Source organism: Perca flavescens, chromosome 4, assembly GCF_004354835.1.
Source record: "Perca flavescens isolate YP-PL-M2 chromosome 4, PFLA_1.0, whole genome shotgun sequence".
NCBI lineage: Eukaryota > Metazoa > Chordata > Actinopteri > Perciformes > Percidae > Perca > Perca flavescens.
In genome coordinates this window covers 8,665,613-8,788,760 of record NC_041334.1, presented here as the reverse complement: position 1 = coordinate 8,788,760, position 123,148 = coordinate 8,665,613, and the positions used below count along the sequence as shown (strand labels likewise).

The 123,148-nt window shown below is 41.5% G+C and overlaps 4 protein-coding genes across 10 annotated transcripts; 1 reads left to right on the top strand and 3 right to left on the bottom strand.

Annotated features, from left to right (window-relative positions):
- Positions 1-2,274: 2,274 nt before the first annotated feature.
- On the bottom strand, positions 2,275-37,663 carry LOC114554228 (constitutive coactivator of PPAR-gamma-like protein 1 homolog). Its single transcript, XM_028575925.1, has 17 exons — positions 36,778-37,663; positions 34,659-34,905; positions 34,479-34,561; positions 32,571-32,699; positions 32,098-32,188; positions 25,849-25,934; positions 25,608-25,774; positions 23,311-23,407; positions 23,063-23,230; positions 22,683-22,854; positions 17,326-17,575; positions 17,087-17,201; positions 15,116-15,325; positions 10,775-10,967; positions 7,548-7,686; positions 7,361-7,457; positions 2,275-3,705 (listed from the first exon to the last, which is right to left on the bottom strand). Exons 1-17 carry the CDS (start codon positions 37,249-37,251, stop codon positions 3,400-3,402), a joined length of 3,024 nt encoding a protein of 1,007 aa, XP_028431726.1. The 5' UTR covers positions 37,252-37,663; the 3' UTR covers positions 2,275-3,399.
- A 9,371-nt stretch (positions 37,664-47,034) lies between these two features.
- On the bottom strand, positions 47,035-64,031 carry cass4 (Cas scaffold protein family member 4). Its single transcript, XM_028576305.1, has 7 exons — positions 63,898-64,031; positions 50,720-51,136; positions 50,007-50,090; positions 49,792-49,908; positions 48,402-49,706; positions 48,114-48,197; positions 47,035-47,896 (listed from the first exon to the last, which is right to left on the bottom strand). Exons 1-7 carry the CDS (start codon positions 63,898-63,900, stop codon positions 47,486-47,488), a joined length of 2,421 nt encoding a protein of 806 aa, XP_028432106.1. The 5' UTR covers positions 63,901-64,031; the 3' UTR covers positions 47,035-47,485.
- A 734-nt stretch (positions 64,032-64,765) lies between these two features.
- Positions 64,766-88,412, bottom strand: cstf1 (cleavage stimulation factor, 3' pre-RNA, subunit 1). Of its 3 annotated transcripts, none has more exons than XM_028576922.1 (6): positions 88,321-88,412; positions 82,305-82,494; positions 81,937-82,214; positions 81,659-81,856; positions 81,054-81,444; positions 64,766-65,481 (listed from the first exon to the last, which is right to left on the bottom strand). In XM_028576922.1, the coding sequence occupies exons 2-6, from the start codon at positions 82,480-82,482 to the stop codon at positions 65,222-65,224; spliced, it is 1,305 nt and encodes a 434-aa protein (XP_028432723.1). In that variant the 5' UTR covers positions 82,483-82,494; positions 88,321-88,412; the 3' UTR covers positions 64,766-65,221. The 3 variants fall into 3 exon arrangements, with proteins under 3 accessions (XP_028432723.1, XP_028432721.1, XP_028432722.1); XM_028576920.1 differs by lacking the exon at positions 88,321-88,412 and adding an exon at positions 82,807-83,018; XM_028576921.1 differs by lacking the exon at positions 88,321-88,412 and adding an exon at positions 82,691-82,792.
- A 4,438-nt stretch (positions 88,413-92,850) lies between these two features.
- On the top strand, positions 92,851-105,857 carry znf831 (zinc finger protein 831). Of its 5 annotated transcripts, none has more exons than XM_028576712.1 (5): positions 92,851-93,174; positions 93,467-93,627; positions 94,319-99,118; positions 101,720-101,961; positions 103,564-105,857. In XM_028576712.1, the coding sequence occupies exons 3-5, from the start codon at positions 94,903-94,905 to the stop codon at positions 104,356-104,358; spliced, it is 5,253 nt and encodes a 1,750-aa protein (XP_028432513.1). In that variant the 5' UTR covers positions 92,851-93,174; positions 93,467-93,627; positions 94,319-94,902; the 3' UTR covers positions 104,359-105,857. The 5 variants fall into 5 exon arrangements, with proteins under 5 accessions (XP_028432513.1, XP_028432515.1, XP_028432517.1 ...); XM_028576714.1 differs by having other exon boundaries at positions 92,851-93,627; positions 94,319-94,518; positions 94,927-99,118; XM_028576716.1 differs by having other exon boundaries at positions 92,851-93,627; positions 94,319-97,804; positions 98,015-99,118.
- The last annotated feature ends 17,291 nt before the right edge of the window (positions 105,858-123,148 follow it).

Sequence of the window (123,148 nt, the reverse complement as noted above, 5' to 3'; positions counted from 1 at the left end):
GACACAAATAAGTACATTAGTCATTTTTGTCAAATGACAGTAAAATATAAGTTGTATGGCTTGTTATAGGAGCAGGGTGTGAGGTCATGGATCATATTGAAGGTGCAGTAGGTAAGACTTATGAAACTAACTTTCTGTCATATTTGCTGAAACTGACCCTATGTTCGAGTGGAACTACATGAAGCAGGTAATTAAAAAAAATCCGGCTCCTCTGGCACCACCTACAGCCTGTAGTGTGATTTGCAAAAATCCACAGCTCGCTGTTCAGATGCACCAATCAGGGCCGGGGGGGGTGTAACTGCGTGTCAATCACTGCTCCTGCACACTCATTCATTCTCCCTTGTGGGGGGAGGGGCTTAGAAGACCGTTTTGGGCTTTAGCGGAAAGGGGGGAGGGAACGAGAAGTTGTTTATGTTAAAATTTTTGGCTAAGTCCTGGATCTTTGCAATCCTACCTACAGCACTTTAACATTACACACATGTTGAGGCTGGTTTTATACTGTATAGTTAAATAACAGATACAAGTTATAATGTAGTTGTCTTAAGTTGACCACAGTTGGTGGCTTTAGATAAACGATCGTGGTCTTAGGCCCTGAATACTGACAGGAAAATGACCGTCACATCTCATATTCATGCATGATTGCATTCATTCACATGCAGAGGCATTAATACTGAAGAGACAATTTGACAGATTTTTTCAATTAACTTACTGATTAGTAAAAACAAATCCTCCATGACCCCACAAAAACTGCAACAGAAACTTTATCAACTTATCTGGTCTCATAAAAGTCTCTATAACATAAAAAGTCCTAAGAAATCCAATTGGTGGAAAGTATTGGAAAACACTGGAATCGGTGGTGCCAGTTTCCGCATTACAGCCCATGTTAAGGGGAGACGCTGCAGGTGAATGGGGAAAATATTTTAACTAACAGACATCTCCATGAAACTTCCCCAGTTGATTACGTACATTAAGACAATACTATTTTGTATTACAAGTTTTCTGAACTTTTATGTTTAATCATGCAAATGAGGCATTGTCTAATAAATGTGTGCTAATTTATATAAATAATGGTGTTCCAGTATTTTTCAACTTGGACCCTATTTTCCCCTGCATTGAGTTCTAAGTGACTAATGTGAACCAAAATCTTTACCATCTTTTGAAACCTATAGTCTAGTATTGAGCGAGAACGCCGTTACCAGCATCCATGTTAAATGCACAGAGTCAGCGTCCACTAAAAGCGCCATTTTTGCCACTGACAGGCTCAGATTATTATTCTTAGTATCTTCAGCCACTTGGATTTCTTAAACCCCTGACACACCAACCCGTCCGTCGGCAGAAAAGGCAGTCGGACTGATCAGTCGGCTCCCCGAGGTCCAAAAAGTGCCTCGGAACACACCAAAGCGACGCCGACGTAATACGTCTCCAGAACAGCAAGGCAGTGCTAATCTATATTGTCGCCCAAAAAATAAAAACCGACAGCTGATTGGATGAACGTGGGTCTGGCTGCTCCAGGATTTTACAACGGGGCATAATGGCAGCTTCGTTCGGAATAAGTTCTCATGTTTTACGAAGACAGTTCACCGAAACGTGTTTCTGAAAACATTTTAAGCAAGAAATAGGCCACGCGGTTGCTGAATCTGTCTTCATTTCAGATCGACAAAGGTCAGTTTAAAAGATTTTCGTCAGATTTTGAGAGGAGTTAGTCAGGCTCATCCCACTCGTCATTTCCAGGTTTGCGCTCCACCAATCAGATTGGCCATTGAGTCCGACTGCCTGCCTTCCGATTCAACGTGTCAAATCAGCCCAAATGAACGTTGATGGCCCCTCCAACAGACGACCGCACGGAACACATCGAACAGACTCGAGTCACTGACCTCGCCAGACTGTCCGACGGCCGATTACCGGGTTGGTGTGTCAGGGCCTTTAGGACTTTGTATTAGAGGAGATATTTATGAGTGATTAGCATGTCAGATTTTCTGTTGTAATTTGTGGGAGATTCACCAGTTTTTTTTTTCCTCACAAAATGCTTGTACTACTTCTGTCTTACTTGGTCTATTTCCAAAAAGCAAAAACCTCATGTATGTGGCCTTTTGGCATTTGCTCACTCAACTGCTTTTAAAAATAAATGCATGGATTTGAATTATGCAGAAAGTCAGTGAGCAGGGACGAGGTAAAACGTGAATTCCTACATGCTGTTACAGTATGACGAGGGATAAATAAACGACCAACAACTTGTACTAAAAGAATATAGTTTTTATTAAGCATTGTAGCCAAGTAGCCTTCAAATACACCATGCCACAAGCCATCAATATTCAATCAAAGCCAACGGCAGTTCATTCTTTTACGATCCACGAGTTAGGAAGAAACTGATCAACTCACATAAAAAGGTAAGCTATATGTAGCTCTGGCGGGGACTCTGATCATTAGTGAAAGATGAAAAGCTGAAAAGGAGAACGAAGTCAAATATTAATAGAGGATTGTGGTGTGGTAGTAGGAGTGTGAAAACAATCTTCAAATTCATGGCTGGCTGACAGCTAAAGGAAGGAATGAATGGAAAGTGGAGCACGTGTTGCTTTCGGCTACAGAGGGGATTTTCATCCAAGCTTTTAATGTGATTTCTTTCAGATATTTGACTAACGAAGAAAACAGCAACAGAGAACAAGATTGTGTGAATATACTATTTCAAAGTGGGGAGATACATTTTAATTAAATGTAACAACAGGGGGTCACCAAAGAAACAGTTAAACCCCTTTTTGGGGGCCATCGCTGATATCAGCAGTTTGTTATTAATGGGCACAGGACGTGTAAAATATGGAAGAAAAGGACAACATGCATAATAACTACACACCTCTGAATCTGTGAACCATGCAGAAGGTTTTTTTGTTTAAACGGTTTAATACTATTAATACTCCAGCTCCTCACCTGACTCCAGAAACCAAGGCGAGTATCAGCCGGATCTTTAGAGCCTTCTTCTTAAAATGTCCCTTACAGCTAAATGACTGAAATGACACAGGAGCTCTTCTAAACTGACGGACAGAGTTGCTTCAATACAATTTTTTTTCATTTAGCAGTTAACGGACAACACAAAGTTCATAACAGTCCCTATTGGTGACGTATCAACCTATAAGAACTCAAATATTTCCAAATGAAAGCTTCTTGGAGCTTTAATATTCTAATGAAGGAAAAGTGCCATGCTCATAAACATGTAGAAATCGTGGCGATGGAGTGAACAACTCCTTAAACTAACATGTGTCTTACATCTGGTGTTTACTGAGAGGGATTCACACATTTCATCTCTTTGTCTATCTCAAAAGGAAAAAGGGTACATTGAAACTCAAGTTTCCAGATATCTTAACCCTGTTCCATCTTTCATCCTTGGCCCTCTCTAGAAAAATAAGCTTACTCTTCTTTGTTTAAGACAGCGGCCTCCAGACCTTCATCTCTATGGCAGCCGCTGTCTGCGTGTAGTGCATTTAAGTGAGAATTAGAACGGCACGTCTTGGAGTCACCGCTAAAGGCACTTTCAGGTTGGATGAGAGCCCCGCGTTCCTCCTCGTCTCCATTCGGCCGCTCAGGCTCCCCGTCCTCCACGCCGTTCTCCGTGGTCGAGCCGTCGCGCGGTGCACTGGAGGATTTCCTCTCCTTTGCGTTGGGCTGCTTTCTCTCCTTCACCGCATCATGTCCAGACTTATGAGCAGGTTTACTCTGGTACAAACGAAAGAGAAGACATATTTTCAACTGATGCCAAACAGAGAGTAAATCACGCGCAACACCACAGCGACCATCGAAGACTCGGGAGTAGGGCTGCACCATATGAAGGAAATGTCTGATTGGGATTATTTTTAACTGATACTGCGATTGAGAGGATTCATGATAGGGAATGATCATTTTAATTTTTTATTTTAAAGATTATTTTTTGGGGCATTTTAAGCCGCGGTTTCCAGCAGTTTCCAGCAGCCTTCAGGCTGAACAGGAAGTCACAGAAAGAATCACATCCTGTTTGGTTCAATTCCGATTTAATAAAATGTTATCAGACCCCAATATCAGCTTGTACACAGTCTCCAGACTGTAGATGATCTATAATCTGAACAGATTCTGACTTCTAAACGTCCCTATCAGCCACGCAACATGTGTTCTGTACAGAATAGGCCTTTACATCAGACAAATAGCAGTTAAACTCCTTCCGATTCAAAAAACGATAAAACGTTTAGATAAAACGTCATCAGGTTGAGTCGATTCTGAGCCAGGGGTTACCCAGCATGCCCAGGGTCTTGTGGTCGGCAGAAAGCAACCGCGCTGCCTGTGTCTCAAACCTGCGGCCGCCTCGATCTCGTGAGGTTATCGTTGCCCACGTGTGCGTGACAGAGCAAGTCGGGATCAAGTCGGACACAAATCTACCCAGCGTGCATTGGGTGGCGATCGCCGGTGAACGATTCTGCACAGGCCTGGCTCATCTCGAACGAGCCTAATTATAGTACGATTTCTGCGAGGATCTATACCAAACAAAGATTTGTTTTCTATAGTCTGTAGGATACGATTTCTAAGCTGTGACGCCTCATGAGCCCACTGTGCACCCCCCCCCCAGGGCCAGCAGGGCCACATGTCTGCCAGAGACTGCTGTGAATGCAACTCCCTGACATCTCCTCTCCAAACCCAATACCCAGGACCCCCATGAGCTTTGCTGCGGATATTACTAATGGGCGAGATGGCGAATTAAGAACTTCACACAACGTCTTTTCGTTCCATAATATTCCCACAGGTGGTTGTACCTCCATGTGTGTTGTGGCTTTGTTCAGACGGGACCGGATTCAATGCTGGAGTGATATTTGGCACCAGGTGCACAAGAGGGAGCCGCACTACAACTCAACAGCACCAAGTAGTGATATCAAGGGGAAAGACGTGTTCTATGGTCACCAACAGGTGCCAAGGGCCCTCCCAACGCTGGACCAGTACTCCTGCCTGCTGTATAATGCCCAACAGTGCACGAGCACAGAATGACTACATGTTACATGCTGTTGACACGAATAGAAATGTATCAGGAGGTAGTGCTGGGCTGACGTGGTGTGATCGGACATGAGAAGAATCAGCCCATTCACTGGATTTCCTGCTTTATTAAATACATGTCATTGTGTATTGTGTAAAACATAATAATGGAGCTATACTAGGGGTGGGACGAGACTTTAACATTATTTTAGAGAAAAACTTCAGTGAAGAAATAAGACTGGAAAAATAGTCCTTTATTCAATCAAAAATCACAAAATGAAAAACAAGCACTGTAAGGTTTTGCCACAAACTCAAATGGCTTCTCTCCTGTTTAACGAACAGTTACACGGTTACTTATTCCATATGTATGGTGGAGAGAACCAAGGTTACAGCATTACCAAGTGCTTTCTGGCAGTAGTTGAGACCAAATGGTTTGTATTTGAATTTGTCATTGGTACAATCTCGTCACGTTTAATATCGCGCAAACTCGTGGGGACGAGATCTCGCCACACCTCTTAGGGCCGGGACAAATCAGGCCAATTATGGTCAGTGACTCAAATCTGTTCGGTGTGTGTCCCGTGCCGTCGTCCGTCTGGGGGGCTGTCTGCGTTCATTTTGGCCGACCTGACATGTTCGGTCGGCGGCAGGGCCGTCGGGACTCACCCGGAAATGACGAGCGGAATGAGGGGACTACAGTCTCTCAAAATCTGATGAAAATCTTTTAAACTGACCTTTGTTGAGCTGAAATGAAGACAGATTCAGCAACTGCATGGCCTATTTCTCGCTTAAAATGTTTTCAGAAACACATTTCAGTAAACTATTTTAGTACAATATGGGATCGTATTCTGAACGGCCGCCATGACAGTCCAGGTCTGAATTTCCGGAGAAAACAAACCCATGTGACGCGTTCGTCCAATCAGCTGCCGGTTTTCATTTCTTGGGCGACATTACAGATTAGCGCCGCCTGCTGTTATAGAGATGTATTACGTCTCGTCTCCTCTCGTCTGTTTGGTCTGTTCTGTGGCAGTTTTTTGGACTGATCATATCGACGGGGTTTTCTGTCAACGGTCGGCCGTCGGCTACATGTGTCTACACCTTAAGCGATACCTTTCCAGAGCTGTGAAGAGGGTGAAACAAAACTAGCTTTCCACTGATGTGGCAACTCTGAATTTAAACGTTGAAAGCATTATGGTGTTACTTTTGTGTAAAATGGACTAGGGCTGGGCAATATATCCATATTATATCGACAAAGATATATGAGGCTAGATATCGTCTTACATTTTGGATATCGTTATATCGTGATATGACACGTGTTGTCTTTTCCTGGTTTTAAAGGTTGCATTACAGTGAAGTGATTTAATTTAATTATTTATGTACTTACGGTTTTATAATTTGCCATGGTATCCACATTATTGTAGCCTAGAAATCTAGACACACCCTAGTGGCAGCAAATGTAATTTGCAGCCAGGGTCAGTCTAGCAACTCTCCATTGGCTTGCGAGCTGGAAAAACCAAATTCTGGTCAGGCCAATCACATTGTGTATAGAGTCGGTGGGCGGGAATTTGAAAGACAACTGTTTATCCAGCCCATCGGAATGAGCGCTGCTAATGGCGAGTTCCCAAAACTGACATCTTGATTTGGGTCTGGCTTGTCAGACTAACATTATTGGTGATTATTTATCAAAACTCTCATTGTGTAAATATTTGTGAAAGCACCAATAGTCAACCCTTCAATATCGCCACAATATCGACACCAATGTATTTGGTCAAAAATATTGTGATATTTGATTTTCTCCATATCGCCCAGCTCTAGATGAGACGTACAGGAAATGGAAATTGAGGACTCAGTCATTGTCAAGGAAATGTCGCTCATTCATTGTCAAATCACACATTATATACAGTAAGTGCACAAACTACAATATCAATATCAAGCAACTTCATTACAATTCAGCTGTCACTTTTAAGTGACGAATTCAAGTTGAACCCATGCCAAATAAACAACTTGACCATTGTCTTTCAAGTCAGTAACAGACCGTGTAAATATTTGTGATAGTGAACCCTTCAATATCGACACAATATCGACATCAATGTATTTGGTCAAAAATATCGTGATATATGATTTTCTCCATATCGCCCAGCTCTAAAATGGACTTATTCAGACATGGTAATGTTAATTTTGGGGTCTCTGAGAAAACCTGCTAAACATTCTGCTGGTATAACATGCAACAAGACAACATCTTAACCATGGAGCCATCTCTACGCTTAGTGAAGAAACAAAGGGAAGTCTGTAATGAGCTGTACCTGTCTGGATAGATCATTAGAATTGCATTGTGAAGGCCCAGGTCTTCCATGTGAAGAGTGCTTCATCACTCACTTACCAGGTACGCTACCTGACTCTTGAAGGCTCGAGCGTGGTACCTGCCCCCCCGACCAAACGTCCTAATGACGGGCGTGGAAATCACACCTCTGGGACGACTGCAAAAGAACAAACCCAAGTCCACTTGGTTTACAAAGAAATAATAGGACAGATCGATAAAGTGTACCTCATCTTCTTTCTGTACGTACCCTCTATTGGGTCCACCAACAGACACCACCTGAACAGGGAAGCCTCCTCTCCCTCGGCTGCGTCGAGTTCCCGCCCACTGACCCACCACGGTGCCAGCTATTTCCAGCTTCCCACCCTGGGACGACATCCGTTGCAGTCCTTGTAGGAGGAGAAAAAACAATGGTGTTATTCTGTGCAAGTGTTTCCCCCATGATACTGATGGCGTTTTTCCAGGACATGGTACCTGCTCGACTCAACCTTTTTTGTTTATCTATTATGAAAAAAAGTACCTGGTAGTAGCTAACAGGTACTTTTTTTAGTATCACCTCCGTCGAGGTTCCAAGCGAGCGGAGGCGATACCAAAAGGTGACGTGAAAACCTGCAGACTACTGATTTTTCGGAGAGAATCGTCACTAATCACTGCGTCATCATTGCTAGCGACAGACGGGGGTGTTCTGAACAAACCCGGCATTTTTAAATAGTTTAGCCAGCTGTGGGTTTTTTTTTACTGCCTCCAGCTTCTTTAGAAACTAATGCCTGTTTTACAGTAACCGCAGCCGAGCTGGCGCGTGCATATGTGACGTCATGAAATCGCCGTGACTATTTATACCTGCGCTGGTGGTCGCGACACTAGTTGCAGTCTTCTCCTGAACACCGGTGGCGCTAATGAGCAAAGGCTACTGACGTTGCTCTTTCTACTGGCTAGAAGAAGAAGAAAAAGGTAAACAACGGCAGAACTGGCAGCAATATTGCCGTCAATGCTTCGATTTGATTCAATGACCTACTTCATCGGATCAAGCCTTTCATTCACCATAAAAGAGCTCATCTTAACCCAGTAAGTTTACCAGACAGACCTGCAGTCACTCTGAGAGTCCTGACATCCGGTTGTCGGCGAACTCATTCAGGCCTCCTGTTTCCGCTTTGTTGCGCGCCGCTGAAAAAAAAAAAGCTGTGCGCGACTTTGGCTCGCGCGCCATAAATCGGACGCGCCGGCCAGATATTACATAATTTTGACATTGCGCGTCACCTTGGATGCGTCTAGTATATAACGGCTTTAAGGGGCCCTATCTTGCACCCGGCGCAGCACAGCGCAAAGCCCGACGCAAGTGTCTTTGCTAGTTTAAGACCGACGCAGCTCCCACGTCGTTTAAATAGCAAATGCACCTGCGCCCATCTTTGAGTCTTACAGGGAGATGTGTTCAGGGGAATTTCATTGTTAGTTTAACAGTGAATTAGTCAAATGTGCCTAGGCTTGTGCACAGCGCGCGCACACTAGGCCTGTCACACACACACACACACACACACACACACACACACACACACACACACACACACACACACACACACACACACACACACACACACACACACACACACACACAGGGAAGCGCACCAGCACACAAAAATGCAAAAGATTACAAATAAAAATATTACGGTGCAAATTCTCCATCATAATAGCAATGCGCCAAGGTACAACCGCGCCTGGCTTTTAAAGAGAATGGGAATGACACTCTGATTGGTTTAATGTTTAAATTAATTATGGATTAATGAAGACACTAAGTTCAACCCTTCAGCGCACAGACCCTTTTTTCCGCTGTCAAACTAGCAAAAGTGGATTTGGACACGCCCTAAATGCAGCTGCGCCAAGCGCATTACGCTCTGGCAAACAGCCACATGCCGAGAATCAGAAAAAAAACACACCTTCCACGTTCTATGTGAGTGTGTTGGGTTAATCCGTAATGGAAAATGGAGGACGGGGGCATCGAGCCGAGTCGAGCCGAGCTCGAGCTGGTACTAGCAGTGGGTAAGTGCCGTAACATTCTCTTGTGAGTGTTGAACTGATATAGTTCACATCTTGGTACCTGGTAGGGCTGGGGGGGGAAAAATTGATACAGCATAGTATTGCGATATTTTCCGTGGCAACACTGTATCGATACACAGATGCCAAATATGGATCTATTATTATATATGTGATGTCAGTTTGTCTGCTTGACAATCCCATTTTGCAGCAAAACAATTTAAGTGAAATACAGAAACAGAGAAATGTATCTTTTTAGATAAAACAAGATGTTGACAAAGTTTCCTTTTGGGGACATAATTTGAAATTGGGAAAAATCTGAAGTAGGAAAAAAGGTAATAAATTGCAATATATCGCAGAATATTGCAATATGTTTAAAATCGTAATAATATCCTATCGTGACATACAGTACCGCGATGATATCAAATCGTCAGGCCTCTGGTAGTCTATATCCACGACCTTCCACCGGGATTGCCCCATTTCTGACGGAAATTCCGCCGTATGTCCTTAATTTCTACCTTTTTTTTCAACCTGGACCCTATGTTCCTATGTTTTTGTGTCTAAGTGACTGATGGGAACAACAATCTTTGACATTGGTCCAGTATTAAAAGAGATCACTGCAGTCGGCAGCGGAGAAACAAGCTACAATGAACCCCAGTTCTGAAGTCTTTGCACTGGCTTCCTGTCCCTCAAAAAAATTATTTCAAAATAAGCAAAAGCTGGTTTATTAATAACTAAACGGTTTAGGGCCAAAATACATTTCTGATCTGTTGCTACACTATGAACCACCCAGACCTCTCAGGTCCTGTCCTGTCCCCAGAGTCAGAACTAAACAGGGTGAAGCAGCATTCAGTTTTTATGCTCCATATATCTGGAACAAACTCCCAGAAAACTGCAGGTCCGCTGCAACTCTCAGTTCTTTTAAATCAAGGCTGAAAACATTTTTTTTTATGCTGCCTTTCTTTAAATAATTGTTAATTTCTTAAACTGCACTCAAGGTCTCAAAGAGGTTTTAAAGGTCTATCTCTGAAGGGATCCTTTCCATAATGTTGTCAGACACTTAGAATATTAATCTGAGTCTTTCAGTGCCAAAACAAGCACTTTTGTGAAGCTAAACACAAACTGGACAATTGCCCTGTTAACTTACATTGTAGCTTGTTTCTCCGCTGCTGACTGCAGCGATCTCGCTTAATACTGGACCAATGTCAGAGATTGTTGTTTCCATCAGTCACTTAGACACAAAAACATAGGAAAGCACTGTGGAGGAAGGTCTGTCAAAAGCGAGACTAGGCCTCTGGTGATGCCCACCCCTAGTACCTGGTCTAAGACACAGCACAAGGAACACAAATATGCAATCTTTCACAATGGTTTAGGGAGGGAACTAGAAAGTTAGAAACTAGCCAAATGGAAAATGTATGAAGTGTTGTAGCCGTTGGTGGCTGTACTCACCAGGCATCCCTCTGCCTCGCCCCGGAGGAGGCATCATAGGGGGTGGGGGGTAGTAGGAGCCAGTCAGGGGGTAGAAAGGCATCCCGTGAGGAGGTGGAGGGTGGGGAAACGGAGGAGGATGGGGTGGCCGAGTGAAGTTGAGACCTTCCAGGATGCTCCGACGCATCATCTCCACCTTGGCCACCACCTCAGGCTGAACAGAGAGAGACCAGTGTAAACACACACATCAATACGCGCACCATTTCTACTTTCAATGTTTGTGGTACGATTGATACTGTAGTACGACTGATACTGTAGTACGATTGTCGAGATAATAATTTAACAAAACATAAGAGAGAAGCAGCACATCTTCATATTTCAGAAGCTTTACCTTTACAATGTTGTTACACATGAATAATAGATTAACCAAATATACTGTAAACCGTTGACACTTTTATTTAGGAAGGACTTCCTGAATTAAGTAAAGGATATGTCCTCTTCATATCGCAGTGTTAATTATTCCTGTGTAAACTAAAACTTAATATTGACCTTATGGTTTGTCTGAACTAGGGCACTTCTGTCATTCATTAATCTTACTTCTGTTTTAGAGCGGAATTAAGATTACTTCGCTTAGCATCGCCAGCCTTAACATCCTTAACTTAAAACAGCTGTTTATATGTTTTAACATTTTTCTTGGCGACAAAGTAACCGTTTAGATTCCCAATATGTGATTAGGCCTATTTGGAAATAAGTGCTGACGTTTTCAGAGCCCCGCCGATTGGCATTAAAGAAAGCACACATCAACAGAATCTTTGTAATACTACTACTACGAACAATAATAATAATCATAATAATAATGGGAGGACAGAAGTGATAGTTAAATAAAATTTCTGAATCATATAAAAGCTCATGTGGATTCTGTGTTGTTTCTCCTGATGAATACAAAATATATAAATATAAAAATAATATTTAATAGGGCTGTCAAACGATTACATTTTTTGAATCGCAATTAATCGCTGAATTTCTATAGTTAATCGCGATTAATCGCGTGTTTTATCACATGATTAAAATTCTCTTATTTTGCATTTCAGAACTGTTTTTAAGTACATATTAACAATGGAAAGCAATTCTTACCAATGTATATTTATTGGGAATCAAATGAATGTAAAGAAAGTGACTTTATGAACTTGACTTTAAGATTTGTATTTGTTTATTATTTATTTATTTAATTTAAACAAAAAATGTGTGAATCTAGTCACACATTTGAATCTAGAGTCTATATCAGGGTTGGGTATTTGGTTTGGATACCGGTGCTAAAGCGGTGCCTGAACCGATACTTTTTAAGAAACAAAAAAAAAAGAAGGGTACTAAACAACAGTTGGCGACATTAAAGAATGACTTGTTTATTACTAAGGTCATATGGTCAAAATTAAATGATTTAATAATAATGTAATAACTATAACAATAACTTATTTCACTAGTAAAAAGCTGTTGAACAACAAAAACAACCACCAGATTGGAAAAGGGCATTTAACAATAACTTTGAATGCACCACGAGGTTGTAGGTTTTTCCGACAACGGCAGCTGCAGATTGTTACATCCCGGTGTCAGAATCCTCTACAGTGAAATACAGACAAACTTTACACCGTTTAGCTTTAGCTGTCAGCATTGCAACCGTGTTTAATCGGGCTACTAGCTAGCAGTAGGCTAACATTAGCTGCTGTCGAGTGTAGTGTTAACTAGCGTCACGTGCAGCGATGTTTCGGTTGCCTGTAACTGTTTGAGAGCATCAGAGAGAAGCACAGGCATATCAGTGGCACCGGAATGAGGAACCAAATCCACGTTGCTATTCCTGCAGCAGCAGGATGTGTTACGAGGAAGTATGGCAAATTGCGGCAAAAGGTCAAAATAGTAGCCTGTTAGGCACGACGCAAAGCCGAGTGAAGTGAAAATAAATTAATAAATGGCGGCATACGATTAATGCAATTAAAAAAAATTAACACGTTATGCTCGGTCCTTAATCGCATCGCTGACAGCCCTAATATTTATTGACACCAACAAACGGTGTAGAGAGAGACAGTACAAAGTCATTTCGGGCTAGAATTGTATTTTGTCCTCCTAGTCACTGATGGAGTGTTTCCCATACAGTATAGTATTCCACTTCCAGGTCAGCTACAACTAAAAAATCTGATCCATGTCTGAGGGAGACACTGTGTACTGTAAAACCATCCGCTCACCCACAGTGTATGCTAAATGTTCCCAAATTACAGATATTGTTTAAAACACCAACTAGCGATAGCATAATTCTAACCGGGAGAACAAATACAATTGCACTTGAGTTTGGGCAGCATAAGGTGACTATGATCAGTGTGTATTCACTTTCTTGTGAGTGCTTGTAAAGGAGGCAGGGAGAGGGGGGTTTATGGTAACACATTTCAAATTAGATATAAGTCAAGTTATTGGTTGCATTTGCAAGTTTTAACACATAGGCATAAATCAGATAATGCACAGGCAATTTAGCAAAACCCGACTGTCACTTACTACTGTAACATCTACTTCTGTCACGTTTCATGTGAACAACTGAGTGTGACACCATGAAAGCCTGAAAGTGTGCACCCCATCCCGATTTGTACGACTCATTACTTTGAGACTATTTGACTATAAGACTCCGAGTCATCTGACTTCCTGTCTATACCCTCAGTGGAAATTAGGGGTGGTACGGTTCACAAAACCCACGGTTCGGTTCATATCACGGTTTTAGGGGTCACGGTTTTCGGTTCTAGTTATTTTTTCTTTTAATCTTTAACACTCCAGAATATACTTCAGCATATGATATATAGCTAAAATTAGCATATTGAATGCATGTTGCACAATACATGCACACAGTGGCAGTTCTATATATTGTTTAATTTCATCATAGGTAACGTGAAATCCAAAATGTTCCGACACACAGCCTCTCTCCCACTTGACATTTCTGCATGTGACGTGACCTGCAGCAGCAGCAGCACCCCACTCCACTTGAGGAGCGCTCGGCTCGGTGTCTTTCAAAATCTGACAAAAATCTTTTAAACTGACCTTTGTCGAACTGAAATGAAGACAGATTCAGCAACTGCACGGCCTATTTCTCGCTTAAAATGTTTTCAGAAACTTTTTTTGTTTTCGTAAAATACGAGATCGTATTCTGAACGAGCCGCCATTAAAATCGGTTTTGAAATTTCGGAGCAGCAAGACCCATGTGACGCGATCGTCCAATCAGCTGCCATGGGTTGCGTTCGTCAAACTCATCCTGCTCGTTATTTCCAGTTAAGTGTTTTAACATAGGTGTCGAAAGTGGCCACTACGGCAGTAAGAGGTTAGTGCACATTAACAGTGTACTGACGAACCGTGCAGCACACACACGCTCCGAACCGAGACTAGCGAACCGAGCGGGTCGGGTGTTTTTTCATGAACCGTACCACCCCTAGTGGAAATGTGTCGCCTTGTGTAGGTGGACCAGGTTTTCTTTTTTATATTTATATAGTATATATATTGTGATTGTCTATTAAGAATGTAAATAATGTTAATAACTTCAAAATGTTGTCGTTAACACAGTGGTGATGTCAGGTTATATGAACTCCCAGCTCTGAGAAATGTATAGCAGGCTTGTGATCCGGTGTTTGGTGTTTTAAGCCCCCAACGTCTTCCAGGCAGTGCTGCATGGAAGGCACTAAGGGGTTAGGCAAGGGTTAGGGTTAAGGTTAGGTGCCTTAAAGCCGACGGTCGCAGTGCTGCCTTGAAGTCGACGGTGGGGGCTTAAAACACAATTGAGCCCGTGAACCCAACAGGGAGCTAGAAGATAAAAAACAGACAAAACCAAAAAAATGTAAGGGAACAAAGGAAAAAGGGCACAGAATTGATGGAGAGAGAGAGTGGGGAGGCAGTGGGTCTGACCGCCGTCTCTGCGCCACCTTAGAGCTAAAAAAAAAACATTTGCCTGTAGACATGAGCGTAACACATTGTTAAAGCTATAGTGCGTAGTTTCTGTCCCCCCCCCCATGAGGAATTCTAAGTAATGGCAACAAAACTGTCGGTGCGTCCACATGACACAAGCCTTTCGGGATCACGTACCAACCCCACCCCCCCCGTACAGAGGATTAAAAAACACATGATGGACTCTTCAGAAGAGGTAACCATCTTCACTCGAGTGGAAGATACTAAGAAATCCAGAGAGAGTTGCGTGGAGCCGATAGTCTTCATTAGCTTTGTAGCAACTCATTTGGCAACGGCTTGAATGTAACGGACGTTCATTGATATCAAAAAGCGACGCACTAAAGCTTTAAGATCACACTAAGGTCTTCAGTAGCAATGTGTTTTTGACGCTACCTGACCATCACAGAGGTCAATGAGCTGGGCCTTCTCCCTGTTGGCCCGGATGAGTTTACTCTGAAGCAGCTTTCCGTCAAAGTACATCCAGGGACAGCAGTGCTCCCAGGGGATCGGTTGCCCACACGCGTCGTTGGCAAACAGAGCCATGTCCACGCCGCTCATGAACAGAGCAGCCAGCTGGACTCCGCGAGGGTCCAGGTTGTCCATCTGTGGAAGAGAAACATCCAAACTTAGAAAATGTCCAGATAAGAAAAGAAAAAAAAAAAAAAAAGGACAGTATGTTCTAGGGCTGCACAATATAGGAGTTACATTTTAAAGTGCAGTTTTCCGCGGATATTTTCTCTGAGTCTCTTTCCCGATGTGTTCATCGCGCCAGTTGATATCGCCACGACGCTAAAAAAAAATAAATATATATATATATATATATATATATATATATATATATATATCGTCGTGGCGATATCAACTGGCGCGATGAACACATCGGGAAAGAGACTTAGAGAAAATATCTGCAGAAAACTGCACTTTAAAATGCAACTCATTCTTTTTTAGTGGTGCCTTTTATATTCAATTCAATGTTCAATTTGTTCAATAAAACAATGTTGGAAATGATTTCCTTTCCTTTGATTTAAATTCAACAAGCAGTTTGTTGTATTTTAGCAGAATGCTGAATATTGTTCGTTTATCACAGATGTTATCGTGATATTCAACAACGTCATTGCATATCTTCCTCATATCGTGCAGCCCAAGTATGTTCCTCCACAGCCCCACTGAGCATTCAGATTAAGGAAGGGCAAAGCTAAGCACAGAGCAAGCAAAAGCAGCCCATTCACTCCCAGCTGCCAAAACACAGCAGTACACGACGTAATCCAGCCGAAACAAAGAGCCAGCAGACGCAACCTGGATGTTGTGGCACAGCGAAGAGCAGACAGAGATACACACAGACAGACCACAGGGACCCAAGAGTACAGCTCGTGTGGATGGTTTACATTAACAAGGGCCAAATGAGAAGAGAGCTCGGTCTGACATGGGGTTGATAAAAACCATCCACACGTGGCAGAAGAACCCCTCAAGCTTGACAAAAAAAAATAAAAAAAAAATACATCTTTTAGTGCAAAGCTACGGCTTTAGAAACAACACGCTCTTTGTACGAGCATGTTGTTGAGTCTGCAGAATGTGAGGAGTGTCTACAGAACAACAAACTCTGACCGGAGCCAATCAAAGTGACACTTAGGGCCCTATCTTGCACCCGGCGCAGCGCAAAGCCCGACGCAAGTGTCTCCAGCGCCCACATCGTTTAAATAGCAAATGCACTTGCGCCCATCTGTACGCCCATGGGCGTGCTGGTCTTACAGGGAGGTGTGTTCAGGTGAATTCTGGGCGTATTGCTATCTTGAGGCAGTGGGAGGTGATCGCGCCATTGACCAACAAAAACCAGGTCTGAAGTTAATATCTCAGCATTTCATTGTTATTTTAACTAGGCTCGTGCATAGCGCGCGCACACTATGCTTGTCACACACACACACAAGATTACAAATAAAAATATTATGGTGCAAATCTGCCATCATAATAGCAATACGCCTTGGTACAAACACGCCTGGCTTTTAAAAGGGAATGGGAGATGACACTGATTGGTTTATTGCGTGTTACGCCCAAAACACACCTATGAATTAATGAAGACAACCCTTTTAGTCCTGAATTAATGAGTACAGCCCTTTTGAACCATGCACCCGGACCTTTTTTTCCGCCGTCAAACTAGCAGAAGTGGATTTGGACACGCCCTAAACGCAGCTGCGCCAGGCGCTTCACGGCGTGCACTTGGATCATTAAAATAAGGGCCCTCAGAGCCGTTAAATACATACAGACCAAGGGGGGCGACTGACAGGATGGCAGATTGTGGCCTGGACGTGGATGACCTGTGTGTGGTTCTCAGACACTCCTCGTACAACAAACACTATACACAATCACCTTCAGTTCCTGCAGCTGGTCAGGCTCATAAAGTTTAGGAGAAAGCGCTTGGGCTAGGAAAGCGTCAAGTTCATTACGACGCAAAATTCTTACGCCTGGCCAATGTAACATAAACCTGAAGCAAAACACAGAAGGTCAAAAGTGTTACACATACCAAAACGGTCTTCGGAAAACATCCTCAACTCCCTTTCAATTGACTTCCCAGTGGACTTGTGGTCCAAACAGGGCGCAGCACTCACCGCAGCACACAGCAGAGCACCAGGAGGGGCGTGGGGACGCAGCCAGGGTTCAGCATGGCCGGAGTGTCCGAGCGCATGCAGGCCAGGAAGGCTCTCATCCTGCGGTTCTTGTCCTCCACGGCCTTCCCCAGCCACAGCTTCTTCAGGTTCGGACAGGTCCACTCCCTGAAGGGCAAAGCCTCCACCAGCTCTGGAGTGTGGGGAGTCTTGCCTTTGTAGGCGGCCCACTCTTTGACCATGACATGTGTATCTGGGGGACAACATTTGAAAGAGATCAGGGCTTGGGTCACGCATCCCGGGATCTAGAGCCAGACTGATATATCGGCGGGCCGATATTAGGCAATATTTAAAAAAATAAAATAAAAACGGACGAAACACCCTTCAACCGTGTTGTGAGTGTTGGCGTTGCATTGTTTGTCCACCAGAGGCCACTCTACACTGATTTCTTTTGTTGTTAGTGTTTTTGTTCAAAGGACTTTAAAGTTTCATATCTTAAGTTTGTATTTTTATACATTTTATTTATCAGAACTTTAATATATTTTGATGTTCCTCTGTTCTGCATTGTCATATTATTTTAGTGAGGACTCATAAATAACTACAAATAACTAATGTTAGGGAAATCTGTTCATGTTTTGTTAAGCGTTTCTGGATTTTTTTTTTTTTTTTACACATCGGCCGATATATCGGAATATCGGATTTTTAAATCACCAAATATTTGTATCGATATCGGCCTTAAAAATCCTTCATCGGTCGGGCTCTACCGGGATCTGTTAACCTCGGACTAAAAGCACTTTGACCTCCGAGTAGTGAGAGTTGTTTACGAAACCTCCTCCACTTAACATTTAGAAAGAAGGATTACTTTCTGCCATTCTGCGACACTCAGCTGTAAAGTGTTTGGAGAATTAAACCGGGGTAACATTTGAAATGCAGAACATGAGAGCGGCAACAATGTCAGTTAGTTGAACAGAAAAATGAATTGGAAACTAATTTGACAAGGAATTAATGACGACTGAGAACTTTCTCTGGCTCCAGCTCCAGCTGATTTGCAGAATGGAAACAACACCGATTCACAAAGTCCCGGTTCGTTTAAATTTCGATTAGAGATATTTCAGTTTCAATGCCAACTTTGCTTGAATATGAAAGAGAGCCACAGAGAACTAATGCTGCAAATTGTACAGGGAACCCTCTGACCTGGTGCAATGGGTGTTTCTCAATCTCAAGAATGCAAAGAACGGACTTGTGTTCTTGAGGAGAACGTTCTTGCTGGTTGTTCTTGGAAGAATGAACTCGCAAGTTCACAAGCACAGAAAAAACTGTTAACAGTTTGAGACGATGCGTTCTTCCTGTTATTGCTCAACACCCCCAGCACAGAGGCTACCTGCAGGGCTCCAAAACACCAGCTAGAAATAAAAACCACAATATAACCACTTTGTATTAAAACCTCATAATGCTACAACTATTGCAATAATATTGAAAAATAAAACTAAATATTGAGCTTTAATTTTATTGTTTATGGTTTAGCTCATACACCCCTTACTTATTCAAAAGAGTGGAACGCGATCCCTACTATTATTAGTGTATAAGTTTAAGTCAGTTTAAATAAAAAAATAAATATGTACTGGTGTGTCCTATGTGTTCCTATTTGCGTTATGTGGAATTATCATTTCTATATTATTGTAGTGCACTGTATATGCCCAGGTAGATGGAAATTAGCAATTCAAATTAGAAAGGTTGGTGTCTCCCCTTTAGTCTACAAAACATGTCACAGCATGTGTTACCACTTTATGTACAACTGTTAATTTATCATACAGACAAACTCAACTTCTAATAAATCCGAAAACAAATACACCAAAAATATGAACTAAATACTAAATCCAATGTAGGCTATAGCCTATGGAAGGGGTCGGCAACATTAGGCACGCGTGCCACCATGGGCACGCGGGACCTTAACCAATGGCACGCTGGCAATATGTGTGCAAGAGAGTTATTGATGTGTTGAAATCATGGTTGAAATGCTGAAGCACTCTCTCATCCGCATGCCAAATTACAACGTTCACAGTTGCGCGACCTGTTATTTACGGTAGTTTGATTGACTCATATCTCTGACTGGGAACAATACAAAGAGGATTACCAACGGCCGCTGGGGCAGATGAACTAACGCTAGTCTTGTTACTGTAAGGAGGCTACATTAAAACCTTCGTGAGGTAAAAGCCAATACTTATCAATGCACTCACCTGTGTAGACCGGCATAAACATGTAGAAAGCGATATTTAAATCTGCTCTGTCTGCTCAGTTCACTCTTGTCCTCCTCTTGTCGAAATCGTTATGTTCGTGTTCTTCATTCTTGATAATGATGCTGGTTGTGTTATTATTATTATTTTGCCACAGCATCGTTTCATTGAAAATGAGGCATACAGGACCTGCTTATCAGTCCATTCATCATTAAAGCTGGGCTTTTCCACAACTTTTCGCTTCAGGCTCTTTGACAGTGAGCCCATTTTCCACCAATCATACTAAAACCATGTTTCCATAATCACAATAATAATAATATACAATAATAATTACAAGGTCCTGACTATGAGAAATAAATGTTATCAAATGTTGCTATGGAATAAAATTACAGATTCCTTGGATATTACATTTTGATGTGATGTCATAATTAAACTTAATGTTGACATGACAAATTAATAAACAAGAAATTTTATTTCAAGAAATTATAGCATAATTTAAACAAGTCTCCCGAAAAGAAACGGGTACATCTCTCTCCCCCGCCTCTGTCTGTCTGTCTGTCTGTCTGTCTGTCTGTCTGTCTGTCTGTCTGTCTGTCTGTCTGTCTGTCTGTCTGTCTGTCTGTCTGTGCTTGTGGAGTTTAACTCCAAAAAGACAGGTTCCCATTAATCTTACGATGGACATATGTTGTGATATTTAAACAAACGATCCGTCAACGGCGAAATAAAAGCCTCTTATTTACAGGACGGGTCTAAAAGACCTCCAGCTTACAGCGGGGTCTCCGAGCGCGACTGTCCGAGCGATGACCTAGCGGCCTCGGCAGGTGCACTTTATGGAGTTCCGAAAAGACTGCCTATATTAGAAATCTAAACCGTTCATTTCTCGCCTAAAATGTTCTCAGAAGTTAATTTTAGTGATGAATAAGATAGCAAAAATTTTTTAAATTGTCCCGTTTTTCTGCTGTCTATGTACCGGAAACTAGGGCTGGGCGATATATCGATATAAAAAATATATCGATATATTTTTAAATGAGATATGGAATTAGACCATATCGCATATATCGATATAGTTCAAATGTGATCCTTGCTCCCATAGATATATACACAGATGTCGCCTTGAGGTTCTAAACATACGTCAAAACCGCCGCCATCTTGGAACAGGGGTCCGAAGCATTCAGATCAACGCTAAAGATGCCGGACTTTTGTACTGCTTAATTATGTTCGATAGAGGAAATGAAAAGAACAAACCGCAATGAATAACATTTAACAGGTGACAATGTGTTTTATGATTATGTATGCCGCCTTCGACCAGCAATCTGAGCTCCGGCGGCAGCGGGAGGCGGAGAGTCTCCGTGGCCAGCCGCAGCGTCTCTTCCCCGGGAAAAACACAGCTTTGCCTCGCTGCTGCGCGGTCCCCGCTGATCCAGATCGGACCAGCCAAAGACAGAGTGGTGATCGGTAGGATCTTACACGTAGTCCAGGACGACCTGTATGTCGATATCGGCGGAAAGTTCCACTAAGTTTGCCGGCGGCAGGCGGACGGAGAGAAGCTACAGCGGGGCAGCAGAGACCGTCTGCGGCTGCAGGATCTGGAGCTCAGTGCCCGTTAAAATTACATGTAACGCATAAATACATACAGAAATAAATAGTGGAGGAATTAGCCTGGACATTTCAGTCTGTTTTAAACTTCACCTTGAAGCCGTTTGGACTCAGATTTGTGAACCGATCATAATAAATATTCTTTGTATTAACACATTAATTAGTTTCTTTGTTTTGTAGTCGATAGTTCATCTTTTAGTTTACTTAAGTGGAAGCAGTATCAAGTGGAAGAATGGGACTATAAACCTAGGCTTACAGGCATGAGGCATTACATTTTGAACAAAGTAGATTATATTAATATCAAAAGCTTAATTGACCTTTGGAACGAATCACAAATATGGAGCTTTGATTTCAAAAAAGGTACTCCTGTTATACAGTATTTAGGTTTACATTTTATTGTTATTTGAACAGCTGAGCATTTAATCATGAACCAGGTGAAGAAACCGGTTTATTATTTATTTGATTTTGCAACTGTTTCTATGAAACTACATGTGACATGTCATATTTGATTTTGGCTTTGACTGAACATTTGCTCTCACTTTGCGGAAAAAATATCGGGATATATATCGTATATCGATATTCAGCCAAAATATATCGGGATATGACTTTTGGTCCATATCGCCCAGCCCTACCGGAAACCCGACTATCATTGAATGCCGAAATGAATGTTGGGATACGGGTGGTGCGAAGTTCATTCAAGTTACCAACCAATTCATCCTCGGTAAAATGGGCGCGTCAAGAACATTTCCGGGAATCTTAAATGTTCTTGGTGAAATGCGAACTTATGTATTGGGACATTACTTTGGCAACACGAGATGACGTTTCACAGGGACACAAGAACACAAGTCAATAGAAGAACACAGATTGAGAAACGCCCATTAATAAAAATATAATGTTTACATTAAGAATGGATCCCAAAACGGTTACATTAATGTGCTTTTTGGTTCACATGAACACACTACAGCAGTCAACACAATAAAGTGCAACTCTACACACTCTATAGTCAGTGAGTATTAAGTAGCCAGTCTTTAGCGTTTTCCTTACAGTGTTTCCTTTAGGATTTTTCTTTTAGCACTGGGGGGGCAGGTCTGTCCAAACAACAAACCGCCATTTCCAAATCCACATAGAGGAAATACTGGTATATACCTAAAGCCATTCATCCTGAAAATGCCCATGATAGGTTTTTCCTCGCTAAAACTTAGCGTAACTTTGGAGCCCATCTAGTTTCATATAATATTAATAATAATTATAATAATAACTTTTATTTATATAGCGCCTTTCATGAAACCCAAGGACACTTTACAGAATTACAATGGTTAAGCTAAGGGAGGTTGTAGGCTGTGGTCTTTTTTTTGTAGGTGGACTTTTTAAGGCCCAGCGGAACCCTGTTATTTTGAATTATCTGATTTCCTAAGTTAAGAAAAGTTGATAGAACTAAAGCAGGACCAACAATGAATCAGTCGGGCACAGTGACCTCGGTACAGGATGCGATACAGCATTACAAAAGCGCTATCCAACCACAGGACTCACGTTCAGGGAGGCAGTTCTTCCTCATGGCGAGTCTCTCAGCCTTCTTCCTGGCCTCCGACAGGCTGAAGAGCACGCCGTAAACGTACTGACGGATTGGCCGAAACAGCTGCACTGCTGCAGGCAGCTCTTTGTTAGCCTCATCTTCAATGGTGACAGACAGCTTTATCTCGCCCTGCAAAAAGACACACCGTTCCCTAAATGCTGCACGGTGCCACAACTCCACTCACAAATAAGGTGTCTGTGAATGCCGAGCATCACAATGACTGGACACGAACACAGATTTAAAAAAAAAAAAAAAAAAAAAAAAAAAAAAAAAGGCCATGGCCCGTGACTGTCAAACATGATCAGAATGTGGAGATGAGCGCAGCACCCCCCCATACCTTGGTGAGAGCATGGTAGATGTACGGGTACATTAGGCCCTTCTTGTGTCTGTGCTCGGCCACCCGCAGGACCTCGGGGGCCACGGCCGGCAGCGGTGGGATGGTGATGTCCATGTGGTTCCTGGTGGGCATGGAGAGCAGGCAGGGGATGCTCGCACACAGCTCAGCCTGAGGACAGACGGGACACAGAGCCCAAACTTTACCCACCTGCTGACATCTCGGACCAGTGTTCCTGATGTTTGACTCACTTTTGTTTGGTCCCCTAGGTCTTCCTCTGGTGCGTTCTCAGAATGTGGAGTATGTCCGTTTTTCTCCCATGATCCTCCCTGATGGTCACTAACATGACTACACAAACAGAAATGCACACAGGTGAAACCAGTGATCACCTCTGGCTGGCAGCGTGCCATAAATACAACACAACGTGATGTGTTCATACAGGAAAATCAACAGTACAATCTAAAAAGACAAAGATGGACAGCGTCACAAAACACATCCAATTATTATTGTGACATTAAAGCTACATTGTGTAAGAATCGTCTCCCATCTAGCGGTGAAATTGTATATGACAACCGACTGAATATTACTTTCTAGCCCCTCCCATTCCGAGCGCGTTTTAACTTCTACGGTGGCCGTATGCCAAGATTAACATGGCTTCCAGTACGACTTTGTCCGTTCTGTATATTGTATGAGATTAATAGCGTAAGGCAATGTTTACAGCGTAGGCTAAATATGTTCCTCCATGAGCAGGGTCAGAGATCAGTTGATGCGACGGAGGTGCGAGGGAAAGCTAAAGGAAGAGGGAAATAAGGTAATTCAATTACGCCATTCAAGCAACTCGCTTGTATGTATTCTGAATGATTCTGAATGGCAGATTCTACGCTAACAAGAATACTTTGATTAGTTGGAAGAAGTAACTACACATGAATGAGCACATATTTGTGAAAGAACAAAAGGGTTTTTTGCTAAGAATCAACTCAAAAGATTACACAATGGAGCTTTAAAGTAACTATATGTAGCTTATAAATGTTTCTGAAACGTTGTAATTTTTCATCATAAATGACCTGTAACAGCAAATGAGACTAAAGAACGCTATTTTTATATTGTTTTTATTAATGCCTTTTGCATGGGTCCAATTTTTCCCACGCAGTCACAGAATGATTTGCGGCCGATAGACGGCGCTACAGTAACACATTCTGACGGGTCACAGATTTCTTTGTAACACCGGAAAAGCCCGTGTTATTGTATTCAGCCAGGTAAAAGGAAGCAGGAGATTTCTTTATATAGGCCTAATTGTATGTATTTAAATTTATTTTAGAAGTTATCTGTTGTAGTTATGGCTGATACTGGGGCAGGGCCATCACAGGAAAAGGGAAATGAAACGAAGGACAACTAAAAGCTAAAAGGGAAAGTAACAGACAACAGGGGATATACGAGTCGACAGATGGAGACAATTACGGGATTGTAAATTATTAAAAAACGACCCCGAATTGGCCTTCAGATATGTAATTTCATTCAAAAAATAACTTGAGATTGCGCGATGTGGTTGTACATCAGTGGCCCACATTAAGTTACGTCCCCCTTCCATTTAGTTTTTTCTTCTCTCTTTTCAGTCCACATTGGCATACTGTTTTCTTTTGGTCTCCTGTACTTGTGTAAAGCGTCCGTGGGTTTCAGGAAATGCGCTATAATAATCTAAGTTATTATGGCGTTGGTTGCTACAACAATGTCTTAATGCTTTGGCTCGTGACACAGTGACACCTGGTTTAGCTCACGAGACATCCAAAGCAGGCTAAGTTACCGTATGCAACACTTGAAATGCAACGATGCATCTGTAACTTATTCTCTTACTGTAAATAAATGATTTTCTGTCCAAGCAAAACATTCATCGCAACTACATGACCTTCCCGTAATGCTAACTCAGTAATACAGCAGCCTAAAGAAAAGAACTTTAACAGCAGGTGTGGTAAAAACACTACCGCTTTAATCCAAAGCGGACGCTAAAATCAACACAAACTGAAAGCTACATATAGACACTTTAAAGGTGCCGTAGGTACGATTGCGAAGATCCAGGACTTAGCCCAAAAAACATTACATCGTCAACTTCTCAGTCCCTCCCCCCTTTCTGCTAAAGCCCAAAACTGTCTCCTAAGCCCCTCCCCCCACAAGGGAGAATGAATGCGTGTGCATCAGCAGGGATTGACACTCTGTTAGACCCTGATTGGAGCATCTGAACAGCGAGCTGTGGATTTTTGCAAATCAAACTACAGGCTGTAGGTGGTGCCAGAGGAGCCGGATTTTTTTTTTTTTATTATTATTACCTGCTTCATGTAGTTCTACTGGAACATAGGGTCAGTTTCAGCAAATATGACAGAAAGTTAGTTTTATAAGTCTTACCTACTGCACATTTAAAGAGACATTTTGCCCCAAATGAAATGATAGTGGTCCGACTACCAGTAGGAGGATGAACGTGACAGACTGATGATCTCTAACAGCTTCACCATGAATGGAAACCGTAACAGAGAGTTTAGTGTTGTGTTGAACTCACTTGGCAGTCGTGCCAGAGCTCTCTTCATCGTCCAAGGAGGAGGCGTTGCAGAGAGCAGCCTGTGTGTGCTCGGGGTTGATGGAAGAGGACCTCTCGTACAGCGGCGTGTGCTTTGCTTCATGAGGAATGCTGCTGAAGCTGTTCTTCTCCGGGTACGAGAGCTGGACCTGAACACAGTCACGAGTCATTCTCATGAAGCTCAAGCACCTGCACGATTTCACTGGAAGCTTTCCGGTCTTACCTCCTGTTTTACAGGCAGCACCTGTGGAATGGTGAGAGTTTTTGGAAACGGCACCGCGGCAGACACTCCCATTGGTTTTGGTCTGACTGTAAAACAAACGCACAAATATTTCAGCATAGAGACTGGACCTGCTGTACAGAGCTGTAGTTATCAAACAGGACCAGAAGGCTTACACACTGTAAAGGGGATTGTAGCTGAGGTTCAGCTTTCCTACTTTCCTACTTTTTGCTCAGTGTTTTCTTATCATGGTGAGTTGATTTTCCGTCTTCTCATTAGTGTCATACACTCTTGAACAAAATCTTAAGACCTGGGGAAACATTGCAAGTTTTTTCGCATTTCGCACTAGTGGATCATAACCGGGTTGTAAGTACTGCTTCAAAATGCCAAAAGAAGAAACAGGAGCAAGAAACAAAAAATAGAGAGTAGGCAATTTATTGAAAACTGCATTTAAACTTAAACAGGCTGATCAAACTCTTGCCGAAACCAGTCGGGAGAAGAGCATCTTTTTTTTCCCCTCAGAGAAAAGCCTCCAGTGCCGTTTTTTGCTCTTTTTTCAATGAAGGAATACTTTCTAAATTTGGATAAAACTTGCGCGATAGCTACGCTCATCTCATCCGTGGAAGCTGCCATGTTGTTTAGACTGAACAGTCGCTTCTCGTTGCGTCCCACCTAAACCCGCCTCAAAACCAACGCTGATTGGTCGGTCGTTTGGCGACGTCTTTGTCACTGTTCTTTTGTGCATGCAGGTCAGTTCAGGACTGTGACCAGTTCACACTGGAATATCATTTTCACATTTTAAAAATAATGTTCACAGCAAGTTGTGAGCAATAAATCTGAATTGAGCACTAAAGCTTGCAGTGTGAACGTAGAGAGTGTTGGACAGCCTACTGTACAGAACAGTCATCCATTAAGATTGAAATTGAATTAATACATAGTGTATTAATAATAAGTTAAAGTCCAATAAGTACTTTATCAAACCGTGTGTGTGTGTGTGTTTGTGTTTGTGGCCAGGATAGGACATTAACTAACAATGTGATCAACAAGCCACTGACAGTGACAGATATGTTCATATTTGATTCATCCAATAAATTATTATTTTTTGTCATAAATCCACCAGCCATTTTCCTATTATACAAACATTTGCAGCATCCCGAGCCTTTTAAGGTTCCCTAAGAAATCTCAGCACAGAGTAATTAATTAATAGTACTAATTATTATTCTCCCCAAAACAAGTTTCCTTTATATTTTTAAAGAACTATAAAAAAGAAAAATTGCAACTTTTTTTGCACCTTTCACTGTCTTCTGCAACTTCATTGCAACACACATACAAAAGACACCACAACTTTTATCGCAATTTTTAACAAAAGCTCCCGTGAAATCAGGCATTTTGGGCCGCAACAATCTCAAAAAAAGGCCGTGAAATCGTGGAGGGACTGCCCTTGTGTGTTTTTTCATGTGTTATGGTCAACATTCACCAGTGTTTTTGTTGTTGTTGTGGTGCGTGTAGGCTACTCCTGATTTTGTCAGTCATCTCATCTCTTATATGCTGTGTCTCTATGATCCTATCCTGTCCTATTCATGGTAGCCTACTCGTAGACATTGCGCCGTCATCATAGGGCTGGGCGATATATCGATATAAAAAATATATCGATATATTTTTAAATGAGATATGGAATTAGACCATATCGCATATATCGATATAGTTCAAATGTGATCCTTGCTCCCATAGATATATACACAGATGTCGCCTTGAGGTTCTAAACATACGTCAAAACCGCCGCCATCTTGGAACAGGGGTCCGAAGCATTCAGATCAACGCTAAAGATGCCGGACTTTTGTACTGCTTAATTATGTTCGATAGAGGAAATGAAAAGAACAAACCGCAATGAATAACATTTAACAGGTGACAATGTGTTTTATGATTATGTATGCCGCCTTGACCAGCAATCTGAGCTCCGGCAGCGGGGAGGCGGAGAGCTCCGTGGCCGGCCGCAGCGTCTCTTCCCCGGGAAAAACACAGCTTTGCCTCGCTGCTGCGCCGGTCCCCGCTGATCCAAATCGGACCAGCCAAAGACAGAGTGGTGATCGGTAGGATCTTACACGTAGTCCAGGACGACCTGTATGTCGATATCGGCGGAAAGTTCCAATAAGTTTGCCGGCAGCAGGCGGACGGAGAGAAGCTACAGGGGGGCAGCAGAGACCGCCTGCGGCTGCAGGATCTGGAGCTCAGTGCCCGTTAAAATTACATGTAACGCATAAATACATACAGAAATAAATAGTGGAGGAAAGAGCCTGGACATTTCAGTCTGTTTTAAACTTCACCTTGAAGCAGAAACTCTTAGTTCAGAAGGGTGAAGTTTCCGTTTGAACTCAGATCTGTGAACCGATCATAATAAATATTCTTTGTATTAACACATTAATTAGTTTCTTTGTTTTGTAGTCGATAGTTCATCTTTTAGTTTACTTAAGTGGAAGCAGTATCAAGTGGAAGAATGGGACTATAAACCTAGGCTTACAGGCATGAGGCATTACATTTTGAACAAAGTAGATTATATTAATATCAAAAGCTTAATTGACCTTTGGAACGAATCACAAATATGGAGCTTTGATTTCAAAAAAGGTACTCCTGTTATACAGTATTTAGGTTTACATTTTATTATTTGAACAGCTGAGCATTTAATCATGAACCAGGTGAAGAAACCGGTTTATTATTTATTTGATTTTGCAACTGTTTCTATGAAACTACTTGTGACATGTCATATTTGATTTTGGCTTTGACTGAACATTTGCTCTCACTTTGCAGAAAACAATATCGGGATATATATCGTATATCGATATTCAGCCAAAATATATCGGGATATGACTTTTGGTCCATATCGCCCAGCCCTACGTCATCACGTGCTGTAGTAGGGGGGGGGGCCCGCCTTGATAATCCTGCATAGGGGCCCGGTGTTGGCTAGTTATGCCACTGACCTCCTGCCCTCTTTCGTCATTCTGGGCAGCATTGATGCAGGAATACTCTCAACTCTGTGATGTCACCTTGAAGATTCTCCTCCCTTTCGCGTCGGCATATTTGTGTGAGGCAGGATTCTCCGAAATGACTGCACTCAAAACGAAATACCGCAATCGTGCACAAATCGAGGATGATTTGAGGCTACGTTTATCAGACATTTCGCCAAGAAATTGGAGGGGGGGCCCAAGTGCAATGGACCAGCTTTGGGGGGGGCCCAGCTTGCAAAAGGTTGAGAACCCCTGATTTAGCTCATTACGTTTTGCAAGTAAACTCTTATTTTATCTCGTGTTCTGAATGAAAAAATAAAGTTTAAATAGAAAAAGTATTAAGGCAAATTTCACAGATGTATGTTTTTTTTACTGTTGATTTATTTAACTTTTTCCACTGTTTTTTAAGTTCAATAATTGCAACATCTTTCCAGAAGTTAATGAGTAATCGTGTCAAATTATCGTGATTTCAATATTGACCGGAATAATCGCGATTAGTTTTTTTTTCCATAATCGAGCAGCCCTACACTCAAGCTTTTAAAGCACTTCAACAGAACCTTCTGATCATCATCATCAGTCTGCGTATATACATCTGTGGTTCTGAATCTCCCATTTGACTAAAATCATGATATGTAGGGGAGTACACACATTTCTGTCCCATCACCCATTTCCACAGCTGTTGCTTAGAAGGTTAACAAGGCCACAATTAAATGAATTAACATCGGCGTTTTACGTGTAAAGCCCTATGGACCTTTTTCACAGCAGACATTTTGACTTCTCATAGTAGGAAAAGCACAGCTGAAACTGATAACCTTAACGATGGCTCAACTCCATCAAGTGTCCCAGTAAGCTATTTCAGTGAGTCAGCATGCACAATACCAGGGCCTCTCCTAATTGGAATGCAGCCATCATTAATGGTTTTGAATACACCTGTGCTTTTCCTACTATGACATGTCAAATGTCTGCCGTGAAAAAGGTCTATTCGCACGGGACTATTACCAGGGGACGTGATTTGGAAATTCTCTCCCCCCGCTGGGCGCCTGGGTAGCTCACCTGGTAGAGCAGGCGCCCATATATAGAGGTTTACTCCTCAACGCAGCGGCCGTGGGTTTGACTCCGCCCTGCGGCCCTTTGTTCCGTGACAGGATAAGCAAAGTCTCTGGGCCCTATCTTGCACCCGGAGCAGCACAGCGCAAAGCCCGACGCAAGTGTCTTTGCTAGTTTAAGACCGTGTTGAATTTCCCGTCCAGCGCCCACATCGTTTAAATAGAAAATGCACCTGCGCCCATGGGCGTGCTGGTCTTATAGGGAGGTGTGTTCAGGTGCATTCTGGGCGTATTTCTATCTTGAGGCAGCAAAACCTGGTCTAAAGTCAACGCAGCATTTCATAGTTATTTTAACAGCAAATTAGTAAAATGCTCCTAGGCTTATGTTACACACACAAGGACGCGCTGCAGCACACAATCATGCAGGAGAGTTAAAAAACATATATATATATTACGCTGCAAATCTGCGATCATAATGGCAATGCACAAACGCGATCTGGCGTTTAAAGGGAATGGGAGATGACTCTGATTGGTTTATTGCATGATACACCAAAAACACACCTATGATTAATTAAGACACTTTTTGAACAAACAACAACCCTTTTGAACCATGCGCCCGGCACACAGACCCTTTCTTCCGCCGCAAAAGTGGATTCGTACACGGCCTAAATGCAGCTGCGCCAGGCGCTTCCCGCCGAGCGCTTAGATCGTTAAAATAGGGCCCTGTATGTTACTCAAATTTAGAGGGACAGAAAAAGTCTCAACAGACTGGTGAAGAGGGCTAGCTCTGTTCTCGTCTGCCCTCTATTATTACTATTACTTCTATTTCTTATAATACTTTTTGTATATTTTTCCTATGTCTATTTAATGTGTATTTGTGTTATTTTGACATATGTGAATTTTTCTTTTGAGCTGCTGTAAAAGGAATTTGCCCTGTGTGGGATTAATTAAGCAATATCACACAAGAGGGTTTGATTTAACGTCATTGTTGGCACGACAGTGATGCGGCTAGGACCGAGGTTCGTAAGCATCACTAAACCCTTGAGTGTAATATTGCAATTATACAACAACGGTTACCAACAAAATAAAAGTTATAATAAAACTGTATTCATATTGTGGGGCATTTCGCTCTCAAAATGAATAAAAAGCAACAGAGCCAATTTCTAGTCCCTCCCTGTTTAATCAGCCAGTCAACTTAAGCTAATGTTAGCTTTGTTGAGATCGTGGAATTTCCCAAACTGAATAATTAGCGCAAATACAAACCCCAAACTGCTTTGCTAGCTCTATCCTGTTAAAACTTAGAAAAATATTTTTTCAATGGATAGATTTAGATACTAAACGTCCACGAACTTCAAACACCAGAGATAATTTCCTGTGCCTGTAAAACGTTAGTCAGCAGCTAACTTAAGCTAACGTTAGCTTTGTAGAGATCGTGGGACTTCCCAAACTGAATAATTACCGCACATATGAACACAAAACTAGCTCAATCTTGTTGTGACTAAGATATCTTCTGAAATTTTACTTTTACTAATTTTACTTTATATACTGGTTGGGGAGCTTTTGTATGTTCCACTGTGGTTCCTGCATTACTAACATAAATACAAATGTGTTTAAGCAGTTTTTTAATGCAACTCCATAATGTTGACAGAGAAATGGCGGAGTGATATTTTAAGTGATGCGCCAGGTGTGCTCAAATGGCTCTGGGTGTGCTGTCATGCTGATATGAGCGCGTTCTAAATGCCTAGTTGACCAATCAGATTGTGTGGTCGGATCTATTTATTGTATAATAAAGTATCTTGTCTTACTGACATTATCCCCCACATATAACGTCAAGGCTCTGTCAAAACTTTCATTTATGATCGCCAACGCAGCCAATACGACCCTGAATCAAAGAGATGCCGATTCACACACGATTAATATTATCACACATCTGTGTTTGGCAAAATATGGTGGTGGAATTCTTCCCTGACAAATTACAGACATGGCAGATCCACACAGGATTAAGATCACAGACGCTCTCGCAATTTTATACAAATTACTACAGGTTAGTTTGCTGAAGGTAATACTAGTCCTGTGTGAATAGGGCTTAAAAAAGCCTTTTTGTATGGACATGACCAGCAGTCTAAAGGCACACTTTCTAAAGAAAAGAAACTAGCCAGGTCAATGAAGACCAAATGTGTCTATAAACAAAGCAACAGACCCACCTGACTGCGGAGGGAAGTGATAGGGCTGGCTGGCCACTGAGTAGTACTCCACTGCCTTCTTGAAGCGGATGACTTTGTCATCAGTGCACGTCTAAAAGAAAAACATGAAATAGGATGAATACACACGGAGCGGTCAGAACATACCACAAAAGAAGAAAACATCTCAGTCTTTGTCAATTAAAAAGGTGGACTCTGTGATTCTGGAGAAAGGTGTTGAGTTCATATTTGAACTCAACACCAGAATTATCGAACTGTGTGTGTGTGTGTGTGTGTGTGTGTGTGTGTGTGTGTGTGTGTGTGTGTGTGTTCAGCTGCGACCCAGAGCAGGACAGAGGCTGCAGCATGGATTAATACTACAGTTTCTACCCGGGTTACAACAGGTTTTTCCATGCATTTATTGCGCATGTCCACATCGCTGTGACGATGGAAATATGATTTATGGGTCAGCACTAGCACAGCTCGAGTTTACATACCTGCGAGTGCTTGAAGATGTCCTTAGCAACAGCCTCCAGGTCGGTGATGTCTGGGATGTTGCACACGTAGTCGGCCACAGCCTGGATTACAACGTCACAGGGTGGGAGCACAAGCTGGTGGGCACGCACCTGACAACACACAACCACTCAGGTTTACAATACAACTCCCCATGGCAGTGTGTCCAGCAACATCCTTTTCAAAATGCTGCAATTCGCTTGGAGTTTGGCACATGATAACAATAATAACTTATATTGATAGAGCACTTTTCAAGGTACTCAGACACTTTACATAAGTTAAATCAAAGAAAACTAAAAATATATATCACACTTTAAATGCATCTCACACACACACCCACACCGCAAACTATTTTGTTCATAAGTAAGTATAGGTATTTATGATGAGACTTTGATACCGTGGCTCCACTGCCTGATTGCGCAGACTTTGGCTCCAAAATTACAAGATGGCAGTGCCCGTATCAGGGAGATTTTGGCTTCATGAAGGCGAGGCTCCACTAGCAAGTGAACTCAGTTTTCTCAGTCAATACAGCACGCACTGAGGAAGTAATTGCTTCAAACGACTACATTTATCATCAACAGTGACCGGACCTCTGCATAGAAGGTGGCACATTTGGACTTGTTGTCGATAATTTTGTCAGAGAATTCTCAGCCAGCAATTATCTAGTATAATCTAGTAATAAAAAAGCAGTTGATGCTGCTTTAAACCGCACTAGTACAGTGCCCATTGGAAATGGGTCTGTCTGAAACGTGACAATTGATTGGCCTTCCGCTGTTGCTCCTGTTGCTTCCGCTAACCCAGACAACTTGACACTGCACTTCCTTGGGTCCTGAACACAGGGGGGTAGCACAACATTCTGGGCCCTGTAGAAAGGTATTTTCTACACAGCTATTCATTCCAGCATATTTTTGGGCCCTCGGTACTCAGTCCCCTTTCCCCCCCCCCCAGTCCGACACCCCTGCCTGAGCAATACAACTGACATAGTTGCTTGTCGCAATGTTTCAGCGTGCTACAATGTAAAAATCACTGTCCTCACTGTCTTCATCTCTTCTTGGATGTACTGTAGCGAGCAACAGAGAGAGCTGTACCCAGCATGCTGTTCTGCGGTGTAACAGTTAGTAGGGGTCTCCTCTCAATTCACCACACAGTGTGTACATAACACACTACTTATACACTTGTCCCGTAGATCACAGATTTTCAACGTTTTTTAAACCAAGGACCCCTTAATTGAAAGAGAGACTGTGCAGGGACACTCTACTACATATATTGTATAAAATTAAGATGCATATTAAACTGGGCCTACAATAACATGTAGGTAGGCCTAAAGCCTATACACACCTTTTTAATACATTAGAATACTTAGCTATTAAAATAATTGTTGCCATGATTTTATAAATCAGGTTTCAATGTTAAACATGTGGCGCAGTAAATCTTTAGGATGAACTGGATCTGTGGATGGCTACCTTACCTATAGGCCAGTAAGCCTGTCATTCACAAATGTATGTGTGCTAATAATATGTCACACAAGACATTTCAGTTTTGCTTTTTTTAAAACTTTCAAAAAAACTAACAATTTGGTGGTACCCTGCAGTATCTCTGAGGACCCCTTAGGGGTCCCTGAACCCCTGTTAAAGATCTCTGCCATCTGCCGTCTGTACATCTCAAGAGCTCACACTCGATACTGCACTTCCTTGGGTTAGTGATTGGTTAAAGGGTTAAATTAAACTCTTCTCGTTTGACAAAGTGAATGACAATTGTGGTTTTCGGAGAAATAGTAGCACTATGTGCGGAACCATTGTTCCACTGCGACTGTCATTCACACACACACAAAACTCACAGCCCACTTCAATTAGACTGGATTACAAAGACATAAACATCATTTAAATATTTACCTTTAAAGATGCTAATGGATGCTCTGGACCAAGTAAGCTCCAGTGAAAGGCAGCCAAGTCTTCATCAGGCAATATGTGATTTCCTATAAAAATAAAATTAAAAAGAATACACACAACTGCACATCAGCCTCATTTAAACTATCCCCTCCCTTTAGATTCTTCCCAGAGTGTCACACTTACCTAAAAGTGACGCAAAAATGACAAAACGATTTGGGTTGAGATGGAGCTGCCGAGCCACTTCGTGCATCAGGTACTGGCTGGTGGTGAGGCTTTTGCCGTTGCGGCTCAGTTTGAGGGCGTGGGCGCTGAAGTAGTATGGGATGTTGCACAGAGCGTAGTCAGAGTCATAGGCCACCAGGCCGTGGAAGCCGTTCTCCCTGCATAAGGCTATCACTTCCAGGTGGTGGTCCTCGATGCTCTGGACAACCTTAGGAGGAGCCAGCACAATTAGGCTTTAAATGGTTAAGGCTCAAAATAAACCTCTACATAGATGTAGTGTTTAGGACAGAAACAGGGCGACAAACCAGGTGCAGCTTTGTTTTAGCTGCTCTTAGAGAATAAGCCCGACACAGCTGATACTCCAGAGTCCAGACAAATAACAGGCTTTAATGATAGTCTATACATGTAAACTTTTATCCAGAGTATGTGACCAAAGAACCTGAAAACAGCATTATATGAATACTAACACCATATACAGGATTTACCACATACAGTGGTGCTCATAACTTTATGAACCCAAATGGATCTTAATGTCTTAATTAAAAAAATTAGAACCTTTAAGGACACCAATTTTCTTTGTGAATGAATAATTTATCGTAAATAAATAAATGTTCTTCCTTAAAATACAGGGGGCATAAGTATACACATCCCTATGTTAAATTCCTATAGAGGAAGGCAGACTTTTATTTTTAAAAGGCCAGTTATTTCATGTAGCCAGGATACTATGCATCCTGATAAAGTTCCCTTGGACTTTGGAATTAAAATAGCCCCACATCATGACATACCCTTCACCATACCTAGGGCATGGTTTTATGTCAGTTAGCCTAATAGCTGGTTTGATTTGCATTGAGAGATGATTTTATGGAAAGTACCCCATGCCAATCTCTAGGTGTGGTGAAGGGTATGTGATGATGTGGGGCTATTTTAATTCCAAAGGCTAAGGGAACTTTGAAAAAATTAAACCCAACTCACAATATTCTTCAACAAAACACATGAATGCATGAAGTAATAAAGTAAAATATAATGTATAGCACACTGCATGGAACTCATTGGGATCATCTTTATGTTATGCCCTGACACAATGAATGTTACGGACTGAAAGAAACACAACATTTAGGTGGTATTGATAAAATACATCTGTAGTATTTACTGAGGATGGACACCTGTTTGTGGATTAGGCATCTGACCATTATCCAGTCTACTTAATAAGGGCAGTATCTGTGCCGTACGGTGGATCGGAGCGTCCCTGAATTTTCCATGAAACTTGTGCAAAGATGTGAACAAATCATGCTGCGTGCAGAATATGAAGCACGCTTTTTTTTTTTAACTGAAGGTAACTATATGAATATCTCTACTTTGTAGTGTTCCTGCATAGGTAACATTTAGGGACTGTAACTAATTATTTGCAATACCAATAATCTGCCGGTTGTATTCTGCAAAAATCATTAAGGTCTGTAAAAGGTCAGTCAATAGTGAAGGTTGGCAATCACAATTTATTGGCAATCACAATTTATCAGAGCTAAAGGGGGTGTTTTCAAATGAATCATTATGTCTAACCAGCCCAAAGATAGTCCATTTACTATCTTAGAAAACCAGCATATTATATTTTTGTATTTGACAGACTATGATAAGTGAATTTGGGGCTTTTATTTGTTTAAAAAGAAAAGTACTAACATGATAAATAATAATAACAATATGCTGTTAAATTGGGTTCTCGTTTCAGCATTAGTAATATTGTTTGTATGTTCCAGCAGGACTTCCCCTTCAGAATCTCTGTACTGGTAAGTTCAGGGAGTCAGTTTGATTATTGATCAAAGAATCACAGAGTAGTCTGAGGTAATGTCACAGAATCAGAACGAGTTAGGTACTAAAAAGCAGGCCACTGACTCCACCGCTCACACTCCTACAGGCACAGTGATTCACTTGGCCGAGGGTGGAAGCAGCTTTTATCATGGGTGAAGTTGGCAGTGATGACATGGTGGGCAGCTAGCAGGCTAACCAGAGAGCCTGCTAACTTATGCCGGCGGTGGTCCAGAGTGGCTCAGCTCAACAGGCACTGCCAGGCCGAGTTTTCACTCACCCCGACGCGGAACCTGAGGAGCGCCAGTCGGATGCAGTGGGCCATGCACACGGGAGGAAGGAACCAGACTTTGGGCGGTGGAGTGCCCTTGTTCTGGACGTGGCTGATGATCTGCTGGGAGGTCTGCCTCTCGTTCACCTGCCGCTTGACCCACTCGTGAAGACGGCCTTTCTCCAGGGCGCCATTGAAGCACACCGTGAGCTTTATGTTGCCGTTGAAGCAGGCCTTGGAGAGGGCGGCCAGGTAGCCCAGCATGTGGTTCCACTGGCCCCCGCTGACCCAGTCGGTGTAGAAGCCTCCGTAGAGCCGGTGGAGGCAGTTCTCGGCGTCCACCAGCAGCCTTAGTGGACTCTGAGGTGATCTCTGCCGGCCACCTCCAACCATACTTCCCCGGGCAAGCTTCTGGAGCTCCACCGGCACCACAGCGCTGGGGCAATGCTTTTCAATGTATTCTTGGAAACCCAGGACACCCATGTTGAGGAAGACGGACACTTGACAGCGAAATTAAACCGAAGTGGGTTGCGGTGCACCTCTCCCCCCCACCCCCTGACAGGGATCGACAGCAGGCTGGGGAGCTCTGAATATGGCACGAGGTGGAATATTAATTTCGAAAGAAACGAAGCAAGGCTGCTATTTTAAAGCATCGTCAGTTTTTGGTGGTGGTCGCTTTTTTGTTCATGGCTGCTGCTAGCCGCCATGTGTTGATTCACGGGGCCATGTCGGAGGTCTGTCCGGAGTCCGGAGAGAGAGGGGGTGGGGAGAGGGGGGGGATACATGACGACATGACGCACGTACAGAGGCACGCCACAACAAAGGAACACGAGCAAGACAGTTCACTGCTGCTTACTTCCGCAGATACTTTCACGCAGCTAAAGAGGCGAAAGCCTTCGCTCCAGCGGTGCGGACACACCCAACTAATGTTAGTGGCGAGTCTGGCGACAAAGCCTCACGTCTCCTGTTTCTTGGCCAAAAAGTTGCACATAAACCACTAAACCAATGTACACAGCTCAAAGACTACAACCGGCGGCCAACTAGTACACGCACGTTCCTGTTTCCGGCAGTCACTGGAGTTTACGGCACATTGCTGCCTCCCATAGGGAAAAAAATGTATCATCCTATTTCCATAGGAACAATGCGTTTGCATTGATTCAATTCAATTTCAATTCAGTTGTATTTAAATATTGTCAAATAGAAACAGGCGTTATCTCAGGACCCTTAACAGATAGAGTAGGTCTAGACCACATTATAATTTCCAACAATTCCCCCTAAGAGCAATCATTTGGTGAGGCAGTGGTGAAGAAAAACTTCCTTTGAACAGACAGAAACCACAGACAGACCCAGACTCTTGGTGGGCGGCCATCTGTCGCTGCCAATACACATCAGCAATTGTAGAACCAGATGCAGATTTTTTTTAAGATTTGTTTATTTTTTTTATTTTAGGCCTTTATTTGTGACAGGACAGCTTAGGGGAGATAGAGGGGGAACGACATGCAGCAAAGGGCCGCAGGTCGTAACTTAACCGGCGGCCGCTGAGCCTCTGTATATGGGAGCGTGCTCTACAAGGTGAGCTACCCAGGCGCCCATACCTGATGTATTCTAGGACAACTTTTATAATCCCAGGGTGGTTCTCCGTAGGATTTAACAGGCTTTTCATTGCCTCATAGGCTACAGTCTTTCTCTTTCTTCTGTGAAGCCAGTGCATTCCATCAGTAGATGTTTCACTGTCCGTTGTTGTTTACATATTCCACAGAGCCCATCTTCATGCTTTCCTATTTTGGCCAAGTCCCATTGTCAGTCCACGATGCCCCAGCTTCAGACTAGTCATCATGACTGTATGTCTTCTTTCCGCAAAAACCCCTGGCTCTTTATCACACTTCTCTGAATGCTGTAATAATGCCGCCCCATGTTCATATGTTCATGTCATATGTTCATGTTACTTGAAATATTTTAGAGAAATCCTGAATTTGTGTTTCAATGGTTACGTATATATAATAATTTGTCATATAATGACCTAAATCAAATGTCAAAACAGCGGATATTTTATATGCTCAGTGGACAACAAACTAATTGTGCTCTCAGTATAAAATGTGATTATTTGGAAATTTTTTAGCTAAACTCACTCAATGTTTCAGGGTTGACTGCCTACTGACTTAGAGGTGGGAATAAACACTAAACTTATGTTAACGGTGCAATATGTAATACTGACAGCTAGTGTTTAAAATAGTAACTGCAGTACAAATTCAAAATACTGGAGAGAGTCGTCTCCCCCGCGCCCTCCTCCCCAGACTCAAAGTTCACGTTGGTTGCCAGGCTGAGACCGCAGCATCCAGGTTGCTAGACGCTTGTCTCACATAGCCAGACATTACTTATGTTGAGTTAAATAAAGTTGTAACAATGTTGATTTTAATAACTATGTATGTTTTAAGTAATAAATTGTATGCTGTAACCGGGTTATGAAAATAGGAATGAATGTAGGCTATATGAATGTAAAGAATAGGTCCAGACTGATCTGGTTATCACAATCACCACCTTTTGTCTCTGTAAACAATAGGTAAAGACAGACCCTTTCTCTCCCCCTCTCTTCCTGTCTTTGGTTAAATTGATTAGGTTAAAACCAACTATTAACATATGAAGAGAAACGTCTCTTTGAGTCTCCAACCTCCTGGTGCCAAGTCTGGGTTAGAACAAAGGAAATGCAAACTCTGTAAACTTGAATATAATCAGCAATAAATGATAATCAACCTTAGTCTGTGACCTGGAGTAGACCTGAAATTCAGAGGTGTGTCCTTATCCTGAGAGACAGGAATAAATGTGGGAGCAGGAGAAAGATTCAGGACTTCAATCTGTGACCCCGCAAGGGAAGCAGTTGGAGTCCGCTGTTTACAGCGTATTGTTTTGTCATGTCGCATGGCTGCAAGCTGTGACCCGACAGGGGAAGCATGTTTTGCAGTCTGCTGCTGGCAGTGTTTTATGTTTGATTGTGTTTTGACTGTCGTTTTCATGTAGTTTCATTAAACCTTTTGCTTAACTTTCAATTCGACCCCAGCCTCTCCTCCTTCCTCCAGAAATCAGAACGACCACGTCATTTAGACATTTCTTAACACTTAACAGCACAGCAGAGTAGCTAACGTTAGATGCTGGCTATATTAACCATAGACAGGATATAATGGACTAGCAGACCCCATTGCTCTGGACGGAGACCAGTGAAGGCTATTAGAAGCACTTTTCCGGTGATGGCCAGCTTTACTGCGCAGCCTCCGACTGAGAGAGACAACGTAAATGTGACGTGAGCAACATGTCTGAAAGTTGTAAGTCTTCTGGTAGCTGTGCCAAGAGAAATCTCAATCATTCCCAATCTTACAGAGAAGGAGAGTGTAGGTATATGTAAGGAGATAACATGGGCACAGGTTAATTATTGCTAACTAAAATGCTAGTTAACATTAGTAATTAATCCTAAACCTGTCCAGGAGGAAATTAGCCAACTCGTGTCCTTTTGGGCTGTAAGCTATCTCCGTCTTTCAAATACATCTCCAATATTTACCCAGGGTTTGTTACGTCTCTGGTAATGCAACTGTTGGAAACTTGCCGTTTTTTTTTTAGGTTGGGTAGAATCTATACTGACGTTACAGCTGTAGCGCACTGGCTTTACGTTTTTACAGGTATATCTGGCAACCCGGCCTGGCTGTCAAACTGGGTAATTGATAACAACACACAGGCCAAAACACAAACAGAAAATCCGTCAGGGAACGGAAATTTCTAAAGGAGAAAATACTGGCATTAGCATGATTGTCAGAAAAGATAGTATTTCAACTTAGCATGTTTCCTTAATATCTGATGACTCATTGGGGTCATTTGGGGATTTATTACAGTAAATATATTACATATTGGACCTTTAAGCATTAAGTATCTAGTATCAGTATGAAAGGAACAACTTTTTGGTACACAACTTGAGCAAAGATTAGCTACATTTAAAGGGGTGATAGAATGCAAAACCGATTTTACCTTGTCATAGTTGAATAATGAGTTTAGTGGGTAACTAGGACATACATAAAACCTCTAAATCCCATTGACACCTCTTTTCTCTGCAAATCTCACAATTTGAAACTGCCTCTGAAAACGGAAAATCTCAACAAGCCAAACTGTAAATATACTTGAATTACGCCAAAAAATGAAGCTAACTATCAGTGATTTGTAGCTACACGTAGCTAGAAATGAAGGGACATTCACAGCTAACGAAACCCCTAATCTTCACAAATATTAATTAACTTGAAATCGGATATTGTTGTTAGCTTTATAAGACATTTAGTTAGATGTTGTATAAGTGGCGTGACAAAATTCAAACTGTAAATATCCTTGAATTACGCAGAAAATGAAGGTAACTATCCGTGATTTGTAGCTACACATAGCTAGGATTGAAGGGACAGTCGCAGCTAACGAAACACCTAGCTAGTCTTCACAAATATTCATTAACATTAACTTGTTGTTAGCTTTATAAGACTGTTGAGGGTAGATGCGGTGAGTAGTCGTGAGCAGATATTAACACTCAGGATGCGACCAAGATGATGCGAAAACCGATGGGCTTTTATTGTGAATGACCAAATTAAGGCCCACAGGCAAAAATAATAGAAAAAATTAACAAAATTAAGGAAAGTAACTAAAAAGCACTTTCAAGAAAATAAATTAAAATTGACTTACGAGTCATAACTAGCAAACAATCAGATAAACAATTGTATAAAAATGGACCTTAATTCAAGTCTCAGCACTGAGGATGTACCACAGACTTATGTCTTACTTCCTCAGTGCGCACTTCAGCTCTCCCCCCAGCAAATGCTACTGTGGCCCTATATAGCCTGATGACAGCCCCTCAAATTGGAACATACCAACATACCAAATACAGGGGTGGCGCAGGTGTGTAGATAAAGCCACACCTGCGCATATACCTATAGCTATAAAGCTAAACTAATACAGTACAATACATACAATGTATGCAATGGTCACAACAGTTAACCACAGCCACAAGACATCTTGTTAGCTGTAAAATATAATACATAAGATACAGGACAACTTCCTGTTACCCCGGAAGTCACAGATAATTCAAACAAAAGGACAGCAGTAAACCATCCCCCACAACAAAGAGCACATGCTGGTAAGCCCACAACATTTGACCCTCTTTATACTTTTACACGCAATAAACGAACATTAATTACCAAAGACTTAAGTGCTGCATGGTTATTCTACCAGGTGATGTCTGTGACAATCTGAATGATTTTACTCAGTGATGTATAGATAAATATAACTAGGCCTATAGCAAATCACCGCAGTATTAGATGTTAAAAAACCGTGCACAAAACTACGGGATTAATATGGGAAATTTGATAAATGATATAAAACCAATATACTCTCACTCTCACAAAACGGGCCATTTAGCTAGCAGGAAGAGGGGAGCTCTGTCAGGGCAGCGGCGTTTGGTAGTCCATGCTGTGGGCTGCCAGCCGTGACGGAGCTCCAAGTACCTCAGAGCAGGCCGGGGTCTGTAAAGGAAGGCAGGCCGGGCAGCGAAATAGCGAAATAGCCCGACAAACAATGTATAACTTTGCAGTGTCTGAAATATGAGACCTGCTGTCGAGTCTCCCATGTGTTTCTATGTAGTTTGCTCAAACCAATCAGCGTGTAGCTCATTCTGAATATTCATGAGCATACCATATTTGGAAGAAAAGCTCTTGTTCCAAATAGAGCCATATTCACAGGGTAGTTAAGGCCCTAATAAAATACCATTCGGGCAATTTTCAGCCCAACCAATGTTACATACCCCATTAGGAGACCTTAAGGAACAGTGTAAAATACCCTATATAATCATTCTATCACCCCTTTAATGGTCAGCATTTGTCACTTCAAATTGATAAAAATAGAGTTTTTGATAAAAAAACGTATGTTACTAATTCAAAGTTTGTAGAGCACAAAGGCACTCTAAAACCTGCCCTGACAACTGCCGTTTTAGCTCAGTGGAAGCTCGTAGAGGTAGCTGCAGCAACTCCAGTTTGCTAGGACCGATTCAGGTTGGATTTTTTTCAAACGAAAGTACTGGCATATTTATAGCAATCAAGATTAATGTAAAAAATTGGCCGGAATTCTCCTTTAACTGGCATGTTTGGCCCCTTACTAACTTAATGTCCCACGTCCTGGTTGTTTCTATTAGGACACTGAGTCACACACTCCCAAAGTGTTGTGATCATCTACAATATATGGTTGCGATCACAGGGTTCAAGTCCACATGTGGACCAAAAGTACAGAGTGTGAACTGGTAGCTGGACAGGGGCATCCAAATAACACATTGTGTCGACAAGGACACATTGCAGATTCATCTCCAACAGACCATTTGTCGTTCATGATTTAAAGCAAGCTGATATAGGCAGTGTTGTAATGTAACAAAGTACAAATACTTCACTACTGTACTTAAGTAGAATTTTCACGTATCTGTACTTCGTTATTTATATTTCCGGAAACTTTTACTTTTACTCCACTACATTTCCTAAATAAAATGTATACTTTTACTCCACTACATTTCCCCTAAGCATCTTAGTCACTCGTTAGTACAAAATAAAATCTGAAGAAATTTCTTACACTGGAAAAAAGCAGGTTTGGCAAATCATTGCTCCTAAATTGCCAAGATACTGCACACTCTATTCCAGTTGGTGACCTAATGCCTGTTTGTTGTGTAGCGGCAAAAAAACCCAACCATAGGCCAAAACTAAAGAAGAAGAGGAGGAAGCATAATGACTGATAGTGTCATGGAAGCACCTGGTGCAGGCTCTGCTGCCATGGTAACAGACGATGACCACTCCGATGACGTGGGGATGAAGATAACGTTACACACCTTTGGCCATAAAGTTCATAATCAAAGTTTGTTTTAACTTTTACATCTAATACTTAAGTACATTTAATATCAGAAAATTACTTTTGCTACTACAGTAAATATCAGATACTTTAAGACTTTTACTCAAGTAATATTCAAAAAGGAGACTTTAACTTCTACCAAAGTCATTTTCTGGTAAGATACTTTTACTCAAATATTGCTTTCAAGTACTTTATACAAGACTGGATATAGGCTACCTAAAAATACATAAGTGTCATTTGTAAGATAATCACAAAATGAGTCAAGCTAATTCAAGTTAAGTCAAATTTATTTATATAGCTCAATATCACAAATGTACATCAATGAGCTACAGTCTGTACAGTCTGTACAGATTCAGAATACATCGGTGAGGGAAATACCTACACAGACAACCATCACCAAGAGACACCGCAGCTCTTTGCTTCCTGCTGCTGTCTGTCTCCATTTATGCCGCAAGCAAGAGAATGTGTCAAACCACAACACCACATCACTTTCTTAAGCCAAGTGGTGTGTTACCTGTACGCATTTTGAGCGCCGTATACAGCGGACGGGTTGGGTTTAGGAAAAAAAGAAAGCTACAGTTGGGTTTAGGAAAAGAAGAACCGGGTTGGGTTTAGGAAAAGAAGAACGGGTTAGAGTTAGGGTTCGGGGAGGGGGGGTTAGGCTCGCTATTCGTGGATTTCTTGTCTGCTTCTAATACAATCCAACCCCACAATTTAATCGATAAACTCATTAAAAACTTTGGTTTAGATTTTAAAATGCTGAATCCTTGATTTTTTAACTACCATAACTCCTGCATTTCAGGAGAATTAAGCTCATCTTCAGGGTCCCCTCAGGGCTGCATCCTTTCTCTACTACTCTGTATTCTCTATACTAATAACTGTCGCAGCTGTTGCGACAGCGGATTCATTTTAAAGTTTGCAGATGACTGTCATAGTCAAAACAGATACAACTGTTTACTGTTTATTGATTGTTTATCTTTAGAGTGTATTTTTTGTACTTTTTGCACTATCCCTTGCTGCTGTGACATTGGGAATGTCCCCGTTGTGGGATTAATAAAGGATTTTCTTTGAATTGTTGTACAACATATATGAAAAATGCAGAAGGATGTCAATGTCGGCTAGTCAACACTGGTGTCTTTGAGCAAGACACTGAATCCAGAGTTACTCCCCGGATGCTGTATGTAGCTGTCTACTGCTCCTAATGCTTAGGGTGGGTTAAAATGCAGTAATATAACTTAGGGCCTACTATTAAAAAAATGTATAGGTTATTATAAGGATACTGATATTATCTCCTGAAAGGTTACATTAAACATTCCACACATAGACACACCTGCCATGCAGATAACAAAAGTACCAATAAAATATAAGTAATAAAAAAGAGTGGCCTATCAGATACATTGTGCCAAATACTATTTACAGCTTATAAATATATTATTGCATGTTATAATGTAATGTATGTGTAATATAGCTTTTAAAATGTGACTCTGATGTAAAAACATGTACAAATATATTGCATTTAATGATCCATCATGGGGTGCTATGTAGATCATCAGAATTTCCTACAGCCTGAAAAAGCAGCAAATAAAATCCCCTCCACAGAGTACTGCCAGAGGGCAGCATACCACTAGGAACGGCTTGTGTGTGTAGCAGTCATTCAGTGGATGACTTCTCCTTTATTTTTGGCAAACTTAGTTTTTTCAACATCTCAGCCAGTGAAATGATCTCATAGTGACACAGAGAAACCGGAAGCAGACAGCAGACTCATCCCCTGCTGAAGTGTGTATACTGCATACCATGTGTTCCATAACATATCATAACTCCCACCAACATACTTATGTGTATCACTGTATTATGATTGTATGCATTGTTTTTAATTCTACATTAGTGTACTGTAAGCTTAAAAGGCATTTCAAACCAGGGTACCCAGATAGCTCAGTTGGTAGAGCGGGCGCCCATGCGTAGAGGGTTTACTCCTCGACGCAGCGGGCCCGGGTTCGACTCTGACCTACGGCCCTTTGCTGCATGTCATTCCCCCTCTCTCTCTCTCTCTCCTTCTATTTCTTCAGCTGTCTTGTCAATAAAGGCCTAATATGCCCAAAAAATAAATGGCACAAACGGTAATGCCACCGCTGCACTCTGAAACCCTTTCTTTTCAGTGGCTTGCACCACTCCACAGCGCGACCGCTGCCGGTTAAACTTTGGCCGCAACATGCTTTACATGTCGCTGAACCCAGCGGCAAGCGCAGCGCAAACTGAATTTGGTCTAAAAGGCCCTTGTCTGTATCCTTGACGTTCCACTTCCTGGATTGCTCCGGTGCTGCCGGAAATTCCGCCGGATGCATTATGTTTGCCGATGTCCGTCTTCTTCCGCTTTCTTTGTGTTGGAATTTTAAACTCCGGTGGATTTATGAGAACTATGATCAGTTCAATACAGTGGTATGACAGTTCATTCCTTCAACGGAATGTAATGAAAACTAAGGACATGAGTATTGATTTTAGGAACAAGCTATCAACCCCTGAGAGTAGTCTCATCGAAGGTAGACGTTGTAGATAACTACCTGGGGATTTTTATTGATGACAAGCTGAATTTGAGTTATAACACTGAGATGCTATGTATAAATGGCCAGCAACGTTTGTTATCTCAATTTCATGTTGACAAGAACCTCATGATCCTATTTTAAAGATGTTTTATCGAGTCCGTTTGAACCTTTTCTTTAATCTGTTGGTACGGCAACCTCGGCATCAAGGCCTAAAACGCAATATCCAGGATAGGGAGCAAGATCTTGGGGATACAGCAGAGTATGCTAACTGATTGATTTGTTCAACAGACAAGTAGGGAGGAAGGCTGAAGCCAATCTGTCCGGCAGAAATTCCCCTTTACTTGGAATTTCAGATTTGGCCTTCTGGCTCTAGGTTCAGATTCGCTGTGATTAAGAGTAACAGGTACAAGTCCTCCTTCATCCCCAGAGCCATTTCACTTGTAAACTCAAAATGACAAAATTACATTCTATAAAATTCTACAACTTCTATAATGCAATCCACGTATTTCCAATTCCACAGCCCCAGTTAGTAATGTATATATATTTGTAAACTCCAAACTCATAATCAGATGAACTGAGTAGTAAACTGACCTCTCTGTAAAATAAATTTCTACACAGATCACTACTGGTTTATTTGTACATGTGCTGTAACATGTTTGTTTATGTATAGATAGATCAGATAGACATTATCAAAATAGCACAACCATCTTTCAGTTTTTAATTTTAATATCAATGTTTGGGAATGCATAACACATTTTTTTTTAAAAGAATATTTACATAGATATTCATAAAAAGTAGACTGTATCAAACTACTACCCTGGAGAGTATACATCTTACACAATAAAGTAATACAATACATAAAACATCCACATAAACAATATTCTGAGAGTAAAAAATGGTTGTAAATTATATAAAAAAATATGTTTCACTTTATATTTTAATTGCATTTTAAAATTGGACTGAGGACAGTATCATAAATGTGCAATTTATTTTGGAACTTCACAGTGGTGAAGTCTTTTATTCTAGTACAAATACAACTCCTTATTTCAATTGTTCTGCTCTTCCCAGCAACTTTTTCTAACATTATTAACATTCTCAGCAATAATAACCAGCATTCCTCATGATAACAACATTCAGCAGAAAGCAATGATCTTTTGGCTAGTGAAGCTTAAACGCAGTTGAATATGACATGAATGAAGAAGTAAACTGATGATGAATAAACCAATGTCTTTTGCTGTACAAACAAATCAGCATGCTTAAAATGTGTGCGAGTGTCAGAGATCAAGCGATATCCGAAAGTGCTGTGCTCTTTGGGCCAGTTCCTTTGCAAACTCTTGAGCCTCGTGCAGAGCTTGCTTATCTGGGAAGTGCAGCGCCGCCTTTTTGGTTGCCACAGCAAGCTGCTTTAGGAGAGCACACAGGTGGTTGCTCTTATACAGGAGGCTCTGGGTGGAATCTCCACTTTGGGCCTCCCTGTACAGGGTGTTCACCAGTCTCTGGCCTACCATGATCACCAGCTTACTTTGCGAAATGAAGTTCTCTGGTGGCTGGCCATCCCGAAGGCTGCCCACAAATCCCCCGATGGCTTTCTGGAGAGCGCCAAAGTAAAGCCGGCAGTGCTCTGACATGGAGGGTGGTTGAGTTTTTTTTGTGCCACTGCCAGACTCAGAGGAGTTGTTATCAGCCTAAGCAGTGTAGGAATAGAACAAAGCAGATGAAGATGGCCACACGTTATGTCTTCCAGGTTACAGTGTTTCTTGTCTCTTTCTGACTACGAGGAAAGTCATAAATCATTGTAGATGGATATATAAAAGTCTAATTTTCTAATAGGCAAAGATGTTTTTTGTTTTCCTCATGCTCATAAGTAGTAACAAATCTCTTGTGTTAATAGGAGATACTCACTTGTGCCGTGCTAGAGACTGATGTGGCATTTGCCTTTGGTTCCTTCTGCACTTCCTTCTGCTGCTTTTCAAAATCATTCTTAGTCTGAGGAAGAAAGTCAAAAGCAAATGATATAGTACAAAAGTTACATTATTAAATATGCTTTGGGTTGCTTTGGTCAAAGGCTCACCATTCAGTTACCATAGTTACATTATTTATGATGACTGAGGGTTGCTTTGGTCAAAAGCTCACCATTCAGTTACCATAGTTACATTATTTATGATGACTGAGAAGATTAGGAGCTTTTACCTGGAGCTCTACATAGTCGTTGTCATCCTCCGCTATGTCCCCTCCCTGTGCGCTTCCATCAGGACTTTTCTTTGTCTCTGGGTGACCTGTGGTGTTGAGAGGCTCTGCAGCTTTCTGAGGGACTTTGAACAGAAGCTTGCCATTGGCATTGATGATGGACACCAGGCGCTTGACGTCCTCTGGAACAGTGCGCGCCACCATAACGAAGCGCTCCAGTTGATCAGGTGTCTGGACCTGCCCAGGGTCCTGACAGAGTGTATTAAGGGGCCAGCCAGCTATGTTTAGAGCACTTACTGTTTGTTGTAGAATCACACCTGAGTCTTCTACGATGGACAGCTGTTTATAGAGCCTCGTCTGAAGGTTGGCATCGGTTAAACGACGGGCATTGCCTTTAATGTCCAGGGCGAAGTATAGGAAACAAGTCAAAGAGCATGCAATCACCTCTGCTGCTTCTTTGATCTCCTTCAGGTGTTTCTCCAGATGTTCTTTGCTCCTCCAGTGACTGCTGACAAACTCCATGAGACGGGGGACGGCCTTGCAAACGGACTCCTGCAGGTCCAGAAGTCTGCGACAGGCCTCGTCCTGACAGACCGTCACTTCTCGCAGAGGCTCAGGTGAGGACGAGCTCAGAGCCAGAGAGTCACAGGAGCTGGTGGAGGAGCTGGAGGCCGTGCTGATTCTTTGACTGTCTGCTGCAGAGAGACGTGGGGTACTACCTCGTTTGTCGTCCTCCTGCACCAGTGACTCCCCACTTCCAGGAAGGTCACAGAAAGACGTACGTGCCAGGATGTTTCTCATTCGCTGCAGATGCACCCTGGTAAGTTCATGAGCATTGCTTGAATCGCCCCTGTACTCTAGGGGTATATGATCACTGGAAGGATCACTGAGAACTCGTGTGAGAGGTTCCTCCTGTGGGGGAACCGCATATACTAACTCCTCTGTAAGCCTCTGAGTTGGGGGCTTGTCATAAATCGGGACCCTTGGCAGCACTTTGGGTGGACTCGGGATGTCAATCGAACTGGATTTCGGTATATCATAAAGCGAAAGAGTTGGACTGCCTCTTTGAATGGGCCAAGCACGTGCTGGAAGAGTGTCATAGAGTTGCCTGCAAATGGTATCATGGTAGGAGCCTTGGGGTGGACTTTGTTTCTCAGGACCCACTGGCACATCATAAATTCCCTTAGGCTTGTGGGGGCCTGGAAGGGTACTGTATCCACCCAACATCTTCTGTTGAGCTTCTGTGGCCGAGGGAACAGGGATGTCATAGGTTGGGTCTTGATGCAAAGGTGGTGGAACTGCATACACCTGTGCACAAAAACAATGTTGTCAATATCCCAGTTGTGCAGACTATAAAGGCCTTCGTTAATCCCTCTAAATGTCTGAAACTTACATAAGAGTCTTCTGTATTGCTACACTTTAAACTCTCCAGGGAGTCTAATCTTTTCTCCAGCCCTGAAATTGGAATCAGTGAGTGTTTTCGTGGCAAATGTCTTGGAGCTGTTGATGCCTGCAAAAAGAACATAACAATAACAGTGAAGCAGCAGAATATCTACGAATAGTCACTGTGTTTGCTATATTTTGTTGTGTACATTTCCAGGAGCTTACAGTGGAAAGAGAAACTCGTCTTGTTTGGGTTGGAACATCGTAAACCCCCCCTGTTGGACTGGACGCCATGCTGAAGAATGAAGCCTGCAGACAAGACAGTCAGGCAGTAATATTAGGGTTGACTGGTAACACTTGCATTGCTTTGATCATAGCTGCATCGACCCCATTGACCTCTGCATTAACACATTTATGGGGACAGTGTTTGCTCTGAAGCCTGTTGAGAGTGCCGGAGAACCCCATTATGCATGCACTTTGCCAATTAACGCAGCTCTATAATAGAAACCATGCTGCTCATTGAATATTAGGTAGCTACTGCAGAAGGGAACAGGACTCCCCTGGAGCAGGAGAGGAAATGGTGAACATGTGGGTTCATTTCTCCCCACCTTCTGCCGCACAGGCACCCGTACAGACACTTCTGTCTTTCTAGGGTCCCTGGCAGCATGAGCTGCTGTTTGCAGTTAAAAGTGTCTGAAGTCTGTGTCTGTTGGTCTTTTAAAGGCCAATAAAGACCCCGGTGCTGCATGCCTGTCCCATGGAGAGGCCCCTGGTCCCCATCTGTAAGCTCTTTTGCCAGCAGGGGTTTCACAGCATTAAATCTCTGCACCAGTCTACTTAAACTTTAACCCCTAAGAAATAGACAGACTAACATCTACAATTATTATTATTTTTTTGCTCTTTTCTACATACATTCAATACTTCAAAACAATGTGTACCTTTTTTCCCTCAGGTCCTTCTGTGCTGTGACTAAGTGCTGGCTGGACTGGACTTTTTGAAGCCGATAAAGGTGTTGATGGGACCTTGTAGATCTTGTCCATGCATTCATAAGCTGGGCTGCTAGAGAGTCGGGGTACACTCGGGATCTGGTAGATATTTTGCGCGCTGTCATCAGCATCAGTTAATTTGGGTTTTTCTGTATCGTGGCTTAATGAGCGTGCAGTGGTTCCAGTTTGTGGTAAAAGCTGCAGTCTATTTGCAGGGGCCAGACCATGCCGTCCATAAAGAGAACACATCCACCATCCGCTGGTGCCAGCCACGTTTTGATCTATCACCATGATGATGTCCCCTTTTCTGAAAGCCAGCTCATCTGCGCACTCTGCAGTGTTGTCATACAGAGCCTTCGCAAGTTTGCTCTAAAAAAACAAACAGAGAAAATGCAAATGTAGATTAGGTAAAACATAGCTGTAAGTGGATAGTGTGTGGCACATTTTCCACATGCAGCATGGTCAGTTCCTATATCATTATTAGCACATGACAGATTCACATTTAGATGGAAGTTATTTAAAACTGAATATTTTGCTGCTGTAGGCCTTTGACATTTCCTGCACATCGTCGCCATCATATTCACAAGGAAACATTACACATTAACACAAACAGTGGTCATAGAGTCACTCTTTCCCTTATTGTTAAAGTGACTGTAAAACTACGAAGAACTAGGTTAGAGCTCTTTTTGTTCTTGCTTTCCTCTGTATTTTCACTTCCTAATTTTTGTTCTGCATTGAAGTAAATGGAAAACAAGTCTAGCAGGCTTGTGAGCACCTTCATCACTCCAAAAATGCATCGATATGCAAATGAAACCTCATTCACACTACATATTTTGAATCTAATTTGCACTCTGAAAACCAAAGAATTATCACTGATTAATATGCATGTTTCCCCTGTGAAATCACTGCCACGTGTTGAGCCATTTTAATTGTGCGGCCCATAAACTTCCCTGCTCTTTTCTATATGTGAGAAACCTCAATCAGTTTGCGCTGCATTCACTGACCATAAACACTGACAGCTTCTTTTGTTTCTGGGTCCACATCTTTGCTGTGATGGCTCCTCAGAAGAAACAAGCTGTTAATGGTTCAAGCCTCTAAACCAAAACCGTAAGACAAAGCTTGGTTAGCTTGTGGTTTGACTAACTATAGCCACACAGGGACAAACATTAATGTGCACACTTATCTCATTTCAATGAGCAAATCTATGTTTAGATGCAATGGGAACCGACTGTGTAGTTTGGGTGTCATGATGTTGCTTATGCTGACTACTTCATGTTTGGCAAAATCGGCTGTCTTCTGTCTGACTACAACATTGTTTAATGTGATGCACAACACAGGTTTCAACCTGCAATAAAACTGGAATGCAGACAAACTGTGACTGCAGTGCATTCTTTATTCATTCACTCTAATAATAAATGTACAAAAATGTGTAGGAATTTCTCCCATCTCGCGTTAAGATCATATATCGCAATCAACTCTCTCACACCATGCAGTTCAAAGTAGGTATTACAGCTACGGTAGCCTTCACGCTTCAAAAAGCCGGTCTCTTGCTCTTTTCAATATCCTTTTTATTTTTCTGGGCGAAGAAGAAGAAGATTCCTGTTCCTGAAATTTGGATTTTGAATACATGTGGTCCTCCATTTTTCCTTCTTCAAACTTGCCAGGGGCCCCCATTAGCAGCATTAACAGCATTAGCAGCACCTGTTAGTTTATCATGTGACAGTGAAAACGCAAAAGGCGGAGCTGGGTGTCCCTTACGGGCTAACGTATTTCAAGATGGCGCATGAATATGGAGCGTTTACCCCAGTTCATGTGAATGCAAATGTAAAATTTCCTTGATTGAACCAACTCAAATCAGCTGTTCTGGAACCGAAAACTCAGTTTCCCATCTCAGGGTAAATCAACTATAGTTATGTGAGTTACATGTGAGTTACATGTTCGCTACGTCACAAGTTATTCAGCAAAGTGGTTTCCATCTCCCATTTTGCGCATTAAGTCTTTATCAAAAAAAAAAGCAAGAAAAAACACCAAGTGAGAGTAAAAACTTTCGTTTTTTTCTAATTTTGCCGTTTCCATCAACATTTTCTAATGCAATACTTCAAAATGTGCATAAAAATATGTTGACGAAAACCCCACTACTGACACACGACAGCTCAAGAAATAGAAAGATGCTTCTCCACGCTTCATGTCACAATATATCCTAAAATATGATGCCCCAGTGCCTACAACAGACATGTCTGATGTGCGTAGAGGTGTGTGTGGTTATTCTGTATCAGCCTGCTGTCATTTGCATGTAATTAAATGAAGCTAAACTTCGTAAACTCAGAGGCTGCAGATGGGTCAACCTTCAAATGGCTGAAGGAGCAGCTTTACAGTATACAGTGCTGTGGACAACAGATACTGTGAGATTTACTCATATTCATTCATAGATCAATGCAGACTGAGTTAAATAATAGCACATTTATTTTGTAAAGCACCTTAAAAGGTAGGGTACTCAACGACACCAAGTGGTAAATTACCACCGTTCCTGCCTTAGCCACGTTCTACTTGATTTCTGACGCTGTTTTAAAAGCATCTGGAGAGTGTTTGATACTAGTAGTGGTATTGCATTAGTATTTGGTTTTCTCAGGCTGATAAAATCTTCAGCTGCACCAGTAAAAGGCGTGTTACTCAGACAGTCTTTAGGCTGCATATTTAAATCTATTTAAAACATCTGACCTGTTTGCAGCTCTCCTCATCTGAGCAGCGTGGGCCCTGAGCTGAGCACTAAAACATCGTGCAGGCAAAGTCTTTTTGCAAGTCCCAAGTCAAGTCTAAAGTCTCTTATGGTTGTAATGGGCGTTCTACCATCCGGTCAGCTTAGAACACTGCAAAGCTTTATTTATCTAAGGAATTCAAAGCATGTACTGTATCATCACTCCTTTATCTATTATAGCACATACTGTCAGTTGCTGAGTATATGACCTAGTACTGTAAAGTGTCCTGGGATAACAGTGTCTGTTAGGATTTAACTCTGAAACTAAATTTGAATTGAATTTTAAACTGGCTATTGCGATGCCATATGAAAAGCACACACAATGTCGCAGCGCTGCCTTGAAGTCGATGTTAGGGGCTTAAAACACCATTGAGCACAACCATCACACAAAATCAGTTAGAAGTTAGCGGTGGTGACGTAGTCATACAACCGTAAATACAAAATTAAATAAAGACTGTTCCCAAGTCCTAAATCTCAGAGTCAAGTCTCCAGTTAAGTCCAAGTCGCAAACTCAAATCCCCATCTCTAGGGGCAAGAAAATACCAAGAGTGCTGCTTGTGCTGGTCCCCGAGTCTGGGGTTTGAATATATTATACATACCTTCATGCAAACACTGTGGGAAACACTGTCACAAGAACTTAAAGCTACTTCAGGGGTTAGAAAGGAAACAGGATGTCAGTGGTTAACCATTTCAAGAGGTTCCTCTTTGTGATTTATAGAAAAAACTCAAACACAGACAGTGATAGTTATGTATCTTTGTATCTTTGCAATTTAAATTATGTCCTCTGGAATTTAATGTATGCAAATTAAAACTGCTCGATTCATCAGTCATGTCATTATGTTTTAGCTCCATCTTGTCATGCATCCGCAACACAGCTCTGTCTGGTTGTGGTAAACGTTTTGGCCGATGGCCTCTGGTTAGACATCGTTTTATTGGATTATTACTGATGCATTAACATATAACACAATTTTTAATGCTGTAGGCATAGTAGAGCTAATTTATACTTCTTTATATGCAGTTTGTTTAATAAGTAACAACATGGTTGTCGCGTAACAACTATAATTTTCCTCTTAAACATAGCAATGTATAGTACAAGCAGATAGATAGATAGATAGATAGATAGATAGATCACACACATACAGAAAATAAAATAAATGTACTAGAAATAATAAATAGTATATTTATTGTATTTTCTGTATGTAGTACGTCAACATTGGGAAGGTATTTGGTTACATTCCACCACTGACATATAAAGAGAGATCCAAGGCACTATAGGAATAACGGTAAGGACAGACCCTTGACAAAACAAACACGCCACCCTCAGCTGATGTGTGTGTGTGTGTGTGTGTGTGTGTGTGTGTGTGTGTGTGTGTGTGTGTGTGTGTGTGTGTGTGTGTGTGTGTGTGTGTGTGTGTGTGTGTGTGTGTGTGTGTGTGCGTGTGTGTGTGTGTGTTGGCTGAATCCTCCGCAACAAAGAGCCCATTCACCATCAGAGCCCAACACGCTCAGCACCTGTTGGGATGCAGCCCCCCACCCACACACACACACACACACACACACACACCAAGCCTCAGCAAACTCCCTGCCTAATCCTCTGGGTCATGCAACAGACATGCAAGTGAAATGGGGTCAAATGACAGTCAGTGAGCGTACAAACAAAGATTTATTTTGTACTTTCTCCTTGGAACCATCAGTATACACTATCCTAAGATGACATCAGCAACTGATTGGGTTCACGATCATCACTACAAACTCTTCCTGTGTTACACGTATCCATCCAGTCATCCATGAGGATGTGTGTGTAAAAAGCTTCAAAACTGTCAGTGCCTGTGGGCCACACATTAAACCACAGCTTACCATTTGAGCTGATTATTGGTAACACTTTGGTTACACTGCATCCAGATCTAATATATACTTATTGAATTCAGGTCATGTGTCCTGCGCCTCGTGCCTGCATGTTGATCATCGAGTACAGTAACAAAGTCAGATTCAGCTGTGACTCTTTTGGATTCCTGCACACGCCTGCCTGTGCAGATCAGCCTTCTGACAGCTGGCCTTCAGCACTTTAACTGCACAGCTGTTTTTTGCCTCTCCCGTCTCTCCATCCTGTTCACAAATTAACATTGGCCCGTCGGACGCAACGCAAGAAATTATGATAATAAGTATAACGCCGGATTATTGTTTTCATGACAATTTTTTAACTTGCGGTTATATGATGTCAAACTGTTACACCAAACACTCAAGTAGGGCTAGATTACTGTTTTAACTACAGTGAGTCATTGTTTACTAAAAGAAAACTGTGAAAAATGCCCAACTTTCCAGACCCTCAAGGTGACATCTACAAATTACTCTTGTGTCCAACCAACAATTCCAAAACCAATTTACAATATATGATTTATGATGATATATGAGGAGAGAAAGTGCACATTTGAGAAGCTTGAGGAGTGAATTGAAGCAGGACAACATAACTCCACTGTGGAAATGATAGGATGCTAAATGCTAATTGGTACGGTAACAGTAGCACAAGTGGATACGAAGCCAGAGAACTGACTCAGTGATGAACAAAAGACCAGAGACTGATTAAGGGTTGTAAATGGACAGCTATTATAACGACTACTCAAGGTGCTTTTACACAGTACAGACATCATACAAGTTGCTACCTGCTCATCAGATAAACATTCACACACCGATGACGCAGCATCAGGAGCAATCCTGGCTTCATTGTCAGGACACTTCGACACAGGACTGCAGGGCAAGGGATCGACCCACCGACCTTTCGATTGGTAGACGGCCGCTCTAACACCTGAGCCACAGTTGTTTTTTTTGGCTTAAAGTGGTTCATCAATTATCAAAATAGTTCTTAACCCTCCTGTTGTCTTTGGGTCAAAATTGACCCATTTTCAAAAAGTTTCTACATCACAAATTTGGGTTTCTTTCAACCAAATTGTCAAAGAAAATAACTCTTCATTGAATTTGAGTGTTTTATTCTATTTTATAGCATTAGAAGAAAAGAAAAAAAACACAAAAGAATGTTGAAAAAAGCTTCAAAAATGTCAGAAAAAGCTTCAAAAATTGGATCAAAAAATGGACAAAAACATTAAAAAAGTGACAAAAAAATGGACACAACATCAGGAAAGACAAAAACGTCGGAAACGAAAAAAGAAACGTTGACATTTTTAAAAATAATTTTAAACGATGGGAAGACAACACAAGGGTTAAGTGACTCACTGAAAGGTTATTGTCCTCAGTGCATGGGTAAATATTCTGCAACCTTTGATGTGCATTAATCATGAATTTTGTAACTGACCTACAGAATGCAAGTCCCCCCCCTTTTTTTTTAAAAGAGTGATGCTGTTTGGTAACTGCAAACTTTCCCCCAAACAATCAGAGAGCACCTGTAGAGACACTATTGAGTCGACAAAGTCAGAGCACCCAGTCCCAGAGAGCCACTGGAACAGGAACTAGTCCAGGAAGTGGTTCCTGGTGTGGGAACGACACCCTCTGACCTTTGTCCTCCCGCCCCCCCCCGATAGCCTGGGCACGACCCCCGGGGTCAGGTCAGCACCTCATCCATTATACATCCAGACACAGAACAACACCCAGAGTGCTGCTTGAACAGATCTGTCACACACGACTAAAAGTTCAATCACATTTAGAAAAATGTTAATTTTCCCAGACAGAGCGGCAGTGATCACAATGAGGCAGAGCACATAGTTGAGATAATCCCTTTTTCTTGAATTTGGACAGGAAGTCAGCCTGTAAATATGACATATTAGACTTTCCCACAGTATCTTAGATAGAGAGACGGGGGCAGGGGAGAGACGAGAAGGAGCCACTGGGACAGACAGACAAACACCGGGAGAGAGAGAGAGAGAGAGAGAGAGAGAGAGAGAGAGTTTGGTTTCCCTGTAAATTATTTTCTGACATGTTGGGAATTCGTTCCTGGTCAATCAATTTTATTATCTTGAATGATCCTCAGATGTGCTCCATGGAAAATCACCTCTTTCATCCCAAAGAACTCCAAGAGGAGGCTGCGTGGCAGTGACACTGACTACAGCTGCCCTGGTATTTCCTGTATGGGAACTGATGAGAACTATGTCACAATCTCATAAACAAACGCACACAAGTGATGGAAATGTCCTCAGACATTCCTCGCACACAGCTAATCTTCTTATTACAATATATGACTAACACAACAGTCACTCGACTTAATATCTTTCAAAACTAAACAAAAATGACTATTGAAGATAGATGAACCGATGGAATCTCCAATAGATTATTTTGTTCTTTTCTGGATGCAGATCTCAAGAATGTGCTTTACTTTCATCAGTCTTTGGACTGTTAATATTAAAATAAATGGGTCCTTTTGGCTTATAGCAACTAAAGCTGCAAAACGCACCATGATCAATCCCCTCAGTGGTGGGGGCGCCTGGTTAGCTCACCTGGTTGATGTACAGAGGCCCTTGAAACAACGGCCGCGGATCGGTTCCCACCTGCGGCCCTTTGCTGCATTTCATCCCCCTCTCTCTCCCACTTTCCTGACTTAATCTGTCCTATCAATACAGACAATAAAAGCCAAAAACATCATCTTAAAAAAAACTATATATATATATATATATATATATATATATATATATATAAAATATATCAAATAAAATGCCAGTGGCTAACTTTGAAAAACTACTAGCCACAGTGGCTGTTGAGCAAAAAGTTCATGTCAAGCCCTAAATGTGTGTAGCCTAGTGAAGTGCATACAAAAGTCCATTTGAAGCAATATATTACCAAGACATGCGTATAAATATAAATATATCCAAGACACATTCGATGATTGTGTCACGCAACTGCTGAATCAGAGTACTGGCACCTTTTTTGGCTCAATTTAGCCACTGAAGCTTATAGTGGCTAATGTTGGCAAACGTTAAACAAACTTCAGTTAAATCAATTCTTGGCTCTTTGTTACTAATGCTATTGTTATACTATATCTCACATTTCAGTGGTTTCATGACAGAAGTAAAACGAAAATGTAATCATTTAAAGGGGTCGTAGAATGCAAAACCGATTTTACCTTGTCATAGTTGAATAACGACAGTTTGGAGGGTAAATAGGACATACATAGAACCTCCAAATCCCACTGACACCTCTTTCCTCAGCAAATCTCACAATTTGAAAACGGGGGAATCTCAACAAAGCTAAAAGTTGACGTCAACTCCCCAACTCCTACCTTTGTCATGCCCCAAAATTTACACCAGTGACCTGAGATCAGGTAATGTTCTGAATATAGGTCGCGCAGATCTCAGAAATGTTATACTTTGTTTGTCTGCTTTCCATCACTAAATAACTAATATGAGACCTGCTGTATCGTCTCCAATGAATGTGTATGTGGTTCCTCAACCAATCAGCGCGCAGCTCATCTAAATATTCATGAGCATACCATGTTTGGAAGATTAGCTGTCGTTCCAAATAGAGCCATTCCACAGGGATGCATAAGGGCCAAAAAGAAATAGCACCTGGGACATTTTCAGCCCAACCAATGTTACATAACCTATTAGGAGACCTTAAGGAACAGTGTGAAAGACCCTATATAATCATTCTATCACCCCTTTAACCTATGAACAAATGAAGACTGCGATATGGATCTTTGATCTTAGATGATTTATGAGCAAATTGTAGATGTAAAATCAGTCATCTATTGAATCACATTTTGTATACAAAAAGTTGGCGTCGCCCCGACGCAAAGTTAAAATTCTTTGGAGGTGCGCTTCAAGCTACGGCGGAGGTTTCGGAGGGGGGTTTGTGGCAACGCAGAGGGGTCTGCGGGGGTACGCTGTCGATTCGACGCACAAGCATAAAACAGCCTTAAGATGCAGTGTAGTGTCTTATCACTTAATAAGATCCAAGCAGACTGGGTTGAAGAGCTTGGAATAGTTATATCTGATGAAATATGGAATAATGTCTTGGGTAGGGTAAATGGGTCAACATCATGTGCTCGCCTTGGTTTAATTCAATTTAAGGTTCTTCATCTACCCTAACATAAACGACTTATGTGATCGTTGTCACACAGACGAGGCAGACCTGTCCCACATGTATTGGTCCTGTAACAAGCTGAACACTTTTTGGACTACGGTATTCCAGAACTTGTCTGAGGCATCTGACAATGATAACTGGCCTAGTGCTGAAATGGTTATTTTTTGGTGTTCCGGGGGAAGGTATACAAAATGACAAGTAGACTAAAAGATGTGTTTGCCTTTGCAACTCTTCTTGCACGGAGAAGGATTTTGTTAGAGCGGAAATCGGAACATCCACCCAAAGCCTTGGCTTGAATGAACGACCTGATGCTATTTCTAAAGTTAGAAAAGATTAAAAATTCCATTAGAGGGTCGATCCACAAATTCCATAAGAGATGGGGTGCTATGGTGTTTTATTTTGAAAGGCTCTTCCCAAAAATTAAGTAGGAATTGCATCCTCCATAACTAACCCTGCTCCACTGTTTGAGCTCGCAGCACACTGGAGTATAATGATAAGAACTAATGGGAAATTAGCCTATATACATGTCTTGTATATCAAGAGACTTCCTTTATTCGTACCTCTAAATATGTATTTATATTTTTTTATTGTTACTTCATTCTAATATATATTTTCATTTGATGGGTATTTATTTACTTTATTGCCTACTTGTTACAATACCCTGTACATATGTTGGAAATAGATACTTCTTTTTTTTTTCTTCCTGTCTAACTATTATTTGCATAGACAGTATGTTGGGGGTGGGGGGAGCAAAAAACAAAATGTTTGTTCCCAAATGTCTGTAGGCAATTGCAGTTCTTTTTTGCAAATAAAAAGAAGTATAAAAACTGAACTGTAATTACCTACATTTTCATTAAATAAAAGATTAATGTTGCTAATAAGTGACCTTGTGACACAGCCACATCTCACAAAGATGTTGCAGTGTAGTGGGCAGATGTTTTGAGGGGCAGATAAGGTATCTCACTGCTCACACGCTGCTTTTATTGAAACCCACACTTCCTCAGGCTCATCTCCTGCCTTGTGTCACACTCGACATATACACCATGTGCTCTCTGTTACTTTACAGTGACAGTGTTGGCTGAATAACCACTGGTTTGTCCAATTTCTCCCTGCACAGACCCTAACTTCCCCTTTACCTGTGAATGGTGAATTGAACTGTTCTACATTAAACCTTTGAAGAGGACTACTTTATTTTTGAGACAATACTATAATAACATAATAAAGATAGGGGAGGTTTGGCATTTCCTATCAGCCTATACTCCGCTTTTGACTCAAACGTGGTCGGATTTGCAGGAAATCTGATAGATCTCTTAAAGGTACATCCCTGCAAATTAACAAGTGATGACACACAATTAGCCAACTCCATTCGCTGTGTGCACTTCCAGTGGGCGGAGCTGTGTTGATAGACCTCGGCGGTGTTGTCTCGCGCTCAGACAAAAAGTGGGCGAGTTTATTTCAACATCACAACTGCAGGATATCACTTAATTGTCTGTGCAGTCACTGATTTATTTGCATTTTTACATTTGCTACACGCTGCGTACCGCTTCCTCACTTGGGCGAGAGAGGTAGAGTGACAGCAGAGAGAGCAAAGAGGGCTTTATGGGAAATAAATACATATAGGCTGCTAAATATGTAACTATTTACCTTGTAAAAAACAAATAGTGCTTGTGTGAGTGTGGTGAGCTCATCTGTCTCTGGCTCCTTCATCACTCAATATGTCCCACAAGTTTTTTAGTTAGGGGCTACAGTGCTCCTAGTGAACAAGGTTATTCTGGAGCCCTGCAGTCGTAATACAATTAACTCTAATACAACTCTCTTTGGGTTTGTAACTACGAGCGACACCCTTTACAATACAAAGTAATTTTATCATTTGTCAATGTAAAAATATTAATTTCAGCAGCTTTAAAAAGCAGACTTTAGGGTCTAAAACCCTTTCAACCCTTCAGTGGTTGTGGAATGCCCCGGTTACTGTGTAATATGTATGCATCCATGTATTATTATTACCTTACAAAATGCCTGGTCCAAGTCTCTATTCATAGGGACAGTGCTTTGTCACCGCCATTTTTGTGTCCTGTCACAGCAACCCATAGGACTGATACGAGATACACACGAGAAGATTTGCGAAACACACTAGTACAATTTGCCTGACATAACGTTATGCTGCGCATTTGGCTGTAGTATCAGTCCTCTAAGAAACCCTGGACTACAATTTTATTCCGTCCCAAAGGAGAAAGTTCGTCCGACAAATGACCATTTTTGGTCCTTGTTTAGTCAGCAAGCCAACTCAAGCTAATGTTAGCTTTGTAGAGAGATGAGCTGTTTTTTTTATTTTTTTAATGAATAGCTTTAGCTATTATATGTCCCCGAACTTCAAGCAACAGAGACGATTTCCTGTCCGTGTTTAACATTAGTCAGCCAGTCAATTGAGCTAACGTTAGCTCTGTAGAGATCGTGGGATTTTACAAACTCAATAAATCCCGCCCATATAAACACCAAACTAATTAGCTAGCTCAATCTTGGTATAACTAAGATATCTGCAGAATACATTTTTTTCTATCGACAGATTTAGACCCCCGCACATCCATAAAATTCACATGTAGCAGCTATTTTTAGCATAGCGGCAAGTCACCAACACACGCGCAGCTCATCTGATCCAAACATTTCCAATAAGTTTCTCCAGAGCGATGTAACAAATTTTGTTGTTTAACGAGTTCAAGCACTTTATATCGTGTCGGAGAGCTTCTGTGTGTTCCAGTGTGGTTCCTGATTTATTTTCATGAAAACAAATGTTTCAAAAATAGTTTTGATTCAACTCTTTAACGTTAACCAGCTATTAGCCCTTTAATAAACAACTCGGTAGCTACTAGCATGATCAATCTAGACTTAACCCCAACCATAATAACACGGTTGATGTACTGTGATCACATTGTCTTGTTGTTCACCCATCCTGCAACACTGTAATATTATTGATAGATATATGTACTCTTGAAAGCCCTCAGGTTATCTCCGGTGTATGGGGATCAATTTAATTGTAATGGCGGGAAAAGTAAGTTGGGGCAGATACTTTGTTACAGTTGGATCACAACCAATATCCAATGTCTTTCTGTCTCATTTAGATGCGCTGTTGCCATGCCTGTATCTGAAGAAAAAAAAAATATTACTGTTTTGGACACAAATATGGCAGCGGGCATGATGGAAGTGACGTCTTTGATACCCGTGAAATTTCCTCAATTAATTTAGTTTTCATACTCTGGTGAGTTTGTTCAGGAGCCTATATCCTAGCTGGCATATATCCTGACAGGATGAACGATGAGGATGAGTAATAATCTTCAGCAGGTACACACATGGACAGTGACTGGATAATGCAGGACAGATCAAGAATGAAACCTTTGTTAATTTCCTTGGGTGGGATGTGAAGACGATGGCAGTGTCCTGCTGTGTAAGCCGTCATGACTGTCTACTGACTCCTGCTCTCAGATGATAAAACAGCAACACAGCACACAAGTCATCCCAAAATAGCTCTCAATGATCTAAAAACAGAAGTAATTCCAATTCAAAAAAACCTTGAAGAACTGAAAATTAGATTGCGTAAACCGATAGTCATCAACCAAAGCAGTAGTGTTTTTTTTTAAAGAAGCGATGAATAAAATGAGCTCAGTTGTGTATCTGCTTTGCATGGAAAAATGTCAGGATGATGCATATCCTTTTCCTCCACTGTGAGCTACAGATAGGACCTGGGGAGATTATGCTTTGCTATTAACATTAATCATGTCAATGCTTTTTAAACTTTTTAAACAGACCCCCAAACCAAATAATGACTGGGCTGGTAGGCCCCGATCAAGTGTAGCTACTGCTGGGCAGAGTAATTCTGTGCTTGTAATCATCCAATGATTCAATCCATCAATCAAAACTAGTCATAGAAAATGTGTGGATAAACTGTAGAAGAGTCAGACCTGCTTGGATTCTCTTGAACTAAATGTAATCTTTTTTCCATCTGCTGCTGGCTACCTTGCAGTATTTAAACATGTGCCTAACGTCCCAATTATGCGTTTCTGAGCAGCCTGTGTTGATCATCTCACTTCCAAAGGCCCGTGTGTTAATGAGGCTCATAAAGTATCTCTCTCAGCTGTGTCAGGTTACAGCCTACAGTAGAGCAGGTCACAGGGGCTGTATAGAAATAGGCGGTAGCTGACGCTGCAAGTTAAAGTGAAATCCAAGCAGGTGGTCTACAGGGACATTCCTCTGGACAAGCAACAGTTCACATTCAAAACTGGCATTATGAATGATTAAAAAACCAGCAACGTTTAACTAAAGTTACAGCAATTTGGTCAAAGGCAGCTGCAGTACTCACCATGGTTGTTCAGCAGTTGTGTTCAGTGATCACACAGAGAAATTAGTCCGTCCACAGAGGCTCAGCTTTCAGTGAACCATCTCACCGGGAGTGTGTGTGAAGAGCTGTGTGTGTCTCACAGCATATTGTCTGAGCTGTCAACCGAGAGCCACTCTGTTGTACACGCTGGGCGGAGTATCTCAGCTCCATGTCACTGACAGAGCTGCTTTCCTGCAACGCAATTGGCCAGAGAGACTCCCCCCTTCTCTGCATCTGCCCCACCCCACCAGTTTCGGGCCACTCCATGCCCCCACCCTTCCCCATCTATCTAATAAAGCAGAAGTACATCACTTGTCATTAGTTTACTTTTCCTACTAACTAAGGGAATTTTTTTCATCTTTTTAGTATGGTTCCTCTTTTCTTCTAAGTCTGAAACATTCCTCGACATGTGTGACAGATTTATTAAGTTTGTAGAAGTTCTTGTGGCTTTACTCGTTATTGTCTGGACAACACAGACAGCAGCGTCAGAGAGCTGGGTTGGGGGGGTTGGGGAATGCAGAGTGATGGGGCAGGGCGACCTTAACAGTCTGTGGGGTGCAGGCTGGACTCGAGAAGGAAATTTTTTTAAGATTAAAATGTAAGATATTTTTCTTAACAGAAAAGTAATCCAACATTACAAGTTCAGACTTCATTCACTTCTATGTTTCTAGGCTTATAAACAAAGCCAGACTGAAACAAATAGCACAATAACTAAGTGTGTGTGTGTGTGTGTGTGTGTGTGTGACTGCAGGTTGTTCACTTTTTGCAGCAACAACTGTGTTCTTAAAATATCTACAGGATATTACCATAGCTGTGGTTATGACTTCTGAAGGGACTTTTCACCGCCAAATTCACAGAAGAAGCTTGTTCCTTTTAATTGTTTAATAAAAACCTGAATTACAACAAAAGGACATAGACAAAATATAAAAGTGAAAAAGACAATTGTCAATAATGACACTGAACTGAGAAATTTGAGATGTGAGAAGGGTTGAAGTTTCCAAACAGTGAAAGGATTTTTAAAAAGGTCAGACTTTCAATTCAATTAAGACAAAGGTTTAGTGTGTTGTTATCAAGAAGAGAAGGCATCTAGAGAAATACGGCTTTACTCTTTAGATGGTGCAATGACAACTCCTTCTTTTCTTACTTTCTTCAAGGTACTGTCCACACAAGTTCCACTGAAGTTCTAATAAAATAAAAATGAAGATAAGCAATGAGTTCACTGCGGTCATGGAGACCGCAGAGTCCAGCATGCTGTGCAAGCTTCTCGGAGAGGAGGCTGTGTGGAAGCGTGGAGGCTGGGTGCGTCTCAGTCTGTGGTGGTACGGCGGTACCAGAAGCGGGCCCTGAAGTCGTCGCTGCAGGTCATGAAGCCGGGATTGGTGGGCGAGTGGACGATGCAGCGCACAATGTTGTTGTGTCCCAGAGACAGCAGGTTCTTCCTCTCGGCCGTGCGCGAGTCCCAGCAGCACAGGCTGATGGTGCGCTCATCTGGCAGCAGCACATAGTCCTCGGTGTGGTTGAACACACCCTGTGTCCGATGCATCTGACGGCCACTCAGCCCCGCGCCTAAAAACACACCAGACACGGTTTAAATCCCATTGCAATCTACGATTACCCATCACTTTTATTATCATTTTTTAATGATAAGACATATTTAAAAAGTGTTTAATGGTTATTGTGGGCCGACTGAGTGAACTGGTTATAGTGGGACAGAGAGACTGAGTGGGCTGGTTATAGTGGGACAGAGAGACTGAGTGGGCTGGTTATAGTGGGACAGAGAGACTGAGTGGGCTAGTTATAGTGGGACAGAGAGACTGAGTGGGCTGGTTATAGTGAGACAGAGAGACTGAGTGGGCTGGTTATAAGGAGACAGAGACCTCTGGCAGCAAGTTTCCCTTTTGCGCGGAAGAGGTGTGAACAAGTTACCAACAAAATGTACAGCGAAAGACCGTGCAAAACATTTCAGGCCGTCCTGCCAACCTGTGTACATTTTAACATCAATGTACTGTAACGTGTTTTCACTCTAAAGTCACTGAAGCAGCTGCAGTTGAGATCCTGTCGAGTCTCTGCAGCGGGCGGGGCTGCTCTCAGTTCACACACACACACACACACACACACACACACACACACACACACACACACACACACACACACACACACACACACACACACACACACACACACACACACACACACACACACACACACACACACACACACACACACACACAAAAAAAAAAAAACAGAGATGAGATGTATACAGGAGGGCCTGACAGCTACGCTCGTTATTGTAAGTGCAATGATAAGTTAAAGTCCAATAAGTACTTTATCAAACGGTATGACTGTGTGTCCCAACCCAGGCCAGGATAGGAAATGAACTAACAATGTAAACTGTTTTTATGTTTAACGTATTCTGACTAATTCAAAAGACTGAGCTTTACGAGTTCCTCTTTTTCTTTTAAAGGATACATTTTTGTAAGAGCTACACTGAAGTTGGCAGTTTGATAAATGCAAGTTATTTCAATTGATATTCTGTAAGATTTCCATCTTCATGTGCTAAAAAGGCACATAAGTTCCTGTAGATGGCAATACACATTCTCCCTTTTTTTGCCAAATAAATGAAAAGCACGTTGAAATCATCAATGTCTTCCCTCTTGGGTTGACATTAAGCAATATCTTTTATGTAGAAATCCTAAATAGAGTCAGTGTTATGGCCTATAGACAGGCAATTAAATTAAGACATACAAGAGAGAAACAACATACTGTAATGTTTTAATATATGCATTTATGTCTTAATTTGTACATAATATATATAAGTTATTTATAAGACAACACTCATTTCCATTAACCCAGCCACTTCCTGTCAACTGGCATGGGCTTTGTTTTGATGATCAGAGGAGAGGTTGAAGAGCCTTCCAACTGCAACTGAGGACTTGTTCTTGTTGATAAAGCAAATGCTAATCTTCTTAGCAGGGACTCCTGATGGACGTGTCACACGATAAAGTTATGGAGATTAAATTTACGACAATAATGTGGAGAAATCGCAGGAATCTTAACCTGAACTACTGAAGTACAAAGTGGATTACTTTACCTGCTCAAGACATGCATTCTTTTCATTTGCTTTAGTGAAAGGGTTAGAGCCGAGTAGAGTCAACAACAAGTGATGTTAATAAATGATGGCTAATTGCCAAATTCAAGACATGTGGTCCACATTATGTTCAGTGCGACCACTTGGCTGATTGTGTGGTCGGCTAACGTTCCGCGTTGCTGTCATGTGGTTAACGTTACTGTTAGGTTGATTTGCCTGGGCGTTAGGGCTGAACGATTTTTGAAAATAATCTAATCGCGATTTTCCCCCCCCAAATATTGCGATAATTTTTTAAGCTCTTTGTCTTCTGTATTATTCAACAAAGAAACAATAAATCATTGTATAGTATGAACAACACAGGATTAGATAATTAAACAAAATGTTCTTTCCTGGAGGCCAGGCCTGTATGTGATAATGAAATGAGGTGATGCATGAATTTATATGAATGACATTTTTTATTTAACTACTTCAAATCATAGTAGTAAATTGAACACTGACCAAGCCTCGTGTAAACATTCATATGAAAGTCAGAAACAAATCACACAAACTAAAGTGCAGATTGCAGAAATATAAAAACAAATATGTGGCTTTACCACAAACACTGTCTTTGAACTTTACTATACAGTTAAATAAGTAAAATATACACACACACACACACACACACACACACACACACACACACACACACACACACACACACACACACACACACACACACACACACACACACACACACACACACACACACACACACACACACACACACACACACACACACACACACAGGTGTATTTTTTTTTACAGTGCACACAGAGGAGCTGTCTCCAGCCCCTCCCCCTCATGAAGTTGCGTGCCGTGTGCATGACAGTGTCAACTTGTACTTGCTCAGAGAGGCTATCGTTACGTTAGCTAGTTGCTGGTGTTCTTACCGTCGGATTAACTGTACTAATAAAACCATTCAAACACTGCGGCCACGCTGCTGTGGAAGCTTCCCGAACATCATTTATCAGAGTCTGTTTGTTACCCCTCTCAGTGTCAGCTCCTCCACTCCATATCTTTATAACGGACCTAACCGCTAACCGGAGCTAACCGCTAATCGGAGCTAACCGTTGCCAACCGAGTAGGGTTGTCAAAATTGCTCAAAAATGACGTTCGAATATTCCCTCTATAAAAAAAAAAAAAAAAAAAAAAAAACAACACATATTACTTGTATAGGTAGTCTATTTAAGTTTAAACATATTTGACAACGTATTACCTACACAAAAACTCGAGCACTTTCTCTCTCTCGCCCTCACGCTCTCTGCGCAATGTGCGGCTGTGCGCATAACGGTTTAAAATTAACAATAAACACATTTTGAGTGCTGATCAAGAGTTTTGTGCAAGCAATTTAAGGTCGCGACTGTTGTCCCAAATATAGCAGGCTTCATCCAGTGATTGAAACTAATATTATTAACATTAATTGAAGTTTCACAGTAGCCTATATAGAACTGACATTGAACGCTCCGAGCGAGCTGTGCTGTGGTAAACAAGGAGCTTTTCCTTGACATGAAACGGTAAATAATCAAACCAGTGGAAGCAGTGCATTTAACCTTTATTCATGCATATCTATTCAGTCGTAGCATACACTTTAGTAATGTTTCTGTTTAACATTAAATAAAATGAGGCACACAATTCCAAGAAATGTGACAAAGAACTTTTACCCTGAGGTTCATAAAAAATAAAGTGCTTTTAAAAAACGAAAAAGGCTACTTACATTATTGGCGCTTGTATTGAAGAAAAAAAAAAAAAAAAAAAAAACTGACTGCAATTTATTCCATTGTCTTTTTAGTGCACTGTCGCAGTCGGGTCTTAGGCCTGAAGGCCTACAGGTTATTTGCCAAAAACACAAGATGGTCCACATTTGAAGGGGCCAGTGCTGATCTTTTTATTTACTATATTCCCGGCAGAGGAAAAGACGCGTTCAGAGCGCACACGCAGGATCCGGGGATGAAAAGATATTTCTTTGCCATCTGGGCAACGTGAGGGTATCTCCCAGAGCCCAAAGTTTTCCACCACATGAGAGGATTTTGTTGAGCAGGTATTGGAGACTCTTGTTCATACATCAACATCGCTTTTTGAAGCAGCAGACTGATGTCCTGGTCTGGGCTGTCCATGCAATACGTGTCTCCAAAGAGACACCCCATAGCAGATAACGCAGTTTTCTCAGTGGGTTGCCGATGATCACGGGGTTGTCCGGCAGCGGCCTCACTGCCTGTGCCTCCTGCCACATTCACTTGTTTCATCTCCTCCAGTATAGCCACCTGCAGTCTCTGCTCCTTTCAAATGAACGAGGCGATGAAAGCGTGCCTCCAGGTAACTCGCTTTGTTAAGCAGCGTAAATGCGCCCTTTTCCTCACTATAACGCTTCTCCAGATCTGGGATGGTCTTTGTCTTCATCTCTGACAACGCGGGTGGTTCTGGTTCGTCTGGCGTTCGCTTGTTCAGTTGAGCGAGCAGAACATGTATTAAAGGCAGTACAGCCGATGCTTTTGGATATTTGTCAGTTGAAAGTGCTTCTGTTGCCACTTTTAAAGGGTTTAAGGACCTCTTGCACCTGCAATAAATAAGTAAATATAATGCGTTGATATTAGGACAGTTTTGCATTTGTCCAGCCTATTACGGTCAGTTGTGGAATATAACAATGCCAATTTTCAGTGCTACTGCCAATAAAGCACTTAAAATCTAAAAAAAACTAATGATTATGAATATGAAAAATATAGCAAGGAGACATGTTAGTGTTTTTCTATGTCAGTGGCTGCAAAGATGAAGTTGGCTACGCTGACTCGCAATCATCATTTTGAATTGCTTCTGTTTAAAAGTAGACATTCGATATAGATATATTTACAGAAACAAATTAACTATGATAACTAATGATAACTTCAAATAGGGGGTGTGTCGCGATTTCAGTTTCATATTGTTACAGCCCTAATTATTAGAATATAGACATTAAGATAATAAATTGTAATGCAAGTACTTTTAATTTTAATACTTAAAGTAGCCTACATTTAAAACTGGGTACTTTTTACTTAAGTAGGGTTTTCATTGTGGTACTTCTTTTAGGCTACTATAAATATGTCTGGTTATTTGTACTTTTACTTAAGTAGGCTACTGAGATTCAGTACTTCCTCCACCACTGATTGATTACGGTACATATTTCATACACTATGCTCACCTTTTCCATTAGGGACCATTCGCTTGTGGTCAGCTCCATTCTTGACAGTTTTTTCTCAAAGATGACAGCAGACAGAGCTGCTTGCTGCTCCGATGCACGGCAGATCATTTCATATGTGCTGTTCCATCGCATCGGACAGTTGTTAATCAGCTTCTCAGTTTTCAATCCCAAAAGTTGTTGTTTCTGCTGAAGGAGGTAGCTGTCAGCGGAAGATTTGCTGAAATGTGAGGCCGCCACTTTCAGCCTACTAATGGGGATTTCAATGGCTCTGACCCCGAGCCCTTTACGCACAGCCAAGTTTATTGTGTGCGCCACACATGGTATATTTATCGTTTGAAGAGGTCTCTCCACTGCATTGACGTAATTGGTGGCATTGTCCGTTGTGATGGCAATCACAGATCCCCTTTCTATGCCAAAAACGTCCAAGATCTCTTGAATGTATTTGCCTACATTCTCTGCAGTGTGGCTTACCTTAAGCTCTTTTGTTTTTAGCACATTGTTAAGCATTTCCCAGTCATTAATCCAATGGGCCGTTGCTGTAACATAGGATGCTGTCGCTAGGGATGTCCACCCGTCCGTGGTAAGAGCCACATCTTTGTCTTGGATTGATTCCTTTATTTTGTCTGAGGTGCTGTTATACACTTCTATGATTCTATTGGTGACTGTTCCACAGCTAGGGATATAGTACCTCTGTTCCATTGACAGAACTTCCTGAAGCCTGCCCCATTCACGACACTGATTGGTCTCATGTCCTTACAAATGAACAAAATTAATTTCTCCGTTATGGCCTCTTGTCGTGTTGCAGACAAAGAGCTTGTGGCAGGCGGTGCAAAATACGTGTCAAAACGTGACTCGAGATTTGACCTCATGTTGCTAGTGGTCGAAATGGTATGCTAACTGTATTTTACATAGCTTGCATACAACTTTCTCGCGGCTCAACTATTTTACCTCCTACCGATCAAAATCCAAAGTATTTCCAGACATGGCTTTTTAGATTTTGGGGGGTTAAAATTGCTTTCTCTGATGCGGTCAAGTTGGGCTCTGCACTTTCTGCCATCTTCCATGCAAGACAAGTCAACTTTCAGCAGTGACGCTGTGCCAGACAGTGTGACTCCAGTGACCTATCCCTGAACCCTCAGGCGCGCTAGCGCGCCCACTCGCAAAGCAGACAGCCAGACAGCCTCTGCTACCGCAAGTGTTTTTTTCCACATTTTTGTTTTTAGTTTGAATATTAATTTTCACCTTCGAAATTCGTTTTTTTTAAAACTATTCGAATATATATTGAAATTTAGAATATTCTTCGACAGCCCTACAACCGAGCCTTCAGTTCTGCGCACCTGTATCCATTAACTGCATGTATGAAGGAGTTCTTTAGACATGAGAATAAGCCATTCCCTGCTGCCCTGAGTGATGGTGGGAAGCTCCACAGTGGACAGAAATCTCAGCTGGCTGCCATCCTCGAGTCGCTTGTCACTTGTCAAAACCCCCGACACTGAACCAGAAGCAGAAACCATCATTATTGATGGCTCAGCACTGGTGAACAGTTTGCCACCACGGAGCTCAAAAACATTTGACCACTACGCTACATTTGAGGTTCTCCCCAAAATAGAGGCATACTCCGTGAAATACAAAAGAACAGAAATAGTCTTCGACATCTACCAACAATCTAGTTTGAAGGCAGAAGCTAGGTCAAAGAGAGGACATGGAGCCAGACGCAAAGTTAACAGCAATGGCAAAATACCCACAAACTAGCGGAAATCTTTGTCCACGCTAAACATGCAGCCAAAAATGGCAGCAAAAACCTCATGGTAAAAGCCAGCGACACAGACGTTCTTGTTATAGCAGTCAGTGTTCTGCCAGTTCTTCAGGACATTGGTCTGCAACAATTGTGGCTCGCTTTTGGCCAAGGAATGAACCTAAGATGGATCGCTGTACATGACCTCGATCAATGTATTGGAAGGGAGAAGAGCAGCGGTATTCTCTTCTTTCATGCATTCACTGGCTTAGATGTTGTTTCAGCCTTCCGTGGCAAAGGGAAGAAGACTGCTTGGCAAACATGGAATATATTGGACAAAGCTTCTGAAATCTTCAGCCAGCTTAGCCACTACCCTACAAGAATGGATGATGGCGACCTGGAGATTTTAGAGAAGTTTGTAGTCATGATGTACGACAGATCCAGCGAAGCAGGAGGAGTAGATGAAGCCAGGTTGGACTTGTTTGCCAGAAAGCAAAAGCTATATGAAGCATCAGGAGTCAAGCAACTGTATGCCAGCCAGAAATAAAGAGTCCTTCTGAGTGGGGATGGACCAAGACAGGTGATCTATGGCAGATCTTCTGGACAGAGCTATCACCAATTGTAGAGAGGTGTCAGCAACTGACCAAATGTGGATGCAAAGCAGAATGCCGCGGAAGATGTAAATGCTATCACTTTGGTCTTACCTGAACAGCACTGTGCAGCAAATGCCAGGACTAGCAATGTTGGCCTTAATGAACATAAATATAACCACCCACACAAATACAAAGAACATAAATACAACAATTGTATGCGTCTCCTAAAAAGAAAATAACATAAAACCTCCTATTACTTTGGCATACTTCATAATAATTTTTTTCTTGGAATTATGTCAAGTTTCATGCTTGTTTTTTCAAATTATTTACTCTAAATACCACAAAAAGACTCTCAAAACACAAAATAGATATGTATGGGACATCCTCATACTCAAAAACATAGGATTCAAAAAGGTTAAAACCTTGAAATATGTCCCATGAGTAAAATTATGTGGCAAGATACGTGTTTTCCAATGCCAGAAATGGTAGCCATCTTGGAAAATGGCAGCCATCTTGGAAAATGGTGGCCATTTTCAAATAAATCTGGTGGCTAACATTATTTTTCAAATTATTGGCCCCAGAGGGACAATTGTCCCCCTTATCTGCCCCACTAATCACTCTGTGTAGATTGAAACGCAGCTCGCTGGATTTCGTCATAAGATATTGTGAAATCAAGTTAATTCAGCAAGACTTCTATGCTTCCCATTTCTTTCTCATAACGTAATCAGCTGCATTGTCGTCAGCTGAATATGGGCTTTTACTCTTCCAGTTAAACCAACCAAATTTTGCCAATCTCTGAGCAGTCACGTTGTTGCATTCCAACTTTAAAATCGGTTAATCTGTTAAATCTACTCTTTGCTGCTGTCAGTTGTCATATCAGGCCAAATCATTGCAACCCTCCTTCAACCCATTCACCTCCAGTTATCATCAATCCCAGCACCCAGGGTTCCTCTATCAGAAGCCTCGCTTCACATCACATCCATCCAGATCTTAAGGCTTCCTTTATCCCTTCAGCACCTCCTCCAGTGTCTAGACTCCATCGGGGGGGGGATATTCCTATAAATCCACAGCCTCTATATCCCTTATATTTTAACATTGCGATGGAGTACAATCGCTAAAGACTCTAACATATCAACCTATTATGCACTATGTTCATTAAACTTGTTTCACTGTTATTTCACTTAAATGAAGTCTCTCCTGATTGAAATCGGATTTAGGGGTGACACTTGAATGGAATGGAATTTGTTTCAACGTTAACGTTACTAAATCTTTGAGCTACATTAGCGTAGCTAACAAAACGTGAAATGTTTGCTGGTCATAAAGGATCTGTTTAGATAACAGATCAATGCAATAACTGACTTAGAAGTCAGCTGGTCCGTTGGTAGCCAATGGTAGAGTTACGTAGTTCACTGACCTTTCTGTAGTTTTAGTTGAGCTATATGTAAAAGAAGAGTCTCATCTACTGTATACTGACGTGTGGAGAGTGATGCCAGCCTCCCTGGCCTCTTTGGTAAAGCAATTAGATGCACAGCTGACAATATAGTCAACAGTATAGGTAGCGATTGTAAACAGTGCCCAGGCACGATGGAGGACGGTTATCCCATTGGTTATGACGTCATGTGGCATCTATTGTTTTATATCTATGCGGACATTAGGGCTGTTGGAATGAATTCCGGAAGTCGAACATAATTCAAATAGTAAAATAAAATCAATACTAATTGAATGTTGAAATTACTGTGTGTATTTTTTTATACATTTGTTGGCCAACATGTTGGCTCTTCTCGCCTTGGCCTACCCACAAAATGCTTTTGTTATGGTCACGTTTGATGAACAATAAAGTTAGCGGGAGTGAGCAACACAAGGTATTTTAAGATCTTAGGGCACAGAGGGAGCTACGGTACAGACCGGATGTCCGTCACCTTCCCCTTCTTTGTGTTGGCGTTCTAAACTCCGGTAGATTTCTGAGGACTATGGTTAACTGCTCCTCAGATCTCTGCAGGGTAAATCCAGACAGCTAGCTAGACTATCTGTCCAATCTGAGTTTTCTGTTGCACGACTAAAACTACTTTTGAACGTACACATGTTCCACCAACACAAGTTCCTTCCCGAGGCTATTGGTGACTTGTAATAGGGAGAATGGCGCCTCTGTCATTCCCACTCTGCGCCACGGACTCCTGTTGTCCCACTATGTAACTTTGGTGATAAGCGGGTAAGATCTCCCGGGAGAAGTGCGTAGTGGGTTTCATCACCACCACGGATCATATTTGTTTTTTTTGTTTTCCCTGTGATGTATTCCGGCTGCTCTGCTAATTACAGAGTTTCCTGATGGACAGATAGCTTTACTTGCTGCTGAAGTAATGTGAACCACTAACTGTTGCTGACATCAGCCATGTATATATACACATGTGCCAGCTAACAGTAGCTCAGTTAGAGCACCAGGGGTGTGTTGACGATTACACCGCTAGCACAGGAGCTTTGGACCGCTGAGAGGGAGGAGGTTTTCAGGCTCCGGGGTGGGGGAAATACTGGCAGGGAGTGGGGCGAGCAGGCAACAGAACCGGTTTCTCTACAAACATCATGGCAGAGGAAGCTAAGAAGAGAAAAGGAAAGCGTAAATCCCAGACTGGCTTTTAGTGGTTGCCAAATAATTTGTAAAAGGCTGCAGGCTGACGGCGAGCTGGCCATGTTGCCGTTGGACTTGTCTTGTGTTGTTGCACCTGCTTGATGTTTGGCTGTGTGTGCAAAGTTGTCATCTCGCTAGTTTTTCCATTATAAGTCATGTAATCATAACAAATGCACGTGTACAGCTGTCTATAACCCTACAACAGCGGAGCAGAAGTGAATTGCATTCTGAAACTGTAGGGCGCCAAGTCAAAACAATACCAATGTTACACAATGTTGCTGTCATGCAATTTCTTTTGTAGACTAAAGACGTGTGCCTGTCCAAATCATGTCCAATCAAGTAAATTGACCACAGGTGGACTCCAATCGAGGTGTAGAAAGAAACTCTCAAAGATGATCAAGGGAAATGTGAGGCAGCTGAACTACATTTCAAGAGTTATAGTACAGTACAGATGATGAAGGGCTCACAGAGAAACAAGATGCCATGGCTGTTGTATGGCTTCAGTGAAAACAACACAGAACAAAATGACACTAAAAGTTAATTCAGTCAGAAAATAGATGGCCTCCGTGGAAAACATGAGCATTTTGTTCCATCCCCTGAAACAGGAGGACATGGAGGGCCAATAACAAAGTACCGGTGGAAAAGTGAACCTACACACCACTTGACCAGAGCCCCTTTCAGATGCAGCAGCCTATAACACAAACTTAGAATTGGATGAATAGTGTAGGATCACATCCATTTTGAACATAAACCCCAATTAAAAGTACAATACAACAACCATCCCAAATGGACTCCGTAATAGGGTTGCACGATATTGACAAAATGGGATACTGCTATATTGATTATGAATATTGCGATAGATATTAATTTAGATATTTTTAAACATATGTCGAATTACAAAAGTTACGAGAAAACGCATCAAAATAGATTAAAATCAAATCAAACAAGTTCTTTTTACAACGCAAGGTTTATTTCAACTGACTGTCATATTGGACTGGTACAACATAAATAAATAAATAAATAAATAAATAAATAAATAAATAAATAAATAAATAAGGACCATGTCTACAGAACAAGACATGTTTTACTGGTTGTACACTAGAAAATATATAAAGACAACTTTTCTTTCGCTTCTCCGATTTGTTCCGTTTTGTTGTTTCTATCAATTTTTTCACTTCAGCGGTCACTCTGTCGAAATATGCCCACACGTGGTACGCTACATAGGGTTTGTCACCTAGTGGACACGTGCAAGTAACTGGCTAATGACACATGATCATAATAGCATTTCAAGCGGGCTCTAAATCGAACACAACTAAGCCACACAGCGGGACACAGCGCTCCACAAAATGCTGCACACTTATTGCGACACTTTAGATATATTGCGATAACGATATATCTCACACCACTAGATACAATATTGCGCAACGTGATATTGCAATAATGACATTGAGTTGATATATCTTGCACCCCTACTCCGTAAGGGTATCTCCTGTTAATCGTCCAGTCGTGATTACTAGAGATCGCCAAAAGGAGATCTGATGGCCAGTCTGACAGGCTGCTTCATTGAACAACAAAATTGGACATAACGTTATGCACAAGCGGAGCGGCTCCCACTTTAAATCAACAAAACTGGCTCCACCGGCATGGCTGCCCTGCCTCCTGCTTGGCTGACGTGAAGCGGTAAGCGTATTGCTCGTATATCTTGCTTTGGAAGCTCAACCCAGTTACTGTTAGCTGTACCAAGCTTTAGGGATTTCTTTCCATTTGTGCTGAAAAAGATGTAAAGCTTTGGGGCTTCAAACACAGCAAACACAGTGACATCTGGTGGCTTGCAAAATGTATAGCAGCTCTTCAAGACTGGCAGAAGCACAAACACCTCTGATTTGAATAGTTTTAGTCTCACACGTGCAATACGAGTTCAACAGGCTGGTGTAGAAAATCTGCAATACTTTTGATCAGAAGTGCTGCATTAACCCTTGTGTTGTCTTGTTTTCTAAAATGTTTGACTTTTGGGTGTTTTATAAAAATAAAATTAGCATTTGAAAAAAAAACGAACATTGACATACCATTCTGTCATTATGATTTCCTTTAATAGGAGTCTAAATAATTCATAATTTCTGCTTTTTAACTCAAGTTTGACTATGAATTCCAGAGATGAGTGTAAAACTGGTAATAAGTTGGTGTTAGTGGTGTTTATACATGGTAGTGAAAAGAAGCGTCAAACGTCAAAAAAAGACGAAAGACAAAACCTTAATGTACCTTATGAGTGTAGTTTAGGCTCAGTGTGATTTTTATGTAACATTTCATATGAATCACAATGTGCAGTAAATTAAATTTAAATTTTATTTCCTTTTTACATGGTATCCGGTGGAAATATACTTATGTCTTTAGTGTAAATTGCCATATTTCTAAGTTATTCATTTAGCATATTAAGATAGTTTAGCAGCAAAACATTGAAAACAGACTTAATGTTTGTTTTTTTTTTTTTTTTTTTTTTAAAAACAGTCACACTAAATGAAGCGATTTCCAAACTGATTGCACACAATTTTATGACTGAGGATGCACTTGTCATAGCTACTTTAAGTTAGCAGTTAGCAAGGTCTTCTCTCTCCTCATCTGTTGATCAGCGTGTCAAATTTCTAGTCATTCTTCTGTCTCCTTTGTAATAACTGTAGTTTATTTGCCGTGTTGGAGGCGACTCTGCCCCAGGGAAACTCAAAAAGGTACTGGGTCAAAAACATCCTGATATTTGATTTTCTCCATATGGCCCAGCTCTAGCAACAGTTACATCAGAGAGGTGTGACGAGACACACAGCTCACGAGACGTACATGAGATTGGGTTCATGAGAACGAGACAAGACTTAAACCCTATTTTAAGGAAAACTTCAATGACTTTTATTCAACTGAAAGTCACAATTTGCCACAAACTCAAATGACTGGCTTCTCTCCTGTATGTGTCTCTTCACTCAGAGAACCAAGGTTACAACTAGGGGTGCCACGATTCTCCAAATCCTCGATTTGATTACATTTTCGTTTCTAAGTTCGGTTGGATTCTCGATTTTTACATTTATTTGTTTTAAAGCACAGGTTGCTATGCCATTTTTGGACTAGACTTTTATACAATATAATATCTAACCTTTGTTCGCAATGTACCACACTACATTGTCAAATTTAAAACATTTATTAACAACACAATGTAACAATTTATATCTAGTTTCTCTTTTGGAACTGCAGTCTTCTTCACAGAAGGACGACATTCAAGTTTACAACAAAACAAACAAAAAAACAGCCATGTCCATAGTCTTCTCTGAACAATTAAGTGTCTTAACAAACTATTTCCTAACAGTTGAACATATACCACACAGATTAACTGCCATGTTAGTCGTGCTACCAGTGGAAGAATATGGTACACTTGCAAACTGTGGCTTTGGAAATCCACTGGAAATCCAAAATACTTCCACACCGGCGACTTCAGTGAAAGAGTTCAGAGAGGGTTTTGGTCGATTTAAAATCAAAATTGTGACACCCTTAGTTACAACGTAACCTAGCGTTTTCTGACAGTAGTTGAGACCAGTTGTTTTGTACTTGAAGTGACTATATGTAACTTTTTAATGTTTCTGAAGCTCATTTTTCATACAAAGATTTTAAATGACCTGTAACAGCAAATGAGACTTACAGTGAAAAGAACGCCATTTTGATAAAGTTTTTAGTAAGGCCTCTGCCCGTGTCCGACTTTTCCCGTGCAGTCACAGAATGATTTGCGTCAGGTAGACTGTGCTACAGGAACACATTCTGACGGGTCACAGATTTCTTTGTAACACCAGAAAGCCAGTGTTATTGTATTCAGCCAGGTAAAAGGTAGCAGGAGATTTCTTTATATAGGCCTAATCGTATTTCAATGTTATTTTAGAAGTTATCTGCTGTAGTTATGGCTGATACTGGGGCAGGACCATCACAGGAAAGAAGGAAATTAAACTAAAAGCTAAAAGGGTAAGTAAAAGACAACGCTCGGTCAGGCTTTCAACAGATGGAGACAATTACGGGATTGTAAATGATCAAAAAACTTCCCGAATTGGCTCTCAGGTATGTAATAAGTCTATTTCATTCATAAAATAACTTTAGATTGCGTGATGTGGTTGTACGTCAGTATTAAACATTAAATTACGTCCGCCTTCCATTTAGTGAGGATGTTTTATTCCTTTCAGTCCGTGTTTGTATTGGTTTACTATTTTCTTTTCCCTTGTCCCCCTGTAGTTGTGTAAAGCGTCCTTGGGTTTCATGAAAAACGCTATATTAATCTAAGTTATTAAGACATTGGTTGCTACAACAATGTCTTAATGCTTTGGCTTGTGACACAGTAACAGAGATACCTGGTTTAGCTCACGAGACATCCAAAGCAGGCTAAGTTACCGTATGCGACACCTGAAATGCAACGATGCATCTGTAACTTATTCTTATTGTAAATTAATGATTTTCATTTTGCATCATGTGGATGCGCCGACAGTGTTGTTGTTGTCGTCATTACTTAGAATTCCTCATGGGGGCAACAGAAATGATGCACTATAGTTTTAACTACAATGATGAAATTATTGATTTTGGCAAAACTAGATTACCTGAAACATAATAATATAATGATTTGGGTATAGTGCTGTGTGTAGGCAAGAATCTGGCGATACGATACGTGTCACGATACATGGGTCACAATTCAATATATTTCGATACTGTGCGTAAGGCAATTATAAAAAAGTATAATTTTAGAAAAACTAATATTTAAAAAAAAAAGACATGATGTTCATAAAAGTCAAAGAAGATTACTTTAGGTAAACAATTCAGTACACAGAACTGCAAGTTTGGGATTGTGGTTCACAGGTTCTTAGTGAGCAAATGTTTAAGTTTATATGCTAAAGTAGGCCAAAGTTCAGTCATAGCTACATTGTTAGCTTCTAGCAAAAAGTCAGGCACTGTTAGGCACCGTTAGGCAAGGACACTAGTGGTGTGTCTCAGCATAGGCATCTAGAAGTAGGGGGTTTAAACAACATAAACGTGAACTACTGCCTTACATGAAAATTTAACGTTAAAAAAAAAAAATCCCAGAAGAAAAAGAAATCAATATTGACTTTTTGAAAATCAATACAGTATTGCAAAATAAAATATCGTGATATTCAAGTGTACTGATTTTTTCTTACACCCCTATTTGGGTACAGTTAGAAAAAATGTTTTATGATAATAAAGAGGAGTGGTTTACTTCATAGACTGTATTTGTGTTATTATATTAGCTGGGTCACATTGATATGCAACTAAAGATGTATCCTGGGATTGATTCAAAAAAAGTAACAACTATTTTATAATTGGACTGAAAGAGACTATTGTTAATCGCAATTATTTCTGAGACAATTAATTGTACAACAAGCAACATTTGGAATTGTTACAGCTCCAATCAATGTTGAAAACATTTCATTTATTAAGATGAATGAAACTGATTGTGGAACTGAGGGATCATTTGTAGTCATTGGGACTGCCCAGAAAGTGACCTCACGTATTTGCCTGTTTATTGTTTTTGGTGTGACAGTGCACTTAAGTACTTGGAAAAAAAATGAGGCAATATAAAATGTGTACTTAGCTACTTTCAGTCAAAACACTTTTTTTTTTTTTTTTTTTTTTTAAATGCATGTGTGAACTGAATTGCAGTTGGATGGAACATGAACAAAGCCAAATTAAATCCTATCAAACCAGCTCTGAATCACAGAGTTTAAGATCACGTACTAACATACTTATTGAATTAGATGAAAGTCACAAAAAAACACAGGGTCAACTTCTACAAATTGCCCTTGCATGTTAAATATAAAGCATGACAGTCCTCCCTGTATGAATCAACTCATGGTCCTTACCTGTGTACTTGACCAGTGTCCGACCGGTAGAGATCTCCCACAGTTTGACCACGGAGTCTTTGCCACTGGACAGGATGTACTTGGAGTTCTTGGAGAAGATGGCGGAGCAGACCTCGGCTCCGTCGTGGGCCTTTTCGAAGGTGGACACGCAGCGGTTGGAGACGCCATCCCAAAGCTTGATGCTGCCGTCCTTGCTGCAGGTGACGTAGCTGTTGGCGGTGGGGTTGTAGCTGACCCCGCTGATGGTGTCTGTGTGCTGGTCCAGCGGGTTGCAGGACACAAAGCACTGAAAGGTGTTGGCGTCGTAGAGGCGGACGGTGGGGTGCTGCGTTCCCACCAGCAGAAAGTCCCCCGATGGATGGAAGGAGATTGAACGCAGCATCTCTGCTTCCTGTTGGGAAATAGATGGAGAGAGAGTTGGATTACAACAGAATAACAGTAGTCAGCATAGTTTAACAAAATTCAAATGTTCAAATTTCCCAGCCCTGTAACGTATGTAACCTGGCCTATCCAACTTCAACAAAACAATTATTGTTTTCCAAATCTATGGCAAATGTTAAATGGTGTGGGAAGACCAAAGAGAACTTCTGTGTACAAAATCTGACCTGTATATATTTAAATGCTCTTTTTGCAGAGGGCTTCGAGTAGTCAAACAGTTTGAGTGTGTAATCTCTGGAGCCAGAAGCTAGAATCTGTTCAGTCGGGTGGAAGGCGAGGCAGGTGACTTCGTCCACGTGGTCATACAGTGTTCGGATCACAGGGTGATTCTCCATGTTTTGCTGCGCTGTCTCATTCATCATCACCTATAAAAGACACACACATAAAGCAGTAAACATAAAGCTGCTGGATTAAAAATGTGACTTCACTCTGATCTCAACCTCACCTCAATAGGCATAGCACTCTTGGCCAGCATGCGTTCAGTATCCAGGATCTTGATGGAAGCGTCGGCAGAGCCAGTGGCAATCAGCTGGCCATCCCGACTGTATGAAGCGACGCGGCACGGACCCTTATGGGATGTTACGTAGCAGGTCTCATACTCTGACGCCTCTGGAGACATGGTCTGGACATCGGCATCAAATTCCATATCAATACCAACACCAGGTGCCACTGTATCTGAACGCCCAATGGCATACTGAACTGCACTGTCATCATTCTCCATCCCTGAAAAAGGTTGTATATTTCTCAATTAGGGCCTGTTGGCCCATCACACACATAGCTCAAACTAACGGACACGGAGGAAACAAGTGGTACCTGTTTTTGCCAGCTGCATCAGCTGCTCAGAGGGCGACACTACATTCTGTGGTTTGACCTCGTTGATGAGGCTGTTGGCGATGCTGGTGTATCCGTCATAGAGCAGCTGGCTGATGATCAGCTTGTACAGGTGCTGTCGGTCTTTCAAAGTTGGTTTGGGACGAAACATGGTGTGCATCAACTTAGCTGGCTGAAACAAAAGACAATGTCGCCACATGTTGAGTTATCGCTGCTTCACAAGATGTTAACTGCAGTTTACAACACACTCCGTTAGCTGGGGCTAACGTTATAACGAATGGATGGGGCTTGTGCTCAGGCTTAGCAGTGCTGCTAATCATGTTAGCTTTATTGCTACAATCTAGACAGAGCATAGGCAACAGCAGTACCGTTATATTTAGCTAAAAACGAGCTGGCCGGACGTCGTTAATGTGCAACAACAGCATCACGGGCCGTTTTAGGACACGAGCTAGAGTAAGATATTTAAAACATTAAAATAGCTTACCCTCTTCAAACCATAGATAGACTAGCTATATGCTTCAGCTTCAAACTCAATGGCGCTCCTGGACCCAAACGTGCCTTACGCTGTACGTATTTGCGTCCAACGTCACAGCACTGGTGCTTTCATCTTCTTCTTCCTTGAGCTTTATTGGCGGTTGGCAAACAACGATTTGGTGCATTATCGCCACCAACTGGTATGAGTATGGATCAGACTATCTCATATGTAAAAAAAAAAAAATAAGATAACATTATAATGATAAATAGAAATAATAAATAACTAAACGTATATCTTTTTGGACATATTCATTTGTTTAAGATACTGAAATAAGTACTCAATAACACTCATATCTTGAGCTCTTTTGTCGAATAACTATTAGATCACACTGCACTTTTATTAGGTTGTGAATCAAATGCCTTCTTAACTTCCCCATATTGTTGACAATATGATATAATATGCTCTATTGTTTCTTCTTGTAAACACATACATATATATTCACACTGTACTTCGGCACTACAACAACATGTGTACAATCACTTGTTTTAGCAACACAATCTTTTTAACCTATAATCTTACTTTTAACCTAACCTCACGTTACTTTTTTTAATTTTTTTCATTTCTGGCACTGTAGCTATGTTATGTCATGTTACTTTATACACTTATTGACTCGCTCTTTTCTTACTCTTACTTTTACCTTGAATCTGACTGTGAGCAACTGCAACTGAACAATTTCCCTGAGGGGATCAATAAGTATTCTAAATCTGATTGATTCTGACATCTATAGAATATTTACCTATTTTAACTCTGTAAAACCATCGTTCTTTCCTCTCTTCCTCCAATTTAAATTTTTTTCTGTTTAAAAATGCTCTGAACTTCTTTATACTGAGACTAACTGCAAAATTAATGTAATTATTAGCTAGTGTTGTTTTCATGGTTACATTATGAAAATGTATACTGAGGTAATAAATCAAGAGAGAAGTAGGCTCATTTTCTCATAGACTTCTATAGAAACAGACTTATTTTTGGAGCCAGTGGAGTCGCCCCCTGCTGGAAGTTACAGAGAATGCAGCTTTAAGGAGCTTTCAGCTTTGGCTTTACATTCCAGGCCAGAAGCTTCTTCCATTATTTTTTACAGTCTGTTTGTCACCTTATCTGTCATTTAATTTCCTTTGATACCAATATAGTTTGTGTATGTTTTGATAGTTTGTTCTTTTAAACCAGGAGTGTCAAAATCAATTTCGCTAAGGGCCACACTGGAAAAAGAGAATCACATCAAGGGCCAGACATGTATAGTTTATTGACATGCTTTTATTTAATTGAAAGAGTCAAATGTCTTTGACTCAATTATTGCATGTCTCATATAGTCACCTCACTTACAGTTTGGTCCACATAAAGCCCTGAAAAAGTGAGCAAAAAAGTTCCAAAGCCATCCTAGAATTTAGCAAATCAAGCAAAAGCAATGATTACATTTTCTAAGTAGGCTACCACACAGCTGACTCACTACAAACTCTTTCACAGCCGGAATATGCAAACTCTCTGGTTCTGTGGGAATTTCTGAGTCTCAAAGTAGGCAAATTTGCCAAATTCTGCTTTGAGTGTCACGTAATTGCAAGTTGAAAAACAGTTTCCCATATTTTTGGTTTGATGCACAACTAGGTGGGCCAAAATATATTGTGAACCTAGATTAATATGCGGGCCGGATCAGAATTTGCGAGGGGCCGGATTTGGCCTGCGGGCCTTGAGTTTGACACGTGTTTTAAACCAATGGAGAATAAACGGTAATGCCATTTCTTTTCCGTTTTAAACCAAAAACAGCAAAAGCAGTTTTTCCCTCGCCAAAATGAAGCCTAGCTTTGGAGCGTTATTTCATTATAGCTTGAAGGTGTCTCATCTCACACACCTCACCTGTACACAACTTCATCTGCTGTTTGACATGTCCTGAAAAGAGAGGACAACACAGCCTACAGTAAAGAGTCTCCATGGTAGGAGGAGGAGTTTGTGTTTGGTTATTCAGAATTTCCGAGAAACTCTATTCCAACTTGAAAATGTTAGGGTAGTATTCAACTTTCAAATCACATTAATACTTTTTGAAATATTCAACCTTCTTTGAGGCTTTTAAAAAAAACATTTTTACATTAGTGTGTTTTGGATAGAATGTACAGACTCAGAGTTGGGGATCCAACTGACTGAGTGAAGAGCAGCAGTTGCATTTTAATGCAATTTAAAACAGGACAGCTTCTGTCCTAACATTTCTTACACAACACACACCATTCTTGCACAGGATGATCAGCAAGGTGACATAATATCTGTCACAGTGTTAAACATAATTTTTTGAGTTGATTCTTAGCAAAAAAAAACTTTGTTCTTTCACAAATATGTGCTCATTCATGTGTAATAATGAGTAATAATAAGTATAGGAGATAATAGTCATTGTGCCGATTGCTGCTATTGCAGCACATCGGCACACTGAATTACCTGTTAAAATTGGCATTGATCTGTCACACTTACCACTGAATGGTATAACATTTGGATTTTATTGTATATTTTATCTGGGTGTATTAGGTGTGTTTCAGTGATGGTGATATTTAATTGCTGCCAACATCTGTCTAGCAGATCATTCCAGGGGGTGTTACATTAGGCTACAAATAAGCAGATTTCCATACTCTTAATACAACTATCTGACAATTACAAAATTCTTGTTAAAAAAGGGATGCATGGTTCCCTCTGTTTAATATAATATGAAAATGTTTTTGAGTGTTGCTCCTCAGGCAATACAAAGCAATATGGAAAAGTGACCTTCTTCATATGCTTGGAGTCTTACTGTGCTTCACTGACTGACCCCTGTGTGTATAAACCATTTTCTACCTCAGCTATGTGAGAGGTCTGACACTAATGGCTCAGCAGAGGGTGCACAAGTACAACATCTCAAAGACATTAAGAAAGAAACAGCTGGGAGCTGTTGTACCGGACAGAGCACAGCTTCGTTGCTATAATTGCAGTCTTGGCTTCGCAGTGTAAGCTTGAAAATGCCTTCTGCTGAACACAGCTGAGACTGTGTTACAGAGTCAAACAGAGACAACTATTATGGTTCCCACTTTAACACTGACAGGTACACACACTGGGTTTGGCTTGTACTAGTAGTGTTATTGGTAGTGGTGCTCAAGACAAAACTGTGGAATGAGACGGCTGTTCTTTAGTTCCATTGTATTTATAGTGTCAAATCATAACAGGGGTTATCTCAGGACACTTAAGAGATAGATTAGGTCTAGACCACACTAGACCACATGCAACTAGGACTACAGTTGAAAATTAACCGACTGGCTAAAACTGGCGCATTTACAGAAATGTTGATTAATGTGCATTGTCCTAATCAAAATAAATAAATCTTAAATTTATTTACAAAGACCCAACAATTCCTCCAAGAGCAATTGCACACAGCGGCTTTATCCACTGAAAAGACAAAAGTGAACATGTAAGCGGATATAGGCCTGCAGCAGTTCAGCACCCACCCACTCACAGTCTCTTAGTTGCCACTTCCTGCAATGAGGCTCAGCACTTCAATTGCCAGCAAAAAAAGAAACAGAAATGGATTGTACATGCATATGGATGATATGTCATTCCATGTGCAAAAATGCTAGCCTAGAAATCTAGACGCACCCTAGCGGCAGCAAATGTAATTTGCAGCCAGTGTCGTCTAGCAACTCTCCGTTGGCTTGCAAGCTGGAAAAACCAAACTCTAGTCAGGCCAATCACATTGTGTATAGAGTCGGTGGGCGGGCTTCACATAATGACGGCAGAGTTGCGATGGTTCCACGTGAATTCCCTGCTACTTGGAAACAAAGAAGATGGCTGCTGGCAAGGACGGACTGGGGCTAAAAAACAGCCCTGGACTTTGTCCCAAATAGGCCCATCATCCGGTCATTCGCCCCTAGCCGTGCCCGTTCACATAAAAGAGGCTGTGTCTGCGCACCACGACCAATCGCAAACATCTACCAGAGCCGCATGTTATATATAAGAAGAGCAAATTATAATTCTCCATAAATATGAAGAACACAGACACGGTTTTACAGGGAAAACGCAATACAGTCGCTGCTTCCTAAAACAGGAAGGAAAGCTGGCAAAAAAATAAATAAATAGCCGACGCTGTAGATTTTTAAATCACAACGCTTATTAATATCACTTCCTCATCAGTCAGGACCAAGATCTGACCATAATTACACTTGTGCTTTCCATAAACTGTCGTTGCTTTAGCCTATTATTTCAGTTCCAACCATGGCAGTGGGAAGCGATCGTTAGAGCAAATAAAACAAATAAAAACATAATTCAAACCGATGTGCGCATTGGCGACACACGGCTCAAGAAGCCGATAAGTAATTCCCTCCCATTAAAATATATAGGCTATATTTCATAAAAATATATATGTTAACGAATTAAAAAAATAAATGTAAATGTTTTAACTTTTATGAGCGCACACCTCTCCCCACCTCTCTCCCCCTCTCTCTCTCTCTGCACCGAGCTCCGCCTGATCTTCTTTAAGAATGGTGACGCCGTTATCAATCGACCTATTGATTGGTCAGTAGGCGGTGCTTTTTCACCGGTTGATCTTTGATCTCCAACTTAACCTGCTCCCGACCAGGTTAGGTGTTCAGCATGAGTTACCACGGCGATTGAACCCGATAACAACCGATCCACCTTCGTAGTACAGAAAATCCTGTGTTGAGCCTTAAGTTAGCTCGTTAACGCCAAATCCTGCTTCGTAGTACAGGCCTCAGGTCTTTCCCAGTTCCACAACAGTAAAGGCAAATATGAAAAACAAGGAAAAACTGCACTCCGATAGAAGACAGACAAAGTGCAAGCTAGGAATTTTTTGGTTAAACTTTTGGTTACATTTGGTGAATTATTTATTAATTATTATAGCAGCCTATTATAATGTGCCCTGCTCCTGGCACTCAGTACCTCTTGCTGATGTGAAATTAACTCTGCTGCCTGTCCCTTATTATGACCAGTCTATGGTAGGCCTACTCTTCTTCCTCAGTTTCTTTTACACGTAGCATAAACAGTAAGTGATGGTATTAGTGACCCCTGCTGTTGGCTGTTAATATCGCTTTATTAGACTTCATTTTCGATTTTTCCCGAACTCACAGATTGTCAGTCCGTCCCTGGCTGCTGGTGAACAGCGGTCTTTCGAATCAGCTTTGGCTGCGACTCTGGAAGACTTTGAGTTAAGCTTTTCTTTGGAAAAGAACAAAGAACAGCATTAAAGTCATTCTTAAAAAAGGAATAGGAGTTCGGAGTTTTGCCTACTGGATACGGCAAAAGTTTAATCTATCACCTAGTTCCGCTACCTTCTTCATTGCTCTTGGTTGGTTGGTTGTAGTGCTATCCTATTGCGTGTAGAGGGAATTTGAAAGACAACCGTTTATCCCAGAGCCAACATCTTGATGTGTGTCTGGCTTGTCAGGCTACACAAATGCAGCAAGTGACCCTTTCAAAATCTAATAAAGTAAGCTGGATATTTACCTTGGGTACCTCGGATCTAGGACCATGACAGGAAAGAGCCTGTCTATCGTAGTGCGCATGGGCAGGCAACTTCAGTCTTCACAATTTGTTATGGCTGTGGCTAAGACCCAGAACACGGAGTATCACACACAGACACGGAGGGAAACGTTTAGAGTGTCTTTAATGAATGTCAAACAAAAACTCAGCAGCCTGAGACAGTAAGCTGCGCTGGTGGAGGAGACAGGACTGGAGCGGCGTGGGCAGAGCGTGGCGTGTCCAAAAACAACTCTCACAGGGATCCAAACGAGGAGATGAAAAGTTTGAGGAGCGAAAAGCCGGCGGCACAGCAGTCGTAGGCACAGGTAGGGACGGCTGAAGTGAAACTGACGTTCCGAAGCTTTGTCGAGATCCCGAAGCGCAGATGTTTCGAAACACTGATTCAAAGCGTGATTCAAAACACCCATGTCACGTAACTACGGCTAAATGAAACATCAGAGTGTTTCACAAGTGTTTCAACAGGTGGCATGAATCAGCGTTTGATTGACAGGGTCGGGAACACACAATTGCACATCAGTATAAAAGTGAAGTCAACGCATCTTGACCTCGTGGGTTTTTGTGAGAGGAGTTTGATTTTGAGATAGCGGATTTTTGGTGATATAGTGACATTCATAGTGCGAGTTGTTTAGTTATATTTAGGCTTACATTTAAATTTACACATTGACTGATAGGCTAGAGACAGAGTATACATAGTGACACATTAACATATTGATAGGTAGATACATATATAGATACACAGATAGATAGAGATATATAGATATATAGATATAGATAGATAATTAGGATTGAAATATAATAAACTGTTGGGACATTCATATTTTTGAATAAAAATCTATAAAGAATTGAGACATTGTGGCTTGATTTCTTTTAATATTCTTTTGTCATGACCAAAATAACATTATGCACAGTGAGGAGCCTACAGGTTACAAGCTTCACATATTAGAAAAATATAATAATAAAAAAATGGCTCATTGTCAAGGTTGTTTTAGATCAACACCTGCAAGTGACCACTAGGTGTCATCGTTGAGACGGGTGTCGGATTGTTTCGAAGCCTCGACACAATATGGCACATTTGCTTCAACGGTTTCATTGTTTCACGAAGCCTCGATCTGCCCACCACTAGGCACAGGTCGAGTGGTGTTGGTCTGGATGAGAGGACAAAAACAAACATAGGTAAGCGGAGCACGAGGGACAAAACATGAGGCAAAAAAAACTTAAGCGCACGATTCACGGGGAGCCAAGTTACCACTTTGGTAGCTGTAACAATCTAGCGCCGAAGAAAGGTTCCAACCAGGTCTAAATACTGCAGCCGTGATGAGAGAATCAGCAACAGCTGAGCAGAAAGAGATTGCAGGATAGCCAGCAGCCGTGCAGGTAGGAGGATCGCCCGGCCACGCCCCTTGACCTACTTTCAGCCACTCCAGCAACATGGACAGACACAGAGGACAAGGAAAACAAACAAACCCAACCACTCCCATAACACAATTTGAGATTTAAGGATGAGGAACTCTTTGTCTTAAGTGATTAAAGATGTACTTAAATTGTAGCTCTTGCATAATGACATTAGCTTTGTTATACTTTATTTTTTAAAGCATATAAACACAACAAACATTGTAGAATAAACAGTTTTCCACCACTGCATTTATACAAATGTTATACAGATGTAAATACATGTCCAATACATGGATAATAACAGCAATAATAACAAACAAAACAACTAAGTTCTTTTTCAGCAATGTGGACCAGGAGGAGGATCAGAACACATACAGTATTGTTGGTCTCTGGTCACTGCTGACCATCAGCTGTAAAACATGACTCAACCCTGTATCCTAGTAACCTGAGTAACATGACCAAAATACAATTTATCAACATTATTAAACGCCTGCTGAGTGTTGAAGAAGACATCTGTGCAAATCCATACAGACTATACACAAAGTGTGATTTAAAAACCTTTCATCTGACTCCGTCTCTAAAACAGGACTGGAACTCTTCTTCCACCCTGCAGGACTGTCAGCTGTGTTCTAAAAAACATGCATGGTACGAGGTGTCTTGTTACCATGTCAACAAAAAGCATGCTCTCAGTGGACCAGCCTGCAGTTGCCTTGGAGACGCGCTAGTCTGTAGCAGTGAAATGATAAGAAAAGTAATTATTTTCTTTTAGCAGATCTCAAAGTTGCAGTCAATCCCACACGATGACATACTGTTCAAAAATCTGATCCCTTAGATCAGAGCTCTTGGCAGTAGGGAATATATATACATATATACATATACATATATATATACACATATATATATATATATATATATATATATATATATTATTTATATACATTGTATGTATTCACATTTAAAAAGAAAATAGAATACACTTAAAGGTCCAATGTGTAGGAATTTCTCCCATCTAGCGTTAAGATCATATATCGCAATCAACTCTCTCGCACCACGCAGTTCAAAGTAGGTATTACAGCTACGGTAGCCTTCACGCTTCGAAAAGCCGGTCTCTTGCTCTTTTCAATATCCTTTTTATTTTTCTGGGTGAAGAAGAAGAAGACTCCTGTTCCTGAAATTTGGATTTTGAATACGTGTGGTCCTCCATGTTTCCTTCTTCAAACTTTCCGGGGCCAGGAAGCTACGATACCCATTAGCAGCATTAGCAGCACCTGTTAGTTTATCATGTGACAGCGAAAACGTGAAAGGCGGAGTAGTATGTCGTGTATGTCCCTTACCGGCTAGCGTATTTCAAGATGGCGCATGAATATGGACCGTCTACCCCAGTTCATGCGAATGCAAATGTAAGATTTCAAGCTATAAGGAATACTTGGAATTGATCGTGGTGGTAAAAAGGACAAGTTTGTGAACGGGCAACACAGATTTTGATAATGAACAACTAAACACGTTACACACTGGACCTTTAATGCAGCTGTAGACAATCATTTTGTATTAGATCAAATGACTGTCATATGAAAGTGGTTGTTCGTATTGACAAACCCACAGAGAATTGTCAGCATCTCTGCTGCTTCTCTCCGCTCTAAACAACGTTTTAGCTTCTTTTAGCTCAGTGTTTTGGTTTTACTGTTTTGGTTGAGTCTTAACGCTCTCATCAGCATTGTTTCCAGCAGCATCACGCAGCTGTATGTACTTCCTGACACCCAACACGAAACAGAAGAAAAGTTAAGTTAGTGACTAGAATCTAGCTGCCAATGAGCCAGATCTTTTTCTCAGTGGGTAGAGATGAAAACAGAGCTAAAAAGAGAGGGAATACTGACTTTTACATTCGTCGGGAGGGAAATGAATGTTATTGTTACTTGGTATGTGCTGGAAGTGTGAGCTTTCCTAACTCTTTAGACATATCAACTTTGTAAGGTGTTGTGTTTACAGCTTAATGTGCCATAGTAATGAAAATGTAATCCAGTGCAGTCTTGGTGTAGTTTATGCCCACAGCATAATGCATACCTGCCAACATTTGGCATTTGGTTTTCAAAATCCGGGAGATTTGTGACGGGGTGGGTACTGTTAAGTGTACTGTAAGACCCGCTGTGTTTTAATGTGCTGGGTAATGTTATTTTTCACACCTTGCGCTACATTAAAATCAATGCACCACACTTTACAAGAAGCGTGGAGGTTGTAGATATGACTAAGTAAGATGCATAAATTGCGTAAATTGTTGCGACCAATAGCAATATTTCAAATTAGCTGAACACCGCCTTCACCTGCCATTTTTATCGGCTTGCTTTCAGGTCTGAACTTTCCGCGAAGCTTGCGCAGAGATCAACTGCGCAACTGGGTTATGGGTTGCCAGGTTGAGATGACGAAAATTTTATATGGTGTGTGGATTACGTTTCATACGATCTGGCAACTGGTCAACATTAGACAAACATATTGGTCCGATTATTTATAAAGGAGTTTGGGCCATGCAAATTATGGGAGTTTCCCGGGAGAAATAAGAAACCGGGAGGGATCCGGGAGATAGGGCTAAAAAATGGGAGAAATCCGGGAAAAACGGGAGTGTTGGCAGGTATGGCATAATGTAACACTCAAACACAATACTCATCTTCTTTCATGCTGTCCACATAAGGATGTCCCAACTGTGTCTCTGACATTGGCTAGCATTGGCCATTAGGTGGCATTGCTATGTGGACAAAACGTGGGTGTATATGTGAAAAAGTATGTGTTGCATTTGTATTTTTATGTCGTCATGAACTGTTAAAAAAATAGCAATGATCTGCTGTTGACATTTGGGTCAAACAAATGGTTGTGTATAGCTGTGTGAGATCATACATTTTGTTCGCTGGTTTAATCATGTAGTTGAAGGAAACTGCTGCCACAAATAACACATCATTCCTCAGGATTTTTCCAATTCCTGAGTTTGAAACGGAGCAATCGCAATCTGTATTCTGCTTTTTAAATTCACTATTTTGCTGTTTAAATCCAGCAACAGCAAATGCAGCCAAGAAATGAGACACTGTTTTTCAGAAAAGGGCAACTGTACTACTATATAAGCGTGTGCGGTGTGAACTGGTGTAACCCTGCAAAAATGAAACATACTGTAAGGGGGCAGTGGTTGGAGGTGGGAGATTCACTCCATCCACTCACAACTCATCCATTTGCTCTCTGCCTGAGAAAGTGAGAGCATTGCACGTGCAGCAAAGCAGCCACAGCAGCATTAGCTTCGCTGCACCCTTGTCTTTGTGGGTGTATGAAACACAGTGTGTAGGAGGAAGAAGGTAGGTGGGTGCGCAGGTTTATAAGTGGGCTAGAAGTCCGGTACTGCCTCAAACTGTTGATTGTAAAGTCAGTAGGCCAACGTGACTGTTGAAGGTAAGCTCGCCTCTGTGACTGCACTTCCTCTGCCAAACAGTCGCTTTCCCTTCTGCACAACACTTTGTGTTAGCTTTAAATCCTTCCATGTGTGCTCAGGGCCTCTGTGCTCTTTCACTCTGTGTAATCTATGTTTTCAACTTGTCCTCCGGAAGTCTTTGTTGGAGAGCTACACACCCACCCAGCCAGCCCTCACTCTCCTCCTCTCTGCCTCACCACTTTCATAGTACATCTTTTTTTTCTTCTTTTTTTTTTTTTTTCTCATTTGCATTTCTTCCGCTTCCTCAACAAGAAACCGTTCACGTGAAAGAGCTGTGAGAGACAATCAGACTGGAACACACGGCCTTGGATGACAGGAGAGATTGACAGCAGCAGGAACCCTGAGGATGGGGCTGTTCCCTGCAGAAGACCAAGCTGGACGACTGTTGCTGATTGAAGTGCAAAGTACAAAAGGTGAGTGACTTTTGCATGATTTTCTTTTTCTTGTCTTTTTTTTTTTTTTTTTTTTTTTTTTTTTTACAGTTTTCCGTTATGTCTCGGTTTGTTATTCTTACCTCCACACAGTGATGGCAACACCATCAGATAGTTCCTCTTTTCAAACATTCCGCCGTCAGAACAGAAGTTGGAAATCAGATTAACAGAGCAGATAATGTTGATGCTTAAAAACCTTTTTTCAGGACAGTTGGACATCTTTTTAAATCAATTCCAGGACACCCTTGTACATAACTGACTACATGTGTTTGTTGAGTAAAACATCCCTCTGAATACTTCAAAGGTCCACACTACAGTTGAATGTCTTTATAAAGTTGCAGCATGTGTAACAATGTGACATATTTACATAGCTGAAAGGAAATGAAAGCACATTACAGTAAGAGGGTAGATCTAAGTTCCAAGTAAATCATGTTTAAAATTACACTACACTCACACAGCGCTTCTTGTTTTCACTCAAATATGAACTTTCCTCAGTGAAACATATCTAACGTGGGTGTTCTAAAGCTGTACAACTAAAAAAGCCTGCTCCTCATGCAAAGTTTACCTCTGTGGGTGAATTATGCAAAGTCATCATACATGTAGAAGCAGCATGACGGCAACAGGAAATGAAATTTGCTTGACCTGATATGAAGCTATTTATCTTTTCATGTAGGTGGCTTTACCCTCTGATCAGATTACTCCACAAATATGACTGTCTGTCAGGAGACAAAGCTGCCACATGCTACTGTGAACATCAAGGGAATGCCATTTAATTGGTGCGGACTGGAGACAGAACAACCGCTAATGTCAGCAGACACATTTCATTTGAGTATATAAAAGCCTCTGATCTCACTCCCTCATCCCTCTCTTGATGTGAGTCACTCTCCTCCATTCCCTCCTGTATATAGACCTTGCTATCCACGTTTGTGTCTCATATATTTCCACTGGCTGCTTACAAAAAAATATCTTAAAATGGTATCACTCAGATATAGATGTGTTTTTATTTTGGTGCTGCAGGATTGTGGACATCATTGCAAACCATGTCTCCCTGGATTGTATCACCATGCAGAATCCAGACTGGAGTAATTTCTATATTAGCCATCTGTCCTAAAGAGTACAGCATATCTGTCATATCATTTACTGCTTTCGTTCATTTATCCGTTGCTATGCTCCTTTTATTCTGTTATTCTTCCACCGGTGCAATAGCAAAATATTGTCTCTAAATAGATGGATCTGCCCTGTTTGATCTGAGGTCTAATGCAAACTGTTCTTATCTTACAGGTAATTAGAGACCTGGCACTGGTGCATCACGACAGCAGCGGGGTTACCATGGAGACTGGCAGGCCAGGATTGGCGAGTGTTCCAGTGCACATCAGCTCCGTCGCAGCGCAGACAGAGAAAAGGATGGAGGTCCAGGCCCCACTGACGGCTCTTTACATCCACACAGCACAGCCTGCAGCTGCCCGGGAGCCGGCCACACTGCATCTGGCCATGCCTCCACTTTACTCCAAGGAGACGCTTCCCTTTCTGACACTTCATATTGCCGGAGGACTGCAGTCTCAGCTGGGATTGAGTCTGCCAGCTGCTGCTGCACCCAGACCCAAGTCGGCAGGAAAGCACATGTGTCCTCACTGTGGACGGGACTGTATGAAGCCCAGTGTGCTGGAGAAGCATCTGCGCTGCCACACTGGGGAGCGGCCTTACCCCTGCACCACTTGCGGAGTTTCCTTCAAGACTCAGAGCAACCTCTACAAACATAAGCGTACTCAAGCTCATGCCCGCCTCTCGTCTGAATCGGAGCAGAGCAGCGTAGACAACATGTCCAGCTCCAATTTGTCTCTAGATGAGCGCAGCGAGAAGTCCGGCAGCATGGAAAAGGATGCCACACTACCTGCTGCTGAGATCACCTGTCCAGCCAGTGCTGCAAACGTCTACCCTGTAAAGACACAACGTTCTGTCAGTGAACAGAATGTGATGACCCCTGCGGGTCAGATAACAGAAGCAAATGAAAGAGAAGGAGAAAAACAGAGGCTGGGAAATGAAAACCCTCCGCTGACTACCAGTCGACATCTTCCCCTTCAAAGACAAGAAGCCACTCTGTTCTCCAAGCAGTGGGAGAGCTCCGAATCCCGAAGAAAATCCCAGAGCCACGAGAGCACAGACTCAGGCTTCAGTGAGAGCAGTGAGCACTATCCGAGCCCTGGCAGCGTTTTACCTGACCACAGTATGGATTCCCTCACCGAGTCCACTAAGGAGCATCTTGAAGAAACCCCCAGCACAGAAACCCCTTTGGCCCCAGGCCAGGATGGACAGGAACCCAAATACACTGCAAGGGAGCAGGAGCAGAAGACACTGGAAGAGCGCATATCTAAGCTAATTTCAGAAAATACAGCTGTCGTGGAGGACAAACAGCTGGAGAATGTAAGGCCACGGAAGACAGTTCTGTCAAAGCAGGGTAGCATTGACCTCCCCATGCCGTATACGTACAAGGACTCCTTTCACTTTGATATGAGGATCAGTAAGACTCCCAATTTTGGGTTACAAAGAAACAGGAAGCATGAGTTCTACAGCTCTGTGCCCACTCAGCAATCCAACACCATGGAGCATGCTCCCCTGACCCGCAGCAACTCCCTGCCTTTCAGCGTCACCCTCCTGCAGCCTGAGAGGAGCTGCCCAACCTCCTCCCATAACAGGGATTATGTAACACTTGTGCGGAGGGAAAGCTCCGGCCACATCAATCCAACAGGTTTCTCAATCAAGCCTGTAAACCAGCATTCATCCACCCATCGCCCACTGGTCCGGCAGACGGCCGTAGACGGCAACCACGCAACAGACGGTCTCTTCGTGAATTCATCTGTGGAGGAGGCGTGCACCAGCAGTCTCAGCTGCGATGGGGATGGTGGTGACATTTGCGGAGAGCCAAGCAACAGAAAGTTCCGGAGGAAGAAAGCACAGAAGTTTGCCTACAACAAGTGGTACATGTACGGGGGAGGGACATTTAAGAAGCTGTACAGTGCTGAGAAAGGTGGTGATGACAGTGTTATCAAAGGTAGGAAATGTTTGACAAACCCAGAGCATGAGGTTGTTCAGGGCCTGCCAAAATTTAATAAGGAGACAGTAACAACAACAGGATCAACAATCACCCTCAACAGCAGCAGTGCAACTCTGTGTCATCCAGGCTGCCCTCCTGCCAAACTATCTCTGGTCCCTGCTGGGGATTTGAATCTAATAACCAGCCAGCTTCCGACATCATGCAGCTCTCTCAAGACTCCTCTCCAGAGAAACCTGTCTTTGTCAATACTGCCATTATCTTCAATTGGATCATCGGTTAGCCACCAAACAGACAGCATGAGCAGAGCAGAACCTGGGAGAATGATCGATGAAGAAAAACATACTGACTCCACCTTGCAGCTCCGTGGAGCCCATATTCCCTCCGACAGGAAAAAACAGAAAACTGATGACAAAATAATTTGCCCTCTGGAGATTAAAACCGACCCAAACACACCAACTCATCCCCTTCCCTCTGTCGCTGGCATTGCGCCTCAGCAGGACACAAATCTCAGTTATATCAACCTTCAAAAACATACCCAGTTAAAAGCAGCTCTCTTCCCAACATGCATAATCAATGCAAATACACCATCTGTTAGCACCTCGCCAGCCACTTCCACACCCTCCCCTGCCAAGGCCAGCTTCCTACCCAAGTACCAGCTCAGGTTACCTAATGCTGCTGAACCTGATTCAAATACTTCACCGCATGTTGTGGATAAACCAACGGGAACTTTCACCTCTGCTCTGTCATCTTCTCACACTGAGCAAACCTCACTCTCGCTCAAAACGTCTGTCACCTCACCGTTGATGCAGACTTGTGATATCAAAAAGACAAATGCTTTTAGCTCCACACAAGACCAGCTCTTCTTGCCTTGCACAGCCACAACTATGTGTCAGGCTAAAACATCAAGACTAAGTCCAAATGCTGTAGAGCACAGGCAATTTGCAGCAAACACAATAACCACATCCTGCCTACAAAATGATCAGGCAGGATTATGCAGCACTTTAATACACACTCTTAAATCTGCACGGAGCTCAGCGCCTATGCAGTTACCCAGACCTGATGCACCCTCGAACATCCCTGCAACACCTGCCGTAACCACAGCAAACAGTAAGTCATCTGGTGCTGACATTACAGCTTTCTCACAAGGTCTAACTAACCCTAACCCTCCTCTGTCACACACACAATCGCCAGCATCAGACCAGTTGAGCCCTATAAACAGTGCATACGGCAGCTCAAACACTCCGGTCGTTCCTTGTCACATTGTACCGTATAACCACATGCAGCCGGATGCTCAGAACGTGTTTCATGTTCACACAGCAGACCTCCAGATCTGCCTCCAAATCATATCTGACGAGCAGCTGGCTCTCATGGAACCCCAAATCGAGAGGCAAGCAGGTAGCACCCTCTCACAGAGAAGGGATGTGAAAGCAGTGGCCTCTGAAGTGATCCCGAATAAAGCTCAAAGCTCTGTCACCATGGAAAGTAGCAATGATGGAAGGGACCATCACCAGCAAGGACATCAACAGCAGAGGTACCAAAGTGAGTCCTTACCCACACACAAAAAACCTCCACTGTCTGCACAAATTGGGAGGGCAGAGCCAAATCTCCCCCTGACTAAAGACCGTATTTCCACTCAGGCTACAGTATCAGCTCAATCTACACCTCCTGAAGCACTAGGCTCGTCGCTACGCCCACACCAATACGCTCATGTAAACAAGTTCACTGTGACTCAGAGCTCTACGGGCAATATAATGTCAACTTCTGCTTCACTCAAAGGTGTAAAGTCAGGAAGGAGCCACACTTCAGAGGAGGAACATGCCCTTTCTCTGAACCGTTGTGCTGAGGAGCAGCTTTTGCGGGACAGAAGGGTCAGCCAAGGTGGATTGACCTTTCAAACACTCTCTGGCCAACACAAGCTCAGCGGGACCTCTCTCTCTCACTTTAAAAATCAAGCAGCTTCATGTAATGTAGGCACAATGAAATCCACGGGCGAAGCCTTTGCATACGGAAGCAGCAGGTTAGAAAGTGGAGAAACCCAACCCCCTCTGCAGGTCGGCCTCAGTCAGGCCTCCGGTGCTGCAGGTGCTGATGAACTCTCTGGGTCAGTTTCTTCAATTTCCATCAATAAATGCAAAGCTTCAAGACAGTTGAACTCACAAGCAACCATCTATGGCAGTAATTCAGTGGAATCAACATTATCAGAGGCATTCATTTCAATGAAACATGCAAACATGGGATGTGACAGGGTGGGACCTTCAGAGGGTTCCCAGGAAATGACTCCAAGTGAATTACAGGATTTAAACAGTTCAGCCCACTCAGAAAAACAACTTGCTCACTTTATTTCAGTGTCTTCTAACATCAGTTTAGAAGGACCCAAAGACATCACAGCTGTGCTTACAAGTATTCAGAGCGCTCCTGCAGGTAATTATGTGACTATTTTAAGTATATGAAGTATTCATGTGGTATGTGAGCTGAATGATATACTGTACAGTGTGAAAAGTTGTCATTGATTAGGCTTTGTAGTCAAGCACATTGGATTTAAATGTAAACAATGACTATGAGGGTAATAGCTGATTTCAGGGCGTTTGATAGTGTTCACATCCACTTTAGGTGAACACTTTGTGTCTTATAGTCCCCCGATTCTAGGACAATGACCCTAACCATACAGTTTACACAGGGCAACCGACTGCCAAGGTCCCCTGAAGCCTGAAGTTTATATTGTGTTAGTCTCCCTTTGCCAGACCTTCCTCCACAGCACTGCGGAGGAGGGTCTGGCTAGTCCACACAGCATTCCGGGATGGGAGATAAACATGCTCTGGTTTATTGGTATATTTTTAAACCAATCACAATCATCTTGGGCGGCGCTAGGCGCTGGCCGGAGCCACCGTGCCTCTGCAAAATAGCCTCGGGAAGGAACTTGTTTTGGTTGAACATGTATATGTTCAAAAGTAGTTTTAGTCATGCAACAGAAAACTCAGATTGGACAGATAGTCTAGCTAGCTGTCTGGATTTACCCTGCAGAGATCTGAGGAGCAGTTAACCATAGTCCTCAGAAATCCACCAAAGTTTAGAACAGCAGGCAGGGTTCTCCGTTAACATAATTGATGTGAATTAAAGGCAAAGCAAGGCAAGTTTATTTATCTAGGCCTAGCACAATTCATACACAATGGCAATACAAAGTGCTTTACAAATGAGCAGTAGTGTGTATTTATTCAAACAAACAAATGTATAATTATGTGTAAAGTAATGAAAATAATAAGTTACAAAATGGAGAGAAATGTTAAGTTTTAAATTGGAATGGACGAAAACGGTATAGCTACTTGTTTTGCGCAAACATGTCAGTTCTAAATTGTGCGTAAGAGGGCTCTTGAGTGTGCGTAGGTTCTTTTCTTACCTAAGAACTAGTGATGGCCAAATGAAGCTTCGTGAACCATTTTCCCTTTTTTTTCTGAGCCCACTAGATGGGGCTCTCTCTTCAACAAAGCGTTATAAACACACTGAATTGCCATTCCTTTAACCTTTTTCTTTGAACAGAGAGTGCCATCTAGTGAGCTCAGAAAATAAAGATTGACCATCACTACTAAGAACAAATCCCAAATAAGAAAACATTGGTGAATACCAGAATTTTCGTGAAAACTGCGTAAGTGGGGTTTAAGAACACATTAGTTCTTAAGAACGTTTGGTGAATGAGGCCCAATGTGTTGACATGGTGCATCTTCCTATGAATGTGTTTAGCCCAGAGTGTACAGGGAGAAGGTGATGGAGGTGTTAACAGGGGGCCACAGCTCATTGTGCCCCATTGCCCCAAGGAATTGTAAAAGATTTGCTAAAAAAAAATATACAAAAATACATTTACATTTACATGTAAAAGGACTACAAATAATGTTTGTCTGGTGTGGTTGTGAACAGCCTCAAATGAACCTCATGGTCACTGTTTAGTACAGAGACAACAAGAATGTGTCTGATCTAATACTGAAAAACAGACTGCTCTGGATTGCTTTTACTAACAAAGTTGAATCTGTGCACATTTCAAGACAAACCAGTTTTTACCACAAGATGGCATTATAAGACCACTGGTTTGCAGAGTGCAAGCCTTGTCTGGTTTTGTGTACTGCAGAATCACCAAAACCCACAACTGATGTGGAATTCTTTTAACTATCACTATCTGAATCTTTAGTTATGGACAAAATAGTCAAATCATGGTTCATTTAAACATGTCTCCATAGTGAAAACTCACAGTCCATGCGGCTTTGGTTCGACCATTGTTGTCCTTGTTACTGTGACATGTGGGCTGTCCACAGGCTTGCACAGAAAGGTAGTGTCCTGCCATGTTTTTCATTCCATGCCCGTCACAGCACAGAGCACCATTTTACCCACTCTTTAAATGACTGGAGTTTGTGTGGGCTTCATATTCTGCTCCTGGCTGAAGCAAAACAACAAACTACGTTTCTAATTGTCCTGGAAAGACTTGTCACCAACACTAGTGTTCAGGCACATGATAGTAAATTATAGTAAAGTGGGGGTGATGATGGCACAGTGGATATGACACTAGGTTCAATTCCCACTGCGGTTGGGGGCAAAAAACATCATTGAGCCCTCTGACATATGTAGTAATTGTAAGTTGCTATGGGTAATAGCGTCAGCTAAATGACATGTAAAGTAAGGAGTGGACAGGGGAGGAAAGGTCCATGTGCCCTAAGAGTTTGGCAGAGCAAGGGAATTCCAATTTCCAATCTATGAGCCCATTAATTTTTCATAAAGACAATTACTGTTAAAGCCTCCATGGCATATCATGTCTAAGCACATTTGTCCATGTGTATCACGACGATATGATTTGCTATTAATATAACACATTTCATTCATTATTTTGTCATTTACTATGATCTATGTTGTTGTTTTGCTTTTATCCAAAGTCAGCTACAGTTTGTACATTCAGTTTTCAGGTGAATGATTAGCATTAACATTGTGGATTCACCGTCCTAAAGAAAACAACTGTTTTTTTTTTATTTGGTTTGCTTATAGAAGGACCCCCCCTGGCCCAGACACTGGGACATGGAGAGGCCCCTGGGCATCCAGACTGCAGGCCCAGGAAGAGCCAAGAGGATGGAAGGACAAACGTCCAATGCATGGAGGGGCGAGGTGGTGGAGGGGTGGCAGGAGAGGATAAGAACAGAGAGGTTGAGACGGACGAGGTGCCGGGACAGTGGGAAAAGGCCGAGTCAAACTGCACATACACGTGTTTAGCTGATATGGCAAAGCCAGAGGTGAGATTTAATGAATGTATTTACTGCTCACTGGCTTCATGCTATGAATGTTTCAGTATTTACGTTGCACACATTGGTGTCATTTGACAAATGATTGCACAGCCCAGACAAAAAAATAAAGGGTCGTCACTACTGAGACTTTGTTCACATGTATATACTATATATATACTACACATAAACCCTCTCTAAACTACACACATGCTAAAGCGACATGGCACACAAATGCCAAAACTGATTCTTTCCAATCCGGCATTCTTTCTAAATACTTCTTTTATTGTTTTAATTATTCTTAAACTCTTAAACGTTCAACAAATCCCTCTGAGCCCGATGTATTCAGACTGTCCTGACCTGGGGAACAGCCAGATGTATTCAGACTGTCCTGACCTGGGGAGGTTTCAGTCGTGATTGTTGTTACAGAATTGTTTTTCATTTTTTAATGACTTTTACCAAGAAATTAAACATTTGCAGCACAATTAGATTAGATTAGATTAGATTCAACTTTATTGTCATTGTGCAGAGTACAAGTACAAAGACAACGAAATGCAGTTTGCGTCTAACCAGAAGTGCAAAAAAAGCAGGAAAGTACAATGTGATACACAAAGTATAGACAGGTAAAAAGGACAGTTCTCTGCGCTTCTGCAGACCACAACAATCCAGTGTAACCAAGGCAGGACACAACAGTATAAAATAACAAAAAATTGCCAGTGCAACACAGATGTCTTCTTACTTGATGGTTTTATTTCTTAAGGTACATAACAGTGACTAACGTTTTGATGTAAGGTTACATCTTCATCAGAGTCCTAGTATAGACAGGTGGTGCATAGGCAGGACAGGAAATATATTGCAGTGTTATAAGAGCAGAATAAATATGGCTATGTAATATGAACAATGTATGAACAGCATGTACAGATATGTGCAATGTAGTAGCAGTGACATTATAATAGTAGTAAGAATAATATAGATATATGCAGTGTATTAGCAGAATATATAATAAGAAAAACAGAGTAAATACGGATATTCTGTATGAACCATATAGACAGATATGTACAGTATAGTACAGCTATATACAGTGTGGTAACATTATAAGAGTAGTAAGAAAAAGTGTATGTGCAGGACGAATAATACGAAGAGCAGTAGAATCTGGCTATGTATAGGTTTAATTACAGTATGTACATTTGTAAATAAATAAATAGAACAGTATGGGTGCAATAGGGTAGTGCAAATTGTCCGTGGGGGGGGCTGCAACAGAAAAGTATGTGGTAGAAAAAGAAAAAGGATTTAGACGACAGAACAGAAATTTATATCACAGAAGCACACATGGTAGCAAGTCAGCTATAAATCATGAGGCTTTATGAGCTTTTTGCCAAAGTTGAAAACATCAGCAATCCATTATAACAGAAGCAGAACTCCACCATAGGATTTCAAACGTCATGGTGTGTAATTGAAAGTTACAAAAGCAATTTAACTCTCCACTGTGATGGTTTTATCACAATTCATAACTCACTGGACACACTAGGCATTGTGGTATTTGAGCTACGCAGGAAGCCAGGGACAGGAGGATGATGACTGTATTATTGTTCTATTCTTCTTTCCTCTTAACAGGGAGAAGACAGAAGGGTAAAGGTGGATTCCTTTAAAGACCCTTGGCTATCTGAGCAGCATCTTCATAATCTTTCCCAGACACACTCAGGAATGTCTGAGAACCCTCCACAGAGCCCTCATCAAGCTCCAAGCAAGTCTAACAACCTGAATCATTGTGCCAGCAGCAGTCAGAAGAGTCTTTTCAATCCTCCACAGGCTCCACTGGACATGAACAACTTCTATTTCTCACAACAACACTGGGAAAGCAGCATCCTCCATAACCAACAAACACAGATCTTATGTGAATCAGATTCAAGTCAAGGTATCAGAGCACAGGCCCCATTAACAGAAACACAACATGCTCTTTCACAGATTGAGTCCAGCCCTCAGCAAACACCAACATGTTCCCACCAGGACCAGCAGCAGAGCAGCATCTCAGCTAACAACATCCCAGCAGTGAGCTCAAGTGTCTCGCCTGACGTCAACACATCACCCTCCACTCACCCCAGCCATTTTTTTTATTCTGTTCGAGTCAGTAAAGCTGCTGCTGGATTGACAGGGGAAACGTCATCAGAGCCCTTCACGTCCCCAGAACCTGATGACTATCAAGACACCAAGGATACAGCAGCAACTGACTGCACGAGTCAGAGCAGTGACATTACCAACAAATGCCACTCTTTTTACTTGTCTGGCCAGCTTTGTGGCTACGAGCCAGATTGTCCGCCCAGTGGAGTACGGCCTGTTCAAAGCTGCCTGGAATACACAGAAGACACCAGCAGTAGTGACGATGAAGGAAAGCTTATCATTGAACTTTAGGGCAATATGCACATATTTATCTGCTGCAGAGATATGTTTTTCAGAGTGGAGGCAGAAATAATATCTATGGCCGAGTTAAGTTAGTGGGCAGAGCCAAAAGAACCACATGTGTAAACTCAAAATAACTGCCATTGACATTAACGGTCAATGGGCAACTTGCAAGAATAGTAGGTTGAATAATGCTGCGTTCATGTCCTATCACACAAAGGAGTTCCAAGATAGTAGTGTGACGGTATCTCCCACATGAAATCACTGAACCAATCCCACATGACATCACTGAACCAAACACAAAACAGCTGCCAAGCCACCATCGCAGGCACTTATAAAATCCATTAAATGGAGCAATACACTGTTTATATCTGGTTTCATTTGTAAACAAACAAGTCCAAATATGTAACATGATAAAAAAATGGCTAATTTAGCCTTACTTTCCATTTACCTGGTGTGACTACAAAGCTAATGGGGCTAACCATCTGGGATTGATTCAATCGATTTGTGTCAATAACTGGAGGTTTGAATGCAGCATTACACATGTAGGGGCTTGCCTGCAGCCTGCAATACACCACACCAAACACCCAGGCTTACTGAATATATGAATGAATATGAATGGCATTGACCATGTTTTCATTTTTTCATTTGTGACATTCGATGTCACAAACGTTTCTGTCTGTTACCTCATTATAAAAATGAACAATCATCATTTAGGAATCACTTACAAGCACTGAAGATAGCATGGTTGTTGTTTCTGTTAGCAGAGTGTGCATGCTTCACATTACTCGCTCCCCCCTGCTTCCCCTGATGTCTGTTTTGCCTCATGAGTGTTGACAAAAAGATTGCGGCTGCTTCTAATCTAACCAATGAGATGACTTCTGCACCTATGAACTGTTATACTACTTCTCACACATCATCTGTGCCGCCTACCTTCCCTCACTCACTCTCTCTCTCTCTCTCTCTCTCTCTCTCTCTCATTAAGTGCACTCTGTAACTTTCCCAGACAACACCTGTGCGTGTGACTCATGTGCACATGCTGCCAAATAGCAGTTAGTAGATCTCTGCTGCCAATCAGATCACCCAGGTGAAGCGGCCATTGGCTGGATGGGCATGACCCTTTTCCCAGTCTGAGTTTTGTAATGAGTCAGCAGCTATGATTAGGCACCGGCACTCACGACAACAGGAAATGGGTGTATGTGAACATTTCTGTACATAATTCCACAACTATAACTCACGCTGACTTATTTGTCAATCCTCATCCCAGTATTGGTCATAAAACATTTTGGACTTGACAGGTTTATGTGTGCAGGAAAGTGAGCTGATTTATTATTGTGTGAAAAATATGAATATTTGTTTAGTTGTCATTTTTTCTAATTTTATATTCTTGTATAAGTAAGCATAACTGATAAAACAAATACATTCATCTTCCATTCATTGCATTTATTGTTTACTGTTTTAAACCATTTTAACAACAGGAGAGGTCAATTAAAGAATTTTCCTGGTCTGATCGTGTGGCTCTATTTTTCACTTTAACCTCTGACTTGTTGTAAGTTGCTGTAGTCCTGAAGGAGACCAGGTTTATGAGCAGTTTTAAATATTTTAATGCTCATGAGTTTCTGCCGCCGTTGCTATGGAAACCAAGCAAGTCAGGGGCACACATCAGAAACTACTTTTCAACCTGGACCTTATTTTCCTATGTTTTTGTGTCTAAGTGACTGATGTGAACAACAATCAGTATTAAGCGAGATTGCTGCAGTCGGCAGCAGAGAAACAAGCCACAATGTAAGTTAATAGGGCAATTGTCCAGCTTGTATTTACCTTCACAAAAGTGAAGATGAGAAAAGGGTATTTTACAATAACTATGAATGCACCACGAGTTTTACCAATTTTAAGTAAACGCAACCTTTATTCACGTCTGTGTTGTTTTTCCGACAACAGCAGTGACCAAGTGTTAACTAGTTTGTGTCTTTTAGCTCGTAGCTTTAGCAGCAGACTGTTGTTTATATACTGTCTATGGTTGTATGTCCAGCTGTTTCACAATTTCATAGTGGTTGGTGTAAACCGGGACATTTTAGCGTCCCGACAGGCTTTTGTCGGGACTCGGGACAAGCAACTTAAAATCGGGACTGTCCCGGTCAAACCGGGACGTCTGGTCGCCCTAGATTAATTGGTAATCAATAGCACTTGGCTTTGAGAGCTCCATAGTTTAAAGATTCAGAGTGTCTATTTGCACCCCCGGTACGAATAGCCTCGGCCACACAGCTGAGCTATTCACACTCTGTGACGTAACAACACAAAAACGTTGCTCGTGTGCACCGAAATCATGGCGGACGTTCATCTTCCATGACAGCAGAAACTGGCATATTAGGGAAGTTTTGTCTCTAAAGTTTATAACAATTTAATTTCTAGTGCAAAATGGATACTACAGTTGCGCTTTCTGTCTTTAGTGAAAGCATACAACCGTTAGTTTGTTAGTTAGTACCATAGGTTAGTACCTATTTTTTATACAGTATGGTTATGTAGCAACCGCGGCTTGAAGAAACCAAGTGGTAAACAGTTGTATAACATTCTGTAAGAACCGCTAGGTGAGTGGTTTGAACATGAGCTTTGGTTTGGGAGTCTGGAGTTTGATTCCCCACTGAGGTGATCTTGTTTTTTTCATGTTGGATTCGATAATTTGCATGCAATTGCGCAAGTCAGGGTCCGCAAATTAGGTTTTGGTAACGTTCCCTGAACTTTCCCTAAACATTCTGTGTTAGTGGGGAACGCAACATGTTTTTTGCAGGGTGGTAGCATGTGAATGGTGAAAAGTAAATGGCATAACTGAAGACAAGAAGTCAATAAAAGCCTGCACACTCTCTCATTAACTCTCTTGTTACCATCTCTAATCTGATAACATGGTCAAGAATACACTAAACAAATCCCAATGTATCACCTAAATGGCAGTAGAGCCTTTTAGGATTAATTATAGCAAACACATAACTTTTTGTAAGATATCATACGCACAGTTGTATGACGATACGTTGTTCCAAGTGGACACACCAAAGCTACTTATGTTGACTGTGTTGATCAGATATATATTAGCAGTGAGGTGCTCAAACTATTTCTTACAGTGTTATTCTGGCATGGCCATTTCCAGCTTCCTCCTGCTGCTGTTTGCCCCAGAAAAAGTCCAAAACCAGACTTTCAATAATCTTTGGAATTGGATGCTGTATGAAAGGATAACACTGACCAGAGGCGGAGTCAGGACCCCCCATTACTAGGTCCGTAATAACACTGCAATAAACTGGCTAATGTCCCACCGACTGCTTATTGAGGGACATTACAATACTAGCAAGTTTTTTTAGAGCATGTGAGTAGAGTGGAATGGCAAGAATTGACACTCCTCGCTCACGGAGATATTCATTCCTTCTGCTCCCCCCGCTCAAAGCCCCTCTGCCCAATGTCACACCACACTCATCTCAGATTACACCTCAATCCTCTTAAAACACTCACTGCTCCCTTTTTAAAACATATATTTACAATCAGAAAGGACTTTATTGCCACAGTAGTTACCCTACGTGGAATTTGGCTTGGTGATCGGTGCATACATACACAAACATATTAAACATTAATAAGAATAAACAATAAATACAGAAACAAATATATACAAAATGTAAGCACTGTGTGCAATGAGCAGATGTATAGTCCACACATACATCCATGTATAATCTTATGTTGAAATTGTATCCTATATATTTCTGTGGTCTGATGATTATTTTACACACTAGGCATTTTCGCTACACACAAATAACGTGAAAAATGAATTATTGAAATAATAGTTACATTTTAAAAATGTTTTAATTCTGGTTTATAACTTTGTTTTCATGTTTTCCTTTTTATACTATCAACAAGTAGCAAAGACTTAATAGATGAAGGCTGTATATACCATATATTTTCTAACAGCTGTTTTTCTTAACCTTTGCGCTGCTTTGATAAGTGACAGTATATTTTAAGAAATCGGAAGCCTAATGTACATGGTGCCTACAATGTATGAGTGACTCATATCCTTGCTGAAATGCTACTGCTGTGTCTACCTCGCTATAAGAAGAATCTTTATACACAGAAACTGAGCTCACTGAGCAGGTGAACCACCAAATACTACCAGCTGTTGTTTCTCATTTCCTCTGTATATGACCAAGGTAATGTGGAGCTGGGTGGCATTCAAATTTGGTAACCTGATATTTGTGCCATGAGCGATGTACTGATGTTACCTGATCTTGAATCTCTGAACACAGAAGAAATGAATGACTTTTGTTGAGTCACTTCACAGCCTGTCACACATAAGTTACTCTACTAGTCACTGTGCTGGGGTTCTGTTTCAAGAGGCAGGATATTGTAGAAACACCAGTTGACAGATGAGTTTTAAGCTAGCAGCAGAGCTTGAGGGATGGCATTGTTGGCCGGTCGGTCCACCACTCTGGTCCGGATTGAGCTGTGACGATTTTCTGCATGTCTTCCCCCCTCTCTCTCTCCCCTAAATTAGTACAATACTTTGGTTTATTATTATTATTATCAAATACCTGAAAACTAATAACTTTCCCATACAACTAAGCTGTACTTTGTGTTTAGTACAAATTTATTTACATGCTAAACTAAGATGAACATGGTAGACCTGATACAGGCTAAACATCAGCATGAGAGTATTGTCATTGTGAGCATGCTAACATGTTGATGTTAGAATTTAGCTTAAAGCCCTGCTGTAATACTTAACACACAAAAAGCTTGATTATGCAGCACGTTTTCTTAAAAAATGCGATGGAATACGTGGGATATTTATGCAATTTTATGCGATGAAATTGCCGGAAAAAGTGATTCCCCCAACACCCTGCTTTTTGAAGATGTTCACGTCGCGTCATTACATAACTTCATTACGTTCCCATGGCAACAGGGGAAAATGGCTGCATAAACGCAACATTATTCAACTTTCTGCTAAGATGTATGTGACTTTTTTACAACGAAAATGCGGGGATTATGAAGTCATGCAAGCCCTGCATATTTTGCGCGGAAATCGGCAATTTATGCAGCGAAAGTGCGGCGTATTTGAAAAAATGCGGCCCCCGCATAAATATGCGGACTTTGGCTGATTATGCATTAAATTATGAGATTGCATAATTGCGTTTTTCTGGAGGGACTGACTTAGTCTTGTTACATAGATGTGCTTCTACAGATACCTTTACATTTAGTACTATAATGCTGTTTACAAGGTAGAGAATGAAAAGTTCACCCAGTTCATTCTCAGCTTTGAAGCTGACAAGACCTTGCACGCTGTAAAATATGTGCCGCATGGGCGATTTTAGACCCTTTTTAGCGGGGTTCAAGCAACAACAAGTTCCCTCCTTAGGCTATTTTGCATCAGCACCACGGCTTTCCCCGAGATGATTGTGATTGGTTTAAAGAAATGCTAATAACCAGAGCATGTTTTTCTCCCATCCCAGAATGCTGTGTGGACTAGCAAGACCTTCCTCTGCAACGCCGCGGTGGAGGAAGGTCTGGCAAAGCGAGACTACAGTATATAACCTTTGACCCCTCTAACTTCCATCAAAATATGCGATACACCAGATGATGCGTTAAAGGTTAATTGTAAATCATACAATGTCACACTCAGTAGCAGTAATACAGATTTTCTTTCATTGATTACATGTCACTTTGCAACACAGTAATACAGTAGAGACCTAATTTCTACGAATTATATTGGTACAGATATCCATGGTGCCCAGGCCATGTATTCTGCTAACTTTAGTGATTCTCTGACTTTTCCTCTAGTGCCACCATGAGCTACAAATTTAAATTTGTCATTGGCTTTGAGTTAGAGAAGCTAGTGGAATGGTGATGATGAAGGAAGTGGTATCTGGACTTTAAGTTGTTGGTAATTGCTCTGTGGATTTGTCATTTTGAGCAACCCCTGTCACATTACACATAGTTAAAATAAAGATTAGTGCAGCATTAAGGAGATATAGCCTATTTTCCACACAGCAAGTATTCTTCAGGAGCCAAACTTTGACACACTTTACAGTATACTAAGATATGGGTATAGCTGAGTTTCACATACAGTAGTGTAAGAAGAATTAATTGTAGAATTGTTGTAAATTTTTCATTCCCAGATCACCATGTCACTCATTTTGAATAGCTTGAAAGCTGTTAGGTCAAAACATTTCAGGACATTGTGTCTGTCTGTTTTTTTTTATGCCTCAGCAAGACCAATCTTGTGATAAATACCTTGACACTGAGTAATCTAAGTTTGTCTGTGTGAGCCTTAGTATGACTACACATGATTTTTGAATACACTATATGTCCTTATATGTAATGTACCTGTAAATGTCGTCTGACAGTATAGTCTGCTCCAATCAAGGATTTATCACTTTGGTCAAAACCACACAGGTGCCAACTACTGACTTTATAGAGTCAATCAATGGACACGTGCTGGGTAGGTGTGGTGGCCCCATACCAAGTGTTTTAGTAACATCCTTTTCCCAGTGGATCTTTGTGGAATGGGGCTCTGATTGCAGGTCATGCAGCATGCTTTTCAAGGTAACCTGTGAAAGACATCACCCAGCTGGCGCTGCACTCCAGACATCATTCAATTCAATTCAATTCAATTCAATTCAAGGAAAAACCCAGGCTCTTGGTAGGCGGTGTCTGACAGTGCCGGTGATAGACAATAATAGTCACAATAAAGATAATGGAACTATGACTAGAAATAGTAGTTGTAGTAGTTTATGTTTATAAAATGCTGAGTGTGGAATGTTGGAATGGGTGTTGTTGCTTGAAGCTATACACACACACACATGCACACGCACGTGCACACGCACGCGCACACGCACATGCACACGTACACGTGTACGGGACATCACTGTCCACGATAGACAGACAGAGAGACAGTATTTCATTCAAGGCTTGAACAAGGCTAAAAACAAACAGTTCTGGTTTTATTCTACTGCATTTCATTTCATTCTGACGTTCACTTTCCCAAAGATTGAAGATTTTACAGATTCTGCAGTGTAGTGTTAAAGGGTGTGAAAATGTGGAAAATGAATTGTCATTCATCCCAAAACAACCAAGCAGACTACTGTATTCACACACGATCCAACGCAGAGCAAACTTAGTTCCTATTTAATATGACAGAAATGACAACTCTGTCACTTCCATCAGCCCCATGTTTCCTGGGATACCTCATTAGACCTGAAAAAAAAATACAACCTAATTTCTATTAACCCAAAGAAACAGTTACGTGGGAAATTGGCTAATTTGCTTTTTTCTGAGCATGAGATGAAAAGACTGACAACATTCCCATATCTGTGCGCTAAGTACAGAGCTGGTGTCAAAAGTCAATTAGCTTAGCTTAGCTAAACCGTTAGCCTACCAAGTGCGCCTACCAACACTTCGTAAGCCCATAATTACAGTGACATGTTGTATCTCGTTTGCTTTATCCACACACACATTGATTGAAAAGTAAAAACATAAAGTTGAGGTTTAGTGTGGATGTGTAAAATGCTAACTATATTTTGATGAACGAGGCTAGCTCGCCCCTCCCTCCTCCTCATCCTGTCCCCTCCCCCTCCCTTCCATGCTTCCGCGCACTAACCCCTCAACCCCCAACCCCCACCCCCAAATCCTTCTTGTTGGTTATTGGCTGGAACGCTGGAAAACTGTTTGTTATGTTTGGTGGTGCAGGTTGGCACAGTTTGTTTTTGTTGGCGTTTGTGGAGCCTGGGCTGTCTACAGAAACACACTGTTTTTTTAACAGTGTGTTTAGGGGACAGGCAGCTAGCAGATAGTGAGGAGATGTTGACAAAAAATGACAAAAAATGTTGTAGCCTAAAAAACGCATGACATCGCTTAGAGCACCTTTAAGTCAACAGTAACACATACACACTACATGTTGCAGTTATGTAAGAAGATGTTTAGGTAATGAATAAATGGCAGAAATAGCTAAAAGTAATGACATCATCTACAGCAAAAACATTGGAAGGACAAACATGTGCCACTTTTGTTAACGCGTTCACATTGACTGCAGGTCGCCGTGGTACGTTTCTACTTACTTCCCTATTGTTCTCATCCTTATTAATACGTGACCCCTCCAACTCCTACTAAAGCCCCCTGCAGGTCCCTGAACCATGGCTTGGAAACCATTGTGATAGACTGAATCCCTGAAGATGTGCTGCTGACTTCAGCCCTCTGGCATAATTGAAGCCCTGCCTCCAGGAGGTGGTGCTCTGCATCGACAAACCATCTGCAAATAACCACAGCAATAACTTCGCTTTCAAAATAAAAGCACCAAAAAGAAATTCGCCTTAGTGAAAATGCAACAGTGTAAAGTCAATTTCATGAATACATGTAAACTTTAATATATATATACATATATATATATATATATATATATATATATATATATATATATATATATATATATATATATATATATATATGAATAACTTAATTAAATAGGATTTGTCTTTTTCAGGAATTACAATGGTATTTCTTGGAAAGGTGATCAGGCACGGAACCTAAACCGTGACTGTGAAGAGACCATTTTGCATTCATTATTTGCATTTGTAATCTTTCATTTCACTTTGCTTTGTATTAATGGTGTTTAATTGTATTAAGGTATTAAATACCGTTTTTGTCTTTAATCTTAATGGGTTGGAAACCTAAGTTTGTGATAGGAAGGTTTGTATGATTATCTGTTTGGATGGAGAAAGTAAAAGATGAATGTTTACCTGCCCTAAACAGTGTTTTGTGTAATGTGTGACTAAGTAGCTAAAGTAGCCATAGTTTTAAACTCAGTTTGCAGAGAGCTTTGTGTTAGCAACTGTATCTGGGCGCTTGGATGATCAAACTCATTCCTAACATTTTATGAGGTCAGCCTTATTTAACACTAAGGCTGTTGCAAATAAAACTCTTCTTAACGGTGTGTCTCTGTGGGAGGCCATCTGTGGTTTTAGCTAATTTCATATGTTGTAAGCTATATTGTCGCATTGGCTTTTATTTAGAAAATTGCAGCAGGAAGCATGTGTGATATTGCAGGTGACTTGTCGCTGACCTGTTATCTTATAATAAAGCAGAGTGTCTGAGGGAAGCACGCACAGTCTGTCAGCAGCTGATAGATGAGCAGATATTTGACGTTTTGACACACAGAACACGCACTGGACTTTTAATCTTGTTTGCAGGATTTCAGCATTTTTTCTTTTCTTTTCTTCTCATATTCTTTCAATTTCTTTATTTTTAACATTCCAATGTTTCGTGTGTGATGGCTAATATATCATCTGTTGATGTGGGAGTTGTGTTTCTTATCGTAGTGACAGCATCTTTGGCAAACGGTGAGTAGAGGTTTTATTTATACAAAATATCATAATATATGGAAGTATATTAGACAATGTAAGACAAGACAATATAAGGTAAGACAGCCCAAAGTGACACAGAATACAAGCAGAGGATCAGTGACCTGTTTGGTCTCTTTACTGTTTAACTTACTTGAATTTATCCATAATTTGAAATTGTTATGAGATAATGCTATCAGATCAGCACTTGTAGCAGTAATTGCAGCCAGTGTTGATATTACAGTCACTGAGGTTGGATTGCCACTATTAATCTTAATTTATCCATAACAAAACTGTGCTCATAACTGGAAAAGTAATGTTCCATGGACTGGTTTAGATCACCACTTACACTTCCATTATGGAAATATCATGGCAAGGCACTGTATGCTTAACTCCACACACACACACACACACACACACACACACACACACACACACACACACACGCACACACACACACACACACACACACACACACACACACACACACACACACACACACACACACACACACACACACACACACACACACACACACACACTGTATGTCCCCTCAGGGTATAGCAGACATTTAGAAACGCTGTTTCAGACCAAAGATATGACTGGATGTTTTCAAACACTCATATCGCTGTGATCCAGCAGGTTTCTCATCAAGAATAGATGTGAGCCAGAGGAATGAGGTGGAAGCTGTTAATCTGAGCACGCTGCTGCCAGGCGGTGTGAACCAGCTTGCTGGGAAAGCAGAGCCCTGCTCTGCCTGTGACCCGCCGGGGGCCAGGAGGCGTTCAAAGAGATGCACGTGCTACACTTATAAGGACAAGGAGTGTGTGTATTACTGCCACCTGGACATCATCTGGATCAACACTCCAGAGTAAGAGTCATCCTCAGTGTGTCTTCAGTATGGCTGCAATATTATTCCCATGCTTCTTTAGGGATCTTCAGTGTGTCTGTGCTGTCCATCATGTACTTACATCATATTATCATTTTAAAGTTACTGCAGCTTATGGTTTCATGTCCTGATCTCCTCATTGTCCGCTGTAGTCACAACTCATAATACTAGTCAGTAATCATAGACCTTCGGCTTCAGTCGTTTATTTTTAATATAAGCTTCACAATCTGCAAATGTAAAACCTCAAATATTGCACTTGATTTGTCACAGGTATGTCCCTCTGAACTTGTTTTAGATCTCTGGCATAAAACAGACAACAACAAGAAAAAAGCTCACCTGCATTAGCAGACAGATTTATTGCCTGAGAGTTGAAGTGGGGAGTTATCAGTTCTTAGCCTTGTTGACACCAGACCCTTCTCAGTTGAAACTGATAGTGGGTCTGGGAAAGGTTCATTGACAGTTCATTTCCAAAGGGGTGTCACCAACAGATGGAGCTCAAATGCCTCTGGGCGCATTGGATAGTCCTTCAACCAATCAGACCAGCGATCCGGGTGACGCTGCGCTTCGGTAGCCGTCATGTTGAATGTAAACAAAAAGCTGCTCACCGCTGTTGCGCTGTCGTCGTGTAAAGCCCGCCTCAGCGGTTGTGATTGGTGCCTCGATTTTGGGGACATTGGAAATGGGTTTGAATGGGCTCTTGGCCAGACTGACTTGCAGAGCCAATCTCAAATTTGCCGGAAGTTCGTCAGGGTTTACCCAGGCTTTTCTGCCAAGTCAGTCAGTTAGAGAGTCAGACTGTAGGTCAGTCAATCAGTCAGTCAGTCAGTCAGTCAGTCAGTCAGTCAGTCTCTCAATAAGTCAGTCAGTCAGAGAGACAGTCAGTTAGAGAGTCAGTCAGTCAGTTAGTCAATCAGTCAGTCAGTTAGAGAGTCAGTCAGTCAGTCAGTCAGTCAATCAGTCAATCAGTCAGTCAGTCAGTCAGTCAGTTAGTCAGTCAGTCGGTCAGTCAGCCAGTCAATCAGTCAGTCAGTTAGAGAGTCAGTCAGTCAGTCAGTCAGTCAATCAGTCAATCAGTCAGTCAGTCAGTTAGAGAGTCAGCCAGTCAGTCAATCAGTCAGTCAGTTAGTCAGTCAGTCAGTCAGTCAGTTAGTTAGAGTCAGTCAGTCTGTCAGTCAGCCAGTCAATCAGTCAGTCAGTTAGAGAGTCAGTCAGTCAGTCAGTCAGTCAGTCAGTCAATCAGTCAATCAGTCAGTCAGTTAGAGAGTCGGCCAGTCAGTCAATCAGTCAGTCAGTCAGTCAGTCAGTCAGTCAGTTAGAGAGTCAGTCAATCAGATACTGTCTAGCCAGCAGGACTCCCAGCAGAGAAGTGTCAGTGTTTAATTCCTCCACGCTTGCCTCTGTGCCCCTCTGATGTAGAGCTTGAGATGGATGCAGAGATGGACTTGCTTTTCCATGTAGTCTCCTCCTTCTCGTCTGTGTTCACTCTGATTTTTAGCAGAGTCAGCAGGAGACTGCTGAGTCGATTTCCTGGTCCTGATGAGCAACTCATAGCCACATGCCATCACCGTCCAACGTCAACCCCATAAAGCTAAACTAATATTTGAAAAAATACACAATTCAGCATGGATTTTGCAGAGCTGACTGGAGAGGTCCGTGCCTTCTAGAACCATCTGACCCACAGCCACCCTCGCTGACCCTCGATGAGATCAAAGACGTTTTGTCCTACCGTATAAGGGAACACATTGCAGATGAAGATAAAATTGCCAGTGCACAGCCTTCTAGATGTATCTTCCTGAAGTATCCATGGTTATACCATGTAGAATGAATCCAGCTGTCCTGCTGCTCGCTGTGCAAAAGTATAGATTTCTAATGTCTCACTGAAGATTATGCTTGTTCGAGATGAGCCAGGTCTGTGCAGAATCGATCACCGGCGATTGCCGGCCAATGCATACCGTTTAGATTTGTGTCCAACTTGATCCCGACTTGCTCTGACACGTGGGCAACCGATAACCTCATGAGATCAAGGCGGCCGCAGTTCTGAGACGCAGGCAGCGCAGTTGCTTTCCACCGACTGCAAGACCCAGACGGAACCAGGGCATGCTGGGAAACGCCGGCCTCTCAGCTGATCTAACAGTTGATTGGTTCAGAATCGACTCAACATGATGACGTTTTATATAAACTTTCTTTTATTTTGAATTGGAGGGATTTTAATTATGTGTCTGATTTAAAGGCTTATTCTGTACAAACCACAAGTTGTGTGGCTGGTAGTTACGTTTAGAAGTCAGAGAGACTAAATCCATTCAGATTACGGATCATCCACAGTGTGTTGTTAATTAAAATCAGCAACAGATCGCATGTAGAGCATTTTGACAGCTACTCTTTCATAATAAAAACAACTGGAGACTGTGTAGGAGCTGATATATGGGTCTGATAACATTTTATTAAATCGGAATCGGACCACAGTGTTTCTGTCACTTCCTGCCCAGCCTGAAGGCTGCTGGAAATGGCTGGAAACTGTCCGACTTGACAGCGGATTTTTGTCACCGCCCCCGGCTGCTCTCGTCTACTTTACAGGTGAGGCGCAGCTCATCTCGAACGAGCCTAATGATAGCTCCTGCTTAGACGTGGCATAGAAATTTGTAAATTTTTCCACTTCAGTTTTTTGATTGGTTGAAACTGTACATGTTAGCATGGTGGACAGAGTATAGTGCAGTATAATGTACTGCATCTGTTCCTGTTCACCTTTTAACCTGTTTGAGTTCTCAGCTTTCCTCTGAGGTTTAATTCCATTTTTCCATATTTACTTGAATTGAACAATCTTTAAGCCATATGGCCTCAATAAGCAATCCTTTGACATTAAGATTAAGGTTATATATATATATATATATATATATATATATATATATATATATATATATATATATATGATGATTGTCTGCAACCAATATTTTAAAGTTGACCCTGGATCTAATGGAACAGCTGTAGCGAGTGATTGGTGGTTCACGTGGGAGCCTGTTTGTGAGAAGGTGACTATTCAGTAAGACTAAAATTAATTATCTGAGGTTTCATGCATCTTAGGGGACCGCTTCTTAAGTACCTGCAGCTGCTACAGTAAGTTGACCTTTTGACGTTACTCCTATGACTATTGAAGTTTTCTTATAAAAAAAAGAAATCTTGTTTAATTTTTCCATCGCTCGGCGCGAGAACAAGATGTGAAAACGTTTCAGTTCTCAGTGACAGATTCTTTTGAAACATGTAAACCATGCAGCGTCTATTAATATGATTGATATAGGTTTTGTTACTAATGTCGATTGGATCTTTTCCTTTCACTGCTAGAAGAAAACGATCGGATCAGGAAAACTGTGCAAGCTAAGGTCAAACAGAAGACATGCCTTCAGACGTGTGGCTTATACCAGCAGCTGTCTGATGCCGTTGTTAGTAGAAGAAAAACTCAGTAAGATAGATAGATAGATAGATAGATAGATAGATAGATAGATAGATAGATAGATAGATAGATAGATAGATAGATAGATACTTTATTGTTCCTGAGGGAAATTTAGTGAAATTCTTTGTGCAGCTTCCCTAAATAAATCACAGTATAGAAGAAGTAGTCTGGCTCGATAAAGCCTGACATCTGGCACATGACAGGCTTTGTACGTTCCCTTCCGCTTTCGGCGCTATCTATTTTACAAGTACATGGTCACTGCATCCGGGGCTTAGCGCCGCCTAGTTGTGATTGGTTTAAATAAATACAAATAGAGCCCGACCGATAAAGGATTTTTAAGGCCGATTTGGATACAAATATTTGGTGATTTAAAAATCCGATATTCTGATATATCGGACAATATATATATATATATATATATATATATATATATATATATATATATATATATATATTTTTTTTATCCAGAAACGCATAACAAACCATAAACAGATTTCCCTAACAATAGTTATTTGTAGTTATTTATGAGTCCTCACTAAAATAATATGATAATGCAGTTTAAAACTAAACTTCTTTGTTTTATTGTCACAACAGAACAGAGGAACATCAAAAAAATAAAGTTATGATAAATAAAATGTATAAAAAAACAAACTTAAGATATGAAACTTAAAGTTTTTGAACAACAACACAATAACAACAAAAGAAAATAAAACCGTGTGGCCAACAGGGACGTTGTAGAGTGCCAAACTATGCAACGCCAACACTATAATAACATGGTTGAAGGGTGTTTCGTCTGTTTTTTTTAATTTTTTTATATTAATTTATTGTCCATTATAAATGCCAATACCAGTAGTTTGGAAAATAACTATTACTGGCCGATAATATAAGCCCAAGCATTTTACCCCTATTTCAGAATACATTGGTGGTGTAGCCAGACCACACTCCAGCGCTGACACAGTCTGGCAATGCGAGCCTATGTTTAAATAGATACTGGTTAAACAATGCCAGATCCTTTTTGAACTGGCCTCAAAATCCTTTCATCTCCTCAAAAGAAAATACAAATTGAATGAAGAATACATTGCATTAGTTTGTTCCCCAAGCACACAAGACAAGATAATGTAAGGCAGCCCTAACCTGACAGAGGATCAGAGGAACAAAGATCAGAAAGAATAAAGGGTCAGCGCCCGGCTAGGTCTGTTTGTCATATTGGAAGGAGGTGAATTTAATGTGGTGTTCAGGGTCAGCCTGAAGATCCTCCAACACCATAAAGACTTATGTACCCACGTTGTTTAAAGCTTTAGTGCATAACGTTATGATATTATTAAACGTTACATTCAAGCCATTGCCAAATGAGTTTCTACAAAACTAATTAAGACTATCCGCTCCACACAACTCTCTCTGTATTTCTCAGTATGACTATATTCAGAAGATTGTGTTATCCGGTGACTTTCCCGCGCAGAAACTTGAGTGAAGATAATGACCTCTTCTGAAGAGTCCATCATGTTTTTTTAATCCTTCGTGTCCTCCTTGGCTACTAGGAACTGCGTGGAGAAGGGGTGGGGGTTGTCATTACTTAGAATTCCTCATAGGGGAGACAGAAATTACACACTATAGCTTTAAGAGAACCAGTGGTGCACATTGAAGGCAACAGCTGGGGCTGCTTGTTTTTTTTGTTCACTGTAAAGTTCTGTCATTGTTTCTATTTTGGCTAGCTTGTTCTTCAGTGACGATTTACAGCCATGTGGAGAGGAGATCAGAAGACTCAAGGGCACGGTCAATGAGATGAGCCCACTACATGTATGCTGGACCCTTCACATTTCTGTTTGGGGATATGAGAGTTTAAAAGCCTCCTGTAGACAGGTGTTGCAAAGTAGCATTTGGCTACAAACACTTAACATCTGTGTATGTGGTTCTCTAATGCTGCTGTGATAAAAAAAAAAAAAAAAAAAAACTAAAACCAGCTGAGGTGCATTTTACCATTGACAGTTAATAACTTAGCCTAAAATAAGGAAAGGTGAAGAAAGGTGATGTGAGGCAGCTCAGGCTGAGCAATGAGATGACCGGAGCGAGGGGAAGTGATAATGATGCTAGCTCTCAATAGGCAATAAAATGTATTTTTAATGCTACTGTACATGTTATGTCATCAGGCTTTTCTTGAGTTGCGATGATGGACATATTCTAAGTATTTCCTGAGATCCTTAGCACAGCCGTGTCTACTATTCACTGAAGCTTTCGTGTTTCTCAGCAATAGTGGACCAAAGGTAGCCTAGAAATCTAGACACACCCTAGTGGCAGCAAATTTATTTTGCAGCCAGGTGGGTCTAGGCACTCTCCGTCGGCTTGCGAGCTGGAAAAACCAAATTCTGGTCAGGCCAATCACATCGTGTATAGAGTGGGTGGGTGGGCTTATGGCTGCTGCTGCTGCTGGGAACAGCGGTCTTCTGTAAGCTTTACTTACAGAAAAGAATAAAGAACGGCACAGAAGTCATTCTTAAAAAAGGAAGATGTGTTCAGAGTTTTGCCGACCAGATACAGCAAAAGTTTAATCTATCAACTAGCTCCGCTACCTTCTTCGTTGCTCTGCCTGGTTGTAGCGCTATCCTATTGCGTGCAGAGGGAATTTGAAAGACAACCGTTTATCCCGCCCCTCGGATTGAGCCCTGCCAATGGTGAGTCCCCAGAACCAACATCTGGACGTGGGTCTGGCTTGTCAGACTACACCAAAGGAACACTCAGAAACAAACTGCTCATATTTTACTTTTTCTTTATTTGTCTAAATCCCAGTGGGACTGTAAAAGAGACCGCCTGACCTTTACTGACTTCTCAAACTTTACTGGCTGAGTTCAAATCTTTTTAAACCCTATATATAGAACTTCCCCTTTGATCTGATGACTTTAAATCTACTAATGTAATACATTCAAAATACACCGACATACCTGTTCAGTAGTTACACCTTTACAATGTATACTATACAGCAACAGTTCTGTAATAAATCATACCATTGCAAAGCTGATGCTAAATTGTCGTAGACACTATTTTAGGAGTGGTTAAATCAGGTCATTTTGCAGCTTGCAGTCTGTGGTGGTGTTGTACTGGACTGCATTATTCTGAAAGGTGTTTCCTATATTCTCTCCCCATATTGTCCAAATGGTTGAGGACAAAATATTAGAAACACATCCCAGTATAATGCAGTCCAGTAGAACACAGCCTCTAAAATCGCTGTACAGGGCTTCTTTTCTATCTGGTCCCTCAGCACTCTGTAAATGTGATTTTTTTTTTTTTTTTTAGGCACACTGTACCGTATGGTGTGTCCAGTTACCAGGGTTCCCTGCGCAGGAGGCGCTCGGCTGGGACTGAGCAGGGGAGGAGGGGGGCGGCAGCCCAGCGCTGTGTATGTGCACATCACGCTGACTCCGACTGCAGCGGCTTCTGCATGGACAGGTAACTCTAACTGTGTCTGTATTAATGTTCAGTGGACTTTTCCACAAATACTTTTCATAATTAATACAAGAATGTTCTTCTCAAAGGAGATACCAACAGTGAACATGTCCTCGACCCAGCGCATTACACCTTTCATACCGTAGCCTCTCACAACCTGCAGACTGAAGCAAGGTTAGAATCGTTAACGAAAACGAACGAAATAACGAAAACTAGGTGGGGAAAAAACATTGTCGTAAACTGAAATGAAAATAAAAACGAGGCTTTACAAAAAAACGATAACTAACTAAAACTGTAATGTCTGTTTGCAAAACTAACTAAAATAAAATAATCAAGTAAATGTCCCTAGTTTTCATCTTTGTCAGCCCACAATTGTGAGTCGACTGACCTCAAAAAGTTTGCCTCTTCAATCAAAGTTCAAAACACCTGTTCATGTCTGTCTTCTTTAGTCTATTCGCTATTTAGCCCCTGACAAAAACTAATAAAAACTAAGCATTTAAAAAAATTTAAACTAAACTAAACTAGTAAACCCACTTTAAAAACTAACTAAAACTAAACTGAATTTGAAAACAAAAAGTCAAAACGAAATAAAAATAAAAATTAATGAAAAATGCAAAACTATAATAACCTTGGACTGAAGACAGACTTGAACAAATCTAAACCTATCCTTTAACTTTCACATGTCAAACCCTAACCCTAACCACTAGTTTAACTAAATATGAAATGTATAAAGAATTAAATGTGGCATAAAGGCGAAGATATACTTGCTTTTAACTAGGTGTTCTCGTACGTAAGGTGGCTGCCACGTGTATCCTGCGTTCCTTTGGAATGTAGGTTGTGCACGTCTTCAGAAATTAACGCTACGCGTCCAAAAGATGAAATTCAGCACATGAAGATGGGGGCAGTATATCATTTGACAGGCAGGTCAGCAGCTGTTCCACACTCCAGCCAAGGAATTACTTCCGGTGTCGGCCGGGAATGACATGGCCCTGATCTGCCCCCTAGTGGATATAGAGAGGCGAAGTCCCTCCTTCTGGTGGGCCGCCATGGGACCTTAATTCGGAAAAAATATGGTGAATGGGGAAAGACAAATTATTTTTGGATCCCGTTGAATTGAACCATGAATTACACAGTTTAGTCAGTTTAAAAGATAATTTTGTAAGTCAGTAAAATCTCAGTTTGTTGTCAAACTGTTGCAGTATAAGACTAAAAAAAAAGTAATTAGAAAGACTCCAGACTTCAAAGTCACGTGGATGACGTCTCACTGAAGCTACGATGTCTGTGTGTATCGTACCAGGATGTAACGTTACTCACACGAGTTGAGGATCTTGCTTGTTCTTTTGCTTATCTGCTGATAACACTTCATTGTAACACATCAGGTAAGATAACGTGACATGTGTTGTGTAGGGTGACCAGACGTTCTGATTTGGTTGTCAGCGATCACATAGCCGATGTGGTCTTATTATAGCCTGATCATTAACTAAACCCATGTGGAAAGACAATGATGATTTTAACAATGTGTGTGTGTGTCAGTCAATCGTAGCGGTCTGCATAATCTGTGCAGCCAGCGTTACTATGTAAACATTGTTGCAATGCCTCTTCTTATCTGTCTCGTTTTAAACAGTCCCTCAAGGATTTTGCGGGAGCTGTCCTCAATTTAGGTCATTG

Coding starts and splice junctions, on each gene's coding strand:
- cass4 (XM_028576305.1), bottom strand. Junction 50,091..50,719: donor AAGGACCTGAGGGAAAAAAG/GTACACATTGTT, acceptor TCTTGTCTGCAG/GCTTCATTCTTCAGCATGGC. Junction 47,897..48,113: donor CAGTCTCTAGCACGGCACAA/GTGAGTATCTCC, acceptor TACACTGCTTAG/GCTGATAACAACTCCTCTGA.
- znf831 (XM_028576712.1), top strand. CDS start 94,903: ATGCAAACTGTTCTTATCTTACAGGTAATTAGAGACCTGGCACTGGTG. Junction 99,119..101,719: donor TATTCAGAGCGCTCCTGCAG/GTAATTATGTGA, acceptor GTTTGCTTATAG/AAGGACCCCCCCTGGCCCAG. Junction 101,962..103,563: donor CTGATATGGCAAAGCCAGAG/GTGAGATTTAAT, acceptor TCCTCTTAACAG/GGAGAAGACAGAAGGGTAAA.
- LOC114554228 (XM_028575925.1), bottom strand. CDS start 37,251: ATGGGTGTCCTGGGTTTCCAAGAATACATTGAAAAGCATTGCCCCAGC. Junction 17,576..22,682: donor GAAGAACTGCCTCCCTGAAC/GTGAGTCCTGTG, acceptor GTTGTCCCCCAG/ATACACATGTCATGGTCAAA. Junction 7,687..10,774: donor GCGAGGCAGAGGGATGCCTG/GTGAGTACAGCC, acceptor TCCTCCTACAAG/GACTGCAACGGATGTCGTCC.
- cstf1 (XM_028576922.1), bottom strand. CDS start 82,482: ATGCACACCATGTTTCGTCCCAAACCAACTTTGAAAGACCGACAGCAC. Junction 81,857..81,936: donor AGAGTGCTATGCCTATTGAG/GTGAGGTTGAGA, acceptor TGTCTTTTATAG/GTGATGATGAATGAGACAGC. Junction 81,445..81,658: donor GAGCATTTAAATATATACAG/GTCAGATTTTGT, acceptor ATTTCCCAACAG/GAAGCAGAGATGCTGCGTTC.